Here is a 144,179-nt window from a genome sequence, read left to right as displayed (position 1 = left end):
TTGTGTAATGTGTGCACTACCTGATGGCAGTTGTAGACGCTGTGCACGGGCACAGAAAGAAACTTGCAGGCCCTTCCATATCAGCTCCTGAGCTCAATGAATCGCTCCATAAACACTGGGGCTTGAACAAACAACCTAACCAGTCCTGAAGCTGCTCTCATGCTGTTTTCAGCATGGGAGAAGCATCAGGATTGGTTGGGGGAGGCTGACCCAACGCTCCTTTTTAGACTAGGGGCCTGTCCCGGGAACCTAGGCCCGTATTTATACTTTTTTTTAGCGCCGCATTTGCGCCGCTTTTTGACGCAAAACGGCGCAAACCTACAAAATATAATGGTATTTTGCAAGCTTGCGCCGTTTTTGCGTCAGAAAATGACGCAAATGCGGCGCAAAAAAAGTATAAATACGGGCCCTAATGAGCTGTTTACAGCCCAGGATTTGTGCCGTCTGAAGTGTGCATGTCAGGCTGGCCCTCTCAAGACAGCCAGCCAATCAGACATGCGCACTCCACACTTTAGCCTTAGACATTCCTGATTCCCGGCTGCCAATCATCACAGGAATTATCCCCGCCCCCACCTTGACTCACACTGTTGCTAGACATTGCATGGAACGGCACTTAATAAAAAGGTAATAACTATTTTATTAATTTACGTTTGCTGCTGGTGCTATGCTCACAGCTGGCGGGGCGACGCTTCTCTGCCCTAGGAGGAACCGCCACTGGGGTTCGGATGCACTTAGGTTAGCTGAAGATTCGTCCTTCCTGGCGTAGAGGTGTCTGAGATAAGAGGGGGAGCTCGCCAGCCAAGTGTGGAGCTAGAATTCTGTTCTGGAAATTGTTAAAAAACAGTACAGGTGGGGGGGGGGGGGGGGGGGGGTGGAGTAAAATAGTGAAAACCAATGAAAACATGCTTTCTTTGCAAAAAGGAAGTTAGAAACACACAGTCTTGTCTGCTGACAGACATACACAGAGACATACATGTGCACAGACATGCAAAGGCAAACATTCACGCCTTCCTGCAGACTGCCACGAGGATGAGGAGACATGCACAAGAGCACATGAGACACGTTCGCACAAATGCACAGAGGCACACATGGGGGGGGGGGGAGAGGGGTCAGCATGAAGATACACACAAGCAGGGAGCTGCCCAAAACAAAAACTAAACAAAAAGCTGGAGAGGTGCATAGTCAGACACAACCATGCATGCATGCACAAGCACAGTTGAGTTTGTATTTACTGCACTGTTCTGTGGTTTTTGATCATATCAATGCTACAGTGCAGGGGCTACAGGCCCCGAAAACAGCCAACAGACAGACATAACAGGTGTAAGGTGTAAGATAAAGGGGGGGGGGGGGGGTGAAGGAGAGGAACTGTAGGACATGCACTCAATAAGAGTAAAATAATAAAAAAAAGAGAAACTGCAGTAGCCTGCAGTCGAAAGACACTGGCCACAGTACTCGGTCCGGCCTCCACAGCAGGGCGAAGACTTGACACCCAGGAGGAAGGTGGAGTTGAGGAGGAGGCGCTGACCTGTAATAAGCAAGGAAACAAGAATGATGTGGGAGCCACGTGGGAGCCAGCCAATGGTAAATAAATCTAAGTAATGGACAGGCTCTAAACCCATTTTAAGATTTGTTTTAGTTTAAAAAAAGTACAGGAGACTTCACAATCATATCACAAGCACTGTGCAGGCGAAAGCAAAAAAATAGGGGGGACTTGGAAGGTATGGCAAGGCACACTACCACACTCAATCTTGTTTAGCTCAGACATGCCCTGGGAACTTTTTCTCAGCCAACTGGAATCTAATGGTTTCACTTTCAAGTACTAAACGAGCCATTGTTTTCCGAATAGGGTTGGGACATCTACAAACATTTAACAGTGTTTCCTGAAAGAATTTATACAAGATAACTTCTTTCCCTTGGAAAAATTCCCTTTCCTGGACTTTTCCTTGTATCTCTCACTAAAGTGGTGAGTGCAAAAGAGACAGTTGTAGCCCAGGGCCACAGTGATGTTGACTTACATCACCACATCAAAGCATGTGCCAATTATCTACTGCGTTTTTCAATTAAGGACTGTTTGGGATCCGCGCTGTTGCGGTGCCCTCCCCTTTACACCTACCACATTGTCAGAGAGCTGCAGTTTGCTCTATTTGTGTTATTCTCTGTACAGCCTTAAGCACTGTGCTGGACTGGCTGTACAGGACACAATTAGTGCCTAATTTGTTAAAAAGATAATAAAATATAAGTGCAGTGGTCTCAGGTATATTTTTTATGTTGTTTGAGCCTACCACCAGAGCTGCTGAATACCAACACTGACTGGTTATGATCAGCCTCTTGGCTCGTTCTTCCACCACCCGACACTTCCTCATTCTTTAGTTTTCATTCCAGGGCCCAGATTTACAAGAATCTGTCGCATCGGTATTGATGCACCAGATTTCTTGTGCTCCCGCCCCGCCACCTAACGACACCATGGGTGAGCTGTATTGTAAATATGGCGCACCATGGTGCATGTTAGGCTTTGCTCCACTAGTGTCAAAAATGTTGATGCTAGTGGAGCAAAGTGCAAGAAGGCTTATTGATTTCAATGGATGCCTTCTGTTAACGCCTGTGTTGTAGATTTCATTGCACCATTTTTGCGGGCCTCCTAATGCCGGAACTCCCTCCTTGCTTACATTATGCCTGCCGCAGGATTAATGTGGTGCAAGGGGTCGCAAAGTGGCATAAGGTATGCATTGCGCAACTTTGTAAATATAGTGCACCAATTTTTGCCTCGTTGAGCAACATCAGCATAAAAATACAAATATGCTAATGTAGCGTAAGAAGGCGCTAGGGCCTTGTAAATCTATCCCCAGGTTTCTTCAGTGTCACTCTTTTATTTTCTTTCTCATTTTTTCTCCTTTGTCTCCTTTTCTCTCTCTTTTCTATGTCAAATCGGATGATTACAATTAATTCCCCTCTCCCCCAAAAGATGAGACCTGGTACCCACCACCTCAACAACGGGAGCACGGACTACAATGTAAGCCCAATAAGCTGGGGACATGGATAGCTTCCACGGATCCCACCTAGCTGCTCTGTGGCACACATTCTCTGATCAATAACTAGCTGCCTAGTAGTAGTACCCCTGGCTACAGTGCCAGATCATGAAATATTTGAATATTAGATGAGCTGCTGTCCCTGTTACTAAAAGTGACATCTATTGTCCATATTCAAGGGAAATTGCGCTTTTAAAACACTTGTTTGACTCACTGTTTTTTAAATTCCCTCTGGGGAGACCCCCTCTCCCCCCCCCCCCTACACCCACGCAACCCACAAACCATATAGGTAGTTATCGTTGCTATTCAGGAGAGAGGGAAGGATGTTGGAATAGCTTCGAGGTCCAGCCTGATTGAAGACCTGCCAATCTACCAGTTCTGCAGGCCCCAGGCCTCTGTCCTTGCCCCACTCTTTATGAGGCCCTTCTGCTCCACCAGATCCCCTGTGAAGTGCATCAAGGAATGAGAGACAGCAGGATAGGCCAGTGGTGGCATCACTATCTTGGTTTGATGCGAACTTGTTTTGGATACACAACCCTAATTAATTGGAATGTCTGTGGTCTTAGATTAAGAATCAGATATTACAAGTGATGGGGTGGAGCTCACAAAGGTCAATGCATGCTAACATAGTGTAGAGTGCTTGGAAGAAGGTGGTGTTTGCTGCTTCCAGTAAATACGTTTCCCCTTAAGTGGGTATTTACCCGGAGTGGTAAATATCACCTACAATGAGTGTGTCATGCTAGAATCAGACATAACATAAAGAGTTGGTGTATATTGGACTGATTACCGCATGATTGCACTTTATTTCTGCCATTCACCTCCCCCGCACCCCGATATATTCCGCCTGATTATTCGAGGAAAAATATATGAAGACAACATTTCAAATGCGTCACCCAGATGTGTTCCTGCAGTACTTCGAGGGCCTGGGAGTTTTTCTTCACCATGTTGCAGTACTACCACACTTTTTTCGTGGGACAAATGTTTTGCATTTACTAGGGTCTCTGGGTTCCCCCTGTGCACCTACAGGCATTTTAGTTTTCTCTGGACAATGCCTCATCTTACCCAGATCCTCCTCATTTTGTTCTATGGAGCTCCACAGCACTATTTCGGCTTTTTCTCTGATCCTACAGCTCCGTCAAAGTGCACAGTTTCCAGTACCACCGTAAGTATTGGTATTCTTTTCTGGGGTGACCCTGATCAGCACTAGTGAGCGCCAGTGAGCCTGGTGACCTTCTTAAGAACATCCCTCTGCACCCTCAGAAACAATTAAGACCAGAGGTAGACCTCAGAGAATATGTACACATAGGTGATGGTCCTGGAGGTTTATTCATTAGGAGTCACTGCTCCTGGACCCTGAGAGTCAAGGTAGGAAGTCAGAGAGATACGTCACTCCTGAGCTTGTATTGGCCGATTAAGCATGTGGCACCATGTATGTATATTTATGGTACTATGAATAAACTGGAGGCAGAGGGCATCTCTTCCCATCAGGCGGTGGGGGGCAATGGGGCTCATTTGAGGGCCAATCCGGATGATTTTATAGTATCTCACTAGCATAGGTCACATTATCGTAGGTGGCCAGAGCTCTAATGATCAATGGGCAACCTCAGGGGGGATATCCCACAGCTGCCATGGTAGACATCTGGGCGGATTGGTGAACTAATTTAGCCAGTGGCATAATCGTAGCAACACCTGGATACATCACAGTAATACTGTAGTGGGCAGGGAGCTAAACAGGACATGAGGTAGACCAACATTCGTTCTCTTGGTTAAGTGATGTGAGTGACATCACACTGACATTCCAGGAGTGGTGGGCACAGTGCTTAATTTGTCAAACAAAAAAACAACATAGGTGCTATGGCCCTCATCAGGAGGCCACTGCAGCTTGCACCATCTATTACCCCATCAGTGCTGTCTATGCCAGCACCAACACAACCACTAACCATCACACTCCTACAAAAGTGACAACTCAAATTATTCCAGGCCCCGCAGCTAGAAGAATGTCTGTGCAGCTGCAATTCGTTATTTTAAAGGTATATTGAATTATTTAACCATTGTTGTTATGCTCATCTCTAAATAATAGAAACAGCGTGACTATGTGGCAGGCCGTCATAAGTACTGGTGTTGTCAATTAAGTGCTGGAGCCGAGCACCAGAAAACACCAGCTCAATTTAAGGTGACGGCCCTCTCTTGCGGTGAACAGAACATCTATTGGTTTGAGCATTCCTTCTTCCCCAGAGACTGATTTGGTAGATCTGACATACACTCTGATGGGGAGGTGGGAGGGATATACCTGACATCTGACAGGGGCTGGTAGTCTATTCCAAAGTGAAATCTCCGCCAGTGGGAGTTTCGTAGGAGGGGTGTGTTAGGAGGATAGGACCCTTCTCAGCTGCAATAAGCAATACTACTGTTCACCCTTTAAGCTGGGAGTTCAATTACCAGTTTTGCCCAGATTGAATATAAAATGCCTGTTGACCTAGAAATAACAGCACACAGCTCAGGGGGCAATGTGATCAGTACCGGAGAAATGGGTCAAAGCAGTCGGTCCACAAGATTAGAAAGGCTGCTGCAGTGTTTTGCTTTAAGAAGGCCAGGCCAATTTTAGGAATGTCGAAGATAATAATATTCCCATAGTCTAATCAGGGGCGTAGCTTGGTCAGTAGGATTGGTGGGAAGTGTGAGCTTCAGAATTTCCAACTATCACGCTGACATATAATGTTTAAAAAAAACATTATAGGACAAGCAGGTTACATGAGAGGGTTTTGAGGGGCAGGGGAAAGGGCTAGGAATGTGGATTGGTAGGAATACGAAGTGAGAGAAAACTCAATATTTTGTAAAATACCCACCATTTTCGAGGATTTTCAAAACAGCTACTTCTTGTGTGTGCTTCTTTTGTCTCTGTGTATGTGAAAATTCCTGGTCAAATCTAATAGACGGCTCACATGCCCTACTGAAAGCACCTGTACCCAATCACTCATCCAAAAACGAAGTTATTATGGGGGTGTAACACCGCAAAGCTCCTCCCCAGGCTATGTCCCTGAGTCTAATCTGGAGAGGACAAAGACTTGCATCACTTCTTTGAAGTCTTGCAACTATTGCTGCATCTCGGAAAGTGTTACATAGCTTGCCATCTGTGGAGTTTTTTCGCGGCCTCAAGTAAATTAAACTCCACTAGGGTCAGTTTCAGCAGTGAGGGTAAGGGCGAAATGTGATGTTTTCCCAAACCTCGATTCTTTCGCAAACTGAGTGTGCAGTCTCGTGGTATGCATGCCTGCCCTGGCAGCAGCCTTCCATTAAGCGAAGAGGTCAGGATATTTTATAGTAACGTCAACTTCATTGTCCAAGGTTGCTACCACCTCTGTCTTTGATCGCCCATGCAATTACGTAGCTTTTACAGGTAAGGGGATCTGCAGAGCTGCTTTAGGAACCCACTAGCTCTCGGCTGCTCTCACAAGACCACATCTTTCCTCATGTTTCATATGTAGACTTAAAAGCCATTACTCAAGTAGTAGGCGCTGTTTTATATTTCAGCGCCTGGCTGACAAAGGCAAGGAGGCCTGCAATGACGCCAGGATGGGATGGCACCTAGAAAGTATGCAGAGATCAGAGCATGCAGAAAGGCTTGCTCTCTAATTAAACTTTAGATTTTGCTTCAGGCAGCAATAAAAGTCAGAAACCATACTCCTCTTTAAAAGAAAAAAACATTAGAGCAGAAGTGGATGTTGTGTTGCAAGGAGGGAATGTTTATCTGTCGGAGCTTTAAAGATAAATGTCATGGGATGAAAGTCGTGGCGACCATGGAGGTAGGAGAAGTTAAGTTGTTTAGTTTCGTTTTGTTGACTGTTTTTTTACACTTGTGGTGTTTAAAAAAAGAAACATATGATTTGCCCATCAGCATGTGTTCCCTCGCTGGTGGGTATTTCAGTTGAACACTTACAAATGGTTTCTTCTGTATCCAGATGCCTGCATGTGTTTCGTTGGCAATCTATTGTAATCCTCTCTGGACTTTCTAAGTGATTACAGTAACATCTTAGGAGTGGTTATTGTTGGCAGGTGGTTTCAGGTTGGGTTTTTACTAACCTAGAAGAATTTCCTTTGCTTTTTCCACTTCACACATGGGGCCCAGTCGAACAAGCTGGAGGAAGGACTCTACACAGACGATAGACTAGAAGATGTGTAGCTACTATCCCTCTGAGGCAAAAAACCTGTGCTTTAAAAACTGCTACAAAACAGGCATTTGAAGTGAGCAGATTTGGAATGTTGGTGGGGCTGTCGAGTGCTCCATACAAAGGATGATGTTTCTGATGCAGCCTGAATAACTACATATAAAATTGCACTTTATTATTTTTTAAAGTCCACACTGAAAACAATGGGCAAGTAATTGAATTAAAGGTCCTTGAGAATGGTTAATTAGAATTTTTTTAATTTATATTTACTCTTTTTAGAGCGTTTACATAAAGCTGATCAATACAGGTTCATGGTCACTTCAAAGCACTAGATGTGGGTGAATAATATGGATGATTGTGCCATTACATTTGTTTCATGCGCTTCCTCTGAATGCTGTCAGCTCAGCACCATCTCTGCTCTTTTGGGATTCTGAGTTGAGGCATTGGCATGCCCACGCAACGGATTGCTCGAAATTGGGGAGGATGGCGGATTTGCAATGATTCTTGATTGGGTCTTTGCTCTGGCATTTAAGGGCATATTTAACAATGTGTAGAGTTACCCCTGAGCTGAGTGGGGGGGCAGGAGTGACGCTACACTAGAGTAGGATTATCAAACCACGCAAGACCACCTTGTGTGGCCCTGAGTGGCTTGATAAATCTGGAATAGAGGAAATAAGCACAAATTGTTGTGTTGCGTTACTCTGCTCCAGGGAGTCATTCCATGGGTTGAGTTTGGGTGTTCCTACTCATCCACCCAAGGATTTTGGTGCATTCCCAGATTTACCATTACTGGTAAACCTGTGAACGCGTCAAAATGCTACGCCTCCATAGGGAAGGCTCAAGGAGGAGAAATCTCTTTAGTTCTGCTTGTTGTTTCTTCTATGTAAGTGTGCTCCATTTTGCAGCACCCCTAGTAAGAGGAAAATGCCTCTGAGGATTGTTTTTGTGCAGGAAGATCTCCATTTGTCCACCAAAACAAGGCAAGGGTGTCTGCGTTGGTGCTAGGCAGCCAAAAGGGCACTAGCACAAGGAAATGTCAGGAATGTGCCATATTGTGATAAATACGGTGCATTCCTGCCCTTTCCTTTCACACAGCGCAGCAAGGTGGCTTGCTACGCTGTGCTGCATCGAACCTTTGTAAATGAGGTCCCTCGTGTGCAAAGTGCTTTGGGATCACAAAAATGGTATAAATGTGCAGTTCTATTGATGATAACATAACACATCAAACCTACAGACTACTCAACCATGTGCATCTATTAATCCATGTAAAATGATTTGTTGCCAGATAGTGCTGCTAATCCAAAACTCACTACTAAGATTCAGGCTTGTCATGCAGGCGTTTTTGCAAGGTCAGTGGCCAAAACTTAATATGATGCCCTCAGAATGTTTATTCCATTCCTGTAAAGGCTCTAACTTTAAAGGAAATATTGAAGTATTAAAAAATAATATACTTCTGGTAAAGAGAAGAAAGCATGGCGTCTGACACCATCTAGTGAGCAAGCCACATACGCTCTCTCCCTCTTATTGAAATTTGCATGAAATTAAAAATATGTACTTGAGTTTTGCTGGAGGAAAGCAGGGCCCTGGAAACCATGGGCCCGGGGCATAATGCCACTAGGTTCCATTTGTGACAGTCCTGCTTTGATTGCTTAGTCGCTGCCATAAATTATCTTAATTTAGATACTATTCTAGAGCTTTTACAGCGGTGGCCGACATAAATTAAAAGTAGTGGGGCAGGTGGAGGGGGCACGAGGGGAGTGCAGGAGGGAGCACAAGGGGAAGCATGGAGGGTTAATAAAAAAAAAACACTTACCTTGTGCTGCCGGCTGCCTCACACTCCTCTGCTTCCTGGTCCCAGCATCAAAGGCCCCCTGTCTAATCCCTGCGCTGCTCTCATGCTATTACCTATCATGAGACCAGTGCAGGGATTGGCCTGAGTGGGCTGATTTGCTGCTCACTCAGCCACAAGGTGTCTGTGCTGTTTCTCCAACCCGGCTGTCAAATACAGCTGGGTTGGAGAAACCTAACTGCGCATGTCTGTTTGGCCGGCCTAAAACGGTCAGCCAAACAGACATGCGCAGTTAAGGGCAAACTCCACTCTTCCCTCCTTCTTCCCCTCCCCTGGCCCAGCCCCGCCCTTCCCTGCACAGGCTGTCTCAGCCAGGAGCAGAAAAATAAAACAATAGTGAAATATTGTTTTATTTTTCTGCTGCTGGCTCTGAGTGGAGATCTGCTGTTGAAGTTCAGCACGAGGTATAACAAGTTGACACATCCTGACATGGCCTAGATTAAAACAGAAACGGCACGTGTTATACCTGAGTGTTTGCTATTAAGTAACACAAATCTATTACTGCCAGCATCATACACACTTCATGTTATTTTAGAGCTTTTGCACAGCGCTGTTTAAACCCGGTGCTTGTCTCGGTGTTGCCCCAAAGAAATGAGGAACAATGTTTGGGACAATGGGTGTCATTCTTTTGATTGAAATGCGAGGTTTTAGAGCGCTTCAAAAATAAAGTGGTTGTTTGGCAAATAGTGGTGAATCGACAGGGAGTTCTCTTAGATTAGTAGCTTGTCCCCCGGGACCAGATAATGGTACGTGTGGCCCAGTGCTTAACTTGTAAATAAAAACGTGCCGGTGCCCAAAGCTCTCCTTTAAACACGGTGCTGTCACAATTAAATATGCGAGCAGGGAATACTGGGGCAGCGTAATCCCGATACCATCTCGGGCCCCTTTAATCCATTTGCAAATAATTGGTATATTTCTCAAAAAATACTGAATATCTCGGAGTTTTTTGTGTTTGCTGCACATTTGCATACAATCTGCTTTCTGAACAATGCCGCTGGATAAACATGACTCTGCCTTGTAAGCTGTGGCCAGAACTTCTATCAAATGCTTTGGAGACCCCCTCTTATGTAAACCAGCTGGTGGTCGTTATGATGTGTGTGAGGTCACAGCCGGAAACCATTCCGCTTACAAACTTCTTCAACCACAATGAATGGTGGGGTATGCATTTGACATCAACAAAAGAGGCATTGACGCCCTACAGCGAAACCTGGGCCCACCCAATATCCCTACAGGCTGTAACGTGGACCATGGCGAGATGACAGCGGCCATGGCGAGATGAGCCCAGCCCTAATTCGGATACTCCAAGAGCCGAGAGGATGAACCCCAGAATGAGTCAGGCTGAGCCGAATCAAGGAATGAATCTTTTGGCAGAATTGGTGTTACCATCTGTGTATTAAAATCCACACTCGTTGTAAATGTCCTGATGACCCCTCCTATGGCATAGGCATCTCCATCACGAATTCTCTGCGAGATGGCATACAATATCAAGCCCTATGCGTTACAAATAACCCTGTTGTTCAAGCCAGACCAGAAGGAAACTATTTGAGTATTTTTTTTCACGGCCGAACACGCTACAGGCTTCAACTGGACAGGCCTCCTTTCCGGTCCCAACAAGGGTTTAGTCAGACTTATGGGGAAGTTGCCTCGGCTCATTTGACAATATCATCCCAAAGTAAAACATTTTGTAGTCAGAACCGGACAGGTGGCAACGTTACCTAGAGTTTTGCTGAAACTGAAACAGTAGGACCAGATCACACAGGGACCAATTACCTGCACTGGTTTTACACAAGGAAATGAGCTCATGACAGGGAGGCTCAGTGGCCACACCAGTGCTTACTTTGAGCCGGTGGTGTCCGATGCTTATTTTTGAGGGCCGGCACTTATTTTTCTGCCTCAAGCATTTACTGCGAGCAAAAGACACATATGGGAAATACAGATAAAGAGAAAAACGAAAAGCGTCACAATGGGAGAAAGCAGAAAGTGTGAGCTGAAGGGACAGGGAGTGGCTGTAAATGGATTGAAGTGGTCCGAGATGGCGCCAGGATTACGCTACCTCAGTATTCCGTGTTCGTACATTTAATTGCAGCAGTGGCGAGTTTAAGAGGAGGACTTTGGGTACCGGTACCGTTTTATTTACAAATTAAGCACTGTGAACAGGTGGTCCAACTATAAGTGCTGGTGTTTATTTTTGTTTAATTTGGCAAAACACTGTGATTTGTGACACTTGTAGGCAGATTGTATTCACTGCAAAATTTTCAGTTTCCCCATTACACCTCCCACCCCACTCGCGGCCCCCATAATACAGTCACTCGTTGGTCTGATATCTTCTAAACCGTGCGCAAATGCGAGCGCAAGCTTTCACCCATGGCACGCTCGCTTAATCCGAATTGAAGACAAGCAGCCAGCCCATCACTGCTCCTACGCCCAGAATTCCCAACACTACTCAATCTTTAGAGTAAGTAAACAGTTGTAGGTAGTTGACGCTGGAGTACGTTACAGTAGCAATCAAGACGATCTCTAATGATAACCAGCTCAACAGTTATTCAAGAAGCAGAGATTAACTAATCTATAACATCAGCTACAACTAAAGAGCAAAACACAGGGCGTAAAACGAAACTTCCTACATTGAGGAATATAGTATGGACCGAGTTCTTCCATAAAAAACAAAATAAAGAAACAGCACCAGGAAAAATACAGTTTTCATGAGTGCCTAGGGACAAATATTAACCTGTTTCTGTCAAAGTAGAGCATCTGGCGGTCACCACGCTCCTGGACACCAGTAGCGACTCTTAAAAAAGACTTGGGGCCAGATGTGGGTAGGTATGAAAGTGCGACTTGCAATTTGCGAGTCATAGCGACTCGCAAATTGCAACTCGCAATACGAGATGCAGAAAGGTGTCTCAGACACCTTCTGCGACTTGCTATGGGGTCGCAAAGAACACCTCATGAATATTAATGAGGTGGGTCGCAGTTTGCGACCCCATAGCGAGTCTAGGCACTCACAGGGATGGTGGTCTGCTGGAGACAGCAGACCACCATGTCCTTGACTGCTTTTTGAATAAAGCTGTTTTTTTTTTCTTTTTGCAGCCCGTTTTCCTTAAAGGAAAACGAGCTGCAAAAAGAAAAAATACCGAAACCATTTGGTTTCGTTTTTTTCAGAGCAGGCAGTGGTCCAAAGGACCACTGCCTGCTCTGAATTTTTTTTTTTAGTGACATTCACAAAGGGGAAGGGGTCCCATGGGGACCCCTTCCCTTTTGCGAATGAGTTACCATCCACTCCAAGTGGGGAACACCCCTTCCTATTTGCGGGTCGCAGCGTCAAATTGCGAGTCGGTACCGACTCGCAATTTGCGGTTGTGCATCGCGTTAGGCCTTTTGCGCCTCGCAAACTGCGTTTTTCACCGTTTGCGAGGCGCAAAAGGCTTCCTACATCTGGCCCTGAGCTCGGGCAAGGGATGTACAATACACATGAAACGTTCATTAGCATGGCAATTTATAATGTCAAACAATGAGAAACTTTCATAGAAGACTCACTGTACAAGTTTTCAGCCGTTCCTTTGTCCAATTCACTGGTGTACAATCACCACTCTGGGTGGTGTTCGCTAGGCCGCGGCTCTCTACTAGATGCTAAAGTACATACACTTTTCAAAACTATAAGATATATATGAAACACATACATACAGCCTTTTTACAGCAGAGGGAATTAATGTTGGGGACTCACTCAAGCTGAACTATGGCTTTCAGAGACGTCCTGGAGTGACAGAAAATGTGTAATGGAAGTCATGAAATTTGGTCGGCTCTTTCACATATGATCGAACTGACTCAGTAGGTGGATGTAAAGCGAGATTAAATAAAAAATACAAATTTACTCACCTCTTTGGCTCGCCTCCTCCGGTCCTCGTCCACTGGTGCTGAGTGCAGCAATTGAATGCTGCACACTAATCAAGACGCTGCTCTCATGCTGATCATAATGTTAGCAGCATGAGAGCAGCACGGCTAGAGCGAGCTGCCTCGGCGCTCCAGCAGGCACTGGGGGCCTGTGGCTGATCTCCACTCAGCTGTCTCAGAGAAGTTTACACTGCTCATGTCAGGCTGGCAGTCACAAGGAGGCCGGCCAAAATTAGTTGCAGTGTAAACAGTTTAGTGAGCATCACTCCCCTGCTGCCAGTCAGCACCCCTAAACCCCAATCACAGCTGGCTGGGCAAAGGGGAAAATAAAATGGTAATAAATATATTTTATCATCATTTTATTTTTCACCTTTTTGGCAGTGCTGAGACAGCAGGGGGACGACGTTCCTCTGCCCTAAGGAAGCGGTCGCTGCTGCCCAGTGGGGTGACATTTACACTTAATAAAAACAAATAAACATACACTAGTTGTAATTTATATCCTACTGCCTATTTTTTGTATTATAATTTTAGACAGAAATGTATTTGTCTTCATTGTTTAGTAATATTTAAAAAAATGTTGGGTTATGGATTGTTTTTGGGATTTGAGTGAGTAGTCTTTATATTTAAAAATAATGTCATAATGAATTATTAATGTTTAAATATAGTACATATTCTAATATTATTAATTATATTATTTTCGGTTTATGTTTCTAAATGTTTTGTTATATATCTTAATAATTACATTTTGTGTGTAGTCTTTTATTTTTTTTGTAATATTTCGAAATTTTAGATTTTAATTTATTTCAATTGGTTGCAGGGTTTACTGGGAATTTATTTTAATTAATATGAAATGAATTAGCCAAACTATATCTTAATTTACATTATGGAGTTTAATGAAATTAAAATAGTTTAAAAACAGCGTAGTTTGTATAAAATAAATGCATTTCTTTTTGAAAATGTACTAAAAATACATACACTGGGACGCACATTGATTTGGGGGACTCAGTGGGTAGTGTTCTGATGTGGAGTGGAAGGTGGTTCCATGCTTTAGGAGTGACATAAGAGAATGCCTATCCTCCTGATCAGGCTCTGTGTATGTGTGGGATGTGTGTGAGTAGCAGTTCTGCATAGCGGAGGTGTCGCACGCTTGGTAGAAGTAGATGCAACTGTTCGGGTAGGTGTGGCCTGAGTTGTGTAGTACCTTGAATGTCTGTGTGAGGAGTCAGAATTTAGTGTTTGTGTATCGACAGCCAGTATTGTTCCTTGATGTGTTGTGTGATGTGCATTCTGTGTGGGAGGTTGAGGAGAGTCTGGCTGCCGAGGTCAGGAGGGTGGTAGTCTTCTAATGAGCTGCTTGGTGATCCTGGCATGAAGGATGCTCCCATACTCCAACTTGATGGTGATTACGGCATGAGTGACAGTTTTCTACTGTTGCTTAGCAGCCATTTGAAGATTTTTGTCAGCATTTTCAGTGTGTGGAAGCAGGATGCAGTGATGGCGTGTGTGGTCATGTCCAGTTTGCAGTTGATGATTATTCCAAGGTTTCTGGTATGGGTTCTCTGTGTGTGTCCATGTTCGGCTGGCCACCAGTTGGAGTCTCATGGTGAGGTGTTTTGTCAGAGACCACTACTTCTGACTTGTCAGTGTTGAGCTCAAGAAAGTTGGTTTTCATCAACTTAGCGACTTTGGTCAAGCAGACAGTGAACTTGTTTCTTGGGGGTGTGTTTCGAGAAGGAGATTATGAGCTGTGTGTCACCTGTGTAGCAGAGGATTTTGATGACAATGGCCAGAGGGTTCGTGTATGTGTTGAAGAGGATGGGCATAAGCAATGAGCCTTGAGGCACTCCGCAGATGACTTTGTGGTGTTTTGAGGAGTAAGGTGCGTGGCTGTCAGCTTGTGTTCTATCCGTTAAAAAGGAGCAGATCCAACAGAGAACAGGTCCTTGAATGCAAATGTAGTGCAGGTACCTGATGGGGATGGGGTGAGACCATGATAGATGCTGAAGAGAGGTCCGGGAGAATGAGGGATACCATGTCTCCTCTGTCAAGGATCATGCCAATATGAACTGTGGCAGTGATGAGTGCTGTTTCTGTACTGTGGTTGGTGAGGTTGACAGTGAGGGGTTGGGTGAATAGTTTCTCCGAGTCCTTTCCTCTGCATTGTAGGAGGGAGATGAATCTATAGTTGAGATGCATAGCTGGGTTAGCACATGGTTACTTGAGCAGGGGCATAATGGCAACATGTTTCCAAATGTCTAGAAATGTGGCTGAGTCGATGGAGGTGTTGAGGACTGGTTTAGTGCTTCACTGATCAGTACTAGACCCTTGGTGAAGGCGTGGTGTGAGCAAGGGTTAGCCTAGCGGAGGGTTTTCATGGTAGCAGCTATTACCGCAGTGGAGATAACTGGCCACAGGGTCAGGGTTTGTTCATCCGCTATGATGAGAACTTGAGTTGTGACAGTGATGGGGTCTGGATGAGGGTTTACTTTCTGTATATGGAGGTGATTGGGTTACAGAAGAATTCCAAGAGGTTGTGCAAGGGTCTTGCAAGGGGGTAATGTTGTAGGGGGTTGCAGGAGACACAGTGAAATCTTTGATGATGGCAAAGATTTCCTTGCTACTGTTAGTACTGGTGTTGATGCGATCAATAAGAGCTGTGCGCTTGGTGTCCCATAACTGCTTGTGGTAGCATCTTAGGGCTGATTTGAAGATGTCTTTATCTGTGATGTCTTGTATTGTTCTTCATTTACGTTCCAGTTGCTTGTAGTGCTGTTTTGTCAGCCTGAGCCTCTTTGTGCTCCAGCTGGCCTGTGTTCGGGCTCTTGCCTTAGGTTGTGCTTGAAGGAAGCCAGTGTGTCGGCACTTGCACTGATACAGCTGTTGAGGTTTTTGTTGGCTTTCAGCAAGTCACTGGTGTGCTCGTGCTGGTGCACGGAGAGGGCAAAAGCCCAATCCTCTTTTAGGATGCTTTTCCAGCTGCGGTGGGTAGTTCTGGTGGTAGGTCTGTTATGGTTTATGCTGAAATCAATGAGTGTGTGGTCTGTCCAGGTCATAGTTGCTGGCTTATAGACTGTGATGTTCATATGGAGGAGAAAATCTGGACCAATAGATCCTGGGAGGAGGAAGGAGCACAAGGTACCATAAGGGGTGGGGAATCAGTAATGTCACTTACTGTGCAGATGGATGATGGGAAATGCAATATTACTTTTCCTGCAGATGGATGATGGAAAATTCAGTGATGCCACTTCCTGTGCAACTGGGCAATGGGAAATTAAGTCCTCTTGCTTGGCTTCTTTTTAAACAAGTGGTTTTGACAAGAAACCAGTGATGTCACTGGTTTAATACCTTGTTTAATATTTTCGTTTACTTTCTCTGTACGCCTTTAGAGATGAACACGTTGCTGGCAGGGTACCAGTGAGAACGTCTGTGATGGTCATTTAGTTTTTACTGGTGGTCTGTGAGCCTGCTGAGTCAGCTTAAGCAATCAATTACAGTCCCGTGGTTGAGGCTTCCAACCCTATTGAAATATCACTGTTTGTCTGTGGGGATCTCTGTGCTGAAAGTACATATGTGGGTGTGATGGTGATGCAGCCCAATACCATTAATTTTTCCTTTTCAGTAGAACCTGCCAAAATGAAGTTTTATTTCTGAAAAATAAAATATTGACCTTAAAGCAGAGAGAGGGTTTTCTCGCTATATGTGAGGGCCAATTTTTTGTTTGTCCTTCTCTGAACTGCTGTGCCTTGCATGATGGAACCAGGCATGGAAAACATGCCTCAGGAGGACCGCCATAAAAAGAGCAGACCACAGAATGCATGGAATGCAGCAAACCTGTGGCAGTGGTGGCTTCACCTTCCGTGAACTCTGTTTGCTTTGCCATCAGTCAATCCGAGGTTCCTCTTTTCTGAACGAATACAGGAAACAGAGAGAGCTGGGTGACTAGGAGAGTCGCGGGAAATGAATCCTTATATGTCAGGTAGTAGCTTCCAACAGAGCCAAACTAGTCAGCGAGACATACTGACAATCCTTCTGTAAGGAGAGGGTGATGCAAGCTAGAAGATTGCTTTCTGAGTGAGGGTGCCCTGGTCCAGCTTTAACCCATACCCAGGAATAACACAATACATGCCAAACTGTTATAACCACTAGAGTGCATGTGTGGGTTGATGGCCTATTGCAATAGGAGCACAAACTCACCATGCTGGTAGGTGTGACCTGCAAGTTACAAACATCTCTCTATAGCAAGGGCATTAAAACATGGGCGCAGATTTAAGAGGGCCTAACGCCTCCTTACGCCACATTAGCGTCATTTTCTTAAGCTAATGTGTCCCAACAATGCCAAAATCCCTGCGTTAGATGTACAAAGTGTTGCATTGCATGCATTGCGCCACTTTGTAACCCCTTTTGCCACATTATGCCTGCGCCAGGCATAATTGTAGGATCTTCAATCTTAAAGAGACAGGTTACGTCAATAAAAGAAGTTTATTGAGCTCTTCAATACACGTCCGATCTCCTGTCCAACCGCCCAACGAATGGCTTCCCCGCCCAACATTCTACATTACATCCCCTGCATTCCAACCCCTGAGAGTTCCTTAAAGAAACACATTTCCCCCCTTAAACAGACTAACAACAAAACAAACAAAAAAACAAAAAAAATAAAGCTAATCAGCAATACTTCTTATTCATAAATAGTCTGCCAAACGAGTAGACTTTTTCCTGGAACGACCTTCAAACTTTACTCTTGAGGCTATAGAGTCTTCTTCCTCACCCTGACTGTCTACCACCCCATACAAATCATCCATCTCTCCACTATCAACTCCATCTGAAATCTCACACTCACCTATTCCAGAACATGCATCATTCCGACTTTCTTCCTCAAGAATGGGCTCTTCACCCTTTTTACATACAATGGGTCCCGGAACATCAGGGTGTCCTTTCTGAGTTTCACCAAGTTCCGGAAAACACTTCTCCAATTTACTCACATTCCAAACCTTGACATCTTGTGTAACCGCTTTTTTCCTCTACATTCTTACCACTTTCATAGGCTTACCAAATCTAGACACCCCCTTCCTTACCAATCCAGGCTTCCTTACCCTGACCCAGTCCCCCACAACAAAGTTAGGATCCTTAACTCTCCACTTCCAATCATACGCCTCCTTGCTCTCTCTTGCTTCAACCTCACATGATCCTTTATCCTTTCCACATCAACACTCTCATGCTCCTTACCGTGCTTCTTTTTAAACCACCATGGACAGAGTTTGGAAACAGGATCCCTGCCCCTCAGTAATCTAAATGGACTAACTCCTGTAGTACTATGAGGAGTGATCCGATAATGCCATAATTTCTCTCGCACTTTCTCCTTTCATGACCCACCAAAACCAGGTGCCCAACAAATACACTCCTTCAAAACCTGATTGAATATTTCCACTTGTCCATTCTCCTGTGGTTCATATAATGAAGTAGTGGCATGCTTAATGTTACAATATCTAAGAAATTCTCGCATTTCTTTAGACACCAATTGAACACCGTTGTCCGAAACTATCGTCTCCGGATACCCCTCTCTGGCAAACACTTCTTTGAAAAACTCAATTACCACCGCCGTCGTAACATGTGGTACCAATTTCACTTCAGGACACTTTGAGTGATAATCAACTAATACCAAAGCAAGCTTGGCCTCCTAAGGCAAAAACAAAAATGGACCAGCAATGTCAAAGCCCAATTTTTGCCAAGTGGATTCAGGCCACTGCACAGGACGCAATGGGGCTGGCACCGTCCTCAACATCTTTTCAGCACTCGCACATACTCCACACTCCCTGACCATCCTCTCCGCCATCTTATCCATACCTGGCCACCAAAAAGAAGAACTTATAAGCCTTTTCATGGATGACATCCCAGGATGCCCCTCATGTGCCAACTTCAAAATGGTGGCTCGCATCCCTTCAGGAGGAACACATTTCCCTCCTTTAACACAAGTTCATTTTTGATCCCTAATTCGTCTTTTACCTTAAAGAAAGACATAACCTCACCTAAAATGCGTTCCTTCCTTGGCCAACCCATCCTCAAAAATTGTTTCACTTCTTTTAAAGTTACGTCTCCTTGATCTTTATCATGCCAATCCCTTTCTTCAATGGCTTTAAGCTCTTTGGAGATAAACTCCAACACAACAGAAACAACATCAAAATCACCACATTCTCCCTGATCATTGGAAAAGTTCTGAGGGAGACGTGATAAACAATCAGCTACAACATTTCTCTTTTCTGGCACATATTCTACTTGGAATGTTCAACAGCCCAGACACAAGCCAGTAGTTCTTTCTCAATCACCGCATACCTTCTTTCCGTATCGGTGAGGCGAAAGTAACATTCCACCTATCTTTGCCACATTCCTGGGATAGCACCCCCCCACATCATACATACTAGCATCAACCGTTACAATACATTGGGCCTGAACATTAAACGGTTTAAGTGTAGGTGCATCAGCAATTTCTTTCTTGATAGCCACAAAAGCACTCTCCTGCCTTTCTGACCAAACATAATCCACATTTTTCCTCATCAGTTCCCTTAAGGGTTCCATCTTAGTGGCAAAGTGTTCAATAAATTTGCTGTAGTATTCACATAGTTCAGTAAAAGATAATAGTTTTTCTCGACAGTCAGGGGCCGGTGCATTGACAATGGCTTTAACCAGAGATTGTTTAGGAACAACGCCCTCACAAGAGACAGTGTGACCCAGATAATCAACCGACTTAGCAAAAAACCAACATTTTTTTAATTTCAACGTAAAACCACTCATGCTGAACGCTTCACACACTCTAACTAAGTGCCCCTTATGTTCCTCTTCATCTTTAGAATAGATTAACACGTCATCCTGGAAACACTTTACAAACTTGTCCATGCCCTTGAATAGATGAAACATGGCTCTCTGGAATACTGATGCTGCAGAGGCCAAACCAAAAGGCATACGCCTGAATTGGAACAACCCCTGAGGAGTAATAAAGGCGGTAAGATGCCTAGAATCCTCAGTGAGTTCAATCTGATGGTATGCTGACCTCAAATCTAGTGTGGAGAAAATCTTAGCTCCATCAAGCAAACTAACAACTTCATTTATGTTGGGTAATGGATGACAATTTACTACAATATTGGCATTCAATGCTCTCAAATCCACACATAACCTCAACGAATTATCTGATTTCCTTGCCAAGACAACAGGTGAAACCCATTCAGACGATTCAATCTCCTCAATGATTCCATCTTTAACCATCTCCATCAACATATCTTTCAATTCTTCACGTACCCCAATAGGAACTTTCCTTAGTTTTTGTACCACTGGTTTGGCATTTTCCTTCAATTTAATCCTGTGACTATAACCTTTCAACTTGCCCAAAGTATCAGAAAACACATGTCGGAACCTAGAGACAACTAATTTGCCTTTGATTCCTTGCTCGACCAACATCACAGGTTCTCAAGCCCTGGGATTCAAAATTATTCCCAACTCAGCATGATGTCTCCACCCTAACACATTCACTCCTATCTCAGCCACATGCATTTTGATTTGTGCAGAACGGTCCTTAAAATAAATTGTAGTTTTTACACATCCAATGATATTAATAACAGTGCCCTCAAAACCTTCTGAAACAATGTCAGAGCATGCTAAACTCGACCTGTCCCACAATTCACTAAATTTTTTAGTGAAATAATCCCACGTAATGATGGTCCAAGGGGACCCTGAATCCGCCATAAGTTCCAAATCACGACCTTCAATAAGAACTTTACATTTAGGCTGTTTACCAACATGTTCTTCATTATTCCCAGAATCATTCATGACAGATAACACCACACCTCTCTCTCTCTCCTCAAAAACACACGCAATTCTGTTCTTGCTGCCATCATCAGCTTTCTTAACTTCTCTGCAAACTCTTGCAAAATGCCCCACTCTTTTACATGTTTTACATTCCTTTCCAACAGCTGGGCACTGTGGAAAATTATCCAAATGATTAGAACTGCCACAACAATAACACATGAGTCTGTTCATTTTCACATTTTTGTCATCTTTTCTGCTCCATGTAGTCTTCTTTGTAAAGGTATCGTTGGTCGATCCACCAGCACCAATCGCTCCCACTACATCCAAGTCCGACAACTTATTCTTCTCAGTTCCTTGCACCGACTTCATCCATTTCTCAGACTGTTCCAACGCTTTAGCAGTGTTTATAACATCTTGTAACTTCGGATCACCCATAACTGCTCTTGTATTCTCCTGCTCCTGACGTGAACAATAATCTGATCTCTCATCATTTCATCAGTAATGGGCCCAAAAATACAATGCATGGAAAGACCGCGTAAACTTGTCAAAAACTCATCAAACGTCTCATCCAATTGTTGACTTCTAGTGTAGAACTTGAACCTATTTAATGCTATGCTTGTAGTAGGTTTGAACCTAAGCTTCAGTTTATTCAGTGTATCCTGAAATACATCCACCTCATCATCTTCAAGGATACCTGGTGGAAGTGTCCTGAAAATAAGCTGTCCTTCTGAACCCAGACAGTGTAACAAAATATTTTTTTTTCTCTCCTATGACATCCCTTCTTCATCAATGGCCCTCAAATAAGTTATAAATTCTTCCTTCCACCTAGACCATGGTATGGGCGGGTCTCCTTTCATTTGTAGAAACTTAGCTGGTGGCTCAAACTGCATCTTTCTTGAAAATTAGTGTCCTTGTTTTAATGTGTATTTCACTAGTAATTATTCAGTTTGTTTCTCGCACTGTGTTAGAGAAAACTAATTAGAATAAACACAGCACTTCCATTAAAAAAAACTTCTTCACAGTCATTTTGAACAGGAAACATGAAGATAACCAAAAATAAAACGGAGAGTACAATGAGTGTAATTGTCTGTTCAAATCCACTTGTGTACTCATATGCTTCCCTTCTGATACAAAATGCCAGTACCAGAACCAGCGCGAAGGAAAATCCTCAGTGCGAAGGAAAACAACGCGTCAGCGCACATAGAATGTAAATAAAGAGTCTGAGCGTGCGCGGGGTGTAGCGTGTTTCAAAGGCGCTCCCAGCAGACATCTGACAGCATGGAAACCAAGCCGCGGCGTTGCTTAGCAACGAAAGCCGCAAGCGTAATCCGGCAGCAAAGAAAACAACGAAGCAGCGTTGCTAGGCAAGGAAGAGTCGCGATCGTGATTTCCTTAACGCAGTGATTAACAACCAAGTAATCGCAGATAAAAGTTGAAACAATGTTACCGATATTCACCGATCTTCAAAGTAAACTTTGTCGGCACACCAGGAGGAGAAAATCCGGATACTCAGTAACCAGCACGACTTCGGAAGACGCAGTGTGTTTCATGAAATACACGGTAACTGTCCTTAAGAAAGAAAAAGGTGTGTTCACACCATCGTCGCCAAATTTTGTAGGATCTTCAATCTTCAAGAGACAGGCTACGTCAATAAAAGAGGTTTATTGAGCTCTTCAATACACGTCCGATCTCCTATCCAACCGCCCAACAAATGGCTTCCCCGCCCAACATTCTACATTACATCCCCTGCATTCCAACCCCTGAGAGTTCCTTAAAGAAACACATTGCCACAATACAACAATAATGCATGCAACTGGGCGTTCCCCCATTAGGGTGGTCAAAGAAATGGCGCAAAGAAATCTAAAAGATTTATTTGTGCTTTTTTTTCCGGCATTTTTAACACCTTCTCAGATCAGGTGTTAAAATGTTGCCACTAAACTTGAACAGTACATCAAGAGCGTCAAAAATGATGATGCTATTGCCCTCTATCCTTCACCATGGTGAGCCATATTTTAGATACGATACACACATGGTAGTGGCACTAAGGGGCGCAAGGAAAGTGGCACTGCATTGGGTGCAGCACCACGTTTCTTAAATCTGCCACAAGCAATCTTACTGTGATTTGGCCCTGTGAATTGCAGGTTACAAACACACCTGTACAAAAGGAGAATCAGCAAACCAAGGAATCATAATGTAATAGTGATTGGTCACCTGCTGGTTAAAAAGAAGTTATGGCAACATATGCTTAACTCAAGGAGCTGTTTTATAGGGATTAGAACCGGTAGTCTGAAGGTTTTACAGTTTTCTGTATCATGCACTATTCACTGTTCTACTAGCAAGAGACTTTAGTATTCGGATAGCAGTGAGGGGATGCTCTATGCCCCATTGTACTCAATGGTTTAGAAATCTCAGTACCTGGAATGTATAGGTGAAGTGAATAGCATTTGCATAGCACAACTGCAATGAGTTTCTTTAAGGCAGTCACTAGCTCCTGTTAATACTATGCTCCATGCTCATTTATCAATCACAGAAGGGTGAAATGTTCTCTCTAAGAGTTGAAATTGTTGACTTTCAGGTTAAGCAGATATATGTGCTAAGTGTGCATATTTCCTCAGCCATTTCTTGCGTTAGAGGAACTTCCTTCCCTGCTAGAAGAAGAGAAACCCCATTTTTAAGAATCCACTAAGTGCCTCAGTGCCATTATTCAGGCTTACACTGCACATTAGAACAGAGGTGATTTGCAAGAGCTTCCTGAACATGTCAGTACTGAGATACAAGTGCATTGCACAAATCACATTGTAGGCGCAATGTTTGAGAGGCCTCAGCGTTTGGATGGAGGACAACTGCTTGAAACTGAATGATGAAAAAATTTAGATCCTGGTCTTTGGAGCTTAGCACTCGGTGTGGTCAGAGCTTTGGTGGCCAGATACATGTGGTGTTTTACCAACTATGGATGCATCTGCAAAAACCCTGGGGGTTATTTTTGAGAACTCTCTTAACTTTGACTCCCAGGTTAGTCGGACTGCCAGGTCTTGTTTCTTCCTCATGAGTACTTTGAATTCCCTCTGTACTGCCAGACGTGTACATGATGCAATGCTTGAGGTGCATTGTCACAGTCCATGTATGTCTTGGTACTTATTTTATAATGCATGATGAGAGGATAGAGGTTTTTTTATGACATTATGGGTGTCGTAATATGGACATACAATAACGCTATGCTATGGTAGAGGTGTATTTTAAGAGTCTTGGATATGTGCCAGTTCTTATATACTAATGTGTGATGCAAACATAGAGATGGTATCATGAGCTTTGCCGAGGTCTCAGGACGTACATACTAGTGCATAAAGCAAGTATGGAAGTGTATTTTAGAACTTGTTAACTGTCCCTGTAACAGTAATGATGTACTGGAGCACAATGCAATGATGTCAGTCAGTGTATTGTAAGAAGCCCGTGGACAAACTAGTGCATGACCCAAAGAGTGAGAAGGTGTTGTAGGACTCTCATTGTTCGAGTGAGACTGCTAGATACGGGGAGGCAGCACTATTTCTCAAGGGTGACTGAGTCATTCCCACACCACTTGGTGGCTGCTGGTCCAACCCTACCGGCTTGCTAGTAGCATCTCACCCAACCCAAGAAGGAAAGATGACCTATCGCATGACACTCTAGTGACCTCTCAGTCGCAGTGAACAGATCTCACCCCTTTCTTTTATTAGCAAAGGGTCTCATACATACACACAGTCAATGAAGAGAAGCAGAATGGTTTTCAATACATTTATTGAAAAGACTGCAATCTACAATAAAATATATGAGCCACAATTATTAGGATACTGAGACATAACAAAATTAGGATTGTGATGGTTAGTGAAAAAAAATATGAACAATTCCAACATATTGTGATTAACATAGATTTATAAGAACTACCTAAAGTCTAGCATCTAGCAAGAGCACAGTAGTGATAGCCCAATCTGTCCATACTAAGCCCATGACTGTCACGACTCACGTGCTGCTGGCGCCTGGAAACCGCAGATCTAGTGGCGTAGGTCTTGAGGGTTCGGCTTTGGCCCAGAAAAGGGCGACTCTTTCTAGTAGCCACGGTGCTGCAGGCAGTGGAAACGCCAAGAACAGACCGTGCCCTTTAGAATTAGTGCCAGAGGGAAAAAACCCCAATAAAGGGGAAAAAACCTCCAAAAAATGGATTCCTGAAACGAAAACAAAACCAGGAATCAAACAGGAACAAAATGCAGGTAAATGCAAAATTGAAAAGATTCAGAACCGAAGGCTAAGAATCAGGAGCGAAGACACAATCTGAGCAGAAAGTGATGCAGCGCAAGGAAAGGGAGAAAACAGAGCCCTTATATACCAAGAAACAGGAAGTGACCAACAGGAAGTAAAAAGACACCATTTTAGATAGGGAAAAAGTACATAGGATAGAATAGAACAGGAACCATAGAAAATAGGGACCAAGGAATGCTGGGAAGAAAAAGGTAACATGGGAAGGGGGAAAGACATAAAGAAAGGACAGAAAATGCCTCGAAAAAGTAAAGAAGAAAAAGAAGAAGAAGAAAGAAAAAGAAACAGGTAAGGAGGGGTCAGGGGAGAACAGGGACACAACAGAAGGCAGAGCGAGGCCCAAAATAATATATGGGGCCTCGCGCTGTACAAAGAAGACTCGGGGCGCGCCGCGTCCTGAGAACGCGCTGCGCGAGCCGAATGCTCGGCTCGCGCCGCACCACGCGGCGCAACAGTAGGTCCCCCCCCCGAAGGTCTAGGTTTGAAGGGAAACAAACGATGAAAACGAGAAATCAAAAGAGGGGCGTGAACAGAAGAAGCATCTTCCCAAGAGCATTCACTAAGAGGATAACCCTTCCAGTGAATCAAATACTGAAGACGCCGGTGAAAAAGGCGAGAGTCACAAATTTCTTGAACCTCATATTCAGGGACATCATTCACCAACACAGGAGGAGGACAAGGAAACTGACGAGAGAAAGGATCAGGGACATAAGGTTTGAGTTGGGATACATGAAAGACCGGATGAATTTTCCAAGTATGAGGCAAGCGAAGACGAACAGTGACAGGATTGAGCAACTGAAGAATACGAAAAGGCCCATAATAGCGAGGCGTGAACTTATTCAGAGAAAGACGAGAGGGCAAGAATTTGGAAGAAAGCCAGACTTTATCCTGAGGGTGATAATCAGGAGTGGGTCCACGTTTCTTATCAGCGATCTTCTTCATATATCTCTTAGTGTGCAATAAATTAGATCTAATTAGCTTATGGAGTTGCAGGAGACGTTTGGAAAAAGATGTAATGGCAGGCAGAGGAGAGGTAGATTGAGGAGCAGTAGGAAAAGAGGTCGGATGATAGCCATAGGAACAGAAAAAGGGAGTGACCTTGGAGGCACTATGGACAGAATTGTTGTAGGAATATTCAGCAATAGGAAGATAAGTGTTCCAGTTGCTTTGGGTGGAATTACAAAAACAACGAAGGTATTGTTCTAGTCCTTGATTCAAACGCTCAGTTTGTCCATTGGTCTGAGGATGGAAACCGGATGATAGTGCTATATTGATATTTAGTGTCTTGCAAAAATGTTTCCAAAACCGGGAAATATACTGGGGACCCCTGTCAGACACAATGGTATGTGGAAGTCCATGGAGACGGAAAATATGGTCGATAAATATCTGGCTCAATTCTTGGGATGTTGGTAATTTCTTTAGAGCAGTAAAGTGGGCCATCTTAGTGAAAGAATCAACAGTGACCATGATAACCTGGTTTCCAGCTGATGGCGGAAGTGAACACATAAAGTCAGTGGAAATAGTATGCCATGGCGTTGGTGGAACTGGCAAAGGCTGTAGTAATCCTGCAGGTCTGCTACGGGGAATCTTGACTTGGGCACATATGGGACAAGCCTGAACATATCTTTCGACATCTGATTTCCAGGTAGGCCACCAGAAAGATCGCGAAAGAAGTTCTTGTGTGGCCTTAATACCTCTATGTCCAGCAACCGGTGAATCATGGCACATCTGTAAGGCTTTGTCTCGCACTCTGTTAGTAGGGAGGAATAACAGCTTCTGATGAAAAAAGAATCCTTCTTTCTTGCATAAAAAGGTTCTTAATTTCTCTATTTCGCTATTAGACAGGCTGGAATACTCCAGTTGTACCTCATCCAGAAAAGATTGAGCAACTCCAATGATCTTACTAGGCTCCAGTAGAAACTGAGATGGGGAAGGAGTACAATCTGGATAGCGTCGAGACAGAGCATCAGCCAGAATGTTTTGAGATCCAGGAATATAGGTGATGTAAAAGTCATACTGACTAAAGAAAAAGGCCCAACGCGCCTGGCGACTATTTTGGCATACAAAATTACGTAGACATTGCAGATTACGGTGATCTGTTCTCGCCTCGAAAGGCTCCTTGGATCCCATCAGAAACTGTCTCCATTCGATGCAGGCTGTCTTCAGAGCTAACAACTCTCTTTCTAGTACAGAGTAATGTTGTTCAGCTGAAGAGAGAATATGGGACAAATAGAAAACAGGATGTTCAAGACCATCATCTTCTTGAAGTTGAAGCAAGACTGCTCCAATAGCTTTTTCGGAAGCATCGGTAACTACGATAAACTGTTTATTGGTATCTGGATGTCTCAAGATGGGAGCTTGAGTGAATGCCTTCTTTAATTCTTGAAAAGCTGTTTCAGCCGCCTTGGTCCAGACAAACCCCTGTTTTAGATTTTCCTTCTTTAAGGTATGGGTTATATGGCTGGTCTGTTTAGCAAAGTCTTGAATGAACTGTCGGTAAAAATTTGCTAATCCTAGGAAACATTGTGTTTCTTTGATAGAAGAGGGAGAAGGCCACTCTAGAATTGCTTGTACCTTTTCTAAGTCCATAGCTATGCCGGTGGAACTTAAATGATAACCCAGATATTTGACTTCCGTCTTATCGAACTCACACTTTTCGGGTTTACAGAATAGTTGATGTGCTCGGAGTCTGTGAAGGACTTGTTTCACATGAGAAGAATGGAGTTCGGGGTGTCTGGAAAAAATAAGGATGTCGTCCAAGTAGATTACGAGTGTCTGGTTCAAGAGATCGGAAAATATTGAGTCCATAAACCTTTGAAATATAGCAGGAGCGTTCGTAAGACCAAAGGGCATGACTTTATATTCAAAATGACCGAACGGTGTCCTGAATGCTGTTTTCCACTCGTCTCCTTCTTTTATACGTAAAAGGTGGTAAGCTCCCCGAAGATCCAACTTAGTAAAACGTTGAGCCCCTCTGACTGCCTCTAAAATATCCTTAATGAGGGGCAAAGGATAACGATCCTTTATAGTTATCTTGTTTAGGCCTCGAAAGTCTATGCAAGGACGAAGATCTTTGGTCTTCTTAGGTACAAAAAAGAGAGGAGCCCCTACTGGAGAAGATGATGGAACAATGAGACCACCCTGTACATTTTCCTCCAGATACTCCTTAAGAACTTCCTTTTCAGGTTCCGTGAGAGAATACATCCTCCCAAAGGGAACGACTGTTCCAGGTTCCAAAGGAATAGCACAATCGTACTCTCGATGTGGAGGTAATACAGGTCTGGATGGTTTTTGAAACACGTCTTGGAACTCTAAATAATGTTCAGGAACCCCTTGGACAGTGTTGATGGAATACTCCGTAGTACTCTTCATAGGTGTTAATCTGTTTGGTGACCAATATTTATCGGAAGCAAAGCAATTTTCTTGACAAAACTGTGAGGATAAAGAAATTGTCCGGGTTACCCAGTTCACATATGGGTTATGTCTAGTAAACCATGGAATTCCGAGAATAATGGTATGGTTGGGAGATGAAATGAGATCAAAAGTGAGGTGTTCTTGATGATTACCAAACTGTAAATTTAACATCAAGGTCGTAGTATCGACTGGACCTGAGGATATTAAAGAACCATCCACGGTGTGTACTTGTTCAGGAATGTCTTTGGGTTGAGTGGGAATTTGCAGATTAGTGGCCCATGTCTTATCCATGTATATACCACTAGCACCACAATCCAATAATGCCATAGTTCTTTCTTGGCGGCCATCAGGTAGTTGTAATATGACTGGTAACACGAACAAGTAAGTTGTATTGTCGTTGAATGAGCTGATAGAAGGTATAGCCGATGATCCCATCCCCTCCCTTCTTACAGAGGACGGGAGGTGGCGTTTCCCAAGGGTCTAGGTGGACGTACAGGACATGTACGAAGCATGTGACCAGCAGAACCACAGTAGAGGCACAATCCCTTCTTCCGTCTGTCTTCCTTCTCACTAGCAGAGAGTGGCCCTCGAGCAGTATCCACTTGCATGGGTTCCCCTTCTATATCTTTAGCAGGAGGACGAGATTCCTCAGGATGAGGTGGATACATCCGTGAAGAGCTTGGCTGAGACGCTCCTCTACTCCTTCTCTTCCCCATTCGTCGTTCTTGAAGACGATACTCGATGGAAAGTGCTTGATCCATGAGGCCACGAAGATCTTCAACTCTGGTGGAATGTACTAATTCATCCTTAATTTCTTCCTTAAGTCCTCTGCGAAACAAAGTTACCAGGGTACGCTCCACCCAAGTGGTCTCTGCCGCTAATTGACGGAAACGTGTAATATATCGGAGGACATCCTGGGAACCTTGCTGGATATCACATAATGCTTCCTCTGCCGAGGCTTCCAATCCTGGGCGACTAAACATTTGTTTGAAGCGGGTCACGAAGGCAGAATAGTCCGACAATACTGGATCGTTGGATGACACCATCGGGGTTGCCCAGGCCAAGGCAGGACCGGATAATGCACTAATAAGATATCCCACCTTTGTCCTGTCATGAGAGAATTGGCTAGGTCTGAAGGCGAAGTAAACCGTTAATGCATCCAGGAATTCACGCAGTTTAGTTGGTTCACCAGAGAAGCGAGGCGTTGAGGCGGAGATAGTCGGAACATCGCCACTGCGGAGGGCCAAAGCCTGTCGTAAGACCGCATTCTCGTTGCGCAATTGTTGCAATTCCTGAGCTTGTTGTTGAATAGTAGTCAAAAAAGATGAATCAGGATCTGCAGCCGCCGCCACTGTGTCATCCATAGTATCAGAAGATGTCGGAATGGTTTGGTGCTGCATTCTGTCACGACTCACGTGCTGCTGGCGCCTGGAAACCGCAGATCTAGTGGCGTAGGTCTTGAGGGTTCGGCTTTGGCCCAGAAAAGGGCGACTCTTTCTAGTAGCCACGGTGCTGCAGGCAGTGGAAACGCCAAGAACAGACCGTGCCCTTTAGAATTAGTGCCAGAGGGAAAAAACCCCAATAAAGGGGAAAAAACCTCAAAAAAATGGATTCCTGAAACGAAAACAAAACCAGGAATCAAACAGGAACAAAATGCAGGTAAATGCAAAATTGAAAAGATTCAGAACCGAAGGCTAAGAATCAGGAGCGAAGACACAATCTGAGCAGAAAGTGATGCAGCGCAAGGAAAGGGAGAAAACAGAGCCCTTATATACCAAGAAACAGGAAGTGACCAACAGGAAGTAAAAAGACACCATTTTAGATAGGGAAAAAGTACATAGGATAGAATAGAACAGGAACCATAGAAAATAGGGACCAAGGAATGCTGGGAAGAAAAAGGTAACATGGGAAGGGGGAAAGACATAAAGAAAGGACAGAAAATGCCTCGAAAAAGTAAAGAAGAAAAAGAAGAAGAAGAAAGAAAAAGAAACAGGTAAGGAGGGGTCAGGGGAGAACAGGGACACAACAGAAGGCAGAGCGAGGCCCAAAATAATATATGGGGCCTCGCGCTGTACAAAGAAGACTCGGGGCGCGCCGCGTCCTGAGAACGCGCTGCGCGGCGCAACAATGACAGGAGCACCCACCTCCATTACCTTAGAATGAAGGTCTGCCCTTCGTCTCCCTAGCTGGCTTGAAGAGACAAGGTTGATGTCTTCCTGAAAAATGGCATGCAGCATAGATGGAAATCCTGGCCGGAAGGACCCCTCTCAACCCCCTTTTGGCCTACATGGTGTTTATAGGAAAGCATGTTTTTGTTCTGCAAAATAGGCCTGACGTGGGCATGTGCCTAAGTGTTAGACCGTGTGCGTACTCTTGTGGCGGCAATGCCGAATATTATCTCGTGTTGGTCTCATACTGTTCTTTGTAAACCTTGGGCAAGCGGCATGATGAGAAAGGTTGTGCATAATAATAATAATAACGATTTCACAGAATATCAGCTGATTGGTGAAAACAAAACATTCCCACTGAAAAGCAAGCTATTCTAAAATGAATAAATGAGAGTAAAGCATATTATCTGAGTAAAAGGGCACAAGCCGCAGATTTAAGCTCAGCTGAAATATATGTGCCCGAGCAAGGTACTAAAATGACCCCACGACTCTGTGGATGTCTTAGTATTGACATGCTGCAGCAAGATGCAAGTAATATAAGAACCATGTGCATGTCTCAGTGCTGACATACTCCTGCATGTCGCAAGGAGTGGAGTAGAGTGTCATCGCTCTGTCAATGTCTTACTGCTGACATACTAGAGCATGAAGCAAGTATTATAGGAACCTTATGCAAGTCTCTGCTGGCACACTACTGCATGAAGTGAGGTAGAGTGTCAAAGAACTGTGGTTGTCTCAGTGCTGACATACAGGTGCATGCAGCAAGTCTTATACAAAACTTACAGGTGTCTCTGCCTGACATACTTCTGCATGATGCCAGGACTGAGGTAGAGTGTCAGAGCTCTGTGGATATCTCAGTATTGATATACTGGTGCATAAAGCAAGCATTGTACCTTCTGGGTGTCTTAGTTTTCACATACTACTGTATAACACAATAAGTGTGGTAGAGAATGAGAGTAATGTAGATGTCTCAGTACTGATATACTACAGCATGGTGCAGGTATGGTTAGAAACTTGTGAGTGCCTCAGCCCTGACTGCTACCACATGAGCCAAGGGCGAGTTAGAGTGCCAGAGCTCTGTCTCAGTACTGATCTACTAGGACAAGATGGAGTATTGTAAGAACCTTGTGAGTTTCTCAGCCCTGACCTGTACTTCATCACACAAGGAGTGATATAGCTTTTCTATGCAGTCTGGATGACTCTGTACCACTATACTAGCACATGATGCAAGTATTGTAAGAACCTTTTGGATATCTCAACAATGGCATTTGACCAGGGCAGAACTCGCAGAGTTTCACTCTGCGTAATTCTGCAGTTACATAAAAACTCTGTGAGATTCTGCGAAGTTCCGCAAGTGGGCAGAATTCAGACATGTCACACTGCTCGCTCTGATTTTTAGTGCCGGGAGCTTGCTCTGCTTTGTAAAATCAGCACAAATGGCACCCGTGGCGCACCTCATGGCACTGCTTCTTTCTGCCACTAGAGTAGATTTTCTACTCCAATGACAGCTTTCTCACTGCAAACTGTTGCAACCTGCCATGATGGCCTGCATTCAGAAATCACACTGTGAGGTGTTCTAGTGCCCGAAAATCGCTTTAGGGGATGCAAATTCTTGCTTGCCAACTTAACTTAAAGTTCCACATGCAAGAAAAAATGCTGCTAAGTGGAGTTTAGCCGGAACTCCGCTCTCCAAGTGGAGTGTGGAATGGGCAAAACTCTGTAAACTCCACTGGCAGCACAGAACTTTTCACCAACCCCTAGTTGCCATAATACTGCATGACACAAGGAATGAGGTAGAGTGTCAGAAGTCTGTGGAAGTCTCAATACATATATTTCTAGCTCATGAAGCAAGTACTGCAAGCAAGCACTGTAAGAAATGTATCTGTTTGTGCGCTGACATACTACTGCATGGCACAAGGAGTGAGGTAGAGCATTACAGCAAGTGGATGCGCCAGTACAGATATACTGGGGCATGAAGGAAGTACTGTAAATCTGTAAGAACCTTACGGGTGTCTCAGAGGTGACATACTAATGCATGCAGCAAGGATAAAGGGGCTGCACCAGTGCTCGTCCTACGTCTGAGTATTAACAAAGGAGCGCATGATACAAGATAAGTTACCACTTCAAAGCTGTCTCTAAAGGTCTAACACATTGTCCAATTATAAAAACTGGGCATAGAATAGCATTTGCCTTAGTTGTTTTCGGGGCTTTTGCAATGAATTTTCACATGGGCACTAAAATCAGGAACTAATTCGTCCAAGTGTTTGTGTGTGATGTTGTCACATCTTCTTGCTTTTGCTCCCGGTGTTCCCACCAGCTTTGAGAGGTGTTGGCTCAACTTTCTCTGATTCTATGCAAATCACATAGGGCCACATGTACAAAGATTTCTGTTTGCAACTTCCTAATTGTGAATCTTTGTGATTTGCAAATAGGAAGTAGCAAACAGCGATGCACCAATGTGTCTCAAACACCTTTAGCGATTCCCAGTGGGTCGCAACTGGATTTACCTGACCAATATTCATGAGGTAGGTCGCAATTTGCGCCCCACAGGGAATGGCCTAAAGTAACAGGGATGGCGGCCTGTTGCGGTCAGCAGACACCACGTCTGTGAATGCTTTTTAAATAAAGCAATTTTTTTAAATGCAGCCCATTTTACTGAAAAGAAAATGGGATGGGTTTAAAAAAGAAAACTGAAAATGTTCTTTTCATTTTTTAAGAGCAAGCAGAGGTCGGTGGGACCCCATCATGCTCTTAAAAGATGCTTGCACCCACATTCACAAAGAGGAAGGGTCCGTTGGGGACCTACTCCCATTTGTGAATAAGTTACCACCAACTTGACATTGGTGATAAACTGCAAATGTTTTGCGACCGCATTCCGGTCCCAAAACATTCACCCATCCCCTGCAATTACCAAATCGCAAAGTAGGGTTGGTACATCCCCAAATGGTTTTTAGTGGTTGCACATGGCCCAATTCTGCGAATCGGTCTGTTTGCGACCACTAAAGACCCTTTGTACTTGAGACCCTTCATCTCCACGTGCCCAAAAAAACGTATTTATTGTAAATGGTGCTCAAGTAAAGCGCTCCAATCCCTTCAGGTCGAGCTCAAGCTATATAGAACAATTTAAAATAAAGACCAGCTAAACACTAGCGGTAGGAGAGAGACTCTTGGAGTACCATTGCGCTCTAGTATAATTTCGCACAGTGTTAAAAACAGATGCAACAACACTATCATACACATGTATTAACCGGGAAATAAATAGAATAAAAATAAATAAATGAATGAATTGCATGGTGGACGCAAATAAATGAGTTGCATTATGATTGAAGCACATCAGTCAGTTGTATTTAATTGAGAATGTGACTTGACCACCTCCGAGGGGCGCTGTTGCTCTGCAGTGGTGAGATAGGTTTAACTGTGATCATTAGAGTATCGCTCTGATCACAAAGCCGCCATTCAGAAACTCATGATGAAAACAGCTCTGACATTTTGATTCAGGGGCTACCAGAAGGTCAGTTTGTGGTCTCTGTCCAAATGCCAGTGGGCACGCATCCTTTCACAACTGGCACGGTTTGCGTTCTTGTTGGCAGACTCAGTGGCAAAGAGTCCAAGGCTTTACCTTGGGATGGAAACAGGGAGCGTGCCATTCCCTGCTAAGTTGGGACTCCCAGAGCAGGGATGAAGCACGCACTTGGCAGAAGGACATGGGAAGGCCTTCCCCGCCGCAGCCCGCCCAGTGCCCTTTCTGCAAATAGACTGCCTCCTGGGCTGGCAGTGTGGTCTCACCACCACCTCCTACAAGAACCCTAAGGCTCACAATGTTATCAACAGTGCTTAATTTGTAAATAAAAACTTGGCAGTGCTGAAAGCTCTCATCTGAAACACGCGGCTCCTGCGAGCACAGAATACTTGGACTGCGTAATCCTGACGCCATCTCGGGCTCTTTAATTCATTTACAGCCACACCCTACCCCTTCAGCTCTCTCTTGCAGCTTTTTGCTTTCTCTTTTTGTGACACTTTTTAGTTTTTCTCTTTCTCCATCTTTCCCATGTGTGTCTTTTGCTCGCATTAAATGCCTGATACAGAAAACCAAGTGCCTCTCCTCAAAAATAAGTGCTGTTGCCCCTCATCGGAAACCACCAACTCAAAATAAGCATTGGTTATGACCCGTCTAATTTCCCAAAGGACTGGAGACCAAGGGGATGGGGGTTTGGGAGGGCAATTCATTGCTGTGCTGCAGTGTGTTAAGTAGCAAGAGAAAAGCAGCACCTTATGCCAAAATATGGCTCTGTGTTATCTCCCTACTAAGCAGTAACACACTTTAGGCTGCCACGGGCCAATGCATACACCCTTGCACTACAGGCTGTGTGTGTTCTGTCAACTTTAGGTTTTGTACTGGACGGGGATACTTCCAGTGCAAAAACTATGCTATAATACTTTTTCCACTTTGTATGTGTGTTGTACAGTGAAGTAAACGTGCAATGTTGAAACAATGTGGAGACTTTCAAAAGCTGCTCCACTGTTACACCTGCCTCCATCAGGGTCATTTAGAGGTTGCCAGGGGTCGCAGCGCCATCTTGCAAGGCCATCGCGACCCCTGTCCTCAGAAGTGGCAAAATCAGTGCCAAGAACACAGGGGTGGCTCTGCATTTATTATTGTCTGCCTGTTTTTTTATTATACTATCCTATTATTCACTATTGTGTGATAAAAAAATAGGGCACATTTAGGAGATTTCTTGGCAGCTCTGTTGAGTAAAAATGGTTTACCTGTATGTTATATGCGTGTGTGTAGGTGAGAATGTGTTTAAGTGGGAAAAATCAGGGTGAGAAGTCATATGATATCACTTCCTATAATGTTTTCAAGGTCAAAGGGTATATGATGTAATTTCCGCAACCACTGGCCTTTTAGTGAATGCCTGCCTCAGGGAGGCATAATTTTGGGGGGGCAAATCCCTGTTCACAAAAGTTAGTAGATAGGGGCTTGCATCAAAACCCATGGGTGTCTGTACAGGAATGCCCATTTACCACCCTTAGACGCCCCTTTGGCAAAAAGTACTGCAAAGTACCACATAGCACTAAATTCTATTACTTAGTCAACATTCCAATGAAAAATATAATTTATGATCCAAAGTAAATCCCACCACAACGCTCTGCGCTGGACTTGCTTCACGTTTGTGATGACAACTACAGAAAACCTTCAGATGGCCTGATTTTCCTTTGTGGTCATTTTAGTTGAAGGGGTGAAAAAATTGAATTTACCAGGGGAAGGGGTTGACCCCTGTACTGTTTGGAAGTCCAATAAAGTTTCACGAAGGGCCCAACTTAAATTGTATCTATAATTAACTGATCTGTGTGACACCTTCCCACCTGTTAGCGCAATCTCAAATCCAGACTCACAGATAAATCGCTACAGAAACCAAACAGAGCCTCCAAATACAGTGGCGTGGTGAACCCCCACTTTCACAGCTTAAGTGGGGGTATGAGCCTTGTCAGTCTGCTGCTCTGCAGACAGAAGCTCAACAAATAACTAAGGAAAACTAAAACAGAGGCAAAGCCAATCATAAGGCAGTGCCACGGAGTCCCAAAGGCCTAAAGGGAACACTGAATTCTGATGTTTGCTATATTTTATCATTTAAATAACAGCTGGGGCCCATTTTTACCTTGCACTTAGACCCACAATACACTGGCTATGCTACTGACAGTGTGTGTGAGTGAGAGAAGGGAGGGCTGGAAGGAAGAGGGAAATTAATGGAATATGAAAAGAAGAAAGAAACTGACAAGAAGTAAGGCCAACACACATGAAAAGATGCAGGCAAGGGTGAATGGACTAATGGTAGGAAGTTTAAAACAATATTTGCATGGATGGGTGAAAGAATGGCAGGGATGATGAAAGGCTGGATCAATGAGTGGATGGACAAATGGAAGTCTGGGTGAATGGGGGAATTAATATAAAGAGTGAGATAATGGATGAATGAAAAAGAATAGTTGTGTGGATGGGAGGATGGATGATTGACTGGAAGTGGTAGTCGGAGGACAGGACGATTGATGGAAGAGTGTAATGCTGAAAGGTTGGATAGACAGAATTCTAAAGGATGGATGGAGTTCGTGAAAGGATGTTGGATGGAGTCATGAAAAGATGGATGCATAAAAGTCTTAAAGGAAGGAGAGATAGATGAATGGAAGGTGGGGTGAAGGGGGCTCATCTAGACTGGGCATGGCTTACTTGCTTCGCCCACCTGATCGTATTCGAGTTAAGGATCGAAGTGAGGGGTATTTTAATTTTCTGGGTACTGCCTTGCCCTAACATCACAGCCAGCACTACACTATGTGACATGGTTAACACTGCTTTTCTGTTGTTTCAGCGCTGTACACAATAGATATTACAACTACTAGCAAGTTTAATGGTACGCAGCTCACTGACCTCAGAAGGATGGAAGGTTGAATCTGCCCTGCCGAGATTTAAACTGCAAGCCACTGCGGATATTAACCCACTAAGCATATTGCCTGCTTCATTGTCAATTATCAACCCGTGCCAGCCTCACCTTTGCCCATCCATCTCTTCGGAACATATTTGGTCAGATGTTAATTCATCAGTTGTTAAACAAGTACAACAATTAGTGTGATGTCAGAACACTTTGCAATTTCTAGGTGGCATAAGTGCATAAAAGCCCCAGTCAGCACAAAACACCGCAACTGCTCGCCTTAAGAGAACAACATATTACATGGAAACTCGCTCATATCCACATATTCGTGCTGAGCTTCCTGGTCATTTTTTACAATGCTCCAAAAAGTGACCGATGCAAGGTCCATTTTCCACCTTAAATATGCGCTGACCAGTTTTGAGAGACTCCTCTAACCTCCGTGAGTCCAATGTAGCGCAGAGGTCACCCGCTTCACACCCACAGTTTCAGGGCGGACAACCGTAGTGCAAGCGTTCCTAGTGCACAGAAGAGTTTTAGTATAATAATAGCTGTGCAAGCTTCCAATGGCCACAAACAACAGGCATGGCATGGCAGAGTAATCCTCCTTCTCTCACAAGATATACAGAGCTAAGCGGAGCAGGTCCAGCTGGTTACCAGACAGGAACCAGGTAAACCAACAATACAAGTCACACGCACAAACACAATATTCATTGTACGCCCACCTAACAATTAGAGAGCCAGCATGAGCAGCAGAGGTAGGGAAAGCTTCCTAACACTAGAGGTGGCCAATAAATTCCGCTCCACCGCCGGAGTTCGCGGAGCACGGTATTCCGAAAAACTCCTTGAAGCAGTGTGGAGTGCAGTTTTTCCTCTCTCACAGCCGGTCACGGCAGGTGGCTACCGCTTGCATTGAGAAACCTGCTGCTTGCGTTGAGGAAGCTGCCACTCGAGTAGAAAATCTACTTAAGCAAAAAAAAGAAGCAGGGCCCTCTTGCACTGCATGTTGTGCCATTCACGCTGATTTTACAGCGCAGGACACACCCCCGGTGCTAAAATCAGTGCAAGCAGCGCAAGTTACCACATTCCGCCTCTCGCAGAGGGCCGCACAGCGCAGTGGAGGTTTTATTGGCACTTCGCAGAGTTCCGGAGTGCAGAACTCCACGAACCCCGCCCAGGCCTACCTAGAACACAGAATAAGTGCAGGCAAGAGCAGTACTCCACGTTTCAGTTGCACACCGTGGTGGCCCTCAACATTTTGAACAGGTGCAGCACAAAGTCTGGATCGCACCATGTCTGGTGCATGCACAATCCAACCCCTTTCAAAGAGGTTGGCACCTTAGTCCCTGTCTAGATCATAGTTACTTAGACTGTGGCTAGGCTGCCCCAAAAACAATGACCTACTAGGTAGCAGATACTTCTCAATAAGGGGGAATCCCAGAATTAATAGCAGGTCTCTGAATGACAGTATTAGGACATTCAGGATTCTGACACAAAATATGACCTCAGTGAGAATAGGGTTAGTACTCGCACATCGCCTCTCTCACCCACCCATGTATTCCACCCACTGAGTTAAACACCTGCTAAAGAGATCTGTATGTCACAAAGGTGCCACTCAATACAGAACTGTACTAATCTGTCCTGATTGATCTGTTCAGGGGAAATGGGCATCTGTACCTGCTGCCTCTCTGTGAGAGAGGGAAGCCTGCTTTGCTACTGCCATGCTGTACTCGTTCTGTGAGGAAGCAACGCTTGCTCTACGTCCACTGGATTTTTACTTGTACTGTTATGGGGAATGTTTGTGCTGCTGCCCTAGCTGTACTTGTCTTCTGAAGGAGAGAAACCTGCACTATTTCTCTACAAGAAGTGTTTCCACTGCTTTTGCCTCACCTTATGAAAAAACAAAGGATATATTGAATTTGCATGGCCTGTGATCCAAGGACTGTTACTCAGTACTTCAAGGGAGATACGAGACCAATAGTTCTGAGGAAGGGGACCAACCCATTAATGCTATATTCAATAGCCGAAACATGGCGATGGGGAAGAGGAGCACGTTGATTTCCTCAAGCCTCCTGTTTTTAATCTTGAGGTTGAGGATCATTTCAGCTCTCACTTATACACTTTTAACTTTGAATATAGGTTTGTCAGTTTAACAACAACATAAATGTTAACGTAATGAACATAACCTCACTCAACCTAGGAACCCCTAACTGGGAGACCGTACAACCAGTGAACAGTAGCACATTTGTATGCTTCTCAGTGCTAGATGTGGAACTCACTGTTGAAGCATACCACACTAGCTACATCGGGGTTCATTGTCCTATGTGGGTACATGACTGTATGGTAGTTCTATAACAGGTTAGGCTGTTTCTACATGTGTATGTCTACAGAGAGCATTAACTCTTCCCAATTCCTTTTTAGCTTGTTAGCTACCTGTGCTGTGCCTAGTCTGCATGTATGAGGGACTCATGTGACATTATTACTACTGTGATTGCCACTTGTTCGTTACTTATTCTGTGTGCTAGGGAAGGCTGCACTGCTGCTTGCTGTCCATGTTGTGTCTTTGTTGTGTTGTGACGCTTGGGGTGAAATGTATGCACAAAATACAAAATGAGTTTGCAAAATACAAAACAATGCATTAACAGTCCACAAACCAGCTACTATTCCTTTCACTTGCTGACATTATGCTTGTCTTTGACCCTGCACAGCACTCTCCTGCCTTTAGGCTACTCTCACACTTCATAAATACCACTTACATACATTTAGAATGCCACTGCTTGACAGAGCGAAAACTCACAAGATATGGGAGCAGCCATTACTTTTGTTTGTGTTTGAAATCAACAGGTTTTGAAACAAAACAGCTGATTTTTTAGAATTTTAAAATATAGCTGATAAGTGCCTCCTTGTCATGTAAAACACCTTCAGCCTGTTCTGTTACTATAACCAATTGCACTTTGCATGCTGGTGCTCTGAGCTCTTAATGACAGTGTTAAAAGCAATACTACAAGCCTCACAATGCAACATGCTGTTGGCTGAAAACCTATAATGGCTGATGATATCATGTCAAAGTGCCACTTTTCTGATTTGTGAAATGGAAAATAAAGTTAGTTCTTGGACTTCAGCTTTTTTCTTTCTTTCAAGGCAATCAAGGGTTTATAAATGCAGAGGCTTAGAGAGGAAAGATGCCTTCCAAATTCAGATGTGAGCATCTCATTGGTAATGGGATAACATCAGCACTTCTTTTGGAAATGAAAGGCATGCTAAAGCAGGTGTGGCTCAGGAGAAACAGGGAAAGAAAAATCAATGTGCTCATCCTAGACCTAGAGTGATTTAGGTGGAACACCACTGTGATATACCCTGCCTTGAACAGGTGCAGCACATGTTGAAGGTGCTGCCCCTGAAGACTGCCAGAGGCTACACAAATAACAGGTACCCTCCTGGCCAGAAACAGCACAAACTTAAGCCAAGCACACAGCAGGTGCACCAGAAGAAAGCAGTAGAGCAAGCTTCCTCAATCACCTGATAGTTGCAGTACACACAGTGAGAGCAGCACAAGTTTCAAGCACACAGAGCAGCACAAGTTTCAAGCACACAGTCTCTCTCTCTCTCTCTCTCTCTCTCTCTCTCTCTCTCTCTCTCTCTCTCTCTCTCTCTCTCTCTCTCTCTCTCTCTCTCTCTCTCTCTCTCTCTCTCTCTCTCTCTCTCTCTCTCTCTCTCTCTCTCTCTCTCTCTCCCTCCCTCCCTCCCTCCCTCCCTCCCTCCCTCTCCCTCTCCCTCTCCCTCTCCATCTCCCTCTCCCTCTCTCCCCTTCTCCCTCCCCCTCCCTCTCCCTCTCCCTCTCCCTCTCCCTCTCCCTCTCTCTCCACCAGCCTCGATACAGTCTTCTGCTTACTGCACTCACTGCAGACTTCTCTTTCCTACGCCCAATAAGAAAGGCGGGACTCTGGATAGGCTGGAGCTGGCTTTGGCTCAACTGGCTAGAAAGGTGCAGAGGGCGTAGACATGCGAAACACAGGCTGAATGGAGGGAAGCAGAGACAGCCAACTGCAGGAAAAGCCAAGGCCTAGCTGAGGATAGTATACTGTTAACACTCCAGTCGCAAAGCCTGGACCCAGTTAAGAGGAAGGACTTCAAATATGTCCCTCCTCTGTGGTTCCAGTTTCTCTCTAATGTTTTATTCATATTCTTGCTCTGGGTATGGGGTCCTCATTTTCATTAAGGAAAAAAATGGGTTAGGCAAATTAAGCAAGAATTACCAAACCTAAAAGGCATCACCTTTTGGACCTATTGGCTTTGCCAGTGCGGTTTGCCAATGCTGTGCACTGTCAGCCAAAAGAAAAGAGAAAAAAAACAGTACACGTTACACAAGCAAGCCGATGCATCACCTTATATAGGTGCCACTTATTTTTTTTATATAGAAACCCAAGATGAATGGTTACCTAAAAAAATTAAGTTTCACTGGAGCAAAGTCTTTTGTTAAAGTGGTGGTACCAGCTACACTTTACTTCCTGGACCGCCCATAAAAAGATTAAAATATAAAGCAAAGGACCACAGAGTTGGGGGAGCGACAGAAGAGTGGCTCAGGCGACTAAGTTGGGGGTGGAAGCAATAGGGAGTGGACGGGGGATAGAATAAAAATGAAGCCAGGATGGGCAAGAGGCAAAACAGCACACAAGGCAGAGAGCACTACAGGGGGCAGAGGGAGAAGCACAAGAGGGAGACACCAGCATGAGTTGCAGGGGAGTTTAGCGTGCGGAGAAGCACACAAGAGAGAGACAACAGCACACAATGGAGACAGCAACACAGAGTAGGTATTTGGTGTGGGCAGAAGCATAAGAGGGAAAGAGCTGGAAAACACATCCACTTTAATGCAGTACTTAACCAAAAAGAAAAAAGTAGTTACCTAAAAGTGAGCCGTGGAAGGATACATGTTAGGGATTCAAAAGTTTGTAAAGTGGATATGCTCCAGGGGAGGAACAAGCAGAGGAAGCAAGTCATCAAATATGAAGCAAGCAAATGAGTGACAATAAAGCCAATCAAAGGTAAGCAATGAGCCAGCTGTAAGCCCAATGTCAGTTTTACACATCACAAAAGATCTTTCACAAACAGACAACTTGTGCAGTCTGGTAGGTGAGACCTTAAAAAAGGCACAATATTTCAAAACAGCTGAAATGTCCTAATCATATTATCTATGAAGTGCTGTTGTGCGATGTTAATACATTTTGCAGTGGGGACCTAGAAAACATCGGGGCTTGGGTAAAAAACACCCTCAACCGGCACCCGTGTGTATTCCTGGAGAAATTTGAGCATTCCAAAACTTAGTGAAAGTATGAGAATCGTAGGTGTTACCCAAGAGCCCTGGGTTGGGTAATGCTTGGATTGAAAGACATCACGCAGAAGGCCACATTTGAAACTTGGTCGTTCGCTGCTTTGATGTCAGAACAGAACTCTTTCTAAATGAAAACCGTGTGAAACTGGGCTCCGGGATCTAGCATTCCAGCAGAGGCTGATCAGCAACTTCCACCCAGGTCAGTAGAGAACTGAGGGAGGTAATGGGTTGGCAATTCATGGTCCTCCCTCTCGTCCTCCTTTCCTGACTCTTATGGAGCAAAATGGATGATAGTGGTTTTTTTTCACCATTTCTACTTTTTTTTGCTAGACTTGCAGTGAATTCCATAGGGGAACGTTAACACTGGCTCAGTTTGAGATTCATTGGAATGGTTAATCTTGTTGTTCTCTACTTTTATTTTTTGATTTTCATATATTTGTGGTTGATATCTAATACTGTTTTACTTTATATAAAACCTCACATTCATTATTGTTTTAACAATATTGCTTTTTGACTTGTTGTTTTGTTATGCATTATCTATCACCAATATTTTCTACAGTATGGCTTGACCTCAGTCTAGGCCTGGGCAAAGGTTGCATAAGCATGCTATGCGGAGCTACGCAAAGTGGCAAAAAAACTCGACTTCGCTACGCAGAGTTACGTGATCGGGCAGAGTTTCTTTCCACGCCCTTTCGTGTGACGTTTAACGTCACTGGCAACGCAAAGTGCGTCCTCGCACTCAAATTCTTGCATGAACGGCACTTTGCAGTTCACATGGGCTTGGCCATCTTGATTTTTTCTTTGTTATGGTGCTGGGGCCTACTTTTGTCCTTTTTCAGTCTCTTCAATCCTACACTTTCAAAGCTTAATTCCCCCTCATTTTTAACTATTATCTTACCTTTTCTGTTTGTGTTTTTATATTTTATGTTTTTTTCAAAAAAAAATTGTGTCTTTTCGTGACTTTTGCACTTTTTACGTTTTTTCTTTACTTTCTTATTTTTTTCCTTCCTTCCTTTTTCCTTTCTTTTATCTTCCCCCCAAGTGCCCAGCACCATGGTACAGCAGGGGAACGGTGAGTAATAATTCATTATTTGTTGTGTTTGATGCTAATATTTTTTCCCACATACCAAGCATGCTACCCATACGCAGGTAAGTTATCTTTATGTTACAAATATTAAGTGATCGTCATCTAGACAGGTTGTCAGCACTACCTAATCGTACTTGTTCTTGGCGATCGCTTGGGCTGATTATTTAAGAAGTAATGCAGAGACTCCTCATGTGTCCTGTCACTAAAATAGTGATAATTATTGATATTAGTGAGCTAGCAGTGAGTTAGCAGTAGCGGGTTCTCTCACTTCTCTGTGCCTTTATTTTTTGTAGCTCGTACAGTGCCAATCAGTTTCCCGGTGATATGTAGTTATGCATGCATCCATCTATGCATTTAAAAATGCAGATTGAGTTGGCCCGTCAAAGGGTGTTGAGAGTTTGAGAATGAGATGAAAAGCAAAAATCATTAATTGCATTGTATTAGTAATTCCAAAATGTAGTTTAGGAAATTTGAACTAGGGTTAGGAACTTTGGAATAGGATGGTCCATGATACTAGTACCATACAGGCACTCTGATTTAGAAAAGTTCAATGTTATTGCGTTTGCCTTTTCCTTTCAAAAAATATTTTTGGAGAGATTATTATTAACTGTACCACTAATCTTTTTAGTTTTTTTTCTTTCTTTCTTTCTTACATCATTCACCCCCCAGGGGCAAGATGAGAGCTAGTCAGGCGGGTGAGGGAGCTGGAGGTGCTCCGTCCACAAGTGCAGGGGCAGGTGGCTCTGCTGGCCCCAGTAGGTTCTCCTGTTGTTAATATTAATATTTATTTCCCTAACTTTTACCACACTACATTTAGAATAATTTTTTTACCTTTATATTGTGCCTGTCTCCTACTTGTTTTCCAACTCCTCTTCGATTTAATTGTTTCCTAAATTCTTCTTATCCTTGCATTATCCTATTTACTTATTTTCTAAACTTTCAATTTTCTGTATTTTACTTCAAACTGTCTGTCTGTACTAGTCTGTCTGTACTAACTTCCTTTCTTCTGCTTTGTCAGTAAACTTTCTCTCTCTCATTATATATCTTGTGGACTGGTCGTACTATAAGGCTCAGAGAACACATGTACTCTACCATGAAGATTGCATGCCCAAGTAAGGTATTCTACACACATTTGTTGGGATGGCTTTCTTTTTCTTGCTCCAGCTCAATCAGTAAAAATTTTTTTCATGCAATTGGATTCTCCAATGTTGTGTATATATTATATTATTATAGTATACCAGCAGTTGATGACCCTGCACCATGGGTGGAAGTATGAGGAGGACGGCCCCATTGCATTTGGCAACCAAGACCATATGTCCTTCATTGACCAATTCTTGCACCCTTTTATTTCTCTTCAAAAACTCAGATTCATCAATAGTAGGCCTGGGCGGAGCTCACTGAGTTCTAGTCCGTGGAATTCCGGGGAGTTGGTTAAAAACTCAGTTGAATTCCACAGAGTTCCACATGCGGCGAGTGCCGCCCCACCCTGGCCTGATTATTAACTATGTGCCCGATCTCGGAAGCGCTAAGCAGGGTCCGGTATCCCAACCCTGCTTAGCAATTCTGAGACTGGGCGCAAGTCCCCCCTCTCAGAGCCCTTCAACACGGTCTCCCACAGCACACCATGCACCAGACTCCATGAAATAGGAATCCACGTAACAGCCCTGAAATGGATCCACTCCTTCCTCTCCGAAAGGACTCAGAGGGTCAGGCTCCCTTCCTACACAACTAAACCCACAGGAGTCAGCTGGGGAGGTCCCAGGGATCCTCTCTGAGTCCAACTTTTTTCAACATATACATGGCCCCACTCGCAGCCATCATCAGAAGCCACAGAATGAACATTGTGTCATACGGCGATGACACACAACTCACCATTTCCCTCACTGAAGACCCGGACATGGCCAAAAGGAATTTCCACTCTGGAATGGATGCCGTTGCCACCTGGATGAGAGAAAGCTGCCTCAAGCTTAACTCTGACAAGACAGAGCTCATCATTTTCAGAAAGCCCACCACAGCATGGGTTGACTCCGGGTGGCCCACATCTCTCAGCACCACAGCCGGAGGATGATCCTTCACCTACATTGCAGCAAAGGGCTGGAACAACCTGTCCCTATACCTCAGACAAAGCTCTTTGCTCACCATCTTCAGGAAGAACCTCAAGACGTGGCTCTTCGGATGAGGCTCCACCCTTTCCCCTCCCCCAGCGCCTTGAGACCCTCACAGGTGAGTAGCCTCGCTTTACAAAAACTGATTTATCAATACAATGCAGTGCCTACACACTTGTTTCACCAACTGCCCTCCTTCACAAACTTGCTACGGAGGGCAAAGCATACCCTGTTTTTTTTACATGCACACCCACCCTGCCCATGCCCAATGCTGGCCCCCATGTGCACAAAGAGGAGAAAGCGAAAAGAGGACTTACCCAGATCCCCGTTGTGGCCTTGCTCTCTCCTTCCCTCTGTCCCCTGCTCCTGGGCTGCAGAGGATAGTGAAAGGAATGGAGGCCTGGAGACGGAGCTGGTGCCGGTGCAGCCAGCCCCTCACAACAGCTCTGTTGTGGCTACGCACGGCCAACGCCGACATCATCTTCCTACCTAGTGCACACTGCAGCACAGCTATGAGCCACACAGCGCAAGCACAGATTGTCTGCGCTTGTGCTTTGTGACCCATACCTGGGCTGCAGACTAGTTATGGAACACAAAGTGTGTGGCCCATAACAACTAGTGCAGAGGGGCCAAACTCCGCGCTCCAGATAGAGTGTGGAGTTCCAAAGACTCTGTTAGCTCCGCCAGGAGAGCGGAGCTCACCGCCCACCCTTAATCAATAGCTCTGACCCTCCATTACAAAAAGGTTTTGCTTGGCTTGACTACCCGCTTTGCAATAGTTGCCAACCAACGAAATGCCCACCTGATATTTTGATAGACCTTAAGTCTGAAACCGAATTGTACTGCTCTATTGTGGTTGTATTTTGCTATAAAAAAACAATGGGGGAGTATTTTGCATCTCTGAAATGTGTAATGTTTTTTATAGTCGCACCGATCACCAGTGTCGGGGCCAGCAGCGAAAGCGCGAGCACAGACGCAGCAGCGGTCCAAGGGGGAGTTTCGGCGGTGGCAGTGGCGGGCGGTAGTAAGTCATATTGCTTGCTTATTGACAATTAGTAATATACTCACTGCAAGGGTGTACTAGCATTGTTGACGCACTTGTGAACACCCTGCTTTAGCACATACAGCAGGAGTTAAGCATTAATTACCTCTTCTATCTGCAACTCAGCAGACAAATGTTCATAATGAACTTTAACTATGATGAGTTTATGGAAAATAGAAAGAAGGGTAGAAGGAGAAAAGGATGGGTGAAATATAATATGAGTGAAAGGATGTGTGGGCGAAAGGGTGCATAATAATCATGTAGGTGGGTGATTGGATGCATGGGTGGGTGTGAAGGATGGATGAAAGGGTATACAGGAGAAAGGATGCCTGTCCAGGTGGGTGAAAGGGTATCAGTGAAAGAATGCCTGTCTGAATGGTTGAAGGGAATCCCCAGGTGGGTTGGATCTTGGGTGGGTGAATGGGTGAAAGGATGCGTGGATGGGTAGTGCTAAATGGATGCTGGTGAAAGGTTCGTTGAGAGCCATGTTTGGAATTTGGATGGTTTTCAATGACGAAAGACTGGATAAGAGAATGTAAAGCTTAAATGGTGTGTATCATATCCAAGGGAGAAGAATAAGAATACTAGAAGAACAATGCAATGATGAATGGATAAATGCTTGGAATGAAGAAACAAGGGAGCTCTTCTGGATAGGGGTGTTCTTCTCACCTACTTTACTTGCTTGGAATTGTTTTATCAAAGCTTTGATTCAAAGGGTTGGGGTATATCTGACTATTCCCTTGACTCACAGTATTTTTCAAGCAAGACAGATAATATGTATCCCAACATCATTTATCATCACCTCCCTCCCTACCTATAGCATTTCACCTGTGCCACCCATGATGACCTAACAGCTGCATGGTTCAATTTGGCAAAATCAGCACTGAAATATTGGCTTTACAGTGTGCGTCTGCTTAAGTTAATTTATTGTTCAACGTTTTCAATGCATGGCAATGCAAAAACAAGGTGTGTTTCCCTTCCATCCCAGTGCCCACTCACTCAGTCACTTCCTAGTACTTCACTCCTCAATCTTTCTGACGTTCTGTCCCAGTCTTCCAAACATTTTGAAAAATCCATTCTTTGCTTGCGCCACATTTTTCTAGCCAAGTGATATATTTCAGTATGGTTTCCATAATGGATTTACGTCTGTTCAAATTTGTCCCTTTCAACATTTGCCAACCACAGTGACTCACACTACTAGCCAAATCTTAGGCACATAATGATGATGATGAATTGATCAGTAAAGCGTATACCCAGCCAGCCTAATCCCCTCTAACTTACCCTGCAGTAGAGTAAGTTAAGATTCCTTTCCTTACTGCCAAGCAAATGTATTTTGTTGGAAAAAGTAATTGTCACAAAGTGTGGTGGGGGGGTGATGAGGACAGGGAGTTAAGTGGGACTAGGTAAGTGACTTGACTTTTGCAGATGAGATAGTCTGTGATGAACATGCCAAATAAAATCTATATATCCTGTTTCTTAATCCTTTTCCTGTACTGCAGTACATCACTTTTCCCATCATCTACTTACAGCAGCCAGGGTGTCTGCATGGTTGATTTTATTATAGTACGTGGCATGTATCATTCTTAATATTCATCTGCCTTGTAGCCAGAGTAAAATTGAAAGGCATTTTGGAGAATTTAGCACAACAGGAGAGAAAAGAATACTTGTAGTCCATAGTGCATAATGGCTGTGACTCTTATCACATCAAAATCGAATGACCTGAGGTGACCAGCAAATGTACTGCTACTGTGCCACTCCATGATTTTAAACATGTGTTTTGCATATAGCATTGATTACAACTTCTCCTTTTTCTTTCTTGATATAGCTATTCCTGCAGGTTCACCATCACTGCAGGAAATAGCAGCCCAGCTGCATCAGCAAAAGCTGGAGGCCATCAGTGCTGAATATCGGTGGCTGGTGGTCCTGGAGAAGGATGAGGAGAAGGCAGCAGCAGCCGCTGCCAATGCCCAGGCCCCCAGCCAGCCCCCAGTGCCTCCAGCCTGTCACTCTCAACACCAGCACTGCAGTTCCCTGGCAGCTGCCTGCCACCATACCATCACTGCTGCTTCCCCTAGACACTGTTTTTCAACGCCGGGTCCTTCAAAGGCTGGCGCGAATAGAAGCCAGGCAGGCATGCATGGAGAGGCTTCTCAAACAACTCCTGGCCCACCATTAGTGCCCTCTTCTGCCCCTTTTTTTGTGTTTTGGTGGGTGGGACTTGTTGTGGGTAGAGAGGGCAGGAATAGGTTTTTGGGACTGGGTCTGGGACTGTTGGATTTTCTTTTCTTTTATTCATGGACAGTAGAGGGTTTTTAGACATTGATTGGGGCAAGGAAATTTGTTTGGGGAAAAGGGTGGTCCAGTTGCGGGTGGAAGGGGTGGGTTTATATTCTTCTTTTTAGGGTTAATAAATATTTATTTAATGTTATTTATGCCTCAAGTCTTTTTTGGAGTATTTCACTTCGCACAGCTGCATTTTAGCACAGCATGTTTTAAAATCTGCTGATACTGTGTAACAATTAGTTATACGGTTAAGTACCCTTGTCCTACTACTCTCTACTACTCTTCTAGTCTCTGCACGGTAGTCTGCAACTATATCAGACCCATAAGGAGTGGGGGGTTAGATTTGCCATTTCCTGTTATATTGCCTAAAAGTACAACAATGCTCCATAGTTCTCTGACCTGAATAGATGAAGTGAGGGCTGCATAGTTTCCCAAGGTGCCATGGTGGTGCTATCAGTAGCATGCTAGTTCACTAATAGTGAAGGCATCAGAAGCGAGTTCCCACTCCCAACTAGGTGAACGCAAATGAAGATCCTGCACACTGAGTTGGTATTGATTCCACCACATCCGCCCCACCAAGTGTGTGATCAATTAATGGTGTAAATTATTAAGTCACACCTCAATAAATCACACAGCCCAGGAGAAGAGGGTTAGGGATTTGTTGAATGGATGGGAAAGGGGATTTATGGGAAGGTGTGACTAAAAGACAAACACTAGACAAACACAATATTCATCTGGGCAATGATCAACAGTCTGTTGTGGGAGGAATAGAAATGAATGACTATGACACAGTTAACCTAAATGGATTGCAAACATCCCATCAGCCCCAGAGAGACCCAAGTTATTGTAATATATATCTAAATGTTCTGTCACCTAGGTTTGCATAATAGTAAATACAAATAATGTTGGAGTGAAGCTAATGCACACAGTTCTAAAAAAAAGATTATTAAAAGAAAAATTATACTAGTCTGTATTGCCAAATAGGATGGTACATCTGCATTCTTCTTGAATTGTCCCATCAATCTTGATTGCCAGCCTGGATGAAACAGTCCAATAAGGTAAGCATGAGTGTTATGGTGCTTTTGCCTTTTGTGCAGGAGAAAAGAAGGCCTGTGAATTGTAAAAGTAACCAGAAATGGTTATCATGATATTGTAGAATCAAGAATGATAGAATGGAAGGTAAGCTTCATGAGAAGTAGTTTACTAAGAAGACTCAGAGGAGGCAGATCAAGAGCATAGTCCTTTGCAATCATTCATTTAATGAGTGATATGTGATCAGTTAAGTGAGAGCAATTACAATAACCAGCAATCACAGACAAGTGGCTGCATGTGTATTGGGATGATCAAACTCGCAACTGTTGTGATCATCATCAACATAATAATATTTAGCCCAGAGCACATGCATAATGTGATGATGCATGTGACATCATCCATCACATGTCTGTCTCCTCTAGCTACCTACAACAACAGTCTCCCCATCTAACCACATACTTTCAAATTTGAGGCAGCCAGCACACACATGCAGAAGCACTGCATTTCCCATATCAAGTGATCAACGAACCTCTCGCCAGTCCACAGAGTTGAGTAGGCCTCTTAGACTCACCATCCATGTTGAGTTCCATGAAGGTGATAATCTTCTTTTTCTGGCAGTTGTTGAAGTTGTCAATTCATGCTCTGAGTCCTTTCATCATCCTCCTGATCCTCTTTGATTCACAAAATGGAACACATATTGGCCAGTAAGTTGTAAATCAAATATCTGGGGCAGTCCTGCTACGGGATAAAAGAAAGGATAGGCACGAGATGAAGGCAGGCATTGCATCTCCAATGTGCTTGAAGGGATTTTGAGAGTGGGAGGGGCTTCTTCACTGAACACTGGTTCAACTCCAATCCAGCCATATATGTGTCTAAAACTGTGGTGGTTCATTAGTCATAATAGTTAATAATAATGTTCCCCCAGCTAGCTATATCCTTTTTTCTTTTCTTTTTTTCCAAAGCAGTTTGTTGCTGGAAAAAAGAAAGTTCCATGGTGGCCCAGGTCTATTCAGTAGTCAGGGAAGTAGAGTTCGCCCTCAAACTCAGGTGGTTCACCCAGAAGTTGGTCGCTAACATTCTACCATGACCTGAGTCTGCCCAATCACCCTCATCCACCACCTGTTGTACTTCTGGTATGCTGTAGTTCGGGGGTATAAAGCGCTGATTCATTCTGATCATGCTCAACCTCTCAATGTTTTGCGGTGAGAGACTGGTTCTTCTCGCTGTGACAACTGCACCAGCTGCACTAAACACACGCTCAGCAGACACACTGGCTACATGGCAAGCCAGATACTTTATTGCCAGCTTGCTGAGCACTGGCCATTTCTACATATTCCCATACCAATACACCAATTGGTTTGATCCAGATAGTCCTCCATTGGGTCAACCAGTTAGGCCTTGTCACTATCCTCTCAATTGCCACCTTGCTCGACGTTGTTTGCCTTCGCATCTGCAGTTGACTTAAGCCCTGCCTTTAGAAACCAATCAAATGCAGATTTTGGGACTGCTGCTTCTGTTCCCGTTGTTGTTGCTGGTGTTGGTTTTGACTGCTGTGAGCCAACAGCACTGACCGCAGGCTCTATGGAAGTTGTAGGCTGCACCCTAGAACTTCTGCCCATGTGTGGGCCTCTAATTCACAGCTGTTTATTTATTTTTTAGGTTGCTGGCTTGTTCAGCAATCCACGTCTTGTAGGTTGAAACATCTCGCTCCATTACCTGCTTCTACTGAGGTGGTTGTGGATGAAGGTGGTAGCCAGGGCCTTGTTGTAAATATGGAAACTGGCAGTGGTGGTGGTATCTGGGACACATCCCATAGAGCAGGTTGAAAAGATGGGTTAATGTCAGACTCCACTGGGGCTGGGCTTACATCCATGATGACTGGCTCATCGCCAGACTCGTCATCCTCTTCTTCTTTATCCATAACTCTGAGGCTTTCAGGAACCTTCCTTTTCACTCCTTGCCTCTCCTGCATGTCTCAGAAAGAGGTGGTATCCAAGTGGACTCTTGATCATCAGAAGGGGAGCTTGAAGAAAAAGATGGAGGAGATCTGGAAGACAGTAGGTCTTGTGAAAGTGGGGTTTCTTCAACTTCCTCAGCATGAAACTCAATATCCTCCTGATGTCCTCTACTTTGGAGGAACACTATTGCTGGCTGCAGCTGCTGTTGTCCACTGAGCTGAGTTTCCGGCAACGATTGGCTAATACTTTGAGAAAGAGATATTCCAATTCATTGTCACTGTTCGTCTGTGTTGCCGTGATTAGAGAGGCTGCCTCTGTGCCAGACATGGACTTGGGCCTAGTTTGGAGTGGGGCAGCTGATGAGGGAGTGCTGCTCCCAGCTTGCTTCCCAGAGGCTGGTGTGGCAGGCACACGCTTTTGCCCAGAACAGGTCTGGGTGACATACCAGAGGTGGGAAGCTCCTTCTTATCACTGGAAGGTTTTTTGGCAGCACCTTTCTTTGGGGCCATATTGAAGCTGTCAGTTGACAGTAGCACTTAGCTTCAGAAGCTGAAGAGATGTCCGTGTCGTGAGTGTGGTCATGCGTCACATTATGTACAGGCCTTGTGTCTGGCAGTACTGTGGGTGATGTCTCTTTCTCCTCGTGTACCTAAAAGCAAGAAGAACATCAGTGAAACGTGGCATTGATATAGTTGAATTAGTAGCAGAAACAATACCATTAAGTGGTTACTTAAATTATAAATAATTAACAATATTGTGTATCCATTTGTAAAACCACACAGACAATAACTTTCATCATGTACACTCAGGAAGGATAAGAGAAGGCAACAACTACAACATAGGGATGTAACTGTTAACTTTATGTGCATCAAGTTGGTATGTGGCCTCAGGGAGGAATTGGTGACAAATTGAATAATCCTTGAATAATGTTGTGCAGCTGTGCACCTATGGCAGACATGGGGCTGAGGGTGAAAATGGAAAAAAAAAAAAAATTGAAAAGTGAAGTACATTTTTTAATTTTTTTAAAAAGTCTAATATTAAAAAAAATGAATTATTAAATTATATAAAGTTTGTGAAACAAATTATTTTAAAAAATAATAAAAATGTAAAAAAAATACAATTGCTGATGTACTAGAGTAAGGGAACTACCATGAAAAACCACTGGGTTTTGGGAGGCAAGGAGTGGTGCAGGTGAAAAACGCAAAAACAGTATATAATATAATATAAAACACTGTTCATACAGTACATTTAGTAATGAGCATTGACCTACTAGGCCTCAAACATAACACACAAAAAGACCGCCAGTCACGTGGTCAAACAACAACCAACAAGGAGGCATGACCACCACAACAAAGAAGAACATATGCAGGCCCACTGGCTGCCTACACAAAATGGCCACCAGTCGCACGGTCAAACAACAGCCAGCAAGGAGGCATGGCCACCACAACAAAGAAGAACACATGAAGGCCCACTGACTGCCTACACAAAATGGCCACCAGCCACATGATTAAACAGCAACAATCAGCAAGGAGGCATGGCCACCACAATAAAGAACACATGTAGGCCCTCTGGCTGCCTACACAAATCGGCCGTCAGCCACATGGTCAAACAACAACCAGCATGGAGGCATGGCCACCACAACAAAGAAGAATACATGCAGGCCCACTGGCTGCCTACACAAAATGGCCGCCAGCCACATGGTCAAACAGTAACAACCAGCAAGGAGGCATGGCCACCACAACAAAGAAGAACACATGTAGGCCCACTGGCTGTCTACACAAAATGGCCACCAGCCACATGGTACACAACAACCAACAAGGAAGTATGGACACTACAAAAGAGAAGAACACATGCAGGCTCACTAACTGCCTAAACGAAATGGCCGCCAGCCACATGGTCAAACAGTAACAACCAGCAAGAAGGCATGGCCACCACAACAAAGAAGAACATATGTAGGACCACTGGCTGCCTAGACAAAATGGCTGCCAGCCGCACGGTCAAACAACAGCCAGCAAGGAGGCATGGCCACCACAACAAAGAAGAACACATGAAGGCCCACTGGCTGCCTACACAAAATGGCCACCAGCCACATGGTTAAACAGCAACAATCAGCAAGGAGGCATGGCCACCACAATAAAGAACACATGTAGGTCCTCTGGCTGCCTACACAAATCGGCCGTCAGCCACATGGCCAAACAACAACCAGCAAGGAGGCATGGCCACCACAACAAAGAAGAACACATGCAGGCCCACTGGCTGCCTACACAAAATGGCCGCCAGCCACATGGTCAAACAGTAACAACCAGCAAGGAGGCATGGCCACCACAACAAAGAAGAACACATGTAGGCCCACTGGCTGTCTACACAAAATGGCCACCAGCCACATGGTACACAACAATCAGCAAGGAAGCATGGACACTACAAAAGAGAAGAACACATGCAGGCTCACTAACTGCCTAAACGAAATGGCCGCCAGCCACATGGTCAAACAGCAACAACCAGCAAGAAGGCATGGACACAACAAAGAATACATGCAAGGCCTAAAAAAACACACTGGCTGCCTAAAATGGCCACCAGCCACATGGTCAAACTGCAACAACCAGCAAGGAGGCATGGCCACAACAAAAAATACATGCAAGGCCTAAACACAAACACACTGGCTGCCTAAAATGGCCACCGGTCACATGATGAAATAGCAACAACCTGCAAGGAGGCATGGCCACAACAAAGAACACATGTAGGCCTAAAAGCACACACGTTGCCTACACAAAATGGCCACTAGCCACATGGTGAAACAGCAAAAACAACAAGCAAAGAGGCATTGCCTTTAAAACAAAGAATATGCAGGCCTATTGCAAAAGCACACTGGCTGCCTACACAAAATGCCCACCAGGCACATGGTCAAACAAGCAGGATGAATAGAAGTAAACGCAAAACACATATTGGACTGTAATTGATTATACAAAAAGGGCCCCTGGCCATATGGCATGGGGAACAAAGACAAATGGGGGCCTACAGCAAACACTCTAACACACTGGCCAGACAAAATAGGCATTGGTACAGGAGAAAAAAACAGCAGTAAGTCAGAAATTCGAAAAACAAAATTAAATGGGTTAAAAAAGTACATTTTATAACACACATCATACAAAGCCATCAAATATATTACCCCATCATACATTGTTTGCAGAAAAAAAGTGATACACCGCCAAACAAAATTTTGTAAGTATTTAATCCAGTGCCATCCATGGTCTAAATGATGTTTCAGTTCAACAGACATCACAAACAGTTGTTTCATCATGTACCCATGATTAGTACTGGCATGACCCTACAGCTGGAAGGCCTATTCCATTAGCAGGTTAGGCCACATAACAAAGTGAATTAAATGAATATTGAAGATTTCCAAAACATGGAGAAAATGTACTGAACTGTGAAACGTTTTTCTTTTACAGACTTTTTTTTCAAGTAAAACAATAACTAGGCTCCTACCGAAACTGCAGGCCACCCATCACAATAAATTGTAAAAATTGAATAAAAGTACAGATAAATCCTAAAGCATGTGCTCTATAGAAAAAACAAGTTGTACAACACCCTAATACAAGTTTTTTTACCTTACTTGAGAAACCTCAAATACAACAAAGTCCTTAAATCTAGTGATACACCCAGGAGACAAAAAAATGATCCTTCTACCTTGAAATTCAAGTGAAAAGTGACCAGGAGATGGACAAAGCTCTGGGAGGAACCTGCTGGACAGGAACAGGAAGTTGGAGTCTATGAGGTACTTCCTCTTGTTGAAAAAAAAGTAAATAAAAAAAGTACTCCTCGCACCAAAAAAATAAACAAGAATGGTACATTAGAGAAGTTTTTTACTCAAAATTGTCTTTTTGAGGAGATTTTAGCTGCTTGATCTTCTCCAGGTTGCAGCCGCGTTCGATCAAGCTCACTTGCGCTCGCCTATGTCACAAAAAGACACGGCGGAACTCGCTGGCCGGGGGCAAAATCGAGCAGGTGGGTACAAAATCTCATTTGTGCTTGTGAGTGCCCGGCAGTCTCTTGTCACACTTCCTGCATACACAAAACGACATCAAGCGCACGTCAATGGGGTAAAAAACTCAGCTACATTGCAGAGTGTGGAGTCTATCGGTAACTCCGCATTCTCCAGGGAACGCTGATTTGCCAAATTCTGCAAACTCTGCCAGTGGAGCTAAGTTTTTTACCCAGCTCTACCTCAGTCCAACTTTTGAAAGTGCGAAAATGATATATTTTTATCAGCTTTTGTTTCTCCCGTGAAGGGTGCTTCTACCAAAGTTGTTGTGTGGCCTTAGTCATAACACATGTAACAATGATTACCCACTCTCCTCCCTCAACAGCAACCGCAAGGATCTCTTACACCCTCATTTATGAGAACAGAACAGCACTAATGGTCTTCCAAAGGAAACGAAAATTATTAATGAATTGACTTTGTGGTATGCTGGATGCAATATGGTCTCTAACATATGCACTGATTAAATGCAAATCCATATGTATCCTGTAAACTTTATTAAGGAAACTTATGTGCATTGGAGCAAGACACACTCCAGGTTTAAATTTGTGAGTCATGCCACCAAATGTGACAACAATATGCAAAAATATTGAACTACAAAATAATTAACTGAACAAATACAATTCAAGAAACACAGCTAATATCAGCACAAATGGGTAAAACGGTGTGCCCCCAGAATCTCTAGGTAGGAATCTCAATAGCACCAAATATTATGAACACAATTTCAAAGAACAGAATATTGACAGGTAAGTATAGAGTTTCTGTACCTAGCTCCACATATTTGTGTACCTTGAAGTTATATACATATCTTCAAGGTGCATAAATGTGGAGCTGAGAATAGTAAATCAATACTTCCTCTATATGCACTTACCTTTTGATATTTTATCCCCTGATATTCTGTCCACAATATTGGAGTATCTTGATATTCCTAGCCTCGTTATTCAGAAGTACAATCCCGAACAGAGAATGTATATATGCAAAAAGAACAGCACATGTACAATGATTCATTTTCCAAAGTCCAACAACCATACAGTCATTAATGCACATGGACCAACTGTTAAAGCCCCGTGCAATAGGAATAGCAGGAAAAGGTGTCGCGTAAGTTACAACTTTGGCATCTGTCTACAAGGAGCCCCCTACCATCCATGGGTCATACAAGCAAACTTAGATTAATGCACGAGCTTTGACTGTGAAGGACAATTAATTCTAGCCCCTCAAGACCCTATTCAATGTGTAATTGACATAGAAGTATTGCTTTTGGGTTACTAAGAATCCCATGAAGAGATCAGGGGCATTGTTGAAACAGCGACCTCACTTTGTTATTCATACTATCACACACAACGTACTAAGAAGAATGAAATGTTTTTATGTTAAGAGTACTTATTAGTACAGAAAGAATCTATTTCTAGCTACATCTAAAATAAACACACAGAATATTATAATAACAGCCAGGAGACATGTTACAAGTAATGAGAATAAAATGAATGTTTCCAGAATTGCTAAAACATCATTAAAATATTATCAGAACCTTACACTCTATTGCCTGTCTCTATGTGCTACACCCTGAGAGTATGAAAGTTGAAGAAACTTTCATTCTAAACTTTCTTAGAGAGAAGGGATGCACTGAATACTTTGTTGACAGCAAAGACTGTCATTATCAGCATAGGTGTGAAGACAGTGTTATCTGCGAAGGGCAAAGACCTGCTGCTGTAGCAGTCAATCATTCCTCCAGGGCTGAGCTATATCAGCTGCAGGCGTCAGGCAGAATGTGTCATCTGTGAAGTGTGAAGTGCGCTAGCAGGAAATGAGTTCTTCTCTGTGAGAATTTTGGGTGACAACTCCAACATGTGGGAAAATGACAGTCCTTATATCCTAAATCTTTATCACAGATTGGAATGTGCGTGCTAGATTGTGGACATCAAAGTATACGCTTATGACTTTGGTTTTAAGGACCTATTGAGGAAAGGGATGCCAATTCAGGCTACACTCCTTTTTTGATCGAATATCTATATCATTTGTTATGTATCCTTCACTTAAAGAGAAATCAACATTTGACCCAGATGATTGTTGCCTAAGAATTTGTATCTGTCACTGATCAAAGAACTATATGATATCATGTTTCTTGGAAAGATAAGGTCTGGCATCAATGGTACTATCATACAGACAGGACAATGATCCTGCAAAAACAGAAAACATGACAATGTCCAGGGGCTGAGATGGAGACAGGCCTAGCTAAAATGGAGACTGATCTTAGGGACTTTGCATCCGAGATTTGTCAATGTTACACAGGATGATGAGCAATAAGGAGGCTAAATGAGAAACACTAGTGATTTGCATTGGTGGGGTACAAAGGTATGTGCAGCAGGAAACACAAAGTGATATCTCCCATTGGACCACAATTTGATAAGCATGGGGTGGGGCATTCATGATGCTCTTTAGGTGAACAGTGACTGGTACCTCTCAGCAAAGCACTAGCCAATGTGTCTCACATAAATAAAGGGTGTTGTCCCTCAGAGTAACACCGTGTGCGCTGTGCATCAGGGAAACAGTGGATGATGTTCATTAGGTGAACAATGGGGAGCCTAATCACTAAAAAAATTGAAAAGTGTGTTCCGAGATTTATGTTTCTACCTAGGCATGTGTTTCAGATTTTTTGAATTACCAACCATTCCCAGAAGTATGCCTGTAAAGCTGAGCCAGGTAATGTTTTGTGGCAGCAGCATTCCCTCTGTATGGCCTCCTGTGTAAATACACCATTTTCTTCTGTTGGGAAAATATTTTTCTCATAGAGAAAGCTCTTCCCCTACACTCCCACCATATCTGGAGGTGACTCTTTTCACTTCCCATCCTGGAGGTAGAGCTACTTCAGCCCCAGGCTAGAGTAAAGCGTAATCATTTCCACAGTGGAACGTGATTGGTGCAGGGTTTGGGAACGCTCACAAAAATCCATGTTACGGACATCTCTGCACTCTTGGCAGAGATATCCACCCTCACAAATGGATTAACGCCTGCCTGGATTGTTTTGTGAATTCTCGGCAGGCGGGAAGAAAAGTAAATTTCGTTCAAAATTATATTTACAACCTAATTTAGCACTGTGAATAGGCCTGCAAGTATTTTGCATCTGGGTCCTCCAGATGTTGCATAATTTCTAGACATATGGTTGTCTGCATTATGTGAGTTCAGGGAGATGAGCAGATGGAGCATGTCTTTGTGGACACAGGATGCTCATGGTGATGTATAATGCATAACACCTTGACATGTCGGATGTAACACCTTTTCCCAGGTATATGACTTTGGCCAGTTTCATTCTGCATGCTTCATTTTACATGACTAATTTGATAATGATAAAGGAAAAACTACAAGTCCTAAAATGCAAATTCTGTTTACAAAAAAGCTAGATGAAAATGCAACACATGAGATGGAACAGCTATGCCAACCTATGCCCATAAGGAATGTTCTCCTCATTAAAGAGAGGAGTTCCCTTTAGTATGAATGCTGGAATACCTCTGTTGTCACATTTAGTGTTACTGAACAGGCAACAGTGATCATTCTATAGTGCAAATGCGCACTTTGAAAGTAGTGCTGATAATGCTAAAATTGCTAAAAATGCTAAAAATCAACGGGAATAATTCCCCGCCAATACAGAGTGTGACTAGAGGCCACTTGCACTGCCACAGAGGAATTCACCATCCATTTTATATGTCGATACATAAAACGTCCATCAAAAAACAGGGTACAGAACAAACGACAATGTAAGTATCTCTAAACCAGGACAGATAAAAGAGTAATAGACCCTGCTATATCCCAATATGAACATGGAGTTCCTCATCCTCATTTAACCATATGAGGATTTGGAGTTGAGCGAGATGAGCTATTTTGACAATTTTTCTCCATATCTCCTCCTCTGGGATTCAATTTAACCCTGTCAATACCAAACAAGGATTTCCAATACAACGGGTCTCCGTTTGCTCGAGTTAGAGCTATTAGCGTTGTAAATTCCTAACTGGACTTTTCTTGCCACTTAAATTGAGAATTAAAATTAAAACAGTTGACATCATTGAGCCGATTCAAAGCGCCATGGCCGCCGAAGAAGAGAAACAAAAGGAAAAAGTAGTTCACTCGCACTCAAACATATCGGCAATCGTGCAATTATCTATGTAACAGGGGCAGTCTGCAAGGGGGTAATAAAACCGCCCCAAGGGGGGACAAACAAAGCATTTGCCAATGATAACAAAGAATGTTTGAAAGGCAAGCCCAGGAGTGATTGAAAGTGATGGGCGTATAGTGGGCTTGCGCGCCCTACCTAAAAAGGAAACTTTATCAGCATCTTGATTATGAACTGGTTGCCCGCCAGGTATAATAGATCTCTCCTGTGAATTGCTCTCAGATGTTCAAGCACTCGCTTATAGCGCATAGACACCACAATCAGTTGCAATGGAATACTTGATATTACTCTCTAGACTGGTTGGCAAATCTTGGTATAATATTTTGTTTTTGCTATATCTACTAGCTTTACATCTTCCAAGGCGAAAAAACCCTTCTGTTCTGCTTACCAACTTGTGTCAATCTGGGATGTAAAATGCCTATGTACCAAGATATCTCTTAATGATTGTGGCTTCCTGTAAGTCATCGCTGGATAGATTTGTCTTTGATTGAGCCAGTCTTAATTACATCCCAGTGCCTCGACATAATGCAGCTTATAAAAGTTAATTCCACATTGTATGTTGTCATCATCCTTACAATGTTGTTCGGTTCATGTTTCCGGTTTACAAGTAGGGTTTCTCAGCTTTGCTGTTGTGCTTTAGCTTGTGTTAACACTCATCTAGTGTTATAACCCTTTCAATAAATATGTTAATTATCATATTCTCGTCGTCAGTATTTAGGGTTTTGTTATTACAATTGCACTCAGCATGCAATATTTCTCCAAGCAAGATACTCTACATCAATTGTTCTGCATGTTGACTGTTGACATGAAAGACACTATTCCCGAGGTAGGTTTATGGTACAGACTTGTATGAATTTTAACCACATTTATTCCTGTGAAAATTGTTAACCTCTTTTGGACTCCTGTCCCATATGACACATATATTACCGACCCATAATTCCTATATGTACTATTTTCCAAATTATTAGTTTTGCTTTCAGATTGTTTTTTTGGCCTTGTGGTGTGTCACTTAATGAATTAGTAAATAAAAGTTTCATCCTCCAAGACCCCTGACAGAAAAGAAAAGAAAGTGTGTTCAAATTAATTGCCAGACACCTAAATTCTCGATACCATCAATTTTGCTACACGCCCAAACAAAAGATTTAGAAGTGAAATCGTCCATAGATCTGACTACATCAGTAGTAGAAACAAAATACATCCAAACTGACAATTTGTAACTAGTTGCTAAACAACAAATGCAAAAAAGAATCATATCATTGAAGCAACTATGATGCGACATGACATCATTGACAGGAAAAATAACATCCTGCGGCCAGTACACATGGCCAACGTATCACTAAGTAAATAAACGTATGTGTAGACGGAATAATGAAAGACGACCAGGCACATGGTGAAATATGAAAAATAGCAAGCACTGAACCAACGAACACCATCATACGACAACCTGATTGGATCTGGTGCAAGACTGTACATATGACCAAAGGAGCAAACGTAGCACTAAGTAAATAAACGTATTTGTAGATTGAAAAATGAAGGACGACCAGGTACATGGCGAAATATCAACAAGCAGCAAACACTAAACCAATAACCAAGATTGTAAGCCAGCCTGATTGGATTCGTTGCAAGGATGCTCTGGGACACATTTCAAATGGTATTCTGATGTGTTGGCTCTCCCTTTCACAGGCATGCTGTTGTGCTTATCGCATCACATTTGACATTTGAAATATTTTACTGTGGTGGAAATTTATATTTTTTTCAGACTGGGGGGAAAGGTTTATGTAGATATGCAAATATCTAATCTTCCTTTACCTTTCCTTGCAGAACCTGGTGTGTCTCAGTTGAAGTGGCTGCACTGGTCCAAAACCTTTGAAAGTTATTTAGTAGCTTTTGATCGGTTGAGTTTCTCAGTCACAAGAAAGAAAGCAATTTTGTATAATTGTCTGGGTCAAAGAATGTTTGATCATCAACCACAGTTATCTCCTCCTTCTTCTTCTACACAGTGGGATGTATTTATGGAAGAAGTAAAAAGGCTTGAAAGTCATTTCAAAGATTATCTGAGTGTCATTGTTTAGAGCAGAGGTCTTCAAACTGGGGGGAGGGCCCCCTTACGGGGGCCTCAAGTGATCCCAGGGCAGGGCACCAGACTCTGGCCAAAAGAAGATTTCTACAGATAACATGCCTTTGTTTTAAGCAGAAGCATGTTATTGCACTTTTAAAAAGGTAACAGTCTTTAACTGCAATGTTTAAATAGGTCTAGACATATTTAAACATTGCCATCTTTATAAAACAATTGTGAAAAATTCTGAGGGAGGGCCCATTGATTTGTATTGTAAAACTGGGGGGCGCCGCATTAAAAAGTTTGGAGACCATTGGTTTAGAGGCATACGTTTTTCACAAGGAAGCAGCTTCCAAGTGAGACTATTGACAATTACCTGGCAGAATTAAGAATCTTGGCTTCCACGTGTGAGTTTGAATGTCCTTTAGACCAATATTTAAGAGATCAGTTAGCTGTTAATTGCTTTGACGATAGAATGCAGGAGAAAATTTTGTGTTGCAGAAATCCCACGGTGGGTGAGACGTTGGAGATTGCAAGAGGGGTCGAACGTTCTGTTATGGCCTCCAGATAGTTGAGTAAATCAAAAATGGCTCAGACAGATAATGTCGCAGTAGGGGTGCTAAAGAACAAACCCTCAAGGAATGATTTAGGTGAACAAAAGAAGGGTAATGGGGTTACAACTTGTTTTAGGTGTGGCTCTAAATAACATCTGGCAAATGCTAAAAATTGACCTGCATTAGGCAAGGCATGTGTAAAATGTTAAAGAATTGGGCATTATACACGTGTTTGTAAGATACAGCTAAAGTCATTTTACTTGATTTGGGCAATGTTCAAGTGGTGTGAATCACTTTGATTTGGCAAATGAGGCTGATGATTTGAATCTTGAGAAGAAATGTGTATTATCGATTAACATGTTATCATCACCTCAGGAGGCGGAAGGTGGTAAGTCACATAGTAACAAACGTCCCGTCTGTGAAGTGACAATTGGAGCCAATGTCATGAGAGTCACAGTGGACTCAGGGTCGCCCATTACGATCATTTCTGAGAATGACTTTTATTCTAGGTGGAAGTCCATCACATTGTATCCACCGGATATTAAAACTGTTGCATTTGTGGGTCAGGAGATAAATATGATTGGTTATTTTGAAGAAAAGATTCAGTTTCAGCACAAATGCATTCACACAAAAGTATATGTGGCCAAGAGAGGGTACAATATTCTGGGGTGGTGAGACCAGGGTCAGTTTGGAATGGTACTCAAACCTGGTACTGTTGAACCAATTGCCTTGGTAGGAAATATTGAAGTGAAAGCAGACTCATTAGAAAAGGTTGAAATGTTGAAAGGTTTCGAACATAAGATCATCCTCAAACCTGATGCTGTTCCTATTGTTCACAAAGTTCGAAACGTCCCGTTAAGTATTAGAAGGAAGTTTAAAGAGCACCTTAAAAGGCTCTGCGATTATGGTGTCATTGAACCTATTGGTGACCTTGGACTTTGTATTGACTTGAGGTCACTTAATAAAAACATGCAAGTGGATTGTTTCCCGCTTCACAGAATCCAAGATATGCTGGCACAAGTGGGAGGTATGAAAGTTTTCACTACCATTGATAGGAAAGCAGCTTATCATCAAGTGGAACTAAGCATGGAGTCTCATTCTCTCACGGCGTTTGTTACACCATATGGAGCATTTTGCTTCTTACGCATGCCATTTGGTTTAGCTTCAGCGGCGTCAGTATTCCAGAAACCCGTGTATCATCTGTTTTGGGATGTGAAAGGGTGTTGGCTTTTCAAGATGACATGCTAATTGGTTCCAATTCTATTGATGAACATTTGCTGAAGTTAGACAAAGTCTTAGGAATATTAAGAGATCACAGCATCACGGTAAGAAAGGATAAGTGTACGTTCATGGTAGACACAATAGAATACCTGGGTCACAGAATTTCGGTTTCAGGTATTTCACCCAAAAATGATCTAATTTTGGGAATTGAGAAATGTGCATCTTCTAGTAACAAAGATGATTTGAGATCATTCCTGGGTCTTTGTGAATATTATTCACATTTTTTCCAAACGTTTGCATTACAAATGGAGCCGTTGCATAAATTGTTGAGGAAAGGGTAAATATTTGTATGGGAAAGTGAGCAAGAAGAGGCTTTTTGCCCACTTAAGGGGCTTATTGTTGGGGTGCCGGCTTTGCAACCTTACCAAGACAATTTTACACCCATAGTAACGGTTGGTCTGAGTGGTGTAGGATTAGGTACTGTTTTGAGCCAGTTAGTTGATGGTAAAGAAAACACAATAGAATTTGCCTCCAGGCGATTGTCAGAGGCTGAAGTAAAATACAGTACAATTAAAAAGAAGACGTTAGCTTGTGTGTGGGGTGCTCAGCATTTTGCTACATAATTATGGGGTAGGAGGTTCATGTTGGTTATGGATCAAAAACCTTTGGCTTGTATGTGGAATTTTAAAACGTATAGTAAGACCAGCACCAGATTAACAAGATTGTTATCTAAACTTTATGATTTCAACATTGTGATGAAACATGTGGCTGGAAAGGAGAACTACAGGGCAGATTTCTTATCCAGATGTCCTGTGGCTGAGTGTGAAGGTGAAAATTCGATACAGGAGGAAGTAGTAATTGGTACAATTAACGGGGTGAGTGTATTGGAGGGTGTCATTAAGCAACATTGCTGGAAGGAATTTGCGAGCAAGGACAAGTGTCAGATTGCTCTTGCAAAATACATCTCAAGTAGATGTCCTAGGGAAGGGTCATTGTCCATCACCTTGAAACCTTATTTTAAAGTTAAGGTATAGTTGAGTGTTGAGGGTGGTTTGTTAATGAGGGGAGAGTGTTTAATCGCACCTGTGGGTTTGAGAGGTAGGTTGTTAAAGTTGGCTCACAATAGTCATGTGGGCATCACTGGTACAAGGAAACATGTCAGGTTGTACTATTGGTGGCGGGAATGGACACGGAAATTGAGGTGATGGTGAACAGTTGTAGGGAATGTGCTCAAGCAGATAAGAGATTGCGCACTCACAATGTACATGCGCGCCCAGTGCAGTTTCCGGAGAGACCTTGGGAGAAAGTTGGAATGGATTTCATAGGATCCATTGGAGGTTTTAGTGAGGGCAAACGTTTTGTGCTAGTGGCGGTAGATTATCAATCTAAATGGATACATTATAAGTTCTTGAGAGAGCCAAATGCTGAAGGTGCAGTGACATTTTTACAAGAATTGTTTTGTAACGAAGGGATACCAGCGTTTGTAGTCACGGACAATGGTGTACAATTTGTGACATGTATGGTGTAAGGATTTTTGGAAGGGCTGGAGAGGTGCACTTCTGGTCATGGGCTGTTGATTTAATTGTGAAACTGGGCTTTAGCGGGTTCAGGCTCCCCTAAAGTGGATAGGTACAGACACGAGGAAGGCATCGAAAGGGGTTGTAATTTTCACAGATGATCAGCAACATGTTATATTTATGAATTGTGATTTGTCGGAAAACAATCTTCAATGCAATTATGTATATATAATTTCTTGTAAGAGATTATTTTGCTAGAAGTGTAAATATCACGGAGACTGCAATGTCTGTATAGTCCTCAAGGGAATGGTTTGGTCGAGAGAGTCAATAGAATACTTAAGAAGACCATTCATATAGCCAACATGTCAGGCAGATCGGTGCAGGATGCAGTAGCGAAAAGGATTTGGTGTTATCATAATATGCCACATGCTACCACAGGTGTATCGCCATTTGTGTTGTCAAGAGGGAGGCATTCAAGTAATGAGTTGTCTCCGACTTGGGTAGTTCATGAAATTAAGGTGAATGACAGAATTCCTAATTCAATGCAAATTAAGGCAAGAGTGTATGAATCCAAGTTGCCAGCAAAAGGCGGTATGATTTACTTAAAGGGGTGAGTGAGCTGCATTTTAGTATGGGTGAAAGAATTAAGGTGAAGAAGCCCAATAGGAAGGGCTGTAAGGGTTCTAGATTTTTTCATGAAACTAAGGTGGTGTGTGTATCCAGATATGCAGTTAAGATGGAGAATGGGAAATGGTGGAACAAAAGAGACATTGTCAAAATCCCAAGTCGCAGTACTTCTTCCTGGATGTATGAATACAGGTCTTGTGGGCGAGGAGAGTTTGGTGAGTGTGGTGGATACATGAATACTATGAATTCACTTCGAGGGGGATTACTTTGACATGAATGAGAGGCAGGAAAGGAGAATTAGTGTTGTGGGTGAAGGAGATGGTGATGCGCCCTCACTGCTTGAAAGGAAGACAGCTACAATTGAAGATATATTGGTTGGGGACAGCACAGGAAATGTACAAGATGACCTCAGAATTGATCCTGTGAATGTTGGTAGGGAGGTGACTAATGCGTGTCTCAAGGGGACGAAAGAGAGACTTATAAAGTGCATCAATAAACCTAAACATTTGAATGATTATGAAATGTTTTAAATTTTAGGGAAAAATTATAAATAAAATAACTGTATCGAAGTAAATTTAATGTTATGTATTCTTGCGTGAAGGTTGTAAAGGGGGAAGATGTGTTACATATATGTAACCAAATACTATGTGCAAAGTTCTAGATTGTGGAATGTTTGTTTTCAGGTGTACCAGTGACTCGCAGCGTTCAAGGCTACGACAGTTGGCTGACGGTCATGGCTTCGGACGGTTGTGAGGACACCGGTGCTGACTTTTACTGTGGAGAAGAAAACTTCTTGGAGATATTTTATTGCGAGTCGTGTTTCTTGTTGTTGCACGACACAACAGGCTGAGGCTCAGCAATTACAAAATGACACACCTTCACATCTATTCAACACCATCACACAAATATTAGTAACAAACTAACTTACACTGGCATGTGACCACATAAACACCTGAGAGACACACACTTTCTGATCTTCCAAAAGGCAGTATTTAATAGCCTGCAGATGAGTCCTAAGTAACTTCCAACACAACTGAGTAACATTCAACATGTGCTTGTTTTTTCATGGGCACAAAACATATTGTGAATCCAAATTGTTCTAGACTCTGATGTGGATCCCTTCTCTCGTGACACCATGTAGGTACCTTACTGTCATCACAGTCTCTGGAGGTGGTCAATCCCAGCATTCCTTTCTGTCTACACAGCACATTGTTTTTACAACATATCATTGATTGCTTCCATCATTCCTTTGCACTGTTTGGGAATAATTCAATTTCTACTGATCTGTCAACATCAGGACAGTGCGCGCTCTACGGGCGACAAAAAATGCAAAAACCCAGTCTTTATGCAAGAGCATAATTCATACATTTTGTTTATATGCAATATGTTAACCTTTTGCATAGCAGAGTTTAACCTTGAAAAACACTATTAATGATGTTTGCAATAACTGTTCATTTGTAAGGTATTGCTGCAAGCTTACTGAGTGTGTCAGGGTGGTGGTCCCTTTCTAGGACCTTCTAGAAGCATTCCCTGCAGCATGACTGGGTGTGGTTTGTGGGCTGGGCTTGACTCTATATAAGGAAGCCAGCCCAGCTCCATGTGCTCACTATTCAGAGGTCCCGGTGCAGAGCAGCAGCAACTTCCTGAGCTCCTGTTCCGGGGGCCTACTTTGATATTCAAGGCCTGCCCTCATTATATTGGTGATCCTTGAGCAGGGCGGTAAGGCGGAGGTCGGGCTTGGGCCCCCGACCCCCGTTCTCAAAGACATTCGAGATTTGGGCCTAGTTGTGAAACTCTCTGTGTGCGTGAGTGTGTCTTCATGGCATTTGCATATTCTTGTCCGAATCGGCAGAGTGCGCGATTCATTTCTGGCATTTAACCCTTGGCATTCAGATCGGCAACATTGTGCGCAATCATTTCATGGCATTTGCATATTCTTGTTCGAATCGGCAGAGTGCGCGATTCAATCCTGGCATTTGATTCTTGGCATTCAGACCGGCAACAGGGTACGCAATCATTTCATGGCATTTGCATATTCCTGTCCAAATCGGCAGAGTGCGTGATTCATTTCTGGCATTTAACCCTTGGCATTCAGATCGGCAAAAGTGTGCGCGATAATTTCATGGCATTTGCATATTCTTGTTCAAATCGGCAGAGTGCGCGATTCAATCCTGCCATTTGATTCTTGGCATTCAGATCGGCAACAGGGTGCGCAATCATTTCATGGCATTTGCATATTCTTGTCCGAAACGGCAAAGTGCGCGATTCAATTCTGGCATTTAACCCTTGGCATTCAGATCGGCAACAGTGTGCGCGATTATTTCATGGCATTTGCATATTCTTGTTCGAATCGGCAGTGTGCGAGATTCAACCCTGGCATAAAACTCTTGGCTTTTGGATCGGCAGTGTGCGCAATCATTTCCTGACATTTACATTGTGTATTTCGAATCGGCAACAGTGTGCGCGATTCAACCCTGGCACAAAACTCTTGGCTTTTAGATCGGCAGTGTGCGCGATAATTTCATGACATTTGATTCGTGTATTTCGAATCAGCAACAGTGTGAGTGATTCATTTCTGGCATAAAACTCGGCATTTAGATCGGCAGTCTGCGCGATCATTCATGACATTGAAAACTTTGGTGTGCCGTGTTTGTTGAGGTGCACACATTTATCCTGACCTTTTGGATTTCTTTGAAATGCTTAATTCAAAGTGCGACATTCTTTGTGCATATTAAGTTCCTAGTACAGTTCCTGTTGTTTTCAGGGAATGTTCAGATAGCCTTTGTCCTCATGTAAAAATGCAATGTTTATTCTGAAACATTATTGAAGAAGGTTCTTGTATTCTAGACAGTATGTGATATTTCATGACAAGCTCATATGAAACATTGTATTAACCCATTCTTGATTTTTCCAGGTACCTAGATTTCTTGAGGCCCAGTTATAGTCTTTTCCTAGGTTATCCATGATTACAGTCTAACAATTCTTAGAACCATAGTCTATTGAAAGTCAATGTGATTATATCTTGACATTGTGTTGTTTAACCTCTTGCTTCCTACAAGTCTCCTTCCCAGCTGTTCCCTACCTAATCCCCCTTTCCCCCACTTGGACTATCTCAGGCTCTGTGGTATATCTATTGGAGTTTTGGAACTGTCTAGTGGTGGACATGTTGGGAACATGTGCAGGCCCCGAGGATCTGGTCTCCCTGACATGATCAGATTTTTAAAAAAACAAAAAAACTCAAGACTGAAGATTCCAAATGTGACCTTCCCAAAATACTCCCTTACTTTTAGGCATGACTTTCTCTCTCTCTGGTGACTCTATTCCACACAAAGAAAGAGAAGCACAGATGTTTCTCTGATGTTTCTGTGGAAAGATGAATGGATGGACGAATGTGACTTCAACAGAAAAAGAGAATTTTTACACACCCTTGCAGATTCTCAGTCTGAATCTATGCTAATCTGCACTTAGGGTGTCATTTAAACTTGAGGAGGTGGTCTGCTTAATCCACTGGAGACACCACCTTTGTCCATTCTGTAGGAGACTACTTGCCCTTTTAGGAGTTCGCCGCCACAGTGGCACATCATTTCTGATTAAACTAGTCCTGCTGACCCAGTGACCACATTTTCATCAAGTACTCGTAATTCTGCTTCTGGCCTTGATTTCCACCTAATGCGTAACTTAGTTTTTGGACACCTGGAGAGACCTAGCAGCTGCCTGACTGCTTATCTAGCCATTCTTGCCTCTGCTATCTACCTGTTTGTAAGCGTCCTCAGGGCTCGGACTCGAGATGCCCCTTCAGGCCAGTTCTAGTTGCTGAGTGAGCTAATGTATCCACTGCTTGGCCTTTATGAACGATGCTTGGTGGTACTGCCGTACAGCCCTAGCTAATTTCCTAGCCTTTAGGGTCACTTTGACCCACATCTCTGCTCTCCACACAGGGCTGAGAAATCATCTTCAAGTGGAACAGGACATCTTGCAGAAGAGTGCTAGAGAACCTCAAAGGGTGCTCTGACTAATCCAAACACGGAGAATCTTCCATAAGGGGAGGCGGCTCTTCCTGGTCTTCACTGAGCCCAGCGTAGACACACACTTTCTGTATGTAGAGGGATGTGTCTTAGCCTGACGTGAGTCATCTGGTAACAGGTGTTGCACTCTAAATCGCTCTTCAGTTTAAGATTCTGGAGCTGAAGTTCAGGACATTGAACCTTCTTAGTTGCAGACAAAGCCCCCAAGAGATTACATAGAGGACTTGAAGTGCAGCTTCTCTTATAGTCAGTACCTTCTGCCACAATTGAGGGTTCCTTCAATCCATGCTAGGAACATATTAACCAGTGGATGTCCATCCCCAAATAAATCCATGTGCTGATGTGCTTCAAGGGTGCCAGTCCCTCCTTTGGGTCTAAATTGATCTACACCCCTGAGTGGAATTAAATTGGCTTGATTTCCTGGATAAGAGCATTCAAGACCTCATTATGGACAACATAACATATGTAAGAGTCGCAAAGTTCATCCAAGGTCACCCAGAACCCTTCTAATCTAATGGCCTGATTTAGACCTTAGTGGTCGGGTTACTCCGACACAACAGTGACAGTTATCCCATCTGCTAAAATCGAAATCCTATGATGTCCTATGGGATTTAGATTTTGGTGAACGGGATATCCATCACTGTTGTGACAAAGTAACACATCCACTGAGTTCCAAATCAGGCCCTAATTCTCCACATCTCATCCAGTGCACCTAAGAAAATTCCTTCTCAGATGTATAAGAGGTTTCAGAGAAATGACCCTGTGACATGGAAGGAGGAAACTGTGTGTCCATATATAATACTGAAAGTCCTCAAAAGCTGAGTTTCCTTCAACCAACAATGCTGATTCACCAGTTGAAGGATACGATAAAGGAGTATTAGTGCCCAGCAGTCCTTTATCCGAAGGATATGCGTCATAGTGTTCTGATCTCTGGTTAGTGTCAGGACTTTCTACAGATTTGCTACAAGGAAAGTCAGTGGAGGCTTCCCTACTTCCAGTTAGACTATCCTCAACAACTTGCTGTTTCACCCCACTTTTGAGGACCATGATTGGATGACTGTGGATGCAAAGTATGAAGGTGATAATCTAACATCTCAGTGTGGGAGTTATCCGTAATGCTCTCCATGCACATCCCAGTCAAATTTCCTGGTCTGTTATATTTCAAGGTTCTGAAAAGCTTTAATCTTTTCCACCTAATGGCAGGTGTTTCCATCTCAAATTTAGTTACCACGAGCCAGGGCATGAATCACGTGTTGGCATAATGTCTGGACCATATGAAAGCCTTAAAATGTATGTCAAGAATTGGCTTTTATCGAAATACGACTTTGAAATCTAATGTGAGCCTCAGAAGCTGTGGAGCATTACAGGTTGCTGGAAATTCCAGAACATGCTGAAACTTCAAAATGTGAATTGCCTAGTGCTGTTATCTTGTTTGTGTGCTTTGCGGAGAATAAGGTGAAATGTTGGGTGCCACTGAGATTGATCACCTATCATCGGTTCTCTGGCTGCCTGGCATTACAGTAGTCTGGTGGATATCAACAGAGACGTTTTTCATTTGTTCCTGGTTGCCAATAATTCTGCTGACACTGCTTAATGGTAGTCCTTCTACCTTCACTGATGTACTGCGATCTTATGCAACCTTTTTATAACTTAACTCTATCATGCTGCAGACTAGTATTTGAGCTTGTGACTTTAGTGGTTTTACAATATAACATGCCCTGGCAGAACGTGTGAAAGGTCATTATGTGCCCTTTACTCACCTGTCTGAATATTTTCACATCTCTCTTACAGACAGCTTTAGCTTCCTCTTGTTGAAGGCATATTGGCTCCATTATATATACATATAGGGGGATTTGTGTCAGCCTCTTGACCTTGGTTCGGAAGGCTTTCTTATCTATCTCATTGCATGTTCAATGATTTTCTTCTATATTCTTAGTTTGTCCTGAATATTGGTATTCACTACCATGTTCTGATTGGATGCTTTGTGTCCTTTCTAGGGGTGGCTGGATAACTCTGCTCTGCCGGCAGAGTTTGCAGAGTTTTGTCATTCATTTCGGCAACTCCACAACCTCTACTTTTATAACCCATTTAAAGCACTGCGCACATTGTTGGTCTTGCTTGTAATGTCCAAAGTCTACCACAGCTATTTTTGCATGTTGTAATTTTTCAATGCCTGTCTCTTCTTTTCGTGTCCAAGGGTCTCCAAACCTTTTTTTGTAGTAAAAGCTACTTATGTTGATTAAAATAATCTAGAGCTACGAATATTATTCAAATTTTAATACTGACCACTTCAGACAAGTTTACATGTTTGTTTTAAATATAAACTTTTCAGTTTTTGTAGGCTGGGCTACACACATGAGAGCTATTTATGAGTAGCTCCAGAGCTACTAGTAGCTCACAAGCTACTCGTTGGAGATGATTATCATTTGTAAGCTATCTGAGGTTTTTAGGCTTGTTTTCAGAGGTATGCTGTCTTGCTATTTTTACTTTAGACCTATCAGCTTCTTGTTCAAGTTTGCTTTACATTTCTCTCAGTGGTGGCAGCACATGACAGAGTTTCATAGTCTCTGAAGGTCGGGGTTCAGGAGTGGTTCCCATCAAAGATCAGGGCACACTCCAGGACCTGTGCTATCACCTGGGATGGAATGGAGCTGAAGGGGATGTTAAGATACCCCCGGAGTAGCCGCTGTGGCCTGCAGAGGAGCAGAAGAGCTTTGAGCTTAAGGAAAGCCACCTGGGGCTTGTGGCTATGGAGGAGCATCAGCGCCGGGGCTGCCTGCAGAGGAAAAACCCCTCTGCCTGTCTCGCTGTGGAGGGCAGGCTACATGCCGTGGACTCACACTGTGCAGCTGTCAGCAGATGAGGTACGAGACCCGCTCCGTGTGACTCTGGCAGGGCTTGCCTCCCTCTCTCCACTCACCACTCTGGAGCCCAGACAGAAAATCCTCCCTGTGCTTCCCTTTCAGTGCAATGAACCTCAGAGGCCCCTGCTCAGCCTACCCTCCCTTGCCGCTTCCAGGGTGGGGCAGCCACACACCAATGGAGGGGAGGGGGCAGAGAGTGAACAGGCATGGTCCGGAACCTGACACGTTACCCTGTGGAATAGGCATATGCACTAGTTGGCAGTATTTGTGGTCAGAGGGAAAGCACAGATCAGGTGCACTTTATGAATGTTGCGGGTGGCTGAGGAATACTCCACCCGCTTGTGGAACTCCATGGAATTTGAGAGAGTTTTTCAATAACTCTGCTGCATTTTGCAGAGTGAAACTTGGAGAGCTCTGCCCAGGCCTAGTCCTTCCACTGCTTGCATTCAGGAAAGTACTTTTTTCATTTAGTACTCCATAGGAGTATTTATGGTTTCTGCCATATCCATTGTCTGTTGGTTCCCTCCCTCATTCCCCGGATCTTTGCTATATGTGCCCTCCCTCCCCTCACCCTGCAGTGATCCCATTGGTTCCCCAGGCCCTTCCTGTCAGGCTTTATCTTTTTTTTTAAACATTTTTAATCCCCTCCCATCACCAACAACCCCTCTGCGCCATTGCTCATATGCTCAAGCTTTTGCTGCTCCCACAGCTTGGCAGCCTTGACTTCTGTCCTTCAGAAGACAGGTATAACTAGAGCAGCAGCAGAGTAAGCTTTCCCTATCACAGGATAGGTACATATCAGGCAGCTGCATTGCACATATTGCTTCCTCAAAGAACAGGAACAGCATGGCAGTAGCAACGTAGGCTAACTTCTGTCACAGAAGCCATGTTCCATTCCCCGCAGAGCAGGTTCATATGGGCAGAATAGTACAAGGTTTCATCACTCTCAGAACATGCACAATTGAGGCATGAGTGCATGTAGGTTCCAGACCTGTCTTGTTACTTCTTCCCCTCCCACCGCCTAACCCTTGTCTGTGCTGTATCTTTTCTCCCACTGCCATCCTCCCGTTTGTTTGTTGCCTCATCCATTCGCTATAAGAAAATAAAAAGTGATATGTCATAAGTGTATGACTTTGGCACTTTGGAATCCTTTATGCCCTGAAGAAGTATACTGGTGTGGACGAATTACATTGGCTGGTTGCATTCTTATGCTACATTTGTTGGGAATAAGGATAACAACATACCTATGATGTTAAAAATTGGATATGAATAAAAGGATGAACTACATAATTGGGCAGTCTTAGTGGACTTTCTGGTGCATTGCTATTCGAATTCTAGGATTGATTATACAACACCCTGGGTAGCGGGTGTATACAGCGGGGGCATATCGGGAATTGACTTCTGAAAGACATTTGGGACAGAGTAGGGGTGCTGTTATAGGCTCGCTGTCTTTCTCTTTTTTGTTTAACTACCTATTGACATTGCATAAGGTTTTGCACAATTCTGTTCAGTTTAGCATCAGCAGAAAGAGAGAAAAATGTTTACTTCTGGTGCTGAATAACAGGTGCAATTATAAATATGCACGCATCTGTCATCACATATGCACACGTGTCATTACACCCTTGTGGCTTTCAGGTGGTGACATAAATATGCACATGTATTACCATGCATGGTTGTGTACATGCCATTGTCATGACCTGTGGCCATTCTTTTTTTTCATTTACTGTTCCAAGATGGTGGAAATTGGAGCTTCTGGTCCCTCTAAAAATGACAATTTATTCAAAACAATGTGACAGGGAGTTGTGGGGGAGCAAAGGAGGAGCTGATCAGGGTTCGGTGTCAGAGGCTCTGCTGCAATACTTCTAAATACAGCGGGCAGAACACCGTCAGCATGATGGAGTACTTGGAACCCGATCTCCTTAGAATCAGATAGGGGAAGTCACTTCAATTACGAAGTAATAAAATTACTGTGTGCAGCGCTGAACATTGAACAGAAACTGCATTGTAGCTACCGCCCTGAAGCATCAGGACTAGTGGAGCAAATGAATGGCACATTAAAATCGAGGATGGCGAAAATATGTGAATCAACAAACTTGAAATGGCCTGACACATTGCCCTTGGTGTTAATGTCAATGAGAAACACCCCTGGTAGAAAGACTGGACTGTCCCCGCACGAGATCCTCATGGGCAGAGCCATGAGGCTTCCAACAGTTCCTGCAAATGTTCTTTTGAATATTACAGATGATATGGTGTTGGACTACTGCAAAGGTCTAGCTGATGTGGTGCGCTATTTTTCTCACCAGGTGGAGACAACCACCTTGCCACCAATCCAAGGTCCAGGACACGCCCTGAAAGCAGGTGACTGGGTCGTGATAAAGAAGCACGTGAGGAAGTCGTGTTTGGAACCCCGTTGGAAAGGACCTTTCCAAGTGATTCTGACAACTACCACCGCTGTGAAGTGTGCGGGAGTTCCCAACTGGATCCACGCCAGTCACACGAAAAGGGTGACGTGCTCCACAGAAGAGGAAGTTGAAGTGCTGAAATCACCAGTGACTGACAAAAGAGTACCAGGCGCCGAGACAGAACAAAGAGAACCTGGAGGTGAACAAGCAGAAATATAAGTAGGAGAAATATTTTCGGAAGAAGAAGCAGCTGACCCATTTGGGGAGGTCGGAGGAGAAACATCAGAAAGTGACAAAGATCTTGAAGGTGACGAAGAGCCTGCGATAGGTGAAGGAGTAGGAGAGCCTGATCAGAGGAGGGCTTTCCCAGAAGCAAACGATACGGGCAAAGAAAAGGACAACTTGATTGACCTCCTAGGGGAAGAAAAGGATGCGGGAAAGGGTGAAATCGTTCAAACTCTTCCAGAACCGGTTGCAGGTCCGTCAGGAGAAAGCAGTGCGAAACGGAGACAAAGCATATCGCCAGTAAAATTAAGAACTAGGGAAATATTAAACGAAAGTGAAGGGCCAAAGTTGAAAGAGAAAAGAAAAGAAGTGTCTGTCGCAATAACAACACTGAGTGAAGAGAAAGACCCGGCCAAGGAAGAAAGCACCAGCGAGAGAGAATCAAAAGGAGAGGCAAAATTGAAAAGGAAAAGAATACAGAGCAGAAGATATTCTGGTCCGGAGTGGGCATACATAGCCACTAACGATTGGTCAGACGAATTCCTATCTCTCAGTCTTGAGAACGAAGAAGCAGAACTTCACTTCGGCACTTGAAAAGTGAAATTCCATGAACATTACCGAACAAGACATTGACAACCTGATTGACTTTTAAACCGGCTCAGACATTGCTCTAACTTGATTGACTTTGAAACTGATTTTGAGACAAAGCTGCTAAACCGATAAGAGACTAAGCTGCTAAAAGGAACGGTGTGAACATTGAACTCGTTCAGCTTTATATATATATCTGCAAATCTGATTTGATAAAGGGGGTCATTCTGACCCCCGCGGGCGGCGGTCGCCGCCCGCTTGGAGGGAGCCGCCATATGGCCGCTCGCTGGGCTGGCGGGCGACCGCCAGAAGGCCGCCCGCCAGCCCAGCGGGAAACCCCTCCCCACGAGGAAGCCGGCTCCGAATGGAGCCGGCGGAGTGGGTATGTGCGACGGGTGCAGTGGCACCCGTCGCGTATTTCAGTGTCTGCCAAGCAGACACTGAAATACAAAGTGGGGCCCTCTTACGGGGGCCCCTGCAGGGCCCATGCCATTGGCATGGGCACTGCAGGGGCCCCCAGGGGCCCCACGACACCCCTCACCGCCATCCTGTTCCTGGCGGTCGGAGCCGCCAGGAACAGGATGGCGGTGAGGGGGTCGGAATCCCCCATGGTGGCGCAGCAAGCTGCGCCGCCATGGGGGATTCCCAGGGCAGCGGAAAACCGGCGGGAGACCGCCGGTTTTCCTCTTCTGACCATGGCCAAACCGCCGCGTTCAGAATGCCCTGCGGGGCACCGCCAGCATGTTGGCGGTGCTCCCGCATCCCCCGCCCCGGCGGTCCTTGACCGCCGGGGTCGGAATGACCCCCAAAGTGTCTTCAGCTTTCTGATTCTATATAGATCATGACAGGCTACACTACACAGGGAAATAAGATGAAGTGTTGCAAATACGTGTGTATAGGTCTAATAACTGCATGTGTACTAACAGTTGTGGCAATAATTCTTGGAATGCATGGAAAGAATGAGAGGGACGCGAATGATGCTTCTACTTCTAAACCTATTACTGAACTAATTCCTTTGAAGAAACTCGAACAAGACGAAAGACATTTGCATGATAAGAAGGAAATTTCGTCCAATGTTTTCTATCGCTTGCTGAGTGAGTATGTTGAGACAATGGATGCTAAAGATTGTTATGTATGCACACAAATACCTACCTCAGTAGTGGAAGGGGTGACATATCATAGCATGCCTCTTACGTATGGAATTACATGTAGTTTGATAATGACCAGATTTATGGCCAGGAGTATATTCACTACTTTTATTCCAATCAGGATGTTAGATTTGCATATATCCCCATAACAGAGTATTTGAGTAAGGTAGCAACAGATTATTATATAAAATTAATGAGGGGTTTCTTTGAGCCATTGTCACCTTTTCACACAGCCCACGCCCACAGAGAAAACCTTACATGCTTGCTTTCACCGATGGAGATAAGCTTCTTAGATCGCACTGACGATAGGAGGAAAGCGATGAAGGAGAAATTAGAAAAGGAATTACACAAGAGGACATCTGTAGATAACTATGCTTTTGCCGCGATAAAGACACAAGGGAAAATAGCTTTAGATACATTACACGTAGGGAGATTTCGTGTACATAGACATAAATCATATTATGACACAGTCTTTGTGGGAACGAGTGAATGTAAACATACGTTTTTGTTTCAACCTAAATGGACGTTCATGCTGAATGGACAAGACCCAGTTATTCCAGGGGTATATTATATTTGTGGACTTAACGCCTATTATCGTCTTCCTAAAGGATGGTATGGGAGATGTTATTTGGGAATAGTATTTCCAAAGGTTTATCAACTGGACGACTTAGAGAATTTTCCAAAGCTGTCTGAATCACATCATGTTCAGAAAAGGGAGACAGCTTCTGGAGTGGTAGGAGATATATTTGGAGCAGTGATTCCTTCAGTAGGAGTCATATTGAATTCAATTAAAATACGAAAGTTGTCTACTATTGTGGATAACATGCTGACAAAATTCTCAGGAGCTATAATCCTGATGGATGCTGAACTTGCTGCAGAAAGAGCTATCACTCTTCAAAATCAGCTTGCCTTAGACATTCTTTTAGCAAAGGATGGCGGCGTTTGCAAAATGCTTGGTACACGTCACTGTTGTACTTATATTCCGGACAACAGCGGGCAAATTAGAAAAATGCTTACAAATTTAACTAACGAAAGTACGGATTTGAAAGAATTGAAAGAACCATGGGAGAAGGTTGGAAAAGGATTTGCTTCTGTGGGAAATTGGCTCAGCAACATTTGGAACGGATTATTACTAAAAATTGTAAAAGGAATATTAATAGTATTAATTTGTTTATTAGGTAGTTGGGGAATATGGAAAGCTATTAAGATATTGAAAACAAGAAACAAAAGAAGAAGAGAAGAGAAAATAGAAAACAAAATGGTAGAAATATGTAGAGAAAAATCAAGGGGAACCAAAAGAATGAGGGGATTGACTGAAGTGCTAAATTACTAAGACAGAATTTTAATGAAATAAAATTTGTGGGTAGATTTGATGTGATGACATAATTAATCATCAGAGGAGGGATTGATGACGCAGAAAAAGAAGGACCAACATATATTCGTATATCATGTAACCAAAATCGTATAATGTAGTGTGATTTTAGTAAAGGAAATAATGCACGAGGGAAATTGTGCCCTCGGGGTAGTTCGCCATTATTATAAACAAGCTTAATTAATCATGAAGAATTGACAAATGTAGTAATCCGTCATAATTGCAAATGTGTTTTATGATTTTCTTAATTGAAACTGTTTTATGCTTAGCTTAAATTTAGTAGAGGCTTTGGCCTAGTCGCCTGGTCTCAAATTCAACTGCGTGGTTTTACTCTTAAAAGAACATTATTCTGTATTTTTCCAGTAGAGATGACTAATACACTTATCTCCAAGGTTTCGTGCTAGGCCAGTTGCATCCCTTTTGATGCAAGGTCAGTTTCTGCAGGTGCGGACAATAAAAGTACTGATATCGAAATAAATTGGCAAACCTTGTTGCAACTTGTGTTCCAAGGCTCCAAAGACAATGTATGCAAAAATGAGTACTAGGAGAAAGACACTATTCATTGGTCAAATTGAAGCCGCCCTATGAACCCTCCAATGGAAGACTCTGAAGTATTTGGAATGTTTCTTACTTAAACCCACTGGACAAAGAGAAGTCAGACATTTTCCTTGATGCCATCTTTGAAGACAAATGCCAGACGCCATCTTGGACGACATCTTAATGCCCTTTTTTCTATTCCAGAGAAAGAGACTTTAAGAATTCTCACCCTAGAGACTTTAACTTTAATTTGCCCCGTCTTGCCCATGCAGTAACTTTACCCCATTCTCCTTGCTGCTGCAAGGAAACTTGCCCTTAACTCTGCCCCTTTGAAATCTGCCCCATGCTGATCGAACCGGTACCTGAAGGACGAAGACTTTCTTGAATGCTGATAGTATTTGGTAATTATGAAAGGATGATTGTATGATGCATTGTGTTTTTCCTTTTAGGTACCAACTGCTATTTTGATAGGGCCCAAGCTAGAAGTTTTCCAAATTTTTTGTTGACTAAATTCGTTTTGCATGAAGCCCCACATGCCAATGCTAATTAGAGGTTAGTCGAGGTATTCACTTGACGCACCATGTTGAATTGAAATCTTGTTATGCTGACCGATGTATGCAATTAGTCAAATTCAATTACTCGTATTAGTGATTTGCATTGCCATAACCGAGTGTACTATAGTTCAGATTTTGCGTAGATTGCGTTTCTTCCGCTGCTATGGACAGCTAGTAATGTTCGTATGCATATATCATTTGATTTTGAGACTCATATATATCGTTTTAGCTTTGTTAATATAGGGAAATAAACTCATTAACTTTTAATAAACTGGTGTGGTTATTCATGACTGAAAGGTCATGTTGCGTCAAATATCGATTGTTATTGATTCCTAATGTATTATTTTGATCTAGTAATAGAGCATTGGATATTGATTAGAACGGCTATTGATTATCGATTTAAGTGATCTGACTATTCTAGGATGAGGAGAGCCCAACTCGGCTAAAAGGTTCACCGACCTCCAACGTGTCCAGGTACAGGTAATTTATAAGGGCTGGACGCGTTATCAAGCACTTTGATTGTTGAGGTTTTGAACCCATAATGGCTGCATTAAAACTAGAAGCCCCCAGTGCAACATGCTGTTGAGCCACTAGAAAAATGCAGCAGTGGTTAACAAAATTAGGCAGCTAGAAAGGGAATATATTTATTTATGCACCATAAGGCGGAACCATTTCTAGCAGTAGTATTCCTTTATTTCGTCAAATCAGCAAATTATTTGCCACTGCTAAGTTTACTATATCTTTCAGAATTCATTAGAGCAGCTGTAGAATTCATTTTAAGTTGTTTTCTTCTAGTATTAATTGTTTAAAGTGCGCACCAATAGACCTGCAAACGCACACGATGCTACTGTGTGTCACATGATATTGGCTCCCGTCACACGGTCATTCCGTGAGGAGCCAAAATCACATAGTGGGAGGTAAAACAGCCGGAAACCACATATTTATAGTGGGTTTTCAGCTGTTTTTGGAGGCTCTGAGTAGCCAATGTCACCGAAGGAGAGTAAAAGCACCCCAGGACATTGGCGACAGCAGCCTCAGTAAGGTTTTCACAGTCAGGTCCCCTCCTCATACAGTGGAATGTTTTATTAAGTAGGCAGATCTGTACCAATAAGAGGAAAAAATATAGATTTACGTGATTTTTCTCATTTGCATGCAGACAGGATCTTAAAATACTGGTCATGGCAGTATATGACCGACTAGGTGGCAACCCTAGCCTGATGCCCCACTCCATCTCATACCACATCGACCCAATGTGCTACACCCTTTTCAAGGTGGTACAAAGGGTGGTGCACATTTAACGAACCCCAGACTGCCTTTTTACCTGTCTGTGTATTTCAGTAAAAGGGAGCCTGTCCACAGCAAAAGGCAGAGCTCTGAACAAAGGAGGGATTACCTTTGCAGAAGGAGGTGTGGGTTCATCTATAATATAATGCTGCTACTAGAGAAGAAAGAACAGGTGCATATGTCCATTGCACTTGTGATCCCTTCTCCCTAGCAGAACTAGTACAGAAAAATAAGCACAACTACCCCCTACTGCATTCAGTGCACTCTGTGTAACACCAACAATGGTCATTATGATGGCAACAAAATGTAAGCACTTGATTATTGAGTGATAATGGCAGGTCTTTGTAGGACTATTCACATGGGCTAATGAATGAAGGATGTGTAAAATTTTCAGTACTTTGAATGAGATTTCCAGGATCTGTGCAAGGATCAGTAGAAAAGGGAAAGGGAGTTGACTAAATGTCAAGATGGCAAGTACCGGTCTATGGTGGATTGGGTTTTATAGGCAGAGGCAGACCTTCCTACACACAGAAAGGGTCCTTAGCTATTGGGTAAGAAACAGTGAACCAGGAGTCAGGTTAACATTTCAAGGGCATGTTTCAGTCAAGGCAAGAGGTAGAGACAGGGGGAAGAGACAGGCACCACACAACTTTCTATGGTTGTATGGTGCCCACTACTAACAGTTCTCTTTCTTGTTTCTCTGGACATTGATTACATTGTAGTTCTCTGATTTTACGCTTCCTATCAACTTTTCTTCTCTACGAGCTGCTTTCAAACTTGTTGGCCAGACGTTATCAGTTGTCACCCTGGAGTGGTATTCCTGGCACATTCTGAGATTCAACAAAGGAAAGTACTGTGGAGTAACAGACAGGAGTACTCCGTACAACTATTCTGTGCTTTCCTCAGTCCTCTTTTCCAATTTCTGTATACTTCTACTGTTATGCTGTTGTTTACATGCATCACAGTTAACATAAGGCTCTCTGGTGGTACTCAACACACCTGCAGCCAGGACACCACCCTGCTTCAGATTAAAAAGTGTAAAAAAGACAAAAACACAAGACATCTGTCCTTTCCCTCCAGGCCCCTGGATCAGGACAACATCCCTGTACCCACTAGTGCTACATCACCAACATATCTCTAATTTAAAAAAGAGTTGAGGACTCCCCTACTTAAAGAATGTTACATCACAATTCATTAACTGTTCACTACCCAGCTCCTATCCTATTACCTGGTAACTTTATGGTTGTCTTTGACCATGTGCAGTCATCCGCTGCCATTTGGCTAGGTTCGCACTATAGAAGTATTGTATACATACAGGTGTATGTACATAGATACATACCTACAGACATACAAACATACATACATACATACATGCTTTGCAGACTGGAATTACTGTAACCTTACACATTTACTTGTGCCAGTCCCTATAGTTCTACCTCCTCTGATGCTAAGGATAGGCAATCCAAGCACCCTCCCGCACCACCAATGAGCTCTCCTGAGAAATTACTCATGCCGAAGACCTTGAGGGATGAGCTGTCTTTTCCTAATCACTGCTGATTCCTCAGTGTGGACAACTGGTGGATTAACATCTGGGTCTTAGCCTCACACCTTCACATATTTGAGAGTTCTAACAGGGATACAGCAACCTGCAGAATGTGCACCTCTAAAAAATTGTTTTCCCAAAGTGGAAAAATGGAAGTGCTTGTAGAGATTTATGACCCAAAGAGAACATCCTAGAACAATAGAGGAGAAGAGAATAGTTTTGTTATGCAGTGATATTCCACTACACATATACCATCCTCCGTGCCACTCACCATCACTGAACTATCATCATCACAACCTACTAGACATGTAACACTGTGCTCATTTGGCCCCTTCCGCAAGTGAGGGGGCAATCACCATTGTCTGTGTGTGATGTATTTATACTGGTCAAAGAAATGTTATCAACAAAAAGAAAAATAATTTGTGTCACACAGAGCTTGATGACAACATGTGAAAATAAAAGCTAAAGCACAGAACACAAATATATTTGTGTTTTCATACATAGGTCTCCAATGGAAATTATGTTACAAAACTAAAACAAACGTTTTATGCAGGAACAAAACTGAAATCATTGAATAGTGTACATTTGTATTGAACTTCAAACTGATACAAAAATGTAAACTTTTCAGAGGTGGGTAAACTATTCAAGAATTCTAATCTGTGATGCCAGGCATTAGAGTGACGCTTTATTAGTCAGAGACAGGCACAGCTTGGTAGTATTGGTTTAGTATTGAGCAAGAATATAGATGCACTATTACAGTTAAGCTAAGGCAATGCTTCTAAATTCCACAGTGTTTTTTGTCTATTGCAATTTGGATGTACAGCAACAGAAAATGTAACAAATAGCATGCGTTTTAGGATGCAATTCATAATTGAATGCAAGGAAACAGTTTAACATTAAGTTTCTATTGTGTGGGGAGGTGTGCTCTTAATTTGATTGAGATGTTGGTCAGAACCTCTGTTCTTGGTTCGTTGGAGAAGGCCTGCTTTCTGATATTTCTTTTTTTAATTTCTTCATCTCTGTCGAGCTTCCTGGAGGCGAATTATTGCAAAGTAGAAGAGGTCAGAAGTATGATCAGGGTGTGGGCCCAGGTTAGTGTGAGACTTTGCATCTATAACGCAAGCACTATTCAAAACACATTTATGAAGGCTCCACGATTCCCAGTGTAGCACAGGACTCTAGGAAAACTTGCAGTGGTGGTTGTCTTGGATTCATGGAATATACATTCCTTGTGGTGTATGGCGTTCTTTGCTAGGTAATAAAGATACTCAGCAGCTAAAGCTGTATTTCTGTGTTCAAAGATTGGAAAGCAAAGCACTACACCTGAAGGTATTCCAGACGATCCAAATTTCAGAGACGTATTGTGAGATAGCATTGACAATCAACAATGTAATGGTTTTTATACTTGCACATTACTAACAGAAGCATTCTTCCAAGCATCATGAACTTTAACTTGCACTTTTTACTCAATGAGGGAAGCAAGACGAATCCTCACTTGGCACTTTGGTTATATTGCCTTTGAGTCAGAATATGGTATTAAGTGATTGCCAGTGGTGGAGAGGTGACTGCTCATTGTAAATAAAGAAGGTACATTACTAATGTGTTACAGCTGGTAGACATTATATAAGAATCATTCAGAGCACATGTTTAATTTACAGATCACTCAAGGTAATTATTGACATATAAAGACGCCCGGGTATTACCCAGCATCAGCTGTAGAGGTTTCAGTGTCTTTCAGCTCAAGAACATCTCAGAGTTTCAATTATATGGAGAAGGTCAGAAATTGATAGATTGTCATAATATGTAAATATGTCATATTAGGCCTAGAGTACTGGAACTTTAAAGGTAAAAAAACTAATATAGTTTATTCTTATTTTAGATATTCAGTATCATTGCTTCTCTCTCTTGGCTTTATCCTATTTCCTTGGGTTTAGTGCTTACCAGCATTGCATTCCTTGCACTGTCATCAATTGGGTCATGTAATCAAGGAGATTAACACCACTCATGTTAGATCTGGATTGTCAGGATGGAGCAAATTTGACCAGTTAATGTTCTCTTTTTTTTGGCTTTGAGCTCTTTGGTCTGGTCCACAACCCTAAAATTGTGTTAACAATATCACCTGACAAAAATATTATGAAAAGATATTATGATGACAAACAAATCATTGGACAGAACATTGCAGGTAAGAATATCAACTTTCAATTATAACTATACATTTATGTTAGAAATTATGTAAATTATTTAGTTCTTTAAACTAATTGCTTTCCTATATTTTAATGTGTTATGCATTTGTTTGTATAGAGATATGTTTTTTTATTTGTTTTGATTTGTGATTTATTTCATTTTTGTAGAGTCATTTCACATTCATTTTGCAAGGTATTGTGACTGGTTGAGAGTCAGATGGGAAGTGTTTTTTGCTCTCAGTTTTACAATACCATTTTAAATGAAATGAGTATTTGGTGGATTATAGAAATTGCTGTGTTTTGTATTTTTTAACAAACTTTTCATTTATATATTTCACATTACTATTTAAATCTGTAACTTAATTTTAATTAAAAAAAATCAAAATCTTTCCTTACTATTGCTTAGTTTGCAGTAGGATTATTAAACATGGCCCATCTAAAGTCCAACGCATTTATTATTATTGTCTAAACTAGAGTGAGAATAGTAAATCTGCACCCTCTCCAAAGTCCACAGCTTTGCCTACTTTTGATTCAGTTAGAGTAGAAGTAGCAAACATCATCCCCCGAAGTCCAGCACTTACCCTGCTATTGCTCAGGTTGGAGCTAAAATAGTAAATCTGACCCTTCAATTACTTTCACCAATGTTACTTAGGTTGGAGTAGGAGTAGCAAATCTAATTGCCCAAAGTCCAGCGCTTTCCCTACTGTTACTTAGAATGGAGTGGAAATAGTAGATTTTACTATTCCAAAGTTAAAAGCTTTCCCTTGTGTTGCTTAGGTGCGTGGTAATAGTAAATCAGACCCCTAAAAGTCCAATGCGCCCTATATTTCTACTTAGGTTTGTGTGGTAATACTAAATGTCACCCTTCCAAACTGTAACTATTTCAGTACTGTTGCTTAGGCTAAAGTCAGATTAACACATTTTATTCCTCCAACTTTTAAAAAAAATTTACATTGCTTTTGTTAACCTTGAAATGTTATTTGTTTATTTTATCATGGAACTTGATTGTTTGATATTTAGTTCACATTATTAAATGTTAATAAATTTGAATTAATTTGAATGGATTTGAATGAAAATACATTTTTCTTTTTTGTTTAAGATATCTATTTGTATTCATTTCTGTCACTTTTTGTTATTAGTATTGTACTGTTTTGGTTATATTTTAATTTTAATTTTTAGTATTTTGCTTTTTTGTGTTTTTAGTCCATTTTGTGATTCTATTTCACAGTATATTTTTATTGTAATTTATTGTTTTTTTATATTCTGATTAATATGAATTTCATTAATGCATTTTTGAACTGTAATTTTAATTATTAATAATTATAATGCTCAATTTTAGTTGTTATTATACCTTTATTCTAAACGTTCCTTACATGTGTTTAATGTTTTATGTTTTTAGCCATTATTAGTATTTGTAAATATGATTTTAAAACAAATCTCATTTATTTATATATTTATATGTTGTTTATTATATGTGTATTTGTTTGTTTAAATTTATTATGTGTTATATATGTGTGTATGTGTGTCTGTGTATTTTTCAAAGCTATTTTTATGTTATTATATTTTCAATACTTTTAAACATGTATATTTATCTATGTAATGTTAATAGTTAATACCACAATATTTTGTTTGCCTTGCAATATTTTTAATGTCAATATTATGTGTTAGAAGCCTTTGTATAAAAGGTCTGTCTTAGGATGAATCTAAGGGTCATATTTAAGAGCCCCTAACGTCATGGAGTGACACATTAGTGTCATTTTTTCACATTAATGTTTCGTTAGGTGGGCAAAATCCCAGCGCCACATTATGCCTGTCCCTGGGGGGGATGAAAAAATGGTGCAAGGAAATTTAACAGATTTCCTTGCATCATTTGTTTTGGCACTTTTAATGCCTGCTCAGAGCAGGCATTAAAAGAGGGCACACCATTAAATACAGTGGGTCTCTATGTACTCTGCAAGAATAGCGCCAATATTTTGACCTAACGTTATTGTTGTTGGCAGTGTTCCTTGATGCTGCTGTCATTTGCGTGTGGTGCTAAAGAGTCTTTACATAGTGTTTGAAGTTGAGTGGGTACTCTGCAGGAGACATGTAGGCCCATATTTATACTTTTTTAGCACCGCTTCTGCGTCACTTTTTTTACGCTAAACTGGCAAAAACGTACAAAATATAATTGTATTTTGTAAGTTTGCGTTGTATTTGTGTAAAACAATAACGCAAAAGTGGCACTAAAAAAGTATAAATATGGGCCGTAGTGTCTTTGCTCTTGCAGTTCCTACCTGCAACAAATTGATGGGGTTTGGTATGTTAGGAGAGGACCCATTGCAAGACAATATTTTCGGCATGGTCTCCTGTTTGATTCTGATGCAACACCTGTGAGATTTAGAGGCAGGTGGTAGAGCATTGGCTTGGCTGGGCTCTTTTCTTTCAAACAGATGTCAGTCTGTGAGGATGTCGCCATTTGGGTCTCACCCTGAAGCGCTGAAGTTTGGTATTCCAAACATTATTAAATGTTTATATGTCATCCTAGGCTACCCTGGTGAAATCCTTTGTAGTCTGAGTCATTTCGTATGCTGATGACACCCAGATCCTTCGAACTTGGGATCGATAATTTCTCTATTACTCATAACAGATTTAAAGCGTGTCTGTCAGTCAAAGTAATCTCCAGTAATAATACGAGCAAGTTTTGGTTTTTGGGTCAGCCCCCTCCCCCCCTTTGTGGGGCGGTGAAGTCTAACCTAGCTTTGCTTCTTCTCCTACTACCCCGGCCAAAGTGGCCCAGAATGTTGGAGTGAAATTTGATGACAATCTCTCCTTTAAACCACAAGTGGAAAGTGTGGTTGGGACTTATTTTAGTCTCCTGGAAATTTTTATTTCTGGCTCTGACTGCTTGCCAGAAGACAGCTGTCCATGCCCTCATTACCTCTCATTTAGACTACGCTAATGCGTTATATTGGAGTCTCCCTTTGTATCAACTTAGGAGACTCCAGTTGATTTACCATTCTGAGGTACATCTCTGTTCAGGCCCATCTCAGGAAGCTGCACTGATTACCTTTCTAGGAAAGAGTGAAGTTCTTGGGGCAGGTGTTAGCCCATTGAGTTTTCTATGCTCTAGGTCCCACCGATCTAATCAAGAAACTCTCCTATTATAGGCCTTCTAGGGTCTTACACTCAACCAAAACTCTGCTGGTGACATTTGCTAAGACAAAAAGAAAGAGATGAGTTGGTACCTCTTTCTCTGCACTGACTGCCGCTGGCCGTAATGCTCTTCCTCTACATCTTCGAGCCTTAAAAGAGGTTGATTCATTTACATGTCATTAAAAACCTGGTAATTTAAAGCTGCTTTTTAGGATGCCCCTTTTGTTGGGAAGTGGCCAACAGCCCTAGAGCGTTGGGGCACTCTATTGAGTAGCTGCATGCTTTACAGGTGCCATAAGTAATTAAATAAATGTCAGACAAACCATAGGTGTGTATCCAAAGTGTGAACAAATCTTTGTCAATTGTGTCGAAGACTTTGATAAGGATGAGCAGATTAGAGAATCAGAGTTAGTACTTCTTGCTGCAGACAACCCCCACCCCCCCAAAAAAAAGAGGCTTTGGAATTGAGGATCGGTCAATGTCAATGATAAGAACCCACATCTTTTTCAATGAACATTTAGACATTTACAGCTGAAATGGAATAGATTTGCACAAAGGATGTGCCACAAGCCTCTATTTAATGATTTGCCATTATGTCACAATCCTTTTTATCAGATATCATGACAAAAATATTTTCTGGAAGGCACAGGGATTAGACTTTGAACCCAAATCTTGTCCCTTTTCAGTTACTTTGCATTTTAATCTGCACATATCAGAAGTTCAAATATATCAGCATCTCTTTATACATATTCCTGATTCAATATTGGAGATGAGTTGCCTGTATTTAGAAGCCGTATCAGGTCCTCCTTTTTTGTATGTAGATGAATGGTTAATTGTTGGACAAAAACCATAATGACTGGACTGAGTATTTAAGTCCATCTTTGTCAGATACAGATTCATACTTGATTCTTTGTGCCAACTTCTGTAACCATTCAGCCATTGCTTGTCAACTTACCCAGCAAAAGTTGATCAACAGAAGATAGTGCAGTCCAGTGGATATCTACAGCTTGGAGTTTGTAGACAGTGGTGTCTCCTGGGGTTGCAATGTGTACTCTGGCTCCATTCCTCATATGATGAGGACTGGTTACCAGGTGTCCAGGTTCTGGTGGGAGGGTTTTTTTCATCTTAGCCTTATTCTAGGTGAAGAGTTTAGGATCTGTCTCTGTCACAATATTGTACAAGAAAGATGGATTCAGATCTTCAGTTGTCACAAAAATAAACTGTGTTTTGCGTATTAGTTGTTGCCAAGAAAACAATTTAATGGTAACAGAAAACGAGACATAAGCCTTAGGTGGAAACTTGGTAAATAATTTAACTCATCCACCTGCCATGGAACATTTATTTTTCTATAGATCTAAATGCACTTTGTAGAAATTTTACACCATATGAAGTACACTGAATTGAACTGAATTTCTATCATAATTAACTTTGATCAGTAAAGAGCATAGCTTGGACTGGTGAGAGGACTGCACCTGATCTATGACAGCATGGAGAACACTTTTATTAGACTGGCTGTACAAAATATGATTTGTAGAAGGTTTGAAAGAGAGAGCATATCTAAACAAGCATTTGCAATGCAATAGGTCTTGCATTTTCTTGAGTTAGAGCTATTTGTATTGTAAATTCAGAAATGGACTTTTCTTACCACATAAATTGGTCATTCCTGTCTCATAATTTCATCTTTTCCTGCCATGTTTTAGTGGTCACTGGCAGCTGCTGACCTCTGAAACCACAAGCCCTTGAGGTGAGAGTATAAGATGACACACTACCTCGCGTTTTGTAAAAGTCTGAGCATAAATTGGAAAATAAGCCTGGAAAAGTATTTTATTTTTATTTTAACAAAATGAAAAGTCTTGTTAGCATTCTTGCCTCGCATTTCAATGAGCAGAGCAGTCTGAGATGATGTATGGCCCCAATAAAGGAGATAAGAAATGCCCTGTGTGTGATGTTGTGAGTGCTGGCAGGGAGGGGCCCTGGAGAGAGAGACTCGAGATGTGGTGTAAGGCTAAGCAAGTTTCACATCATTGCTTCAGGATTTAGCTACATTCTACCAGAAAGTGCATATTGTGGCTTTTGTGAGCCGTGAGCTACACAACCAGGTGTTTCTTTTGTAAGATAAGCCTATATTTTGAGCCAGATGTAAACGAGGACAGCACTGGAATAAAGCCAAACAAATGCATCGACATGGGAGGAGATGGGAGGCATGAAATGCTGCAATAAAACACAGGCAGCTATCAGCCGAAAACACCCACAATGAAAGGGGTGCACCAAGGAAATAACAAAAATAGTCTGTCACAGCAGCAGATAAAGAAATCAAAGTGGAATAATACAGTAGTTGGTCACTTCTCCGAAACAGAAAAAGGAGGGAGTAAAAGGCAGAATTGACCACTAGTAAGCACAAATTTTTAAAGGACACTGCAACAACAAATTAAATCGCTTTAAAAGTATACACAAGGTTGAATGCTTACACTTGTCCTAAAAAGGCACACACATTTGATCGTAGTCTGAGTTTTCAGGATTTCACACGGATAGTGGAACGATAATATTGGAAGGACAGATTTCTTAGGGAATGTGAGTATTGTAGCATATTTGTAAGAATCTGGGTAGAGACAAGCTGTGTACATTGTTGCTCATGCTAAATAAAGAGTGTGAGGAGTGAGTGAAATTAGAATGAAAATCGCGTCCAGCAATAAACCAAACTCCGGTTATTTCCAAACAGGACTGGGGAACTGCATTATTCATTGGCCTTCCTAAATCAGGCCTAATGCACCTAAAAACAGTACCAATGGTCTGCACTGAGACTAATCTCAACATGGAAAAACCAGAGCACATCATGCCTGTCTTGAGGCCTCTGAACAGGGTACATGTCGAGAGACGCAGCATTCTCAAGTCTTGTTCGCAAAGCTATAGCACTCCAAACTACCTAGCAAAGAAATTACATATCCAGGGGAAAACAGAAACAAACAAGGATTGTTGCTTCAAATACTAAAATTCAGAAACCAAAAAATATTAAACAGTGGTGCTTGGGAAGGTAGGGCAATCCAAAGATCTGGAATAATATTTCTCACTCCCACTACTTTCAGACTTTCTCCCTTTTGACACAGTGACTACTTTCAGACCTTCTCCCCTTTGACACAGTGACCTTCTTTACATCACTCTTTGACTGTCCATACCTGCACCTCATTCACTGGCATCACTGGACTCATCTTTTTCTGTGCACCGTCTGCCCTATTCAGTACTGCCCCCTAAACTCTGTTATATGCTATTTCTGCAATGTAGTGGTTTCCACCCAACTTCCCTTGTCTATCAGGAACTTCTGTGCAAATGCTAATGGAACCTTGCCAGGAGCTTGTACAGAAGCTGATCTGTATTCTCTTAGTTGAGAACACTAGCATCATTAATCCCTTCCCACTTTAACTGCTAGAGCAGGGATTGGGTGCCACTGTGTTAAAATATTGTTCATGTGTCCTTTTGAATTTGACTAGGTACACTGGTCTCTTAACAGAACTTGTAAATATCATTAGGAAGATAATAGTGCACTGGAGCTGCTGGGGAGATGATGGATTGATGAATCAATGGAGAAATAGATGAGGAGAAGGATGGATAGCTTAATTAATGGGGAGAAGGAGGGATGGATGAATCAGTGGACAGAAGGAAGGATCAAGGTTGGATGGAGAGGAGGAATATGGATGGAGATGAGAAAGGATGGATGAGGAAAGGATGGAAGGTTGTTAAATTCTTTAGAATTGAGGTGTAAAAAAGGCATCATTTGAAAATATTTTATTCAGAATTCCCCCAGGGAAGCAACCAAAATAGCAGCAGAGTTGCTTGCATCACTCACTCAGTGCCATTTGAGATATGGGGTGCATCTGTTTCTTGAGAATATATAGCACTGGCGTTTCAGAAAAAGACAAGAACCTCTTAGCATTATTTATCTGGGTTCCTAACTCCTCACTGTACAATTCTCAGTTGAAGAATACCAACCCACCCAAGACATTAGGCTATGGGTGTTTCATTTTAATGTCATCTCTATGAAATGGATAACCATGGTCATTGCTTTACCTACCACTTAAGGGTAACCACAAGAACTGATATCCACATGCTGTTTGTCAAGAGCCATAACATAATTGCTTTTTCTCTGCATGAAATTCTGAGGTTCTCAGCTGGTGATAAGTGTCCACAAAAGAAGTAGTTTCAGTCTCCATTAGGAGATGGAGGAAAGTATTGACACAGAATAGGATTTGTGGGGCCCGATTCACAAAGGTAAACTTAGATGTTTGGTCTAAACTTAGCCCAGACGTCTAAGTTTATGACTTTGGGAATTAACAAAGGGCATTTGCGAATAGTAGCTTTAGGTCCGCACTCGGGACCAAAAGATACTACTCGTAAATGCCCTTTGTGAGTTCCCAAAGTGTAAACTTAGACATTTGGGTTGAGTTTCGACCAAAAGTCTAAGTTTACCTTTGTGAATCGGGCCCGCAGAGAGGAAGTGACAACTCCCTTTCTTGTTGGTGGAATATTCAAGTTCAATTGTCAGGCTTCGAGAATAGTTTGCTCTTGGAATGTTAGTTTTTGGTGATATACTGTGCATTGATGTGTCAGGGTGTAGCCCTGCCTATGTGGGTAATCAGGGTACCTTTAAGAGCAAGACAAAGCTGTGAGCATATGTCAGGCCACCTAAAGGTATCTGTATTGTTTAGAAGGGAAACATGCTGATCATACATCTTACCTGTTGCTTGATACACTGAACAGATATAGGGGGCAGCTCGGCCTCACTGTGATGGTCACGAACTGGCATCTGAAGGAAAACTAAGCCTGTCATTTGAACCCACATCGCTGGAAGAAACAACAGTCAAAGGATCGGCAGTAGCAGCTGAAAGTGTTAGGCAGTCAGTTATCATAAGAGGTTCATTCTTCAAGAAAGGAAGTTTGAAGGCCTGCCCTATCTTTTTATGTGTTGAGATCTCCCACAATGCAAAGACTTCGCACTTACTATCGAAATGCAGTTTTGTGAATATTGAAAAAGCCTAGACTAAGCTCATTGATGGGTGCTGAAGGACATAACAATTGGTAATTTAATTCAAGGTTGTTTTCTGTGTGTGCAAGGATATCCTGCTGAGGGGACACAAGTGAATAATTAACCTTTTAAAATAAGGCAGGATAAAAAAACAATGGATGGGTTAGTTTTCTTTCTAGCTCACAATACATTGTGTTGCTTATAGGCCCATAAATGGTAATGATCTAGAAAAACCTACATGTCTCTGAACGCAGTATGCTCCCAGCTAAATAGCCATGGCTGTCACTGGCTCTCATGATATCTGCTTGCATGGACATTCAGATTATAACCTCGTCCGGTGCATTGTAATCGTGAACAATGGTTTTATTTAAATTGGTTTCCAATCTTAAAGTGTATTGATCGAGTCTTAAACTGGGACGAGTACTGCACACCTAATGAAGTGATGCTATATAAATAATGACAATATCTCTCAAATAACAGTCAGGCGGAAACCCAAGAGGGCAGAAAATCGCCCATTGAGGCTAAAGCGATTTGTGCACCCGCTGCAGTGACTAATGGAGTGCTGTTCAGTATGTAGGATAAGAAAACGTCAGAGATGATCTGTGGAGGGTTCCCGCCTAGGGCGAAGCGTGCCTGCTTTAAGAGAGGAAATGTTTGCTTGATGGCAGGCGGTACCGTGCACCACTTAGCATTATTTATTTTCTTTACCACTGCACGCAGCAGTAGGTGGGAATTACCAGCTCGGGCCACTCGTCTGGAAAACCTGTTTTTGAGGGAATATGATGCCTGATGCGTGCTTTCTTTCATATATGAAAAAAATCCTGGGAGGATATGACCTTTCATGGCCGACATTGGTATTTAAGGCAGGCTGCACACATCCTGTGGGGAGGGAAATTGTGTTTTTTTGCTCGCAGAAGCACTGTGAGCCTCACCAGGAGTTATAACTGCAATCCCTCACCCCTTATTAAAGGGACCAGGCCCATAGTAGGCACTCATGGCTGGCATTGCAAAAACTCAGGAAAGGAGTGATGGTGGGGTCTGACAACGTGCTTAGTGTACTCACCTCACTTTTGGTTGTCAGGACATCACGGGTCTGATTCAGAGTTTGAGGGGAGGATTTTCTTTCTTCCTTTGCGCCAATTTTCCTCCCTTACCAAGGCTGCAAAGTATGTCACGAATAGATCACACTGCCAGCAACTCTAAGGTTTTTCTACTAATGCAGTTGTAGTCTCTCTTGAAGGAGCCACTTTGGTGGAATAACACTAGCATACACTTCAGCAATCTACTTTACTTCCAGATTTACAGGAAAACTAGGTACATTGCCTTTTCTCTGTTGTGAATAAGGGAATACATTGCACGGCATATTCTGTTTAAAACAATGTTTGCAGGTATGTATGTGGAATTCATACAGGGCAAACCTTGCCAAAAGGCAGCAGAATACTATAAAGCAACCAATGAAAATACACTACATACGACACAATTGGAGAGGTAGCTGATCTTTAAGAGCAAAATTGGGCAGTCGCTGTGTCATGAGTAGTGTTCTTTAACAAAGTGAGTATTTCTTTAGCTCTTTCCTAAATTGGAAGAGAGTTGGGACAAACCTGATTAATTATGGGGTTGTTGAACCAGATCCTGGGTTCCTAGATGGATAAGGTATTTTCACATTATTTTTTTGGGGTCTTATCTTCAGTCTGATGGTGTTCTAACTGTGGGTGTCATTCGTTTTGAAGATGGTGCTGGCTGAATGGAGCACCTGTGGAGTTCCATGAGGGTGGGAGTGATGTGGACATATTTCTTTATGTCCTTCATAAGCCATGCTGATGCCCTTTGTAGAATTTGAGTGGAGTCTGGGAGGAAGTGGAGCCAGGCTTTGCCATCAGCTAGTGTGAAAGTATGAGGACTTGAACAATCACTTTGTGGAAGAAATGCTTCACTTTCTTCAGTAGCGAGAGATGTTTCTTGGAGATGTTTTCCTTGAGGGCTTGATTGGTGTCCAGGGTGAATCAGAGGCGATTGTCGTTGGGTGACAGTTGGAGTTCAGATCAATTCAGGATTATGTCATTGAGCCAAATTTGGGCTAGCGGCTGCTTGATGTTCTTTGTGAACTGCTGGAATGCTGTTTTGCTAGGTGATTCACTTCACAGGTGTGGATGAGGTGCAAGCAGTGTTGATGTGGTGGATATATGAGGCAGAGGATACTTTCAAATACAGTTGTGCGGTAAAAACAATGCAATTTGTGGAGAAATGGTAACAGTACCTCCAAAGTCAGTAGAAGTCGGGCATGGGGATTTGAAGGGAACCCCGTATGCACAACTCACACATAACTTGTTGGCAATTGACAGCTATGTCAGTGGCTCCTTCCAGTTAACCTTCAGAGGATGTTTTCCCCAGTAACTCAATCTTTGCAGCTAGTTTATCCCCTGTAACACTGCCATGCTGTGTATACTCTCTCTTTAAAATGTAATCTGTGTGCTTGGCTACAAATATAGTGATACACAGGCATACAAATAGGCAAAGAAGGCCCGATTTTAAGAGCTATTTGTTCATGTAAGGTTAACTTTTAAGTGCAAATAGCCTTTTTACAAGTATAAACCACTTTTTGAATTCACCTAAAGTGGTTATAAACTCATGTTTGGAACAGGAATGCCCTCTGCATAGTATACGGGCCCTGAGTGACCCAACAGCATGTAAAATCCGCTATCCTGACTCGTTTACGGCCTACCTAGCATGCTAATGCAGTGTGTGCACTGAAGCCAAGCCCTAGAACATGTTCTATGGCCTAGACAAGCACACCATGAGTGCCCTTGGTAATGCCATGAGACTACTGTCCAAGTCACAGGTTGTTGACAAACAGTGGTTGTGGCAGCATACCATTTTTTGGAGATTCATAATCGTGAGTAGACCCTTTTCTATTTCAGGGGGAGTGCAGCCTATTGACACCACTTGTGTAGAGTTCTGATAAGATGTAACAAACTTGTGCTGACATCCCCTGATTAGTGAAAGCAATATTTAACACTAGATTAGTAAGTGCACGCAGAAGCCCAGTACCTTAGCATGCAGAAGTGGATTACATGTGAAATGTTAATGGTGACCACTATTTAAATGTATAGGGCTTATGTTTGTGTTTCTGTCCTCCTGTAATACCATTAATTGTGATTGTATAAGTCCTGTGTTTGTGTAGGTCGATTGTTATACCTAGTAAAGTACAATTTGTTATGTGTTTTCAGTCATTGTATTGCATACAAGCTTTTTCACTTTTCTAATTTCCCTGTCGTTTTTTGACCACTATAATTGGTTTTGAAATAATTCTGAGTAAGAAATAAACTCAATAGTAACAGAATTCAAGACTGTGCTTATAACTTAGGTTAAATCTATCTCTACCCGCCAATTCTTGTTTTGTGACATCCCCTGTATGTGTCAAATGCATGTATGTCTGGTGGATGTCTGGCACATGTATGGTAGCAAGAGTTCATGTGTGGTCTTGCATGACTGCTGGATCCATGAGATTCATTGTGGATTACTCCTTGTTTAGCGTCATGCAAGATTATAAGTAGTACAGCTCCCCAGACAGCATAAGTGTAACATCTGCATTTTCGTGGCTTGAGGGCAGAGGCCCAGGCACTGAAGTGAAGGAGAATGGAGGGTGTACTACCTTTAGAATTATTATGACATTCTTTTTAGTGAATTGATGATTAATCTTTGCTGAGCACTACCATTTGTTGGATGGTAGGGGAGGAGGGGTGAGTCAGCAGATTATGTTGCTAAGGATAAGCAGTTACTCTTTAATCTGCCTGTGATTGCCTTTTTGGGAAGGCTGATAACAGCCACATGCAAATACTTCACCCTTCGTTCTTTCTGTGGTTTGGATATTCCTGCTTGGAGCCAGCATCATCACTACTTGCTCTGAGAGCAATCACCTTGTACAGAGGCTAAGCCAGCACTACAGCCAGAAAATGACATTTGAAAATGAAAGCACTTTTAACTGGTTCCAGGACCCTTAAGGGCCTTAGAGAGTGGAGTTTTATCCTCTGTATGGAAAATTCATGTATATGTGGGATCCAAATCACCCCACTTTGTTCTAGTTACAAGATTTTCTTGATCAAGATAAAGAGTGGTGTGCAAAATAATAGCTGCAATGTGGCCAGGGCTGGTGTCTGCAGGACAGCCAGTTTCCAGGAGACAAGGGGACATCAACTGAAGTCTGCACAGCTTTGAGGAGAAAATGTAGGTCTTCCCCCACAGCCTAGAGACTTCCTGTCTGCTTATAGAAGGAGAGTGTCTGTCCTAGCAGGAGGAAAGATTGTTGAGGAGGAGAAAGCCAAGTGGTATTCTTGGTTTGTGGAACATCCAAAATAAGCCCCCTTGTGTTCAGGAGTGTGCACATTGCCAACCCAAGTTGAAAGGGGTCATCTGGCATCGCTACTTGGTTCATTTAATGAATTATGTGAAGCTACATCATTATGTACCAGCATGCTGCTATCTTTATTATGACATGAAGTCCTGCCTGTGACAGCTGCTACAGCTGAGGACTTCCCCAATAGCCTGGGGGCTACAACTGCTGGGGAAAGGATGACTGCTAACAATAACTCTGATTGAGCCTGAGAGGCAGGATCACTGCTGACATTCTGCTTCTTCTACCAGAGGACTCTGCCAAGTGACTTACAAAGGGTGCAGCATGAATGCAGCAATGCCAAACAAAGCTCCTCATAGTCAAGCAACATAAAGCTGTGTTTGAAAAACTGAGAGACTGTGTCTTGCATATGTAGGACCAAGCTGGTCTAACCTCCCACTTCTCAACTGCATACCACCTGCAGACCAATGGGTTGATGGAACGGTTTAAGAAGACCATTAACAACATGGTGGGATCTCTGTCACAGAGCTTCAAAAGGAAGTTGGATTCTCTCCTGTCATGCCACTTATTCACTTACAGAGAAATTCCACTGAAAGGTGTTGGGTTCAGGTCCTTCAAAACTTTGTGTTGGGCACACAGAGTGTGGCAGATTCACATTAGCCAGAGGATAGGAAGGAACTTCACCGTCACAACAGAAAGATAAGGTGGACTATCAGAAATCTGATGGTGCAGTACATGGATCATGTGAAGAAAAAATTCAGGTGAGCCAAGAGCTGAGGATGAAATGGTATGACCAGAAAGCCACACTGACTTGGTACCCCGACTCTCATGATATTGTTAGTGTTGAAGCCCTTTTGTTCTGTAGCTAGGGAGGATAAATGGATAGGACTTATAGGGTAGTACTGACTGTTTCTGATGTGAACCTGGTGGACACAGGCCCCACACAGGAACTAAAGATAAGAGCGTTCCATGTGAACCTACTGAAGCCATACCTCTGGAGAGACTTTACCACAAACATACTGGAAATGACAGAGGAAGATGAGGAGGACAGTGCCCTACTCCCTCACCTATTTAACAGTGATTAGAGCGATGGTTGTGTGGAAGGGATACAACTTGCCCCTCAACTGATGTCTAAGCAGCAATGGATGTGTAGAAAAGTACTGCGATAATTTTCCTATCTGTTCTCATTGACCACAGACTTAACACCTGACTGCAGTTACAACATAGACACAGGGGATAGTTTGCCAGTCAAGAGCAAGGCCTATGGAATGTCATATTGGGTTCAAAAGGGCATCAAAGCAGAGGTTTCTAAGATGTTGGACATGGGAGTGATTGAGCATTCCTATAGTCCCTGGGCCTGTCCAGTAGCATTGGTAGAAGACCTGACATGCCGTAGCACTCTGCAGTATGACTAGAAAACCTCAGGATACCTGCAGCAATGCTAAACAGCTCCCCATAAGGACATGTAACTCAAGACCAAATTTGAAAGACTGTGAGAAAATATCTTGCCTTAGAACTGCATACTGAAATCCAGCTTGAGTGTTGCTATGAGTTCTTTAGCAATCTAAAATCTGAACTGATCTTTAGGTCTCTTGTAGCAGCTTAAAATTCGCATAACCAAATACTGTATTTTCCCATGGGCAGAATCTTGTCTGATGGTCTCCACAGAAGCACGTCCCCTTAGACTGATCGGAATTATATCTATTGTACAGGATTGCTTTAGTAGGGTGAAAATTGACATCCCTGATATAGAATCTCAGGTGGGTGTCAGAGCTTTATAAATTGGTTGTAACCTGTAGCGCTGGAAGAACACTGCAACTAAGCTCCGTCCTGTATGTTGTACTACCTTTTGCTGTGTTGTTAAAGCCCTTCTCTTTTTACAAGAAAATCTCTGAGCTGGACAGCATATTATTCTGTCTGTTGATCGAATGTTCAGAGCTTGTTGCCCTTACTATGATCTAACATGCCTTTGAATGGTTGCCCTTCCTACCCTGAGAGTCAACTGTGGAAGGTATGTTCATGGCAAAGTTTGCAGAGCCAAACTGACCTCAGGACAGCAGAGTACAGATAATCCCAACAACTTCAAGTTCAAGTTTAAGTTTATTGACTCGGTTAATTAAAACCATTGCAATTCCAAAATGCATAATAATAATAAAGATACTTTGCCTACTCATTATGTTAATAGAAACCCATAATAAAAACATAAAAGCTTATTTGAAACTAAAACATATCATGGTAAAGAGTTGTGCATAGGTAAAATGTTCTCCACTTAATTCCAACCTTGGTCTAGAACTTAACTTTAGGACTTTCTTACTCCCATACGAACACTATAATAGTGAATGAGTGAAGCTGAATGAGAATCCTTAGTACCTAGGGCTGTTGCCTGGCTGGCATTAAACTTTCGGAGCTTTACTAATCATAAAATAATGGCCCTTGCACACTCGGCTTCAACTTTATTCACTAATTCTTTCTGAGCCTGTACCATGAATTTGGTCCCTCAACAGGAAAACAGGATTGAAAGTCCGCTGAGCCAGCTTATAATGGCCGGTCTGCATGAGCGTATGTTCAGTGTCTTAAAAATGTTTTTTAGATATAATATCCTGAGGCCTAGCAAAGCAGGGCACGCACAAAGAAATTGTTCTAGTGACTCTTGTCTGTACCCACACAGTCGACAGGAATGTGTCAGATCCTGCTGTCTCCATGAAGGGACCATATCCTTTGTTTCCATCAACCCAAAGCGGAAAAGCATGAACCAATGTTTCATCGAATGGTTGAAGGTTGCTGCTAGGTATTCCTGTGCCCGTAAAGTTTTGTACGATTTTATTATAGTCCAGGCATGCTGTCTGCTTGCCAGTTTTTATTTATCAGAATTTAAAGATTTCTTCTTAGTGACAGTGTTTGCCTTCCGAAAAAACTCCTTTCTGTCTGGGTTCTGGTCCCAGGCTTCTAGCAAACCTAGTGCTTTAATGCAGTTATTTAAGTGATGACCCCAGGTGCTTTTATCATTGTGTCGCTGTTGCTCCTCAATTTCCATCCAGCATAGGTTGTTTAGAGTACCAGTCTCAGCTGCAGGCAACCTCCAGCATAGTTTAATGAAGGCACATCTACTCTGAAATTCATAGTTTTTCAGACCCAATTCTAAACGAACCTGAGCTGGAGATGCTGGTCGTGGTATCCCAAAAACTGTTTTGTAGGCCTTCGTCTGGACTTGATTGAAAAAAACTGCTTCCTTCCCCAGCATAATTTCGGCGCCATAAGTGATGGTGGGCATTAGCCGTGCTGCCATCACAGAAAGCAGGTGGGAGTATGAAGGGCAGCTCAGTTTTTGTTTTAGAACTTTAAAACCATAGGTCAATGAGAGGGCTTTTGCTTGAGCGACAGCAAGCTGCGGCTTGAAAGTCAGGAGGCGGTCCATAGTGAATCCCAAGTACTTATATGTGGGTGCAACCTCCACCCAGGATCCGTTTATGAACCATGAAGCAGATTTAAACTTCCTGTCAACTAGGCGGACAACCTTAGTTTTACTCAAATTCAATTCTAGGCCTTGCATTGTTATGTATGTGTAAAATGCATCAATGCTATGTTGTAGCCCAACAGGTGTTTGGCTGAGTAGAACTATGTTGTATGCGTGCTGTAGCCATGCAATTCCTTTCTTGGCCAATACTGGCAGGTGGCTATTTACGGGAGCTAGAGCCTCGGCTAGGTCTGCAAGATATAAGTTAAACAGCGTGGGAGCCAATACACACCCTTGTTTGAGTCCTTTTGCTGTTAATATTCTGTTGGTGAGGTGGCTGCCCTCTCCAATTTTTACTTGCGCCCAAGTACCTGTGTACAAGTCCATCATTGCGCCAAGGAGGCTGCATGGTAAGCCCCACCCTTTCAATTTCTCCCATAGGCGGGTTCTTGGTACGCAATCAAAAGCTGCCTTTAGATCAATAAAGCACGCTAGTAGCCTTTTTTTCTTAAGCCTGGCTTTGTTTCCCAGCAGGGCCAGGGTTGCCAGGTTGGTGGAAGCACCCATACCAGCTCTGAAACCTGTCTGGCATTGTGGAATTAACTGTCTGTCATGAAACCATTCTGCTAGTTGTTGCAGTAGGCAAGATGCGTAGAGTTTTGCTTCCACGTCTATCAATGCTATTAGCCTCTAGTTTGAAGGATTTGCGGGGTTACCTACTTTGTATATATGGTGAATAATGCTGCCTTTCCATGCATCTGGGAGACCCGTAGTGCCTTGGAGCTCGTTAAAAAGCAGCGCCAAATAATACGCCCAGAATGAAGGGTGTCCTCTAAACAAGGCGTTTGGGATGCCGTTCTGACCAGCTGCCCCTTCCATTTTTCCCAACATCTGTGAATTCTGAGTTTGTGTTTCTCCTGACCAAGCACTCTTCACATATCTTGCCTAGAAATATAGATGACATGTAACTGCTACACCTTGTTGCCCTCCCTGTCTTTTGTAGCATTTACCATACATTAATTTACACAAAAATTTGATCAATTGTCTCTGTGTGATATAAAGCGCTCTGACATCCTTCTTTGGGATGAATAGCGCTACAAAAGAAATTAAGTAAATGTGAGAGAGAGAGGCTATCGAAGAATAGAGACACTGTTAGAGGATGATATTGAGGAAACCCTTTAAGGAGATCGGCCCGCAAGTGCATGTTTTTCTTTTCTTTATTTTCTCCACTGGGCTAGTAACAAAGGAGTTCTGTGAAAAAACAGTAAACAGCTGAGTTATCTATACAGAATACACATTATTGATCTAGATGATACACGTTGTGCTTTACAGCACTCTTCCTACTTTATAGGCGAAAACAGTGACTAGACAAAACACATATCTTCCCATCAAGTGCATTACCCGCCAGAGTTATCTTGACTTTATTATCATCCCCTGAAAATTGCCAGCACACAAAGATCTCCGTAGGCTGCTCTTGTGTTCCTGTCACACCTGATCTGCCTGTTCTGTGTTTTCCTCCAGTCAGAGCGCAGGTGGCATATCCCCCACCACTCCCCATCCCTGGGCTCGACCCCCGGTGCAGCAGCACCAGGCGCACTGCCCTAAAGTCGACAATGCAAAATCGCACACATGGGACGGCACTCCTCGACGCACAATGCTGCACAATGTACAACTCCTCCACGTGTGAACAAAAGAAAATTCACAAAGGTTTCCTACAGTACTTGAAAAACCTGCAAGTTTCCGCTAGCACGCTTGGAAAATGTTGCGAATTCCGTAAAACAGAAATTCTACAAGACTGTTACTCCTGTGGGTGCAAATGTTCTACATTTTGTATGATTCGTGTACAGTAAGCCTCACATATAACCAGTGCTTGAAATGGAAAAATAGAAGTGCAGGTACTCTGTATCAGAGTACCTGCTTGTTTCTGAGAAGTGCTGGTACTCGCCAGTTAAAAGTATTACAGGCACTCTCCCTCTCAAAATAAAAAAAAGAGCTGCTACTCAGTACCGGACAGTACCGGCCCATTTAAAGCACTGCATATAATCCCTTTTACCACACCTGCTCAGCTTGCTGCTCCATTGGCTCCTTCCGTTCGAGCAGAGAGCAGCCCCGCACGGCATACACTGGTGTCTTTGGAACGTGTCTCTCAGAATCATACTTTTTCAGGAATAAAGCAATACGCATTTTTTTCTGAAACAATAGAATCATTGTTCGTTACTTCTTTTAAAGAAATGTTTTAAAAAATATATATATTTTTTTAATGCCTGGATAAGTATGCGACCCCTGAATGTACCAGTTCTAGAGTGATTAGTTCTGCAAGGGGGTCATCAGGGTGTCCTTTGATTTTTCATGTTTTTTCACCACTGCCAAAAACGATAGTACCTGCTCCAGAGGCCGCCATGCGCTCTAAACAATGGTGGTTATTAGACTATGGGTCTGATATAGCGTTTAGTGGACGGGTTACAGTCTCACGCACAAGACGGATATTCCTTCGCCAAACCCGTCAGGGCCAATATCTGGACAGTTTTTTGTGTTAATCCCCGCTATGTAGAGTTGTAGAGTCTCATTCTGAGTGTCCATGCAAAAAGAAAGGTAATACCACCCAGAGAAATAATGATACAGTGGGTGCAGTTTTTCCCCCAGTGCAGTATTTCCTCCCAACTACGAGTTACACAGGTGTTAATGGAGGCCTAGGCAGCGACCCTGTTCCCTTTCGAATGGGAAAACTCAGAATCTTGCAGTTTTCCTTACACCATTTTTGTAAGATATCAATCACTTCAGGGAAAAATTGTCAAATCTTTGTATTACCTTGAATACCTGTGTGGGTGGAAACTTCCATTTGAAACCACATTTGCTGGTCCTACAGGATGTGGTCTTTATGGGAATTAGGTTTTTTTCCTGCTCGCGCTCTCGGGCAGGGAAAAGCTTAAGTCCCAGTGCTTGGCATTCCTGGGCTACCGCCCTTGAGTAGGACCGTGAGGGGTAGAGTCCCCAAAGCCATTGAATAGCTCTGGGAGAGGGGGGGGCATGAGCCCCCTCCCTCTTTTAAAGTTTCTGTCCTGGGGGATGGGGCCCCCGTGACCTTGAAGAGGCTCGGGGAGGGGGGCTGCACACCCCATCCCCTTATTATTTCATTGCATCGGCCCAGGAGAATGGAGTCCCTCAGGCCTTGTAGAGGATTGGGAAGTAGGGCCTCTTGTCCTCTCCCCAAAATAAACAAATGTGCCACCCCCAGGGCCATGGCCCACACACGGGTGGTATTTAGTTTTAAAGCACGGAAGTCCCTGCTTTCCTTTTTACTGCAAATTTGCGGTAAAACAGAAAATATTTTTGGCCCCACCTGGGGTCCACCCGGCCCTCCACCAGGCCTAGAGGCTAGGCCATTCCTGCTCTGCCCCTTACATGTTTTTTAATGTTTTTTACAGGACCTGGGACTGTGTGGATGGCAGGGGAAACGTTTTCCAGATGGCAGACCCTTAGGAAATCCATGAAAAACTCAATTTCAGTTCAAGGGCATTAGGTTCTGGTATTCCTCAGTTAAGGCATTTAAGGCATATGTGTATGCTTATGTCCCACTGGTGCAGTGCTCATAACTTCACACATATGCCAACCCTAGTCATCACAGATGAGATCATAAATGGCAGCATCAATGACATATCACGAATGTATAATGGAACAACTAATGCGAGAACCGCGTATGCCTTCACAACGATTTTTAAAGGCATGTGTGGAAACGGCATGCGTGGTTCTAGAATGACACCCCTCACCTGCCCTAAGGCCCATAAGTACCCCACCCCTAACACTAAAACTACCCCCATTCCCCCAACCACCGCCCCTAAAAACAAAAGTACTCCAACACCCCCCACCCACCCTGAGCCATAAAACCTTCCCAGGATCCCCTACCCACCATAAAAACCACTGACCTCCCCACCCTTGCCCTTAAAAACAGAACTACCCCGACCCCCTCACCCCCAAAAACAAAAGTACCCTGATCTCCCGCCCCCAAACTACCCCAACCCCCCAAAACAAAACTACCCTGACACCCCCACCCTGCCCTAAAAACCAAACTACCCCGATCACCTCCCCGCCCCTAAAAACCAAACTACCATGACTCTCCCACCCCGCCTGCCACTAAAAGCAAAACTACCCTGCCCCCAAAAACAAAACTAGTCTGCCCCCCACTCTGCTCCTTAAAACCAAACTACCCGGGCCCCCACCCCTGCCCCTAAACACAAAACTACCCTGACCCCCCACCCCTAAAAACCAAACTACCCCAGTTCCCCCACCCCTAAAAACAAAACTAACAGGACCCCCAGCCCCAAAAACAAAACTACCCCACCCGCCCACTCCCGCCCCTAAAAACAGAACTACCCTAATCCCCCCACCCCCGCTCCTAAAAACAAAACTACCCCATTCCCCTACCCCACCCCTAAAAAACAAACTACCCTGATCCCCCACCCCACCTCTAAAAACCAAACTACCCCAACCTCCCACCCCACCTCTAAAAACAGAACTATCCCGATCCCCCACCCCACCAAAAAAACAGAACTACTCCGACCCCCCACCCCGCCCCTAAAAACAAAACTACCCTGATCCCCCACCCCACCCCTAAAAACAAAACTACCCCCAAACCTCCCACCATGCCCCTAAAAACAAAACAACCCCAACCCTCCCACCGCTGCCACTAAAAGGAAACCTACCCCAACCCCCCACCCTGCCCTCAAAAACAAAACAACCCCACATCAAGCCCTTAATCCACCCCACCCGTAAAAACGACCCCAACCCCACTTACCTGACTGTGTCCTTTCCCGATCCACTCTGTCTTTTTTTCTGCCTTAACCACACATTTGCGTTGTTCAGCACATGCATGGTTAAGGCAGAGAAAAAGACAGTCATTCTAGCAAGCGTGGTTACGCTTGCTTTGTTCACTGCATTGTTCTTCCAGAGTCGTTGTTGAGGACGTTTCCCACATATCACAGTATATCTGATGAGACATCACTAAAAGCTATTATTGATGACTTCTCTGATGTCATCACATGAGCTATTGCTAAACACACCACTGACCACAGTGAAATATGTCTCTTTCTTGAAAGCGAAGAGTCTATTATAAGTGACATGACTGAGCAGAGCCTTAGCTTCATAAATGAGTAAAGCAAAGCCTTTAAAGAATGCATTGGCTTACCAATGACAAATATTATTGTAACTAAAATCTAACATTCACAGCAGCATGCTGTCCTACCCTTTTTTGGTATTGCGCACCTGCTTGACTTGTGTATTTATGCTTCACCAATGTCTTAAGATGATTGAAAGTGAAACATTCTTTCCTGGCTGCATCATGTTTAGCTGGCATTTAATGATCTATTGCTTTGGATGGCGCCAAGAAATACTATTCCTATTATGTGACACAGTTTAGTCATATACGTATAGGTGGACCAGATCATTGAGATACTAGATTGTTGATGGTAGTAACGTTTCTGTAACCCCTTTGTGTTATTGATTCATGTTTACCTTGCTTAAAATGTGTGGCCAAAGCCTACCCAGGGGGTCTGCAACTGTTAAGTAAATTCAATAATATTAGTAGAATGGTAGACTAAACATAAGAATAAACATAATAAATATATATATATATATATTGAATTAAAGTGACTATTTGACCTCTACTTGTTGTCCGGGCATTCGTCTACAATTTTGGAGGAATTGCGTGTGTATATATATATATATATATATATATATATATATATATATACATATACATATATATATATATATATCAAAAAGCAACATTAAAAAACGCTTTGCAGATGTGAAGGAATTTTAAAGTGAAGGCTAAAATTAAGTTTATATCCTTAGTTTGATTAGCAGAAGCATCAACAGTACAGTACACAGAATCTAGTATGAACAATTGGTGGTCTCAATTGAAACAATGTTATGTACTGTTAAAAAGACAGCATGCATTAGGACTGAAAAAGACAGAGCGACGGGCTAGAATCTAGGATATCGCTAGGTCTTTTAGAAATAAAACTACATTTGGGGAACCCCCAACCTTTCCATTAAACATTCTGCTTTCAGTATTATTTGTTTGTGAATTAAATAAAATACTTCAAAATGTGTGAATTTGGTTGATGTATACTTGTTTCTGTGTTTAGTTTTTTTGAGGTTTAATTCATAGAAGCTGCTTCGGCGGCTTCCCTGGCTCCCAGTAGCGAATCTCTGGGGGGTCCACAAAAGTTAAAAGGCTAAGAACTGCTACTCTGCATTATTGGAATGAAGGAGTCAATTGAGTTTTTGCCTAGGTGTAAGATGTATTAGAAACTTGGCTTGTCCTCTGACCAAGCTGCAGGATTAAAACCAATGGTAGAGACGTCTAGTAGACCGTAGAATGGTGATGAAGAAGCCAATACATTTCAGACTTGTAGTAGAGAAGTCAATTGACGACAATCTAGTATTGGAGAAGTCAGTAAACAACAAACTGGTAGCAGAGAAGTCAATAGACAGTGAAGTGCTAATGGAGAAGCCAACAGATGACAAACTGGTAGCGGAGAAGTCAATAGACGGCAAAGTGTAGTGACAAAACACTAAGCACCGAACGGTGACTGTTGACGTCCTAAAACGGAATTGTAGTAGGCAAGACGCCAATTCCTGTGTTACAGCAGAGATCAGGGCTAAGTGGGTTGGACCACTGCAAGAATTTCATCAGGATTCATGATATTACAAAATACTAATGTTAACTAAAATATATGCTGCCAACTATTTTGGTGTTCTGTAGTGGGTCAAAAAGATGGGGCTTTATTAACATTTCATTGGGAGTGCTGGTGGGCCCATGTTATGTACAGGATGCACTGCTGTGCATTATATGGCAGCTCCCCCTTTACTATGTGCGCAAGGCCTGGTCAGTGCACAGTTTGAAGCAGCCCATTCATATCTCAATTCATAGGTGGCAATTCGGCCAGCCTTTCAAAGGGGTACTGTGATCCCCCTGAAGGAGGATTCAGTAAATTACTGCACCACTTGCAGGGGATGCCTGTTATCCTCACTTTCATGGTGGCATTCACAGGGGTGCAGTGACTGTGTGCCACCTCATATGTTATGCACAATCAGTGCACCCCTGACAACTCCTTTGCATCTGTGCCCACATCTCTAATATAGAGCAGGTGCATAAGCAAAGTGTGTCAGTAGCCCCATGCAAAAGAGAAAATTCTGAGATGGGACGTGCCCGTGCCACATGTGCACCAGCATGATCTATATTACAGACAGTGCCATAGAAGCATCGGTAGCTCCACCCGTAATAGCAAAGTGTCTGAGAGGCACAGAAAGGAGCCACCCACACCTGTTATGCCCCAGGCAATTTCCATAATTTCGTCCAGTAGTTTAGCATTAAGTTAATACAGATAGAATGGTAAATAGACACTAGTAGAGAGGCATGGACGCATACTAATCCCTCTGCTCATGCACCTATTCAATATAATTAAAGCAGTCATAATAGTAAAAAGACTCATGGGATTGTGTCCCTGGGCAGTAGAGGGCATGGAATGTTCCTTCTGTCCTTCTAAAGAGTGGTACCTGGGTGGCCCTACATTGACACTATATGACCAATTCCCAAACATTTTGCTGTGACATACTCTTATAGCACTCCTGGCTTACTTCCAAATATCAAGGATACTTATCTCATGAATTTTGTTGGACCAAGAAGAGAATAAGTATCCAAAAGTTATTTTCTTAGAAAAAAACTATCATCTCTCAATTGTAATAAACTCTTCTGTGTTCCACTGTCAGATCTCACACAACAATCTTATCAAAGGGGATTATAAGAAGTGACTTTATTTATCAATGTGTTGAAACTGTAAGCTATATGTTTGTCCCTGAATATCTAATCTGGAAATGTAATGAAATAGATCCTAGTGTAACCAGTTGTACCACTGATTTGTTCTGCCCAAAGATATACGGAGCATCTATGACCATATATAAGATACAAACTTACAATCTGCACCTGACTTAGCTATGATATCTGCCTGACTTATTTACCATTCCTACTAACCGTACCTAACCTATGATCCCATCTATACCTAGCCTACTCTCCATACCCAACCTATAATACCTACCCACCAAACTTTCCTAACATGCCTACCCTGCCGTTGCCATCTACCATACCCATCCTACCATAACTACTTACTATACCTAACCTATTGAAACTTCCAAACATGTTATTCCTAACCTATGATACTTATCATAAGTACCTACCATACATACCTACACCTGCCATAACTAAATTAAAATAACTATGTACAATATCTAACCAGTATTAGAACATTGGAATTTTGGGAGCTCCAATGGAGACAATGTAGTGCTCTGGGATTTTACTGTCTGGTAAAAGCCCGGAGCGTCATCATTCCAATGTTCTTTGTTCTCAGTAACAGGGATTTTAATCTCCTCGGGCTCCATGAGGACTTTGTTTTATTTATTACAACATTCTGCCCGCTAGTGGCAGAATGTTCTAATAGAATTATAGCCCTTTGTAGCTGGCCTACACTGGCAATTAAAGTCCCACTCCCTTGGTAAAGGCCCTCGTCTTCGGCTCGGGCCTTTAACACTGGAGCAGGCCTTTAATAACTGGTAGAGCCCGCTACTGTGGGCTCTAAGGCTTTAATACTTACTATACCTAGCCTACCATATCTACCTGCACACTTAACTTACCGTTCATAACCTAGGTCTGCTTCATATATGTATAAACCTAATGCCTGCATTGTCATGGTGTTTTTGTGAAAAAGTAGCAAGTTATATTTATGCTGAATTTTAAACATTAAATAAGTCATCCAACATTTCCCTAAAAAATTTGAAAGGGTCAAGTCCAATAGGTGTATTCCGGGAAAGAGTAACCCATATGATTAAACTAACGCATTATGATCACCTACATCTGACATCCTAACCTTTCACACCAATAAGCATACTAATATTATCACAGCATCTTAATAACTAAAAGACACCTAGCATAACACTATGCAAACAATTAGTGCAATTCATAATAACATAAAACGGCAGATCCGCACACTATACTAAAAATAAAAAATAAACAATAAACATGCAACACATTTCTATCAATAGTCTTCCATTTCACAAATAGAATATGCGATTTATTAATCCAAGCTAATGCATACCCATGTAACGCTTATGTTAATCAAATGAAATTTAACCTAATGGTCGTTTTCAGCTTGAGTCAGCCTAGGTGTTCCTTCTGACAGAGCGTTTCTATCTCAGCACTTGATTTTATATATTTACATTAATCGAGGGGGTTTGGGGAGGCTTGAATTAATTCTTTTGTTGCAGAGGGATGACCATTTCTGGGTATCGTAACCAAATGCATGATGAAAATACATACATGCGAGTGCAAAACACACACTAAAAAGGTTTAAAAAATAACAAACATCTCACATTCACTATTTGCATATATTCATTCGTCTGTCGGTCATAAATTCATGGTGGCTACACTTTTAAGAAATCAAGAGAAATACATTCATCTGAATTTGCATGTTTGGAAGATAGATTCTGTGTAGTAAAATCACATCCGACTAGGATATAAATCAATTAACGCCTGGAAGAGACTTTCTACAGTAGGTGTCATTGGCCAAAAATGATTTGTTGTGATAATGTTTGAACAGAAGATACAGAATTTGACATAAAGCCAACTGAGGGTGGACCTCCCACTTGTTGCCTGAAGGCTGCTCTTAAAAGAAAAGCATCTGGTAACCTGCATGTTTGGATGTGAACATATTTTCCCATGACAAATATGCTACAATTTGACTTCTACCCCACCTGCCGATTCGTCTTACACAAAAGAATGTGTGTGTATAATTTCATAAACACGCTGTATGCTAAACTGCAAAACAAAGGGATATGCAGTATCTCATAAAAACAAAAAAACGGTCTTCTCTTTATCTCGATGTAGATATGAGTGTATGCTGGTGCACTTTTAACATCTCTGTTTCTTTGATTTTCTTTTCTGGTCAGAGTGGGAAACAGGTATTCAGCTTTCTACCTAACGCCTATTTTCATTCTATCTCCTAAAGCCACTCTCTGAGCCAGTATTCAGCTTTCCATCTGACATCTACTTACATTATCCAGTCTGAGGAAATTGTCATTATTAGGCCCGGGCATAGTGAATGGAGTCCAGCTTCACGGAAGTCCGCAGAGTTAAAAAAAAATAACTCAGTGGAATTCTGCAAAGCCTGAGTTCCGTGCCCTGTGGAGTACTCCTGAATGCACTCATCTCGGAAGCGCTAAGCCCGACAGGCCCAACCCTGCTTAGCGCTTCCGAGATGGGCACATTCAGGAGGGCCATAGGCAGTGAAAGCTGCTATTTCAGGCCTCCTGTGCACCAGCCTGTCCTATGTGCAGTGCACACAGGGCAAGCCGGTGCACAAGAGGCCTGAAACTGAAGCTTTCTTTTTGCTGCCTATGGCCCTGGCCTGAATTCAGGGTAGTAGGCACCGACAGCAGTGCTCACAGGCAGACAGCTGCGCAACAGGCCTGAAGCAGCAGCTTTCTTTTGCTGCCTACGGCCCTGGCTTGAATTCAGGCCAGGATCGTAGGCAGCGAAAGCTGACGGCCTCTTGCGCACCAGCCTGCCCCGTGTGCAGTGCACACGGGACAGGTCGGAACACAAAAGGCCTGAAATGGCAGCTTTCTTTCACTGCCTTCAGCCCTGGCCTGATTAGGGCACCAGTGTGGACAAACAACAAGAACCAAAGAGACGAGGGCTTACCTGGGTCTTCCCGGGTTCCTCCTCTCCTCATTGTCTGACTGCGTTGACGAGTCCTCCTCTTCAGCGGCTGCCTCCCTCCTCTGCTCCGGAGCGCCACATCCCAGTTAGGGCTAATGGGGCTAGCAGAGCTTTTGGACTGACTCCATGCTCCAACTCAGAGCGCAGAGTTCCAAAAAGTCTGTCAGCTCCACCAGAGGAGCAGAGCTCCCCGCACACCCCTGGTTATTCTCAGATAAGAAACCAGATGTAAACCTTAGAGCCCGGGAGTTGCAATGGTGTCCAATCCAATACAGTTACAAGATGGCTCAGTGTCTACAGAAACACAGCTAACTGTGTATATCAGAGCACCCTCAAACACTTTGAACTCCTGGTGTTGTTAGTTGACTGGTGTTAGACTTTTCATCCTTGGCGTGGTCTACCTTAACTTTTTGCCTCTGTTTCCCAGGTTGTTGATGTGTGCTGGATTCTGTTTTTGTTGTTTTTGTTACTCTGGGCACTTTACCACTGCTAATCAGGGCTAAATTGCAAGTGCTCCTTTACAAAATGTGTATGTAATTGGCTTATCCATGATTGGCATATTTGATTTACTAGTAAGTTTCTAGTAAAGTGCACTAGTGACCAGGGCCTGTAAATGAAATGCTACTAGAGGGCCTGCAGCAATGGTTGTGCCACCCACATAAGTAGCTCTGTAATCATGTCTCAGACCTGCTACTGCCGTGTCTGTGTGTGCAGTTTTAACTGTAAATTCTACTTGGCAAGTGAACCCACTTGCAAGGCCTAAACCTTCCCTTTTCTTACCTGTAAGACACCCCTAAGGTAGGCCCTAGGTAGCCCCAAGGGCAGGGTGCAGTGTATAGTTAAGGTAGGACATATAGGTCCTTATTATGACATCGGCGGTCTTTGGAAAAGACCGCTGATGCCATGGGTGCTAAAATACCGCCAGTGCTGGCGGTATGTTTGGCACCCGATTATGACATTTCCACTGGGCCAGCGGACGGAAACAGCGTTTATGCCCGCTGGCCCAGCGGAAAAGTCACAACATCATTGAAGCCGGCTCGTAATCGAGCCGGCTGCAATGTTGAGGTGCAGCAAGTGCAGCTGCACCCGTCGTGCATTTTACTGCCCGTAATTCGGGCAGTGAAATGTGTGATGGGGCTGTGCCTGGGGCCCGTGCACTGCCCCTGCCAAGCGCAAGGGCAGTGCAGGGGCCCCCAGGGGCACCCCAAGTCCCCCTTACCGCCAGCCTTCCCACGGTCATAATACTGCTGTTCGCACCACCAGCCTGTTGGTTACTATCACTGCCGGCGGTGCGGTCCAGGACCGCCGGGGTCATAATGACCCCCAAAGTAATGTGCTTTATATGTCCTGACAATGAAATTTTGCTAAAGTTGTTTTTCACTGTTGCAAGGCCTGTCCCTCTCATAGGTTAACATGAGGGCTACCTTTAAATCTGATTAAAGTGTAGATTCCCTTTGGGAGTGGATAGACATATGGAGTTTGGGATCTCTGAGCTCACAATTTAAAAATACATCTTTTAGTAAAGTTGATTTTAAGATTGTGTGTTTGAAAATGCCACTTTTAGAAAGTGAGCATTTTCTTGCTTATACCATTTCTGTGACTCTGCCTGTTTGTGGATTCCCTATGCGGGTCAGTTTGACAGTTGGGCTGGTTGCACCTCTCACTAGACAATGACACAAAGGGAGCTGGAGTGTAGTCTGCATTTCCTGATGAGCCATCTGTGCCAGGAGGGAGGGAAGGAGTGGTAACTCACACCTGAAAGGGCTGTGCCTACCCCTACACAATGCAGTCTCCAAACCACTGGTGTGTGTCTAGGGCCTGGCCTGGGCAAGGCAGGATTTCACAATCAAGAGAGACCTTCCTTTGAAGTAGGCCTACTTCAAAGGGCAAAATGGGTATAAGAAGGGCACCCAAAACCACCACAGACTTTAGAGCACTGCTGGAAACCAAGAGTAACCTCTGCATGGATAGGAGCTGAAGAGCTGAGGAAGAAGAGCTGCCCTGCCTGTGACTGTGCTTTGTGGAACCCTCCTGCAGTTGATGCTTCTTCCTGTGCTAGAGGACAAAGACTGGAATTTGTGTTGCCTTCCTTCTTGTGAAGAACTCTCCAAGGGCTTGATTTAGAGTTTGCCTCCTGTTGTTTGAAGTCTCAGGGACAGCAAAGACTTCTCTCTGCCAGCACATGGAGTATCTGGAGAGATTCCTAATCTGCCAAGTGGTGCCCATCCAGTTCCTGGGACCCTGAAAGGAGAAGCTGGCAGCCCGAGAGTGAGAAATCCATGCATAGACCGCCGTGCAGGGAAAAGATCGATCCGACTACGATCTGCGGGTGAAAAATTGACACACCGCCAGCTTCGCGGCTGAAAATAGACGCTCGCCTGCAACGCGACCGGAAGATCGATGCCCAGAGCTGGGGAAACGATGCACAGCATCGCTGACGGAGGTTGGTGAGATCACAACCCACGCTGTGTGGTTTTCAGACCTTCGTGCAGTTGAATTTCTGACGCAAACACCGCTGGGCATGTAAAAACAATGCAAGGCCTGCCCGGACCTAAGAGTGCTGACCGGATCGGCGCATCGCTCTCCTGCGGAGAGAGGAAACGACGCACACCGACCCGAGAAAGGAGAAACGACGCAAGCTCTCGCTCGTGAGTGAAATCGACGCATCGCAAGCCCTTTTTGACACACACACACCGGTGCGGGGTTATTTTTGATGTACCCAAGGTACGTTCTCACGCTAACAGCATTAGTGTGTGTTTAAAATTACATGAAGACTCTTTTTGGTTTTTAATTAATAACTTGACTTGTGTATTGTGGATTTTTGTTGTTTTGGTCTTGTTTTGTTTAGATAAATATTTGCTATTTTTAAACCTGTCTTGTGTCATTTTGTAGTGTTTTCATTAAGTTACTGTGTGTTGAACTCTGAAGTTAAGCCTACTGCTCGTGCCAAGCTACCAAGGGGGTAAGCAGGGGTTAGCTGAGGGTGATATCTCTTTTACCCTGACTAGAGTGAGGGTCCTTGCTTGGACAGGGGGTAACCTGACTGCCAAACAAAGACCCCATTTCTAACAACTGGGCACATAGGGATTGCAAGAAACTGTTCTCCATAGCTGCAATAGATTTTCATTGGCCCCCAGTGGTGCAAAGAACCACTGCCAAAAGTTTGTGCATGTTCTACAAATAGTTGCCGGAAAAGGCCCATTATAACTGGAGAATATATCCCACCAGATACTGATGGTCGAGGTGAAGAAGGCTTAGTAGTAAACGAGGCTCAATGTGAGATGCATAGGAACAGGCTCAGCAGAGTCTATGGGCTTTGAGTTTGGTATTTCCTGAGCCCATAGTTAAGAAAACATATCAATCTGCCATAATTTAAGAGTTCTGAATACTTGCCCTGTAAATGTGGTGTTCACCTCAATGGAAACTAGATTGAGCTGGCTACATCTGTACGAAGAGCTGTCAACACCTATACCAGTATCTGAAGTACCAGCATTTCATTCTCCTTTGGCAGCGTGTTTACTATGACTCCTGGGCCAACTGAGCTCTGTCAAGTGATAGGTAACAAGAAAGTGCTGTTTACACAATAAAATATACATAAAATAAAAGTGTGGCACTTTGCTCCCCAACTCTTTTTCTTGTTTTCTTTTCCCTTCTTATATAGGACATCGAATTTACAATGCATGTATTAGGCTAGGTCGCAAAAGATACAAGGCAGGCTGGATGTGTGAGTGCTCTCGATGTACAAGCTAAACTGCTTGTGAACATTGCAATGCATCTCTTGTGATTTATAATCCTGTCAACAAAGAATTTATGGACAGTCAGCAGTCTTTTCCACAGGTTTTCCTATCCTTTGTGCTTGGGGCACCTCAATTCGCCCTTCTTGGCAGTCTACCCTTCCCTCCCACCTGCCCGTAAGCCCAATTGAGACTAATAGTGGTGTCAGGTGGCCTCGGTTGCAGCTACTACCAACAATTCGCTAGTTTTCTTTCTGTTCAGTTTCTAGGGTTTCGTAGTTGTTGGTCTTGTGGGTCCTGTAAATGGAGCAGAATGTTAGCTATAAGGCGAGGTCGTACAGGGCGGTCTCTCAACCTTGCAGAACATGTGCAGAGGTTGATTGATGGTGCAACACAGTGTCACGGTTGTGCGGGTCCCGTCTCTTAGATAATCTGCGTGATTGAGAGGAAGCACCCGGGGTGTGGTCGGGGACGGTATTGCCCTCAAGAACAGATGAGGCATTGTGTCCAAGAGACACATTTCAAAATAACTGCAAATATAGTCAGTAAAGAAGACTGACTCAAAAGGAGTTCAAGACCAATAAATTAGAAAAACCGGGAACTTTAAAAAATAATTTAAGTACAATACAGAAGGTAAAACTATAATTCGGTTCAGTAAAACAATCCTGAAGTTCAGGAATCAACTATCATAAGGACATTCAGTATTTTAAATGGATGCTGCAATGAGCAAAATCTAGAAAATAAGTCCAGAATGAGCAGCAAATCAATATAGAAATGGACAAACATCCCCTGTAGAGGCCCAAAAGAATACTAAAAGAAATCTGTCTCACTCCCAAAATTGTACAAAGAATTTCATCAAAGAAAGCAATGGAAATCTGACAGTCAGCATGGGGTGAGCAAATGTAAGAATACAACATTGAATCAAAACACAGTGTTAAAACATGTCGTTTAATCCCACCATCATTAGACTATCTCTTTAAATAAATAATTATGAGCCCCTGCTGACCTAATGTCATTATAGGGTCAGAACAAATCTGGTTACACAATGGAAAGTCTCATACATGAATAACCTATAGTAAGAAAGCAGGAAGGGCCTTAAAAAGCATGAAACGGTTTCCTCTGCAGTTCTTCGTGAACAACATATTATTACAAAACAAATAGCTCCCATTTCGCTGTGCATGGTGTTAATGTGAATTATTAACGCACAATATATTATAAAGCAGCCATACAAATTTGAAATGGAGAAGGTGCCTCGTTGAGGCCTTGTTTGGCATAGGCCAGAAACCTATTTCTTGACATCACAACATTACTTTTTAGATGGTAAAAGGGTCATTGATGATTTAAATCATGAGAAAACTAGCAACATTGGTTGGCTAGCAATGTCTTTCTTGTGCTGTTGGTTCACACAGTGCTTTATCGGTGACAGCTGCAAAGAGTGATCAGCCACACAACCTATGCTGATGTAAATCAAACATTTATAGCGCACAGCAAATCACCTGTGAATGTCCCGAGGCACCGGAGCTGTACACTTCTGTGTGGAGTATGGTCATTCAAACATCCAGGTCTTTAGTTCTCTTCTGTATCGCTGGAGTGACGGACCAGTTCTGAAGTGCAGGTTGTTCCAAGCCTTGGCTGCCAGGTGCGCGAAGGAGCTTCCTTCGATGCTGGCTCAACGAATCAGTGGGGTGTCTGTGAGGGGGAGGGAAGCTGATCAGAGGTCTCTGTTCCGTTGGTAGAAGGTCAGGCATTTGTTGGTGTATGCTGGTCCTTTGTTGTGTAATGTCTTGTAGCAATGGGTCATCATCTTGAACTAGCATCACTTCTGAATCAGGAGCCAGTGCTGATTGTCACCAATGCCGATTGTTATGCAGTACCTGCTGCTCTGTTATTATTTCCTCTGAACTCAAGGGCTCACAACAGATACCTTTTGCTTTGCATAGAGGTTGCTCATTCAGGGCGCCATGTTACTATAATGTGGGGGTATACTGAGTTATGTTAGAATATAGATTCTCAACAAATATGCTGTGACTGAAATCCATTGACATAAATTGTTGGTATTAAGTTGTTTATTCAGGGTTCATTTCAGACACAGGAAGGATTAAGGATGACAGGTACCTTCTCCAACCCCAGAGAAAGAATCAAGCCTATTGAGTGTTTATTAGCACCATAATTTGAACTTTACCTTGAGTTGGAGGAGGGTAGAGCAGAGAGTGCCAGAGTTAGAAAGTTGAGTCTTGTGTTGTGTGAAGTAGTTTTGAGGTTGACACAACGCAGAGTGTGCAAGCAACTAGAAGGTGGACTAAGAGAAAGAAGGCGTTCTCACACTATCACTAACCTTTCAATGTACTGAACAGTAATGCGGACAGGAGTGTGTCCTCATTTATTCACTGCCTGGGTCGGGAGAGATAGGAAGTCAACAAAAGCTTATCAGCGGCTGAGAGAGAATAAGAGTTGAATGATTAAAAAATGTACGTGAAAGTTGATAAACATATGCAAGAACGATGCAAACCAAGAGGAAATACCAAAGGACCAATTTGTACTCAACTGTAAGTGTGTGAATAAATTGTGGTTAAAGGATGTTCTGAATCCAGATACAGTGCTGGAGATTGCCAGATGAGTGGAGCTCTCTGTGTAATGGGTCAGAGCAGTTAGGAGCACATGAGCATCCTCTATTCTCTAAAAGCAACTGGCAACGTGAACAAGAATAGGATGAGAGTTAATGGGAAATTATGCTTCTAGTGTTGGTGATAAATATTTTGAGGCGTGCCCTGATGGCAATACGACATGCAATAAGCATGGAAAGACAGGGCATTTATCTACGTGGTATTAAAACTACTAGATCGGAAACAAGGAAATGAGGAGCAGGTCTATGAGGAGTTAGAGAAAGTGATGATAACAGTGGAAGAGAAGATGATAGTCCAAGGAATCTAGTGACTATAACTGGTGCCAATGTAAAAATAATTATGGATTCAGCACTCAATCATCCATAAATATCACGTTCTTGTGAGATGTATTTGAGTAATAATGTATTACTTAGAGAACATATCATAAAGCGAGGAGGGTACAAAGGTTACCCCATTGGGATCTGTGGTTATTTTGAATTGGACCCTGAATTTAGGGAGAGAAAGAGCCTAAGTTAAGTATATGTCACCAAGAAGGGAAATGAGCTGCAGGGATGTCCCCATTAAATTAAACTGTGTAATAAATTGGAACCAGCTAGCGTACTACAGTGTTTTAAAATGTTGCTGCTATGCTACGCTCCAGATGTTTGGTTTGTGCAATGTTCCTAATGATTCTTGAAGATTCTGAAGTTCCATGGTTGTCAGGGCTCTGGATGATTCTCTACCGAGTTCAAATGGACAAATGTTGGAGCTGACTGATTCTCCTTTGTATTCCTGTGAGCCTAAATTTATGATGCTAGCAATAATTTCTCTGTACAAGTCTTGAAGATGCTTCTGTCTGCTTCTTTTCCTGACAAGATACAACAATTTTGGCGACAAGTTTCCTGGTACCTCTATATATGTTAGACCATATGTCACCAGTTCTGTTTTTCTAGGGATTAGGTTAATAGGCAACTTGGGATAACTGGTGAGCCACATAGTATGTTCCTATATGGGGTAGTCGCAACCACCAGAGGTGGTGGATGGATATACTTTCACCTTTGCCATTCTAGGTTTCATCACCCCCCATATATATTATTTAATTATTGAATCAATCATCTTTAGGGCGGTGGGTGGCATCTTAATGAGTTCTTAATTGGGGAGCATGGCAATTCCAAACAGTGCAATGCTACAACCATTATCATAGTCTGGTCTCTCTTCTATAGGGACAGCTCGAGATGTTCTCATTGAGAAAACCTCTCTTCACTTGTACAATTAGTCCTTGTATATTGTCAAGACTCATTTAGTCAAAGTTCCCAGATACCAGCAGAGAACAGATGGTGTTGAGAGATAACGTTTTGTTAATTTATTAGTGGCATGAAAGTAGCATATGGCAGATAACATACCTGCATTGAAAGGTATAATAGAGAAAATTAACATAGAAATGAAAATATGTATGTTTGAATTTCAGTAAGCCATGTGACTACCAGTTGTATTTTTGACATCGTGTTTAACATGAAACCACTATGCATTCATAAATGAGTGAATTATTAATAAATAATAACCTGAAAAGTATTTTAAGTAGAAACAGTAGAAATTAAATATATTATGAGCATTACATGCATTTGAATTAAACACATTTACATTGAAATAAATGGATTTCGTAATATGACTTATGTGCTTAGAAAAGTAAACACACATTTAAAAATTGTTTTGACATAACATGAAGAATGTTTAATAAAATAATGTGTTTCACATATTTGATTCAAATCATAATGTGTGCAGTAGATTTATTAATGTATTAATATATTAAATGTGTTTAGGCTTCCTTAACATGATTAGGTCTGAAATTACATTTCATAAGCAGCAGTGGAAAAATCTTTGTTTATTTTGTTTCCTGACCTGAAAATCTTTTTCTAAGCAGCAAATGTAATGATGAATGTCCTATTGTATGGCAGAAAAAGAATGTTTCAAATTTAGTTGCTGTAACAACATTTGCTTTAGCTGTCCAAGAGAGTAGGAAATTATAGTGTTTATGCAGAAGAAGACTATTAGTTTAAATTATTGTAGATTGTGCGGAAGGAACTGAAAGTTGCAAAGTATTAGAAAATGAAAGATTTTGACGGAAACATATGAAGGTATGTGGAAAACAATAGACCTTTGCTGTGAAATCTCAAGAAGTTGCAAACTTGGTGATGCCATCTGCAATGATTGAATGCTGAAATTGACGCCAAGTATGTGCCCACATGAAGAATCAATCAATTAATTTTACGTATTTTAATTAGTGAAGAACTTTGAAATCATGAGCAGTTTCGTCTAGAGACCTCTTTAGAGCCAGTTCCATGTTTGCTTAAGTCTGCTGCCCCCTTCTCTTCTTTAAGTTCCTGATGAGTGTTTCTCATCACAGTCATAATTACCCAATGAGGTTTTAGTACTAATATGCCCAAATAATTCTGAACTGCTGATCTGTCCTATGTGCAGATTGTGTTCTGCACCATCCTGATGCTGCTTTCAACTGACATAGGAAGAAGGTGATTGCTCTGTTCGACGAATCATCACTGCCTGCTGTCTCATGAGGAGAGTTATAACTAAGTGCGGTTTCTTGTTTTCTTTTTAGCTTAGTAACTTACACCAGCATATTTATATAGTGTTCAAGTTAGATGCTTTCCAAAATGTTTTGCTTTCTTTTATTTTTATTTTTGCCCACATGTGCTAGCCCCCTTCCACACATGCTAGTCCCAATCTTGGTAAGTGTTAGGAATGGCCCAGCTCTGAAATTAATTACTAAAACTGTACTGTGATGTTTTACTAATGTCACCAACATCTGTATTGAAGTCTGGTAATAATGTGCATATTGTGTTGTTGCTAATCTATGTCATTCTTTTGAAGTGTTTAATAGTATTGATGTTTAGTCGGTTGAATCTGTTCAGACGTTTTGGTCAGCCTATGGTTTTCATGTATGTTTATAATTTAGTTTTATGCACTATTTATGTGACATTGATTTTGGGATTGTAATAAAGCTTTGAAACTTTATTCAGTTTGGAGTTTGATTTGGTATTGAATCTTTTACGGTGTTTATTATTGTTTATGGTTTTATGTTAATGATTTGTGATTGTATAATTCTGACTACTGACCCCATCACCATGTCCAAAGGTTCGGTCGACCTCGGAGGGTGAGTATTTATGATGTGTCTCACCCAAGCGATTGTGGTTTCTGAACCCAAGGTGGGAAGAATACCTCTGCGAGTGCTCCAGCAGTTTTTTAAACAGTGTGTGATAGAAGAAATGCATCCCTTCTCTAGTTTAGGTGAGAACATTTGAAGAACATTGATACCTTTATCCCATTTGATCATTCTTCAACCTGTCATCATGTTAGGCTGCATCCTAATGCTAAAGATATAAAAACTTTCACTGCATCAGAAAAGGTTGTTCAGTTTCCCTGAGGTGTTTTTTGACTGGTATACACCTAATTTGTATTTCAGAGAACAATAAAGCAATGTTTTAGAGGTGTTCCATGGTCTTACTTTTTCAGAAAGTCTCTTGGGTTTAGAGTAGATACCTTTATCTATTTAGGCCACAAAAAAGTGAGGAGGTGTGTGGCCCAATGAGGGTTTAGTGAGGTCTATTTTATGCACAACTTGTGTAAATGACGAAGTTCAGGTGTTTCCTTTTATTTTATTTGATACAGGAAATGTCACAAAAGACAGTGATAAAATTTAGTTGGACTACTGAATCTGAATAAAAGTCTTTATGGAGGATATAAAAAAGGGCCCACGTTAGAAAGCTTTGATGGCAATAAAAGTGTGTTGCCAGACTGGATGCTGGTCAAACAGGCTTGGGGGCAATCCTTATTCAAAAAGAGGAGAGACTTATTAGCACCACCACTGTGTTTGGTTTGAGTTTACTGAAGGGTCCTGCATTGAGGTACAATGCAATTGAGAAGGATGCTCTGACTGTACACCAGAGCAAAATCAAATGGATGAGTTCCGTAGGAAGAAAAGTGTTACTCTTAAGGGACGGGGGAAAAACGAAATAGACATTTAAAGGATACTATTATGACATGGGTAAGAGAAGAAATTGAAACTAATATTTGCAATAGGGATTATGGCATACCGATTAGCACCTCAAGGGGCCAAAGGGTTAGTTCTAATTGAAGTGTTGAGAGGAAGGAATCACAAGACAGGCTTATGACTGGAGAGGATGGAAAGGCTGAAAAGAGTGGACATGCTTGATGAAGATCTGAGCAGGAGAATGGCAGGAATTCGGGAGAGAATAAAGAAGAGGGGTTAATTCCAGAAACACTACCAAGGATGTGGAGATGAAGGTGTGAGAGTGGATCAACATCAGAGCACTTGCATTTGAAACATCGTTTGAGAGTGTGTTAACTTTTGATCTACTGTCGGTAGAGTGTGGAATTTGCAGAGGGTTGTGTTATTGTGTAACAAGAAAGTGACAGAGTGGCGAGTTATGTGAGCAGTGAAAAGAGAGGTGAAGCAGACTGGGGGAGTATGAGTGAATAACTGGCTGTGCCAGCGGAGACTAAAAATGATGTATGCCTAAAACAGTTATGACAATGTAATGTAAATACCTTTTCTTTTCTTAGAAGTAACGTCATTATAATCATATTTCTGGGTAAGGTACTAGTTGCTGCTTGTCTCAGCTCCTGTTTGTATGCTCTCTCTCAAGTATAATGTTGAATTTAAAATTATTTATTAGGAATGATGCCTTGGGAGAATAGTTGGAGAGGCAATGAAGAAGGCTGTCTCCGTACAAGGAACTAAATAAACTACTTGTGCATCTCACCACGCGTCTTCCCAGGCTTTTATTAGTTTATAAAGAGGCCACTTTACTGTGTTCCAGTTCAAGCCTATTCCTTTTACAAATCATTGCAATTTGGCACTTTTTGTCCAACTGGTACTAGTGTTTTGGCCCAAGAGCAGAACTCCCAGAAGGCCTTGGTTCATTACTTGAAAAACAGTCACTTGAGTAAGATTAGAAGAGATTTTTACCCCAGTTGCAGCCCTAAATTCAATGTAGGTTGTATTTAATGCACTGTTCATTTGATTGTGAAATCGCCTGACGAAGAGCAATCAACACGCAGCAATGTCTGATGTAGGGCGAGTGGGGCTGGGTACATGACAGATTTCCACAAGACTCGTTAACTGTGGAAAATAGTTCCATTTAGTTTACTATGAGAAACACAGTCAAAGTCACTCGACAGGTCCATGAAACCCTAGAATGCTTTGCCCCATATGGCCGGGTATCGCTGAGGCCTCCTACCACCAAACACCACTCACCTCCCCTTGAGTAATTGTGAATTAAAAACCTTAGATGTAATTCACTTTGGGATTAGGGGTCGTAAACCCCTGGCTGTATTTTATTGACAAAATATTGTTAATCAAAATTATACGCAGTAACCACAATCATGTTCACAAAGTATTTACTGAGTTCAAGGGATGCCTAGCCTTAACAGAGTATGCTAATACATCCACATTCCTGTCACTGACTAAAAAAGGTTTGTTCCTGCGTACCCAATGTTGGTGGCTGTGAATGAGATCATGACTGTTTTCCCATACCCCGAACCCTACCCCTCCTTACACTACAAATCACAGGGGTAGGTTCTCCATCAGAGTGTTCTCATACCTTCCAAAGTGGATTGCTGTGGAAGGAGCCCGGCTGCCCGCTAGGATACCTACCTCGGGCACCCCCGCCACCCTGAGACTCCATCCCCGAGGGCCAGTGCTTTCTTCCGACCTTCTGCGCATGCATGTGCGGTTGGCCCAAGGGGCCAGATGCTTGCAACCGCTCGCAACCCCCCCGTGCCCCTGTGTGTCGTCCACACTTCCCAGCCAGCAGCCCTTGGACGGTCCAATTAGCTTGTCCCCCACTTTTGCAAGAAAAAAGGTACCCATTTATCTTCCCAGTCATGATCTCACCCCGCCACAGGCCCACATCTTTGCCTGACGATGAGGCCTCCCTCCCCAGGAAGAGGTCACATATGCTGAGAGAGCCAGGCGAGTATATTCTCTAAAAACATTTCATAGCCCACTCGCGAAAGATGAACTCCGTCCTGCAGAAAATAACTGTCTCCTTTAATGCAGCCATGCGAGATCACAGTCAACCTTGGAGTCTGAAACAACTTGGCCAATTTGCTATTGATTCTTCTCACTGGATCATTGAGGGCTTTCACTGAGATCCCGCCCTTCCAGGGAGAACGAGGAATCATGTTCATCCAAGCAAGGAGAGCCTGAGGGAATTGTTTGGCCAACCAACCAATTTTGGATATTACCAGTTCAAAGAGCTGCCGGCGTCCTAGAGCAACCAGATCATTACCCCCAAGGTTCAGCACAATGATGTCCAGTGACGGGTAGCCTAATGTGGGCATTGAATCCGGGAATGTCCTTAATTGAGTGAGCCGCAGACTGCCTCGGCCAAAGAAAGAGATGCAGACACCAGCCTCCGAAGCGTGTGACGCAAAGGCACTTCTTGCAAATAGTTCACCTGCACGTCGGACATGTGAATGTCTGATTACCCACACCTCGAGGATACCAGCAACTCCTGCATGCCCCCAACTTTGCCACACCAATGGGCCACTGTGCGTCTGGCTTAGAGCCCTAAATGCACTGCCATCCCCTAAGGGCCCTTCTTACCAAAAATGATTTTGTACCATCAGGCCGCCCCCATATTTGCACAAAGAAAGAAATAGCAGCAGAGTAATGCCTGACGCACGCAATTGACTTCCCCTCAGCCCTCAAAACTTCTAAAAATGGCAAGATTGAGGCCGGATCAAAACAAGTAGACAATACCGCCCACCCCTGAAATCAACATATGCTGCAAATGCTCCCTGGTAAGCCTTCAGCATTCTGGGTGCTAAGCTGGCTGCCATAAGGTCTGGTATTCCTTGGCACCAATCTGCCAAAGATGCTCTGGAAAGGGCGTTGGGAACTCCTCCGCTCCGGGGAGGTGAGACCTGAAAACCTGCATCTTAAAACCAGAAAGTGCATCAGCAGCATTATTGAACACTCCAGGTACGTGCTTAGCTCTGAAGGTCACATTCAACCTTAAACACAAAAATACTATCTCTTTCAGCAGCCTTAGGATCATCTGGCACTTAGCTGCTTGCTGGTTAATGCACTCAACCAGTGACATATTATCTGACCAGAAAATCACTGACTGATTCCAAAATTCCTCTAGCCAAATAGACAAAGCCACTAAAATTGGGAACAGCTCCAAGAAACAAATATTAGCCACTAGGCCCTCTTGGACCCAGTATAAGGACCATCGTTGAGCACACCATGCTGTACCAAATATAGCCCCAAAGCCTTCGCTCCCAGCTGCATCAGTAAAAAGTCCCTATTCCTCGTTGGACCTCTGCAGACTGGGCCACACCACCATCCCATTAAAGTCACGCAGGAAGGTTTCCCAAATCCTCATATCTTGTTTGACCTCGTTGGAAAGCCTGGTGTGATGATGTTTGACTTTTAACCCCAACATGGCTTGGGCAATTGACCGAGAAAAGGGGCGCCCCATGGGTATGATTCGCAGCACAAATTTGAGCTGCCCGACCATGCACTGCAACTGATGAAGTGTCACCTTCCGCACCCTTAGGCAAGACAGCAACGCGTTCTCCCAGGGCAAACTGGACACACCTGCCACTGAGTCCAACTGTATCCCTAGGAATTCAATCATGGAACAGGGGCCCACCGTCTTTCCTTCCGCAAGTGTAACCCCAAATTCCCACATGAGTTTTTTAAATACGTCCAACGCACCAGCACATTGATTAGATCCAGCGGGGTACAGAAAAAGGAAATCATCCAAGTAGTGTAAAACCCACCAATGCCGTGCCCTGTCCGTAAATACCCAGTTCAAAAAGGTACGAAATTTCTCAAAATAGGAACATGAAACAGAGCAGCCCATAGGCATACATTTATCAAAGTAATACTTTCCTACCCACTGGAAACCAAACAAAACGGAAGTCCTCGGGATGCACTGGCAACAACTGAAATGCAGACTCAATGTCTGATTTCGCCATCAAAGAACCAGGTCCCAGCACCAGCAGCATTTTAATCGCCTGATCCAAAGAAGCATACCTAACCGAACACAATGCCCCATCAATGGCCTCATTCACTGACTGCCTCTTTGGAGCAGACAGATTGTGAATCAGTCTGAACTCCCCTGGCTCTTTCTTGGGGACTACCCTAAAAGAGAACAAACAAAGCCCTGCATGGGAATTTCATCAAAGGGCCCCTCCACCCGCCCCAAATCCAGTTGCTTCTTGCTTTTCTTACTTGCTACCCCGGGGTTGGAACTCAAAGACAGCTGATTCTTACAATGGGGCGAGCCAACATAGTCATGAGCCGGTATTCTGAAACCATCCTTAAAGCCCAAATACAACACCTGCGCAGCTGCTTGGTTGGGGTAAACGTTAAGCCAAGGGACCATAGCCAAAAGAATAACGGGGCAAAGCTTTATAAAAAATTCCTGTGCGACCCACGCACCCCAAATCATCAACCTTGTTTCTTGGCACCTTTATCTCGTGATTTTTTAAAACACTTGAATTCTGAGTGGGAGGCCTGGCCACAAAAGGAACAGCAGTGCTTAAAACGGCATGTCCCGGGGGAACACGAGCAAGTGCACCAGTTGAAATCCCAGCAGGCCCCCCTTTTGGCCCCGTTACGCCCTGAGGCTCCTGAGCATGTCCCTGTAGGACCACGAAAGGGCTGCTGACCTGGCCCCTGAGTGCGATTGGTATAACGCAACCAAGTGATTATGTGTATCTGATCCCAGGCCAATGAAGGCTTATATGCCTTTATTCTCCTGCATTCCTTTTCATATTCCTTCTATGCCGTGCCACCATATTCATCGTGCACCCCACTATCCTGTCCTGATAGCAAGCTAACTGCGTACCTAAGTCGCTGAAACGTTCAGTTAAAATGGCCTGATAAATGGAGAACCCTCTAACCCAGTTGGACAAAGACTCCTCTCCTTCTTTGTGGCCCATGCCCACAGTCTCTTGAATGAGCACACTCTTTGCAACGCCGCTCCTCCTCCTTCTCAGCTTTTCAACCAGTAAATCAAAGATATCGATGTACAACCCCTTCCAAATCTTCTCCCTCACCTCAACCGGTACATGCAGCCCTAACTGTTCCTCTTCTGAGCAAATATCCCCCAAGTCTGTAAGGGATGCAGGGTGACCAATACCTGCACTTGCGCTTCCCCGGGCCTCCGAAATCGTTGCTGTAGAGGTCACCACCACTGGGTTCTTAACTGTCTGGGTTGCCGGTACGTCTCACGCAGAAGTAACCGGTTGTGTCCCGGACGCCGCACCAGTAGTCAACTGGTCCCCCCCTGTAGGGGTTGGGGAGAAAGAGCTGGCCTCCTGAACCCCCGCTAGTGTTAGACTCTGGCCCTTTTTCTTGAAACCCCTGGGCACTCTTTGCAGTGCCCAACCTGGAAACCAATTGCCGCGCCTGTACGCTAACGTCTCCCTCATTAGCCCCTGACAACAAGCCCCCCACTAAATTGGTGGACAGCAACCCCATCTCAGACAGCCACAGCAATACAGACGTCAAGTGGCCTACAAGATCCCTCTGACTGGCCTCCCCAGTGTACCCGCAACTGTGTCTTGTGGAGGGACCACAACGCCCACAGTTTACTCTGCCGTCTGACTGTGGCCCCCCCCTTCCAGCGTGCCCTGCATCCACTACCAGCGATGCACTAACCTCAGGCTGCATTGAAGCTATATTGACACCGTTCCCAACCTGCGCAGGGGTGGCATATGTCCGCCTCCCCCAGCGCCCTTACCCTTCCTCTGCCCCGCACCCTCTTCGGAGCTGGTGGGATCGCCTCGCTAGACAGTATTCCCTCCCGCTGGGGCACATCCTCGTTAGAGGACGCACCCACCCCTAAAGAAGAAGTCTGCGCCTTCAAGGATGCTATGGCCTGGTCCATAGCGTCCATCCTAAGCATCAGGGCCTTAAGGAGCTCTTCTGTTTGCGACCGTTTCTCCGCCATGACCCACGCACGGACACTAGAACAGACACATCTATAAATGGGCCCCTACTAGGAAACCCCTCCAAACAGGAATTCGCTCTCCGACCCAATGGGACTCCCCTTACCGAGAAAGCACTTAACGTAAGGGGCCCTTTACCAGAGGCCCCAACAGGTATGACAAAAGGCACCTCCCCTACAATCTACCTCAATTTAGGGCCCCCCACCCTATCTACCAAGAAAAACAGGACCACTAACTCTCCCCACACAAAATTGGCCTGGTGACCGCTCACCCAGTAGCCCAGGAACGCCACAGGAGCTGCCACCGAGAGTAACTCGGGTCAGGTTAGCTAAGCTCAAACCCATACGGCCCCCCTATGAGGCTTGCTGGGCCACTCGCGTCATCCTCTTCTTCCCTGATATGCTGCAGAAAGCAACCTGCAAAATTGCGCACAAAACTAACTAAATAAGGTTAAAAAACGTGCACAGAAAGAAAAAGAAATTGTAAAAAATAGCCCAAAAGTAGCCCAAAGTAGCCCAACCAAAGAAAAATAGCCCAAAGACAAGAAAATAGCCCAAATTGCTTGTTGCAGCCACTGGGGCCCCCTGGAGGATCGCTCGCAAACCATGGCTGCCTTATAAGGCCGGCCGCGTGATATCAATCCTGTGCATGACCCCGGAAGCACAAAGAGTGCTTCAGGGCCCGCAAACCCCCTCTACAGCCAATCGGCTGTGTTTTCATTGTGTGGTGGGGTGGGGTCAGGGAGCCTGTCGCTCCCTGACCTCCACCCCCACTTTCTAGCCCGGCACGGTCAGCATACGCGGGCCCGCTGATTGGGGTTGCCCCATGTATTTCTGCTTGACTTTACATTGGGGTATAGCTGTCTCACAGGTGTCCTTTTAGTACATTTTAGACACCGTGTAGTGTTGATGATGTTCAAAGGAGTGCATAGCGGACCCTTCTCTATTTTCTTGAATGTTTTGTTCTCCCACATGAATTGTTTTATAATGTACCAATGTATAACAATCATTTTTAATGCAGCGGCCAGTTTTTAACATACTTTTATGATCTCTTTATTTAGATTGAATAAACGTATTTCTGATTCTGAGTTCCATTTAGATTTATTTTATGTAATTATAAAAAATCTGTACTAAAAAAAGACATTAAGCACAATGAGGATACCTATAAAGCCAGAGTGAAGGGTAGTATAATTTCCTTCTTAACGTATTGTTTATGTGTGATTTTACGACTGGGAGGTACGTATTGAAAATCACACATGAACGTAGTCCTCCTGGACATTCTTTGGACACACCTACGTTGCGCATAACCAAGGAACAGAAAGAAACATTCAGTTCAAAGGAACTGGGGTGCAGTTGCAAACTCTGCATGTTGCAAAATCACTGAGTTTGTGACCACAAAATTGTGTTTTGCCAAGTATTTGATCCAGTTGTGATTCCGCAAAGCCTTTTTGATTTACTAAATGGGTTGAAGGATTCATTTGAATCTCAAATAGAAGGGTCGGAGACAGGGGCGTCTTCATTTATTTGTGATTCACAATGACGTGTGATGAAGCAGAAAATGAAGGTTTTACATTTATTAGCGTAAACGTAGTGTGAAATAATCATGTGTGACTTTAACCAAACTAATAAAGATTGTACGGGGACAAAATGTGCCCATAGAGTAGTTTGCCAACATTTATAAGCGTGCTTTATATAACGTGGTGTATTAGAATTGCACTAATCCGACATAATCGTAAACGTGTGCTATGATTTGCTTGCTTGAAATGTTTTAGCTTAGCATTACTTTAGCGGAGGCTTTGGCCTAGTTGCCTGGTCTCACGGTTTAGATGCTCTTATTTTTCCACTGTGCTAATAAACGTGTATTTTTGCTTGAAGCTGTACTTTTCCACAGAAACCGTTCACATGCTTATCTTAAGGTTTCGTGCCAGCCTGGCATATTTTCTCTTTACTCCAAGGTCGATTTGCAGGTGCGGACAATGGAGGCTCTGAAAGTGAGCTAATTGGTAGACAATGTTGCAACTTGCGTACCCATCTCCAAGGATAATCTATGCTTAAGTAAAAGCTTGAGAACTGTCGCTTTTGATTGGTCAATTTGAAGCTAACCTATGAACCCTCCAATGGAAGACCCTACTGGATTTGAACTGTTGTCTATAAAAACCAGGTGCACGAGAAGAAATTAGGCCATTATTGGACATCGCCCAAGCCCGCCATTTTGCAGATTTCGTAGCTATTATGGCCCACTTTGCTGCGACGCCATTTTGAAAGAGACTTTTGATTCTTTCTCTAATCGAGAGAAAGAGATTTTAAATGATTCTGGCCCTAGAGACTTTAACTTTGGTTTGATCCCTTTGCATGAAGTAGTAGTTTTACCTTGTCGCCGTGAGGCAATTGCCCCGTCCACCTTGCCCCTTAGTCCCGTCCCATGCTGATCGAAACGGTACCCATGCTGACCGAAGAACGGTACCTGTGAGACGAAGACTTCCTTGATTGCTGATCGTAATTGGTAAATATGAAAGGAAATTGTACAATTGCATTGTGTTTCTTTTAGGTAACCAACTGCTGATTTTGATAAGATCCCTAGCTAGGAGTTTTTCTAAATTAATGTTGCTAAATTGTTTTCGCATGAGGTCCCACATGCAGATGCTAATTTGAGGTTAGATGAGGATTCCTTTTGTCGCACGATGCAATTTGAGACCTTGTTATGCTGACTAAATGTATGCAATTAGTTCATTACAGATTATCGTATTAGTGATTTGCATTGCTATTATCGAATGCCTTGTGATTCAAATGCTGAATAGATTGCACTTGTTTCGCCGCTATGGACAGCTATTAATGTTCATTTATGTTTATCATTTGGTGTTGAGACACATATATATTGTGCTAGCTTTGCTAATATAGGGAAATAAATTCACTAACTTTGAATAAACTGGTGTGGTTATTCCTGACTGAAAGGTCAGGGTTCGCCGAAATGTATTCTGGATTAATTGTTAAGTGTTATGTTGATCAAGGTATTGCTTATGTTCGTTATTGATTATTGATTTGACGCAATTGATTGATTAGGAGTACAGAGAGTTCCCACTTAGTCAAAAGATTCATCGGCCTAAAGAGCGTCCGAACACAGGTAAATTATTACTACGGACCGCTCTATCAGTAGATGGTAGCAGAGGATGGCTAAGTCTTTTGGGACCCTGTACTCTTAAAGTACATGGTGTCGAATTAACGGTTACGCATTTTGAGACCCCATTCGAGAAGTTGAATTAGATTTTTCTAGGGTAAAATAGATTGACAGAATGATGATGGGCTAGGTCCACCGCGACTTTCCCGGGATCTCGGAGCTTGCGAATGGAGAGAATGGAGGTGTGGAATCGGCGTTGGCGGTACTAGTGATGGTATTAGTGAAGTTAGGGTTTTGCGCTTGCACAGCTTATTGCCGCAGGGTGTGTGAAAAGGTTGCGAGGATTTTCTTTTTAGAGGATAGCGGAGGTGCGACTCCGAGTGTAGAAGTAGGGAAGTCATCGAACTTCATAGAAATAGCGGAGGTGCGGCTCCGAGGGTGAGAGTAGGGAAGTCGTCGAACTTCATGTGCGTGTGGCGCTTTGTGCATAAAAAGGTCCATGTGGTTGTTGTTGTTGAGACGGGCCCTGCGAGGTCAAGAGACTCCGGAGTATGTTGATCCATGTTGTGGTCTGGGCGGTTTAGTAGGTTGATCGGGCGTGGTCAACAAGTCGGTGCGTGTGTTAGGGAGTGAAAGAAACTTCGACTTCGGGCTTTGACAAGATTCTAAGTGCACTAGAATAGATCATTGACAAGTTGAGAGTAGGTCTGCGGGTCAGATTTGCTTGCGAACGTGGGGACCGAGAAAGACGGAATAGCGGCCGAGGCTAGTGAAAGGTCCCTAAGGTCCTGAAGCGATTGTGTTACCCTTCCTGTAGTAAACCGACAGATCTGTTTTATTTTTGGTAGCTCGCGATACATGCAAAAAGTTGTTACGAAAAGAGGTGAATGAAGGAGGACTAGCCGCGAGGCTTTGTCAGCCGCAGTGTGTGTGAGTGTGACGTCACTAGGAGCCGCGCTGGGATAGGTTGGTTGCAGGGAAGGGTCGCGCACGGATTGGACGCAGTCCGTGGGGCTCGATTGGAAGGGGAAAGGCAAGCGAAGAGTATTCCGGGAATTAAAGTCACCTATTGATTACAAACTTTGAGAAATAAAAGACGAGAAAATGAAATTCTTTAAAGCATTCAGGAGTGCGATGAAGGGGGAGTATTACATTAAAGCGAGCGTAGGAGAAGAGACGCCGCCCGAGGGTACACCAGCTTACATTGTAATGGAAGAGAAGGGGGTAGCTCCGTGTCTTTGGCTAAAGCAATGGCACAAACTGACAGAGAAGCATGGGAGCGTAGCGTTCCCGATCCATGGGACATTCAATATAAGGATTCTAGAGAATTTGAGATTCACGATGTACGACATGAAGGTGCCTCCAAGGCCAGCACAGTTTGAGGCTCTAGCGATTTGGGAACTAATGGCCAGACAGCAACAGCAGAAGAAGTTTGAGACCAGGATGAGAAAGGTAGAAAAGACACTAGCGGATGCTAGGTGGGATAATGCGCAGAAGGTGTGGAGGTCAGATGTATTGCAGGGGATAAAATTGTTCCCCGCAATTACTAAGGAAGAAGAGGAGGTAGGTAAGAAAGCCACCTGTAAGACAGACAGGAAGTGTTCAAAGGATAGAGAGGATGAGGAAAAGTTGAGAAGAGAAGAGGAGTTAGAGGATGAGGAGTTAATAATGCAATTGCTGAACGACCGTCCACCACCTTATGCGGAGAATGGACAAGGTCCAAGTACCAGTTCTGCCCCTCGGGCACCGGTACAGAACAGTGAAACCCAGAGTTCAGGAGCGTCATCGGGATCTAAGGACCCGAGTTTATTGTTCACCCCGCAGATACCGCAGGTTAGGAGAATATATCCAGATGTGCCCATGCTGAAACCAGCAGAAAATTATCAGACGCAGATGCCAGGGTACTACAACAGTGATAACAGTGCAGGAATGATTATAGATCCAACCGTAAGGGGAGGACAGAATGGTCACAACCAGACATTGACACAAGCTGAATCAACTCAGTTTTTGATGTCTCAGAAGCAGATGCAAGGGGGAAACGCACATGCTCAGATGACGGGGAGTCAGATGGGCATGCCGGCAATGATGACCCATGGTGTGGGAATGAACATGCCTCAGAACATGGGAAATGGACAGAACCCAGACGCGATATCACTACCCATTACTGTAGGTCCACCGGTACCTTTGTATAGTCAGCCTAACTTAGGTATGAGCGGTCAGGGATCAATACTGCAGAATGGGACAGACAGGAGGTGCATAGAAAACACTCCAGGGATAACTCCGATAGCGGCTCAGCCAAATGGATCTGGATCCTTGATGGAGTTTAGTCCCATATGTGCTCAGTCAACGCTGGTGAGGTCAAGCCCCCCACTGATAATACCTCTGACATCGAACACTGAAAAGTTGCCGCAACCATCAATGGCAGTCGATGTGAACGCTACACTTATGGGGGTGAATGCGCAACAGCTGACACAGGGGTTCAACAGTTTAAATTCCACACAAAGTTCAGCAAGTGGGAAAGGAGAAGACTATATGAATAGGGTCAGGTTGAACATGGAAGCACAAGAATTGGTGGAAGGGACTATGGGTGTGAATAGGTTAGAGTCCTACACGGAAGAAGAGCTGAGGTATCTATGTCCCAGGATTACGAAGGAAGTGAACAAGGTACATAAGAGCTTGCAGGAAGCAGCTGACAGAAACGGGGTGGACATAGACAAGATGAAACACTTGAGCAGAAGCTACAGGTTGGATTTTGGGACCACAGATTTTGAACACATGAGGTCAGCAGGCATGAAGGCACACCTTAGAGAATTGCTGCAGAGTGCCCAAGTGTGGAGGTGTCTAGACAAGTGGGAAAGCAGGTGGGTAAAGAGAAAGGAAAAGAGGAGGGACAGCGCTACAGAGCACAATGAGAAAAGACCACAGAGCAGTGATACAGTAACTATGTTACCAATGAGGGAGACAGCAGGGGGAAAATTAGTACATGTACCATGGCACAGAAGCGATATTCAGTCTTTTACGGACGATTTTCCCAAACTAAGAGAGAAGCCGATCGAATGGTATCAGCAGACTGATAGGTTTGTGAAGCTTGCGAAATGCCTTTGGGAAGACCTGAACACTCTCTTTGAGATTGTAGTTCCAGCAGATTTGTGGGAGGATTGCAAAAGAGCTGTAGGTTGGCAGACGAGTGAACCAGAAAGAGACAGGGAGACGGGTGCAACATCACCTATGGTGATGAGCTTGTACTATAAGGTGATTGAGCATTTGAAGACGAAGGTACCCACGAAAAATGTGGATTGGCAGAAGATCGATCGAACTGCCCAAGAGGCTAAAGAGTCGATTCATAGTTACTATCAGAGGTTGTTGAAGGCGTTCAAGAATTACAGTGGCACGGAAACAATAGAGGCAAAGGACATGCTTCATTTTGTGTTCAGGTTTGTGGAAGGGTTGAGACCGGAGATAAGTCAGATGATAAAGTCGCATTTGATTTGTTGGCAGTCGAAACCGATTGATGAGGTGTTGAATTATGCGAAATACTGTAGCGACGAAATTGAAGTGAAGCAGAAAAGGTTGAAAGAGAAGGTGATGAAGATGCAGCTTAAGGCAGCTCAGACAGGTCTGCAAGGTTTACAAGGGATGCAAGGGTTCCAACAGCAGGTACCGCAACAGCAGCCGCAGTTGCAGGGAAACATGGCGTTTCAGCCACAGGCGAGAGGCAGAGGCAGAGGAGGTTTTGTGAATAATGGTCCGGATTTAAACACTGTTGTGACTGGTGTGCAGGCAATGAAGAAGGTGATGCCGTGTCACGTGTGCGGAATTGTCGGTCATTGGAAACGCGAGTGTCCGATGGTGGTGCAGGAAGGTGCAGGTGCAGGTGCAGGTGTTGGTCAGCAAAACAATGATGTCAATGCATTTCAGACAATGAGGGGACCGAAAATGAGAGGTCCAAGCCCAAATTTTCAGACAGTAAATCAGTTGCAGGGATTGCAACCTATGCAGCCGCAGCAGATGCAGATGCCTCGTATGCAGATGACGCAAATGCAGCCAATGCAACAGCAGTTACCTATGGTACCTAATCAGCAAATGCAAATACCCTTGGCACCAATGAGTCAGCAGCAAGTGATGGTTCCTCCACAGGTCTCGGGTCAGGTAATGAGTACAAATGGCACCGTACAACAGTTCCCATTACACAGTGAGAGTGGAATAAACAATGTATGGGAGAGTGAGAGCTCAGAAGAAGAAGGAGATTGTGTGCTTGCAGCATCCTTGGAAGTTGATCAAAGGGGTCCGTACGTAGAGGGAAAAGTAATGGGTCATCGTGTCTCATTCTTGGTTGACACGGGAGCCACACGTTCAACTGTTAAGAGTAGTGAAGTACCAAATTTGCCACTCTCAGGGAGGACAGTTCAAGTGGTGGGAGTAGCAAACAGGCACCTGACAAACCCAATTACAGATCCGGTACAAGTGAGTATCGGTAACTATCAAGGGGTACATCAGTTTGTGGTATGTGACTCAAGCCCGATAGCACTGTTAGGGAGGGACTTGTTGTGCAAATTGGGTTGTTTGATAATGTGTTTGAACGAAGGAATAACAATACAGACGAGCAGTGATGGGGAAGAAGAGGACAGTGTAGAGGGGGATGAGATGGAAACGGTAGATGAAGAATATCCTCTGATTTGTCTTTTCCCGATGATAACTGAAGAAGATATTCCAGCCGAATTACGGGAGACAGTCGGAAAGGAAGTGTGGGACATGACAGGGAAAGAGGTGGGATTGATGAAAGGAGTGGAACCAGTGAAAGTGACTGTAAAGCCCAATGCCATCTTTCCCCAGACCCCACAATACCACATGCCACATGATACCCTCATGAAAGTTGCTCAACTTATTGACGAATTTGTAAAACAGGGAGTACTGAAAGAAGTGTTAAGCAGTCCATGTAATTCACCAATAATGGGACTAATAAAGCCGAGTGGAAAGGTCCGACTTGTGCAGGACTTGAGAAAAATAAATGACATCATAGTCAAATGCTGCCCAGTAGTACCGAATCCAGCTGTGATAATGTTTCAGATTCCTTGCGATGTCGAATGGTTCTCAGTCATCGACTTGTCACAAGCATTCTTTTCTGTGCCTCTTCATGAGGACAGCCAATTCCTCTTTTGTTTCAAATTCCTAGACAGAGTGTACAGTTGGTGTCGAATTCCTCAAGGGTTTTCTGAGTCACCGTCAATCTTCAATCAGATTCTAAAGAAAGATTTAGAAGCATTAGAATTGCCATTCGAGTCAACCCTAGTACAGTATATTGACGACTTACTGGTTGCATCAAAGACAGAAAGTGGCTGCACAGCCGATACCATTGCTCTGTTGAATCATTTGGGAAGGAATGGACACAAGGTGTCTCCTTCCAAATTACAGTTCTGTCAGAAGAAAGTGAAATACTTGGGTCACCAAATAGAGAAAGGGTCACGGAGAATAATGAAGGAAAGAATTACAAGCGTACTTCAAATGAGTCCACCAAAGACAAGGAGGGAGGTGAGGAAGTTTTTGGGAATGGTGGGTTACTGTCGCCAGTGGATTCCCAACTTCTCGACTCTAGCAAAGCCTTTACTGAAACTGACTCAGAAGGATGCCTTGGATCAAATTGAGCTGAAAGGAGATGAGATGGATGCTTTTGTTGAATTGAAAGAATGCATGTGCAGGGCTCCAGCTTTAGGTATGCCTGATTACACAAAGCCTTTCACATTGTTTTGCCATGAACGTGATGCATGTTCTTTGTCTGTCTTGACACAAGCCCATGGTGGCGTAAACAGACCAGTAGCGTATTTTTCAGCTACTTTGGATCCGGTCGCAGCAGCACTCCCAGGGTGTTTGCGCGCCGTAGCAGCAGTTGGTATCAGCCTCACTCAGAGTGAAGGAATAGTGATGGGACACCCAGTAACAGTCATGGTCCCTCACTCAGTTGAGATGCTTTTGACCCGCTCCCGAACGCAACACATGACTGGAGCAAGACTCACAAGGTATGAAACGATAATTCTGGGCTCACCGAATGTGCAGCTGAAAAGGTGCACTACGTTGAATCCAGCAACCTTGCTCCCTGGAGAAAATGCTGAAATTGAGAACGCTGAAGACGTCGAGCATGACTGCCTTCAGGTGACTGAATTTTGCACAAAACCTCGACCGGACATTAAGGATACTAAGCTTGATGAAAATGATCAAATTCTTTTTGTTGATGGTTCATGTCTAAGAGACGGGATGGGGATTTTGAAAGCAGGATATGCTGTATGTACTGTAACAGGTGTCTTGGAAGCGGGATGGCTTCAAGGAGTCTATTCTGCACAAGTAGCAGAACTTGTAGCCCTTACCAGAGCATGTCAACTGTCTGCATTGATGAGAGTCACCATTTACACTGATAGTCAATACGGGTTTGGGATTGTGCATGACTTTGGACAACTATGGTCCCAGAGAGGTTTCCTGACTTCTTCAGGATCCCCAGTGAAGAACGGGGAGAGGATAAGGGAATTGTTACACGCCATTCAAGTGCCAGCCGAAGTTGCAGTGGTAAAGTGTAGTGCTCATACGAAAGGACAGGACTATGTTTCTCTGGGAAATGCATATGCGGATCAAGTCGCAAGATTTTGTGCCTTGAACTGTATATTACTCAGGGATGAATGGAATTCGATAAGTGAACCAGAACTCGAACCAGCTGAAGCATTTGCCTTAAAGGTCGTAGATACAATAGATGAACTAAAAGCATTACAAAATAATGTCAGGGAGGATGAAAGAGATTCCTGGATTAAATCACAATGTATAAAGAGACAAGACGAGTTGTGGGTTTCACATGAGGGAAAATTTGTTTTGCCAAATAGTCTCTTATCACAGCTTGCGCGGTTCTATCATGGGCAAGCTCACCTAGGGAGAGATGCCATGATAAGATTGTTCAAAACTGATTGGTTTAACCCCAGATTTCGTCAAGCTGCAGAAGCAGTTTGCCATCGATGTGTCACTTGTCAGCAAATGAACCCAGGAAAGGGAACAGTTGTGAACGCGAGCCACATTGGTAGGGCAAGCGGGCCTTTTAGTCGAATGCAGATGGAATTCATCGAGATGCCTGTACATGGAGGTCTGAAGTATGTGTTGGTGACTGTGTGCATTTTTAGTCACTGGATTGAGGCATACCCCACACGTAGAAATGACAGCCTTACAGTTGCCAAGCTATTGTTGAGGGAGTTGATACCACGTTTCGGATTCCCGATCTCTTTAGAATCAGATAGGGGAAGTCACTTCAATAACGAGGTGATAAAGTTACTCTGCGAAGCGCTGAACATTGAGCAAAAGCTGCACTGTAGCTATCGCCCTGAAGCATCAGGACTGGTGGAGCAGATGAATGGTACACTGAAATCGAGAATGGCGAAAATATGTGCATCAACAAATTTGAAATGGCCTGACGCATTGCCCTTAGTGCTAATGTCAATGAGAAACACCCCTGATAGAAAGACTGGATTGTCTCCGCACGAAATTCTCATGGGCAGGGCTATGAGAGTTCCTGCAGTTCCCGCAAACGCGCTTTTGAATATTACAGATGATATGGTGTTAGACTACTGCAAGGGTCTGGCTGACGTGGTTCGCTCTTTCTCTCACCAGGTGGAAGCGACCACCTTGCCACCGATCCAAGGTCCAGGACACGCACTGAAAGCAGGTGACTGGGTCGTGGTAAAGAAGCACGTGAGGAAGTCGTGTCTGGAACCCCGTTGGAAAGGCCCTTTCCAAGTGATCCTGACGACAACTACCGCTGTGAAGTGTGCGGGGGTTCCCAACTGGATTCACGCCAGTCACACAAAGAAGGTGTTGTGTCCCACAGATGAGGAAGTTGAAGCGCTGAAATTGCCAGTGCCTGACAAAACAGTGCTGAGTGCTGAGACAGAACAAACTGGAAGTGAACAGGCAGAAACAGGAGAGAAAGAGATATTCTCTGAGGACGAAGACACCAACTCGCTTGGGGGAGACCAAGGAGAAAGTTCAGACAGCGACGAAGAAGCTGAAGGTGACAAACAACCTGAAGCAGCTGAGGGTAGCAAAAAGCCTGAAGCAACTGAAGGTGACAAGGAACCTGAAGCAGCTGAAAGCGATACAGAGCCTGACGAAAGTAACGGTGACGAAGGGCTCGAAAGAGGTGAAAAAGCAGGAGAGCCTGATCAGAGGAGGGCTTTCCCAGAAGCAGACGGTACAGAAAAAGAAAAGGAGAACGTGATTGATTCCCCAGAAGGAGGGGACAAGGCAGAACAGAACGGAACAGTTCAAACTTCTACAGAAAAGGTTGCAGGTCCGTCAAATGGACATGGTGCAAAGAGGAGACTAAGTATATCACCAGTAAAACAAAGGACTGGAGAAGGTTTGAACGACGGAGAAAGGCCAAAAGTGAAAGAGAAAAGAAAAGAAGTGTCTGTCGTGGTACCAACCTCGAGTGAGGAAAAAGACTTGACAAAAGAGGAAAGTACCAGCGAGGCAGAATCGAAAAGAGAAGCAAAATTGAAAAGGAAAAGGATACCAAACAGAAGATATTCCGGTCCTGAATGGGCATATGTAGTCAATGACGATTGGACTGACGAGTTTGTATCTCTAAGCATCGAAAACGAAGAAGAAGAGATACCAATAGAAAATAAATGTTTTATGGACAGTGTTGATTGAAAGGGTGATAAATGACATTGCTTGCTACAATCTAACGTGAAACAAACAATCAGCTGAGACATTGTTAAACCGGATGAGACTTGCTGAACTGATAGAGACTGAGTTATTGCCGAATTGAGACAAATGCTGCTAACCGATAAGTGACTGGCCTTTTGAAGAAGACGGTGTGAACATTTTGCTCGCTCAGCTTTGTAACTGAATTGCTAAATAGTTTCATTTACAGGTGCTTCTAGCTCTCTGATTCTATACAGATCATGACGCAAAACAATAGAAAGAAATATTGTAAATATGTGTGTGTAGGTTTGATAATTGCATGCATACTAATAATAATGGCAATAGTGCTTGGAATGCATGGAAAGGGTGAGGATGAGAGAATAGATGCTTCTACTTTTGCTCCTGTTACTGTCACTGAACTAACCGCATTGAAAAGACTAGAAATAGATGAGAGACTCTTGCATGATAAGAAAGAGCTTTCGTATAACGTTTTCTATCGCTTGCTAACAGAATATGTTGAGACTATGGATGCGAAAGATTGTTATGTGTGTACACAGATACCGACATCAGTAAAGGAAGGGGTGACATATCACCACATGCCTCTTACATACGGGATTACATGTAGTATAGTAATGTCTAGATTTTATGGTCAAACTAACATACAGTATTTTTACTCAAATTATGATGTTACTTTTGCTTATGTTCCTATAATAGCGCAGCTAAGCCAGATTGCTAAAGATTGGGATGCTAAAATAATGAGAGAATTTTTCGAGCCAATGCAACCTTTTGAAACGGCTCACGCTCATAGGGAAAATCTTACCTGCTCGCTCTCTGCAGTAGAGATAAGCTTTTTAGATCGCACAGATGATAGAAGGGCACAAATGAATGCAAAATTAGAAAAAGAGCTACATAAGAGGACTTCAGTAGATAATTATGATTTTGCCGCAATAAAGACGCAAGGGAAAATAGCTTTAGATGCTTGGCATGTAGGGCAATTTTGTATATATCGAGGTGAATCTTATTATGACAACATTTTTGTAGGAGCGAGTGAATGCAAACATACGTTTATTTTCAAGGCCAAATGGACATTCATGCTGAACGGACTTGACCCTGTCATTCCAGGTGTATATTACATTTGTGGATATAATGCCTATTATCGTCTTCCAAAGGGATGGTGGGGGAGATGTTATTTGGGTATAGTGTTCCCAAAGGTTTATCAACTGGATGACCTATCGATGGTTCAAAAGACATCTGGATCCCATCGTATCCAGAAAAGAGAGACCGCAGCTGCTGTGGTAGAAGATATATTTGGAGCCATGATTCCTTCATTGGGAGTTGTGTTAAATTCCATCAAGATACGAAAGTTGTCTACTATAGTGGATAACATGTTGACGAAGTTTTCAGGTGCTATAATCCTGATAGATGCTGAACTTGCAGCGGAAAGAGCTATGACTCTTCAAAATAGGCTTGCTTTAGACATTCTTTTAGCAAAGGATGGTGGTGTTTGCAAAATGCTTGGTGCGCGTCACTGTTGTACTTATATTCCAGACAATAGTGTGAAAATTAAAACTATGCTTGCTAATCTAACAAAAGAAAGTGCAGATTTGAAGGAACTGAAAGAACCAGGAGTGTGGGAGAAGGTTGGAAAGGGACTTGCTTCAGTGGGACATTGGATTGGGGGAATTTGGAATGGAATATTGTTAAAAATAATAGAGGGAATTTTAATAGTTATAATTTGCATATTTGGAATTTGGGGAATAAAAAGGGGAATAATAATGATTATGGAAAGAATTAAGAGAAGAAAAGAAGAGAAAATTATGAAAAGAATGTCAGAAGAATACAAAGAGCAAACTAGGGGAATTAAAAGGAAAAGGGAACTGACAGAATTTTAATGGAATAAAATTTGTGGGCATGATTTGTGTGATGACAAGTAGTCATCAGAGGAGGGATTGATGAAGCAGAAAATGAAGGTTTTACATTTATTAGCGTAAACGTAGTGTGAAATAATCATGTGTGACTTTAACCGAACTAATAAAGATTGTACGGGGACAAAATGTGCCCATAGAGTAGTTTGCCAACATTTATAAGCGTGCTTTATATAACGTGGTGTATTAGAATTGCACTAATCCGACATAATCGTAAACGTGTGCTATGATTTGCTTGCTTGAAATGTTTTAGCTTAGCATTACTTTAGCGGAGGCTTTGGCCTAGTTGCCTGGTCTCACGGTTTAGATGCTCGTATTTTTCCACTGTGCTAATAAACGTGTATTTTTGCTTGAAGCTGTACTTTTCCACAGAAACCGTTTACATGCTTATCTTAAGGTTTCGTGCCAGCCTGGCATATTTTCTCTTTACTCCAAGGTCGATTTGCAGGTGCGGACAATGGAGGCTCTGAAAGTGAGCTAATTGGTAGACAATGTTGCAACTTGCGTACCCATCTCCAAGGATAATGTATGCTTAAGTAAAAGCTTGAGAACTGTCGCTTTTGATTGGTCAATTTGAAGCTAACCTATGAACCCTCCAATGGAAGACCCTACTGGATTTGAACTGTTGTCTATAAAAACCAGGTGCACGAGAAGAAATTAGGCCATTATTGGACATCGCCCATGCCCGCCATTTTGCAGATTTCGTAGCTATTATGGCCCACTTTGCTGCGACGCCATTTTGAAAGAGACTTTTGATTCTTTCTCTAATCGAGAGAAAGAGATTTTAAATGATTCTGGCCCTAGAGACTTTAACTTTGATTTGATCCCTTTGCATGAAGTAGTAGTTTTACCTTGCCGCCGTGAGGCAATTGCCCCGTCCACCTTGCCCCTTAGTCCCGTCCCATGCTGATCGAAACGGTACCCATGCTGACCGAAGAACGGTACCTGTGAGACGAAGACTTCCTTGATTGCTGATCGTAATTGGTAAATATGAAAGGAAATTGTACAATTGCATTGTGTTTCTTTTAGGTAACCAACTGCTGATTTTGATAAGATCCCTAGCTAGGAGTTTTTCTAAATTAATGTTGCAAATTGTTTTCGCATGAGGTCCCACATGCCGATGCTAATTTGAGGTTAGATGAGGATTCCTTTTGTCGCACGATGCAATTTGAGACCTTGTTATGCTGACTAAATGTATGCAATTAGTTCATTACAGATTATCGTATTAGTGATTTGCATTGCTATTATCGAATGCCTTGTGATTCAAATGCTGAATAGATTGCACTTGTTTCGCCGCTATGGACAGCTATTAATGTTAATTTATGTTTATCATTTGGTGTTGAGACACATATATATTGTGCTAGCTTTGCTAATATAGGGAAATAAATTCACTAACTTTGAATAAACTGGTGTGGTTATTCCTGACTGAAAGGTCAGGGTTCGCCGAAATGTATTCTGGATTAATTGTTAAGTGTTATGTTGATCAAGGTATTGCTTATGTTCGTTATTGATTATTGATTTGACGCAATTGATTGATTAGGAGTACAGAGAGTTCCCACTTAGTCAAAAGATTCATCGGCCTAAAGAGCGTCCGAACACAGGTAAATTATTACTACGGACCGCTCTATCACGTGTATCATATGTTTTTGACTGTAATTGAATTAAAAAGCTATTGACCTGTTACTATGTCCTTAAAGGAGGTGGTAACAGAAGATTAAAGGGGAAGCCATCCCTGCTTGAGTTAGGACACCATCCCTGTATTCGTAGCCAATCACAAGGAATCACACATAGTGACTCACATAAATATTATTCATTAGGATGGTTACTCTGAGACCCCTGGTGACAGAAGATTGTGCAACGCGACCTTTAAGTGTATAAGCTGCATCAGTGCTTGAAATGGAAAAATTAAAGTGCCGGTACTCTATATCAGAGTACCTGCTTGTTTCTAAGAAGTGCCGGTACTCTCCAATTGAAAGTATTACGTTTTTCTTGAGATGTGCCGGTACTCTCCCTCTCAAAATAAAAAAGTGCCGGTACTCAGTACCGGACAGTACCGGCCCATTTAAAGCACTGAGCTGCATTGAAAAATGCTGGAGCACTGTTTGTGACCACTTTTTGCGATGGTCTGTTTCCACACCTGGCAGTACTTTTTAAATTCTTGAAAGTAGGAAAAGACTTGAGGAAGCTCACATGTCTGCAAAATAAGTTGTAGATAGTATAATATTTCCATCACTTAAGAATGTCTGACATAAGCGTTTGAAGTTGTAGGTTGACAGAAATATTAAGTGAACAAAGGCCCACTAAGCAGAACAGGCCGACATTCAGGGCCTCTTTCTATTTATATTTTGTGCCTTGCCTTGGTGTTTTTCGTAATGTGCTTCAGAGTGGCTGCTCTCCTTCGACCCATTTCTCAGGGACCAAATGTTTAAAGGTGATGCTGGTTGCCTGAATGAGGAAGAAGCTAATGTGAATCTGGCATGGGCTTTGCGTTTCCTAACCCTTCTCGACCTCCAACCTTGTTGCTTAAGATATCCACTTTGTAATGGCTGCAAAACTCATTTTTTTAAAGTCCACCTTTGGGCCATACAGCTGATGTGATGACAAATGTAACAAAACTGCAAAATCCCTGGGAGGTGA

The sequence above is a fragment of the Pleurodeles waltl genome, chromosome 9, assembly GCF_031143425.1.
Source record: "Pleurodeles waltl isolate 20211129_DDA chromosome 9, aPleWal1.hap1.20221129, whole genome shotgun sequence".
Classification (NCBI taxonomy): Eukaryota; Metazoa; Chordata; class Amphibia; order Caudata; family Salamandridae; genus Pleurodeles; species Pleurodeles waltl.
The sequence above is the reverse complement of the archived record's forward strand: the minus strand, read 5'-3'. Positions refer to the sequence as shown.